Genomic DNA, 144179 nt, shown 5'->3' with positions numbered 1-144179 from the left:
TCTCACCTATAGTTTGTTGAACGAGAAGACAAAACTACGCAAACCTTGTGACAACTGTATTTTTTCATGAAAACCTAGGGACCTGGTCCCTTGTTATAAATTGCTCATTATCAAAACACGATATAGAAATTTCCCACCTTTTTTATAATGACAAACCCTATAAATTGACTATAAAACTTGTATATTAAAGTAATTCAACTTATTTAGTCAGAGTTATTACCACTACTATCAGTGAATGTTCCCCCTATCACTTTGTAATTTGCTTCTCCTTGTTAATATATTATGCAACATAGGTACCTGGTTCCTTGTTGTCAATTGATATCAAAAATTTAACTCATGCGTTATGTGTCAATACTCCCCCTGTCAATATACCTGCACTCGCCAATGTTCATTCTTCTCACTTTAGCATTGTTTTCCCAGGTCCCTACGGCATCATGTCATGTCATAAAACACATATGTTCCCTATAATATAAGGTCAATATTCCCCTTTTTTGCATCATTGAAAAGTAATAATGGTAAACCACAGATAAAGTAAGAACATGTTAGTTAAATCAAGGCCACTGGGCAATACTAACAGAAAGAACAACTTTATAGATTAAAGAAAGAATAGATGAAACCCACAAATATAAATTCATTCATTGTTAAGGTGATTAGTACCATTATATTATACCAAAAAAAACAAAATAACTGTCTTTAGAAGCAAATATGACTAGAAGAATTGGAAACTAACACAGAGTTGATAAGAAGATAGGATAACAAGACTTAGGTAGAGGGAGGTTTAGGGGAAAGGGACTTAATCAACATCTCTATTCTTGAATGCTCTGCAGCATGGAGTCCAACAACTTATTGGTAATGTTCTTCACCTCGGCACTTAGTCCTTGAACTTGACTAGTAAGTTCTATAATCTTGACCTGGAGCTTTGCATTTTCTGTTGCAAGTTCTTCAGAAGCACCTGGTCCCTTAGAAAATAGATGTTGAGTTTTCATATTTAAGTGCACTATCTCAGTATTCTTATAAGCTAACTTGATCCTCAACTCTTTCATTTCCTTTCTTAGATTTTCTTGAATATCCAATAGTTCAGACACCTGGGCTATGGTTCCTATTTTTTCTTCTATGCATTCATTTTGTACCAACGTTGTCAAACTAAAAATTTGTTTGACAGTTCTTAGGGTCCCTTTAGTTCCAACTAATCCAAAATTTTGAAACACCTTATTCAAGAAATATCTTTATGGCATCATATATTTTCATTCTATCTAATGAATAACCTTATGCATATTCTTAATTGTTTGAGCAAGTGAACTAATAAGATCTAACTTTCTCAAATATCCTATAAAAATAGATCAGTTGCATAGGCTATATTTCTTTTCTTTGACCTGGCAATATGACCTTATTTATGAAATCAAACATCAACTAGAACTCACTTCTGAGAAACTTATTTCTCACATAGGATATTGATGTCCCTTCCACCTTATATCAATCATGAATTTAGTTGAGGGTTGTTACTTCACAACAATCCTCACACCAATACCAAGCACATTTAAAATCTTTCCCAGTCTGTATTCATCCATCTTAATATGCTTTCCCTATACTTGTGTAGTTAGACTTAAACCATCATCTAAGAATTCCATAGTGTAATACCCCATACTTTTCTTAGCTTAGTTTAACTCCTAGTTGTATGTATAAAAGGCTTACAGTCTGTAAATTTCACTAAGTGTTCGGGACTTAGTCATATTTTTGGCCTCTTAACTTTGAGGATTTTTAAATAGGTCTTTACGACTCCAAGGCATAGTTTTTTGAGTTAATTCATGTTCAGGGGTGTAAGGAGCATGTCTCAGAGAAGTTTTGGATTTTTCAGAATAGGATTGAGTTGTATTTGAATTGTGATTCTAGAACCTCACCGCAATAGTGGTGCATCATGGTGGGTACAATGATAATCCCTTTATCGCATCATAGTGGCCTTCCAATCCATATTCCAATTATGGATTTAACTTCTTGAGTGACAATCACGTCTTTTCCCACCAACCTAATTTGTAAAAATATGAATTGAAACATCGGTTAGGGCATTATTAGCCCATATTTTCCATTTTTTCTAAAAACAAACCCTAATCATCCCACAAGTTTATCAATTTCATTCCCTTATCTTCAAGAAAACCAATAAATTATGTTCCCAAATCCAAGAACGTTAAAGAAAAGAATCAAGATTGTGTTTCTCTTTCAAGCTTAAGGGTTTAAGGTTTATGTGATGTTCATCCATGGGCCCTTTTCACCCATGGAGTCCAAGAATCTATTTTCATGTTTTAAATGATTAATTTTACATGTTTATGATAAATTATCTTCATGAAACTCTTATGAATTTTTATTTATGTATCGTGTTTACAAGTGTTTTGATTGAATGAGTCTTTACACATTTAAATGATGAAATCTCCATGCTAAATTTCTAAATCATGGTTTTAGTATTATAATTATGTTATTATCACATGATTTATCCATTCCCATGTTCAAGTTCATGAATCTCACGTGTTTGATGAAATGCCTAAGTGTTGGATTTTGAACTATGATCCCCTACTATGGTTTTACATCTTTTATTTGACATTATTGTTAATCTCTTTCAATGCTGGTGGGTTATGAACTCCTAATATCTAGTTGTTTACATACATTCAGTATCTTCAGAATGATTTCAAATAAACTATGAGCATTTCCATTCAGTCGAGTTATTTATGGTTAGTTGTTTGCTCTGTTAAGCTTAGTTCAATCCAGTAATCTGTGTCAGTTCGGTTGGGAGTAGGATTTAGCATCGAGCAAACCTTGGGATGAGGGCTCACTCTCTAACTAGGATTGGGTCCTTAGATGCAGTCCCTAAGTTCCAGAACTACGTAGCCAATAAAGGATTATGAGACGTCGCCCACCAGTTTAGGACTGACATTCTCTGAGATGTGACTCACCAGTTTAGGACTAATATTCTCTTAGGGGTCACCCACCAGTTTAGGACTGACTCCCTAGTCCTACAGGACACTAGATGAGTGGATTCAAATAGCCATGTGTTAGTAATCATGGCACAATACTGACACCCTTCCAACTAGGGCACATTTTGGACCCCAATTTGATCAGATCGGGGCATGTCAGTTAGATAAGACCTCCCACTGTCTCAGTTCAGTATTCAGTACAGAATTCAATTTAGGTTTTCTTGACCATAACATACAAACTTCCAATTATTCAATTATCAGTTTTCAGTATTTTAGTTTATAAATTATTCAGAAACATTATATGCTTGGTCTTGAATTCTCACTATTTCAGTTTTCAAGCAAGCATACTCAGTTACCTCATTCTATTTAGCCAGTCATTATTTCATGCACAGTTAACCTATGCATTCCAGCCTAACCTTATCTTATCTACCAGTACCTTTACTTTCTTAGTGCTATGATGTCTTATATTGTAGATTTAGATGCATAGTTTTTTGACCGCACTTAGATAGTTTAGCATAACGGTAGCAGTAGTAGTGGTAAGTCCTCATATTTCAAGGACAAGTTTATCTTTTCTTAAGTTATTTTAGTATTTCTCTATTTCAGCTAGTTAGGTTAGTTGGGGGTTTGTCCCATCAACTCCACTGTTAATCAGTCAGAGGCTTTTCAGACATTCAGATAGTTAAATAGTTTATCTGACTTATTAGTCAGAATGTCAGTATTTTTTGCACATGTTTTCAGACTTATGAATTCAGTTGTATTTTCAGCATTTAAGACCTTATTCATTATCATTTGTTTCATCATACGTCATTATTTACCAGTATACTCAATGCTCATAGTATGTACCACCTTATGGATTAGCTTGTGGTCACTTTTGACCATAAACACCATTGTCATGACTAGGGGGTAGCCTAGGGTCGTGAAACATAGTGTAATAGAATTCTCTCACCTTACCTTCAAATATTATGGGAGTTTGTTCCTCTAATAGGTGCAACCAACCGTGATGTCTAACATACTCTACCAGTTTTACCGTTCCAAGCTTATCGTATATTTTGGGATCAAAAACCCTTCCTGATAGAACCTTCTGTGTTTTTAGTATCTTATTCTTTTACTCTCTAGACACATCCTTCTTTTGTTCCTTTTTTGTATCTCTTCTTGATTCTTTTTCAATAGTTTTTGTCTTTTTGGGACCAAATCCCTCAAATACTTTCTTCCTTTTCATATCCATCTATTTTTCTTTATTCTAATAGGGCGACTAGACTTTGTACTCGAGGACCTGGTCCTTCCAGCAACATGAACTTCTTTACTTATCTTCTCAGTTATAGCACCAATTTCTAAATTAATGTCCACACCCTATCCAATCTCTACAATTTCAACATTCTCCCCTCCTCCACTAAAGAAGCTTTCTTAAGTTTTTTTCTCTTTGTGGTCGAAAACTTGCTTGCCTTTATTGCATCCACCATCAGATTCTTTTTAGATCCTCTAGTAGAATAGGATTTAGTAAATTTTACACTAGAGTCACTCACTTTCTCCTTTTCTTTACTACCCCTCTATTTCTTTATGAACAACATCAGAAGTGGTTCATCCCCATCCTCTTCAAGAAGCAATAATGGAGATATAACAGATACGACAATATCAACAGAGACAAGATATTGTTGAATTATTGTACAAAGTCTTATTATTGTTGAATTATTGTACAAAGTCTTTAGACTTTACGTAAAAGATGTAATAATTGTAGATTTGTAGGTTTGTAGGAAATTAAAGGCTAGTTAGTAGCCTAGCCTCCTTTTTTGACTTTTTATAGTTCTTTTAGCAATGTAAAAAAATGTGTAAAGATTGTAAAGAGGATTTCATTCTATAAATAAAGGAAGCTGAAGGCATTGCAAAGCAAGCCTTCATGCGTTGAAGCAAATACTCTCTCCATTCTACAACAAATATTTTACTCAGTTAATTAAATAAACATATTTCAATGGAAAAAGCTATGGAGGAACAAACTTCAGAAATATCAAAACTACCCGAACAGGTATATTTATTTATGATTATGAATAGCTAAATTCATAATTTCCAACAATCATGATATGATAAAATAAATTCATACTAGTTACTTTATAGTAGAATTATTCGAAGAATAATATGTTAAGAAGTTTATTAACAAAGCGGAAATGGAGAAAGATCCCTAAGAACTATGCCATCCTAAAGGTGAAACCAATGAGGCAAGAAGTCGTGGCGGGGAGTAACCAGAGTAGAGGCGCTGTTTAAGGGAAAAAGTATCCGGATTACCATGTTAATAGTGACAGAAGAACATATTATTTAAGAATAATCTAGTATATAGTAAACTAAGATGACTATATTTTGTTATGTACATGGTTGAAGGGAATACTTTGAAAAAAGTAATTTTATGAAAATGAATGATTATTTATCTGATGTGATGGTAGATAAATTTAAAATATTTATTTTGTATGCACTTAGAGATATAAAAGTAGTAGATATAAGAAAAATCATATTAGAAAAAGCATTTGGTAAATATTATATGACTAGAGTAAATAATATACCATACCTACCTAATTACTCTTACAAATACTTACCATGACAAATTACATAGAAAATTTAGAAAAAGATATGAAAAACATACAGTTATTAGAAAAACAAATAAAAATAAATATAGACAAATACATGGAAAATAAAGATATAAAATACATTGAATTTCTTAGTAAAAATATGCAAGAACTACTAAGGCTAAAACAAACAACTACAAAATATTATAATAAAACCAATTTTAAAAGATAGATAACCTAGATTATCTTAAAGTTTTAATCTTATATATACTTAAAGATATAGAAATAATAGATATTAAGAAAATAATATTAGAAAAAGTAATAGACTATGAAATTGAAACCATAAATTGGCTAGAACAGTTATACGAAGAGATTTACCCAGAAGGATATTATACAGATTAAGAGATGTTAGAATATATTAGAAAAACTAGAGAAAATCAAGATAATCTAAATAATGAAATAAATTATAGAAACCGAATTAGAAAAATAATGGAAAATCTAAAAGAAAAATTAATATGGATAGAAAAAACCTTAGAAAATTTAGATAAAAGTACATGTGATAGTTTATATAATTTAAAAAACTCACTACGAGAAGAACAACACAAGATAATAAATAACATTGAAAATCTAGAATTAGATATACATTACAGTACAGTTAGGATAAAGTATTATACAGAAATTTGTAACTCTGCAATCACTACAGGATAAAATAATAAACCAAACAAATTAATGAATATATCTTACGCAAAAAGTAAATCATTAAAAGAATATCCACGCACAACGAAAAATAGATTCACTAGATACCTAATAAATCTATTTCATACATCAGATATCCGCACCCCCCTACAATTGGTATCAGAGTCCAGTAATACAAAAAATACGGAAGTGAGATATATGTTAGATTTATTAGAATTTACCTACAAAGTACAACGAAAAGAATAGCTGATGAAAAACCAGAATCATCAAGCTCATCAAAAAGAACAAGTTATGAAACAAATTCAATAAGTAATTTAAACCAGTATTACATAACAGGAAAAATAAATGAAAAAGAATATCTAATACTCTTGAATACAGGATAAGAAGAAAATTATATAGCAAAATATCTAGTAAAAAATGAAGAAATAAAGACTGATAGTGATATGTGCCCAGATCTACCAAGAAGTTTAATAAATAATAAAAATATAGCAGAAAAAGAAATAATAATAGGAGTTAGAAAAATAAAAATAGAATTCGAAGTAAAGGAAGAAATGCAAAAAACAGATATAATATTAGGGATAAAATGATTAGAACAAGTAAAACCATATAATATAGAACATACACAATTAACCTTAACATATAACAAAGAAAAGTTATTCTTAAAAAGAGCCTTAACATGAAATGAAGATATATGTATTAATGAAGATAGTAGTAGAATGATATTACAGTAGATATTATACGCCTATGATAGATACAGGAGCAGAAGCTAATTTATATAGATATAATTGCTTAGGTGGCTACAAGTGGTGAGTTTTTTAATGAAACCAATAATAATCATATCTTACATATTAATGTAGTTACATGAGTATGCATGTTTATATGTACTATAAAGAATAAAAAGTAGCAGCGAACAACTTCTGTTACTAAGCAGAGAATTTTGATCCTTAATTTAATTTAATGACGAGTACTAATGATTATGAAAATTCATGTTAGCTACATGTTATTTAGAGACAAATTTCATAGTTAATTTTATTTTCTTTCCAACAATGCCTTCAAGTTAATGTCTAAAGACAATGAGATTTAGGATCTAATATTTACAGATGTATAAAGTATTTTTTATATATACAGATCCGAGCAAAGTTACTGGGATTACATGAACCCTTAACTAGGCTTCTAGATCCATCCATGCTTTTTTATGAGTGTATAGTCACTTTATTTAAAAGCTTAAACTGCTTTGAGAGAGCGTAATTTCTTAGTTAATAACTAAGTTATGTCATCAAGACAATGCTCACACGGGGTTCTGATTTTGTTTTTTCAATGAAGAAAGTGCATGGTATTCTCTCTTTTCAATAATGAGTGACAATAATACTTGAACCTAGCTAAATCCTGAACTAACTACTTTGATACCATATCATTTGAAAGGCTTAGGGGGCTCTCTTGGTGGAAGTGTATCTCTTTCAACCATGACTCAACTTATCAGTTCAAATTTTCTTGATTTTCTAAGTCTAAAATCCTCTGGAAGATTAGAGAATTTTCTTCATAAACCCTAACCATCATCTCTTATTTCTTCAACACTTGTATATAATGTATTTGTATCTTAAGTAGAGTCTAAAGAGGGGGATTAGATAAAAGACTGATCGACTTATTACCATTTATTATGGATCAGCTTGACCTAATAACAAGTTATATTAACGTATTGTTACTCAATTATGTCTTTAACACCGTATGAATAGTAGAATTTTATGTATCATTTCAACTTTTTAAATTACTGACTTGAAATTATTATTTTTGTGTGATATATAATTACATCTAAATATTAAGAATCACCAAATATGATGGTTATGGCTGTACGTGGCATGCCTTTAGATGTAGCTTTAGATCTATAATTATGTCATATGATCAGAAGGTTACGGGTTCAAGCCATGGAAATAGCCCCTTGTAGAAATGTAAGTTGAGGCAACATTCAATATATCCTTGTAGTCTGATCCTTTCCCAGACCCGTTCATAACGAGAACTTTATTGCACCAGATTGCCCAAAAATTACTAGTTTAAAAGTTTTTGTTTGTTTTGGATCTTTTTTTTTTTTTTTGTATCTTCGTTTGTTCATATTTTCTACTAGTTGTATCATAAACTCAATCGCACGAACATCTGCATCCATAGACCTTGGTTGGTCATTGGGGATTTCAATTGATCCCCCACCCCCACCCCCACCCCCACCCCCTCTCTCTAGTACAAACAAATAATAGACACCTCTCATTTAATAGAACTGATGCTTATATTCAACACTAAATTGGAATTACAAAGTAATTACTAATGATAGAAATTAAATTCAACAAGAAAGGGGATGAAATATACGATACAAAATTGGGACGAGGAACTCAAAGATACAGAGAAGATACAAGAGAGAACAACTAACATCATAATATGCATCGAACTATTCTTACTTAGCCAAAGTCCTATTTAAACTGGTAAAAGTTACATAAATCCCGACCCTTTAAGATTTAATACTCCATATCGCAACTTTTATCAAAATTACTTTAAATCATAGATTTTGTCCATATGGATACATCACTTAAAGCCCAATACCTCACTGTGAGAGAAACAACCGAACACCACCAACTCTAGGGTGCTAATTGTTTTTCTAAGATAGACCTCAGATCCAGTTATCATCAGCTCAGAGTCCAAGAATGTGACATTCTGAAAACAACTTATCAATCTCGGTATCGTCATTTTGAATTTATAGTTATGTCTTTTGAACTAATGAATGCCCTTGCATCTTTTATGGACTTGATGAACAGGGTGTTCAAGCAGTACTTGGACATATTCGTTATAGTGTTCATAAATGATATCCTCATATATTGTCATGATCTGAGACTACCCCCTAGCCGTAACACGGTGTTTACAACCACAAGCAATCCCAAGCCAACCCATGTACTAACATACTATTTAAGCAACTGATTTAAATTTTATTCATAAGCTAAATTTTGTGTGAAAGCATAATCGTGAGAAAATATAAATGAATGTAATACTGATAAAGTTTACAACATGATAAATCTGAAGAAAGAACTTGAATTATATATCATGACTCTGACTGGCTATCTATGAAGCCTTTGCTATACTAACTGTAGGCAGTTGGGACATGCCTCCAACTACAACAAATCCATACATTAGAATAATAACAATATAGTACATGAACTACAACTAAGTGGAGTCTCCACAATAAGAGAACTTATCACCTATTAGATAAAAGATGAGAACTGTCTGAACTTGGTATGTGGACGACATCTGGTACCTACATTATAAAGAAATATATCCACAAAGGCATACATGTGGTCAGTACTTTGGAACGTATTGAGTATATAGGGACATGCATTATATCATAGGAGTATATAAAAACATGCTTTAAAACTGAGGATGTAAGTTATACATTGAAACATACATTTAAAATATGGCTATACATGAGAACTGTAAGTCATAATGAGATTCTGTATGCTGGAAAGTAGTAGAAACATGAATACTGTATGTAAATCTCATGTAAAGCTAAACATGGTGTAAAACTGAACTGAGGATCATGTATGGATACTGAGCATAAAAGCATGAACATGTAAGATGAATGTAAGACCAAGTAGGGCATGACGGAAATAATCTATAAAATTGACTGACTAAATAACTGAAAATATGATTACTTGGTCAACTAGATCTAAACTGATATAGACTGAGTATTGACTGAAACAGTGGGAGCTATCATATAACCGATATAAACCATGTGAGCTATTGTGGAGTCAATGTCTGATCCATATTGAGAAGGGTTGTTCTATCCTTACCATTGGAGTAGAACATGCATTGGGGTGATCACTAAATTGAGCCTATATTGGGCAACAATAAACACTCTCTAGCGAGGCCCTTAAGCCTATAGTGGCATGTAGTTTTTAGGAAATAGGATGTGCAAAACCCACACTTCCCTCTCAGTGCTAAATCCTACTCCCAACTAAATGACACTGGTGTTATTAATGGTTTTAGCATGAAATGGTACTGTACTACTAAGTACTCAACATGAACATGGTAGTCTGAATATAGTAATAAAAATCATGACAGGTTTGACTTGTAACTTGAAAACAAAGACATGTATAAACAGATAGGTGTCGGGTGTTCATAACCCGCCAACACTGAATGATTACATAAATTACAATAACACTATTTAAAACACTGGTAGAAAATGATAAGTCAGAGACCCAAAGAATAATACATTTCAATAAACTACTGAATTACATGAATTTGATCATGGGGAAGAATTGAACTTGGGATGATATCATGCTATCATAGTTAAATGCATAAATTTGATTGTTTGACATAGTAATGGATAAACATGACATGGATGTTTGAAACTTCAAGCATATAGGAACATGATTAACATGATTTAGTTCATAACATAATAATTTAACATAAATTCAATTGAATATAACATGGGTAATTAAAATTCAAAACATGAAATAGCTTGATTCACATGGGAACATATGTTGACATAGCTTGAATTCAAATTACTGATAGAACATGGATTAAATTCTTGATTTACATGGATAATTTCACAAAGAATATTTAAAAGCTCATAATTGAACAAAAAAGGCATTTTGGGACTCAATGGGTGAAAGGAACCCATTAATGAATACCCCACATACCTGAATGTAGAAGCCTTGGATAAATTTCTTAGGATTAAACTTAAAGAACCCTAGTTGGCTTTGGGGAGAAAGACATTACCTCATTTTGCTTTGTGATAAATTATTTATGAGTTATGATCGATTAGAGTAATGTTTACACTTGATAATAAATAGTTGTTTAGGGGGTGAAACAAGGTAGTTTTTAGGTTGAAAGAGTGGGAAAAGACAAAAAACTTAGGAATCATCTGGAAAACATCTGGAAGCTGTGCCAATGACTTAGATCACAACTAGTAAGGTCTGGCTATGAGTGATGGCTTAAGTCATAGTTAAAAACCCATTTTCGGCGTTTAGTGCCCTAGTTACGACTCCGTCCTATCATCCCGTAATGAGGTATTATGAGTCGTAGTTTAGGCAGCTTTGACAGTGCTTCAATATTTTGGCCATAACTTATCACCCCGATATCGAATTAAGGTGAAATTGGTATCATTGGAAAGATAATTCAATTTTATATCTGTTGGTGGGTTTTGAGATAAAAAAATTCTTAGTAGAACAAAAGTTATACTCATTTTAAGATTATTATAGTTATATACATCCAAAGAATTTAATCGCTAAGGGATGTTTTGGCTTGTCTATAAGCTAGGAGCTATTTGAGGACTTAAGATATATCTAAGTCATTAATAAAACCACAAAACGATAAATATTTATTCTTGGAACATTTACTAGTCAGGCTATGGTTCCACACAATCATTCGTAATGTCTGACTACGAGTCGTGTGTTGGATTTATAACCACTAGAATGGATTCTTGGCTAAGCATTGTTATGACTATGATTACTCGTAATGACTCTTAAGGTCTGATTATGGGTCATCACGTGATTCGCAACCACTGGCAGCTGATTGACACTTAAAGGGGAAATTTCAAAACTTCTTGCATTGATATTTGATTAAGGAAAGACTTGCAGTATTGGAAAGCTAACTACATAGGTTATCTTTTGAGAAATTTAGATCATGAAACTTGGGGTATTACAATATCTCGCCCTTTGGATCATTTGGTCCCAAATAATACTGACTTGGCTGAAATACTAAGAAAAGGCTGAGATGATACACTAAACACTTACGAGCTGAATTATAACTTAATAGCTTAATCTAAAACTAATGCATGATTTATGGACTGAGCTGAATTCATGAATGCATGTTGTGATAGCTTGAAAATATAGGAACGCACTAGTACTGTCTGGCTGAATTATAAAGTTGGATAAATAACATAATATCAATTTTTAAATCTAGGAATTCGTTATGGTTAGGACTGATTTAGATTTGGAGTAAGTACTCAATTGAGTTTACGCATAGAATGAAAATAAAGGACCTTATAGAATACACATATTCATGAATCTTAAAATATTAAGTCTAGATGAAAAGATGGAAAACTATAGGATCTTACCTGTCGGATTGGTAAACTGAATTGCTGGCTATACGGACTGAATTATACTAAAAGTTGATAGCTCAACTAAAGTATTTTTGGTATGAATAGATGTTTAGAATTGTGAAGTGATATCTGATGGCATGAAATTTCTAGGAGTCACTTGAAAAAAATATTTGATACCTTTAATACTCCTTGTTAGAGGTTCTAATATCATTAGGGAGCAAGGAATTTTGGGCATGATTTGAGTAATATTTCAGAATGAAAAATTGCCACATGGCTACAACTCTAAAACATTGAATATAGGCATATAAAACATAAGCTAGGATGGAACTATTATGCCTGTAACAAACTTAAATTTTGGCTATTGTATTTTTGGTCTTACCATTCTTGAAATACCAATTTTTGACTCAAAATTATGATTGGAGATATTAAAAGGTAACTCGAAGGAATTTTGTAATTTTTAGACATGGTTCGGTGAATTTTTGGGACACAAAGGCGGTGAGCCTCCGCGATAGCCCCGTGTCATGGAGTCTAGTTCCTGTGGTGGTCACCATATCATGACACATGTTTCCTGTGATGGGCATCGCATTGCGGAGGGTAGTCCCCTTGATAGCCCCCGCGCCGCAGAGTCGGTGTTTTTTGTGGTTCTATTAAAGTGTCATAAAGGGTATTTTTTGGTCCTTTTCCTAAGTTTTTGTTCTATGAAAACTTGCTATATGATTTATGTCACCTTGAAAATCCCTAAGTTTCATTCAATAAAGAAAATATCTAGGGTTTGAGGATCTTCCACTTCAAGGTTGGATTTTATGCTATGTTTTCTCAAATTCAAGGTGTGTAGAACTATTCTAAATATCATGGGCTAATTTTTTTTTTATGGATTTCCAATGATAATTATGTATGTGTATATGTATGATTTTGAGAAACAACTTAAGAGCATGAATTAAAATCTTTTGCATATATGAGATGAGTTTCGAAAGGTGATTTTGAGCATGAGTTGTGAAATTTCCTTTTTCCACGGCCAAATTATGGTCTTAAAATGTTATGAATTGTGAGTTGAATTTGAGAACACAAATTATAAACCCCATTTTTTAATTATAAGGTTTACGTATGCCAAGTTTTGGGGTTGTTTTATGAATGAAGATAATGCTTGAGTTTAAATGCCTATTTAACTATTTCGCATTGTTGTTATGCGTGTTTTCAAAATGGTGTTTCCCATGATAAAAAGGCTCTTGTGTGAAAATGAAGCATTTTCTTGTGATAAATAAGAACATTGGCCACCATAGATGTGAGTCTTTAAAAAAAGAAGAGCGTTTACGCATAAGTTGTCCATGTTTTTGAAATAAGAACTCTCATGTAATATGATAAATCTTTTGGTGGTTGTTAATATGTTTTGAAATGAAAGGGCTATGGATATGATAAGAAATGACATGGCTTGCAAGTCTAGGTGTGGAGATACCCATCGTGGGGTGTTACGCCCCAAAAGTACCCCATGAACGTCACATGGTGGTCAGGACTTCGAATAACCCTAACCTAACTCATGATATCTATATAGCTTGAAACCCACATGAAAAGTGTATTAACATATATAGAAACTGAAAGTAAACAATTTCATAACTTAATAAAAGTCTTTAACTTGAACATCTTAAACAAACTCTTTAATCATAAAACATACACAATCTGACAAGCCTCCACTACTGAGTAGAGAGCCACGAAGATAGACCCCAGTTAGCCCAAACATAAATGGAAACCAAATAACTAATATACTTATATCACATAAAAGAGGTCTGATAAGCTGGGTCCTCTAACTATGACTCATAAAAAATAGGGATATAGGTGATGATGCTCGTAGTCAATCGAGCTACTGGAAATGAGCACCAGAACCTACATTATAAGAAAATATAGCACATAAACTATATATGGGTCAGAACTTCTGGAATGTACTGAGTATGTGGGTGAATGCATAAGTAAAATAATAACTGAATATATAAGTAAACTTTCAAATAATGCATGCTAAGCGTAAATAACTCACTTTGAGCTTGAATAAAATAAAGGATTGCAAGATCATAAAACATGAATAATAATGAATATGAGTGAACTTAGTGAGCCATAACACTTATTTTCTAAAATCTTTACTTTTATTATTTCTTACGGGAAATTCTTCTAACCGAAATAAACCATGTGAGCTACCATGGAGTCTAACGTCTTACTGTAGTACCCTGAAAATGGATCCTGAGATATCACACGGTGCTTAGGGTCACAAGTGACCCCAAGCTAACCCTTCTATTGGCAAACTCATAAGCAACTGAATAAAATGTATAAATTTGTACAATATCAGCGGAAGATAACTCTTCTCTGAATCTAATCAATACAAAACTGAATTCATATGATTATAACTCTACTTTTACAAAGAAAATTAAAATTGAATACATTAAATCTACTGACTTTCTATGAAGCCTTTACTAATACTGACTATAGATAGCAAGGATGCGACCCCAACTATAACTAATCAATAATAAGAATAAGAAAGTAAAGAACAATAGTGAATCTAACTGAAGACCCTAAAATAGGAGGACCCATCATCTGCTGGCTGGAATCTGCAACTATCTGATTTTGACTGCACATACTAGAACTTGTACCTACATTATGAGACAATTTAGCACATAGACATATATGTGGATCAACACTTTGAGGATGTACTGAGTATATGGGGGTGCAATGCAATAAGTAAACAATATCATCAATCTTTATAGAAAGTCTGCATGCTGATATAAATGACTCACATAGCTTGAGTAAAAGCTAAAATATGAATCTCATAAATCATGTAAAATGAAACATATATTACAAATCTCATGAGTCATTCTATTTACTTCTAAAATCTATATTCTCCATCGTATTCTCAAAATTTGTAAGAAAGAGAAATCTTAAAATGATAGCTTTCAAAACTTATACTTTTATCTCATGGAGAGTAAAAATTCTTTGAAACTCAAGGACTTAGGACTCTTTGAAACTTCAAAACTTGGGAACTTTGTGACTCTTGGAATTACATAACTTTGGACACTAGGGAGTTTCTTCTAACCGACATACACTATGTGAGCTACATGGAGTCCAACATCTTTTCCTTCTAAGAAGGAAACCCCATATTAGGGAGAGGCGTCATACTCTTGCCAGGGAGTATAACCTCAACTCAGTGATCATTATCTCAGCCTCAGGCCCATAAATCTCTGTCTTATGGTGGCACATTGTTCTGGGGTATGAGACCTTGGAATCATACCCTACTCAGTGCTAAATACTACTCCCATACTTAGCTCAGAACTATTAGAAAATCCACCTCAAATAACTTAACGGTCTATAATGAAGACCAAAATGTATTACTATTTGCTTTAATGGAACATCAATGTGGATTCCAACTCTATTAGGACCAAAAAGGTAAAATATTTCTCGATAATCTCAAAGTACTCAAATCATAGGTGCTTATAGAACAGAAGTTCATAAAATTGCAATTCGGAAGTAGGGCTTAGTGTCCTATAGTTCAATCTCAAGTTAAGACTCATCACTTGTACTTAGGACTCAAAATGTAAAGCTTTAATGCATCAAAATCATATTTAAACTTCATGCTCAACCATTATCTTAAAAGCTTACAATCATCTCAATCAAGATATTGGAAAAATAACTCATAATATGAATCTCATGATTTCAACATCTCAAAATTCATGCTTTGATAACAAAACATTCATAATCATCTTAAAATCTAGAAAATTTGGAAATATGTACGAAAATATAAACAAGATCATGTAATTCAACTTTTAAACCATGGAAAATCACATACTCTTGTAAATAATGGTAATGGGTATAAACCTTAACTTGATGTTCATGGAAATCATAGTAAAATTCAAAAATTTATATCTTAAAAGAAGTTTTTGGGAACAAGAACTCAAGGATTTTTCTTGTTCAAACCCCACATACCTTAGATTGATAAAATTGAATGAATAACTTGCTTGCGAGATGTTATTAGAAATCTTGAATGAGGGTTATTGGAATTATTGCACTAAGCACTTGGAATCTTGACTTAAGTTGGAGAATTGATGGAGAAATCTTGAGTTTCTTGGAGGAGAAGTTTGATGAACTAGGGTTTTAAGTTGAGGGATTTTTGAGAAAGATGGTATATGATGCTTGTAATGACCTTAAATCAAGTGTTTGGACGATTTAAGTGGCTTGGAAAAAGTCCAAAATACCCTTTTTAACTTCTGAACAAAACTAGAAAATTTAACTGGGAGCCCGATTTTATGGGCCACCGCGACGCGCCACTATCGCGGTGGCTCACTAGAAATTGATAAATGGGAATCTGAGGGTCACTGCGACGTGGAGCCATCATGTTGTCCAACTGGTTGGGGCCTGAAACTTTAGTACAATGTGCCACAATCACACTAGGCTACTAAAAACTGACAATTGGGATATTACTCCTCTCCACGATGTGCTAAGTGTCTGAATGATGGTGTTTTACGACAAGAATTTTAATTATCCATAACTTCTTGCCCAGTTAACAAATTTGAGAGAATCTTACATAGTTGGAAAGATAATTTAATTTCCCATACGATAATACATCAAAATTAGGAGAAATCTGTATGATTTAAACATTACACACTTTGGAAGTCATTCCTTAATCTTATAGAGACAGAATTAGGTTAAAGGAAAGTTTAGGGTATTACACTTATCTACATTAGGGAGAATTGTCCTAAACTTGCCATCAGAATAGAACCTTAACTTAAGTAATCACTGAACTTCATCCATATTTGGGAAAAGTTTAACCTATGGTGGCTCGTAGTTTCTAGGAATTTAAGATATACTCATCTACATTCCCTTATCGGTGTTAAGTACTACTCCCAGAGTACTTATATGCTCACACTTAAGAAATCCACCACAAAATAGCATAATGGTTTATAAAATAAAAATCAGTTATGATTCTCATTACTTTAAATTATAATCAAGATGAACAGTTGTGGATTACATGTCTTATCTTTAGATCAAAAGATCAATCTTTTCTTTAAATCATCCTATAACATATAACAATGGAAGTTAAGATCATAAACTTCTTGTAAACTCTGTACTTGTACTTAGGGCTTGGAATTCAAGCTTTGTTTCATAGAAATTCATAAAAAAACATTATGCTCAATAATCACCTTGAAATTTTTCAACAATATCTCAGTCAAGATAATGAAATTCAAATCACAATATAAATCTCACAAGTCAAAACATAAATATATGTAAACCTATTGAACTTAAAGCTTTCAATCACATAGTAGTGTCATACTCCAAGAATATGGTTATTTGGGTATGAACCCTAATTCAAAATAAGTAAATTCAATCTCAAATTCATGCACTTTGGGCACAAGGATGGAAGAGTAACCTTGTGCATAAACCCCATATACCTGAATATTCTTGACTTTTGAAGAGAGTTTGAACCTTGGGACTTGAATGATGAATTTTCTGTAAGGAACCCTAATCTTGATGTTCTTGAATATAGGAGAAGAGATGATGTTGATAACTGATCGAGGAATAGAGAAAACAATGTTTTTTTTATGGTTATAGGTCGTGTAAGTTATAAAAAGGAAAAAGGACCAAAAATCCCTTTAACTAGATGTCACAGAAATTGATCGTCAGTTTTGACAAGTCAACCGTACAACTTTTATGGTGAGGGTATGACTAGGCCTATCAATTTCTAAGCTTGGTAGAATCAATGATGATATACACTAATTAAGATACGAGAGGTAAAATACAACTAGTTAACTTTCTATACGACTTGGAAACAACCAATCATATCTTGGACAGAACCTTAGGGAGCCTACACTGAGGAACTCACGACTTTCCATCACATGACTCATACCATTCTTACAACTTCTAGGGTCAACTCGTAACTTGAATAGAACTCACATCATCACACACTGAAATGGGTACAACTCACAATATATGACTTGTATGGAGTATGTATGTAACACCCTAAAAATGGGTCCCGAGATGTCACACAGTGCTCAAGACTATGAGTAGCCTTAAGCTAACCCTTTCTATCTTCTACTAAGTTTAAATCTCATAAAAAGGAAATATAGATATAAAAATCTTATTAAATGTGGAAATCTATCTGAGATAACTGAGAATATCTAAATATAATCTCTAAAAATTACTAGACTCAATAGTCTGAACAATCAATACTAAATAATCTGAATCATATCTAGCAGTCTGACAAGCCTCTACTAATAATAGCTAGAGAGTCACTAAGACAAACCCCCAGCTGACTCGAACTATCTGAATTATCTATACTAATAAGCTAAAAAACTAAAACACTAAGTCCCCAAACTATGAGGACTCACTAACTGTCAAAATGTAGATGGAGATGCTCAAAATCACTCACGCTGCTGGAACTGAGCACCTGAACCTACATTATGAGACAATGTAGCACATAGACGCATATATGGAATAGTACTTTGAGAATCTATTGAGTATATGGGGGTGAATTCATAAGTAAAACAATGTCTCAACATAATCATAATTTGTAAAAAAATGTATGCTAAATGTAGATGACTCATATAAGTTGGAATATAAAAATGCTGAGAATTATAATCATTAGTAGTAAATCATACTTTATAAATCTAGTGAGTTATAACATTTAGTTCTAGAAGTTGTACTAGTGTTCTGTCTGTAAATCATGTTGTCTAAGTGTAGAAAGGACTAACTTTTATATCAAAAATCTGAAAGATGAAGTCCGTAGCTAATCTCTTCCTGTAAAGCAATATCTGAGTAAAGTTGTGAGCCCTTACACTTAGTTGTCTAAAAGCTTTTCTTTTTTGATTATAGTATTCTGTAAAGCTTTTACTAGTTGGTAAATACGTTTAAAGTCTATTCTAAAAGTCTATACTATTAGGATTACTCTTTTCTGCAGGGAGGTTCTTCTAACCGACACAAACCATGTAAGCTATCATGGAGTCAAACGTCTAGCTCCCGTATGGGAAAACCTCACGTTAAGGAGAGGTGTCATACTCCTGCCAAGGAGTATAACCTAACCTACGTGATCACATCTGTATCTGTCATCCATATAGAAATTAAAATAATTTGATAATCTAAATCTATGTTGGCTCATAGTTTTTGGGCATGAGAACACACCCAAATTGGTGCTAAATACTAATCCCTTTAATCTCTATGCTCATTCTGTTGGAAATCCACTTTAAAGTCTAGTATAATGGTTTATTACGAAAAATAACTATATAATTGTTAAGTTAATCTATAATATGAAACAGTAAAGTGGATTTCATAATCTAAGTTAAGATCAAAAGATCAAATCTTTATCAAACATCTGAAAATAATCTAGTCATAGGATGCTTATAGAACAATTAAACTTGAAATAGCAGTATCTAATTAGGGCTTAATAGTCCATGCATCAAAGTCATGTTAAAACATCATAATGTTCATAATAATGTAAATATTGATAATTCAACTCAAAAACTAGAATTTATAGCAATATGTATGAAAATACAAAAATAGACATGCAATTTAACTTCTAAATCACTTGAAATCTCATAATCTTGCAATAACAATAATGGGTATGAACCTTAGTTTGAAACTCATGTATATTCATACAAAATCATGTAAATTTATAATTAAAAACTAGTTTTGGGCACAATGATGAAAGAATATCCTTGTTCATAAACCCCATATACCTTAATTGATGCAATTGAATAACAAGCTTGATCTTGAATTCCTATTTGATCTTTTGAAGATGAACTCTTGATGTTCTTGAATTGGGAATCCTTAATCTTGAGTTATCTTGGAAGAAGAATGAAGGAAATTTGATTTCTTAGGGAGTAAGTTTTGAGCTCTAGGATTTTCTTTCAGAGAGAATTGATGAAAAGTGGACATAGAATTCTTAGAATGAGCTTAATCTTATGTTTTACACGGTTTAGTGCTTGGGAAAGGACCAAACTACCGTTTTAAAAGTTAACTCGAAAAACTAGAAATCCCGATTTTTCTACCCACCGCGACATGCCACTATCATGGTGGCTTACTGGAAATTGACAAATGGGAACTGGAAAATCCAAGTGACGTGAAGATATCATGGTAAGACACTGAAATACCATTTAGTCCATCATCGTGATGCGCCACCATTACGGTGATTTACTGGAAATTGACAATTGGGAAATGGGACTTCACGCGATGCGGGCCTATCATGGAGGTCCACTGGAAATTAACAATTGCCATTTTGGTCTTCACTGTGATGCGGTCCTTTTTGAAATTCCATACTGTTTTACTAAAAATGTCATACATGCTGAATCGATTATCGGATTGAGGAGAAATTGGTATCATTGAAAAAATAATTCATTTTTCTACTCACTAGAGGGTCTAGAATTGAAAAATTCTATATGTATCAAAGGTTATTCATTTTTTAAGTTAACTATTGACATTCTAGGAGCTAAATTGAGCTAGGGAATAGTGCGGGGTATTGCATTATCTCCCCCTTGGAAACATTCATCCTCGAATATGGCTAGTTAAGCTGAAAATACTGAGGACTCTAAAGCTAAATGCTAGCATGCACAACTGAAACAAACTGCATGACTGAATCTTGAACAGACTGAATGACTGAACAAATCTGCGAGTGCATGAATTTACATGAAGATAGCTACATGGCTGCATTTGAGACTCGAAAAAGAACCGAATTAAGGAAGACTGTTACCTTTGGTTGAATCTGAGTTTGTGGAGAACAATTGAGGATACTTATTACGCATATCTGCTTCTGCTTCCCAAGTAGCACCCTCAAAGGATTGATTTGACCATAAAACTTTGATCAAGGAAATTTCTTTGTTCCTTAGTCTATGGACCTGATGATCAAGAATCTCTATTGGAACTTCTTAGTATGAAAGGCTATTCTGAATATTTGTACTTTCTAGAGGGACTACAATAGCTGAATCATCCATGCACTTCTTCACTAAGGACAGATGGAGCACAGGATGACCTGACGACCAATCTGCGGGTAGCTATAGCTCATACGCTACCTTCCCAACATGACTCAAAATCCTATAGAGGCCTACATATTGGGGACTAAGCTTCCCTTTTTTGCCAAATCTCTTCACACCTTTCATGGGTGAAATTTTCAAGTATACAAGGCCATCTACTTCAAACTCAAGATCTCTCCTTACGTCTGCATATGATTTCTGATGACTTTGAGCTGCTTTCAATCTTTCTTATATCAACTAAACTTTATCCATGGCTTCAAGCACCATATTTGTCCTAATCAAAGCTACCTCACCCACGTCAAACCAACCGATTGGTGATCTACATCTCCACCCATAAAGAGCCTCAAATGGGGTCATCCAAATACTAGAATGGTAACTTTTATTATAGGCGAACTCAATCAATGGCAAATGCTGATCCCAACTGCCTTTGAAATAAAGAATACATGCCCTCAACATATCCTCTAAAGTCTAAATGGTCTTTTTTGCCTAACCATCTATCTGCGGATGAAAAGATAAACTAAGATAAACTTGGGTACCAAGACCCTTTTGAAAGGCTCTCCAAAATTGAGAAGTAAACTAAGTACCCCTATCTGAGATGATAGATAAAGGAACTCTATGCAATCTAACTAACTCTTTGATATACAACTTTGCATAATCTTTAGTTGTGTAGGACATGTGAACTAGCATGAAATGCATTGAGTTAGTCAATCTATCTACAATAACCCAAATCAAATCATGCTGACGACGCGAATGGGGTAATCCAGTAATAAAGTCCATATTCACCTCTTCCTACTTCTAAGTGGGGAGACCAAACTCTTGCAACATACGACCAGGTCTTTTGTGCTCTGCCATAACCTGTTGACAAGTTTCACACATGGCCATAAATTTTGCTATATCTTTCTTCATACCACTCCACTAATAGATTTTCTACAAGTCGCGATACATTTTGGTAGCTCCTGAATGAATGAAGTAATGTGCACCATGCGCTTCTGCTATAATCCCCTACCTCAAATCATCAACACATAATACACACAATCTACTCTGGTGTCTCAACACACCATTTCCCCCTTGGGAGAAAACCTCTACCTCTTAGTACACTTTTTGGTCTATAATTGACTCCTTCAGTTTTACCAAACTAGAATCCTTATCCTTCTTCTCTTTCACTTCCGACACCAGAGAAGATTCTCAACTACTCTGGACCCAAATAGTCCCTTCAACTGAATCCACCAATCTCACACCCAATATAGCTAACCGGTGAACTTCCCAAACTAAATCTCTCTTATCATTCTCCACATGAGCAGCACTGCACATAGACAATCTACTAAGGGCATTTACCACTACATTATCCTTGCCCAGATGATGTAGCACACTGATGTCATAATTAATCAACAATTCTAACCACCTTCTCCGATGAAAATTTAATTCCCTCTGAGTAAACACATACTGCAAACTTTTGTGGTTCGAAAACACATTAACATGCATCCTATAAAGATAGTGCCTCCAGATTTTCAATGCAAACATAATAAAAGGTAACTCAAGATCATGGGTTGGGTAGTTCTTTTCGCGAGGCTTAAGTTGTCTAGAGGCAAAGGAAATAACCTTACCTCTCTGCATAAAAACACAACCTAGATCAACTCTAGTAGAATCACAATATACAACAAACCCACCTGTAGAATTAGGTAATGCTAAAACTAGGGTTGAAGTGAGTCGATTCTTTAGCTCCTGAAAACTCTTCTCACAAAAATATAACCACTGGAACAAAACTTTTTTTGGGTCAATCTAGACATAGGGGATGCAATAGAAGGGAAACCCTAAACAAAACATCTATAATAACTAGGTAAACCTAAGAAACTCCTAATGTCTGTTGGAGAAATAGTTCTAGGCTAGTGTTTTACTGCTTCCGTCTTTTGGGGATCAACTCTAATACCATCGCTGGAAACAATATGACCAAGGAAAGATACTGACCTTATTGGGTATGTAAGACTGAACTGGGAATGTATAACTAATGCTGAATATACAATAACACTAAGCATGAATGCATAAACATACTAACTTATTTTACTAACTGAATGATTAATAGTTGAATATTGGGTATGTAAGACTGAACTGGGAATGTATAACTAATGCTAGGAATGAAACTGGGTTGTACTAGGCTTGACACAACTTTTACTGATCTTGTTGACTGATTGAAATTGAGTGAGTTCACTGAGTTTTGTAACTGACTGAGTACTACTGATCATAACTTTACGAGACTATTCTATAACTACTATAGCTTTAGGTAAACAACTAGATTTTTGGGCATTGAATAGCCAGAACTCAATAGCATGGAAACTAAAGCATAACATGATCTTGAAAAACATAGCCATAGTAAACTGTTCACAATTCATTCACTGAGATATTTTATCAAATACTTGGAGGTTATGTTCTTGTACATGAATGAGAACACATAGTAACGTATCATGATTATCCTATTCAATTCACATGGCCATTCTATCAAGCACGTGGAGGTTAATACTTTAATATGGGGCAATTTGGCAAACACATGGGAATCATGAACTTGGACATGGGAATGTCTTAAACATGGGAGAATAACATGATTACATAACTAAAATCATGAATTGGGGAATTCACATGTAATTCGCTTGAAATAGGACATGGGTATTTCATCAAAACATGTAAAGTTAATAACTTGAATACGAGAATGTCTTAATCATGAGTGAATAATAGAGTTACATGAAAAAATTCATAACTTGGGGATTCATCTTGAAATTAACTTAAAATGATATGAGAATTTCATCAAACATATGGAAGGCACGAATATAAAACATGGAAGTATTACTAAACATCATGAATTTAGGATCTATCATGGAATTTACTTGAATAAAGCATGGGAAATTCAAATTCATAGCATAAGGAATTTAAAATCTTTCATGGAATCATACATGGACTGAATTGAATTAAAAACATCATGAAAACATGAAATTCAATCTTTCTTGAATATAAAAAATACCATAGTAATGGAAAATTCATTCTTTAATTAAAAGAAAAGAGTTTTTGGGGCTTCATGGGTGAAAGAGGATCCATGGATGAACTCCCACATACCTTAAAACATTAATCTTGAAACACAATTTTGAAATCATTTTTGAATTACTAAACTTGAGTTCTTGCTTTTCTTGAAGAATGATTGATGAAGTTCTTGGTTTTTTTGTGGAGGGTAGGGTTTTTCTTAGAGAGAATAGATGAATAATTGAGGGTATTTTGCTTTAGTGGGCTAAAATTGAGTGTTATGGGAGGATTTGGGTGAGGGAAAGTGACCAAAGTGCCCCTAGACCCTTTAAAAACTGAATTAGCATGTGAAATAGTACTGTAACACGCATACCAACGCATCGCGTTGATATCGTATCGGCTTACTGCCTCACACGGAAAATATCATAACTTTTTGCTCGGGTATCAAATTTTGGCGTAAATGCTATCGTTGGAAATATAATTCAATTATCTACAATTTGGTTGGTCTTGAGCTGCAAAATTCTATGTGTATAAAAAGTTATACACTTTTAAAGTAGACCCTTGTAGGATCGAATGCCAAACTTTGGACGAATCAAAGGCTCTAAGCTCAACGTTGTTTTAAGTGATTCTTATGGACATTTTTCACCTCAAAAGCAAATAAAACATGAGAATAAATATCATGAAACTTATATTTACATGGGAATCATTTAGATCATAGCTCATACGCGTAGGAACAACAGCTCAAACACTAGCCTGAAAATGTGGGGTTTTACAATGTAATCTTTTTCGTGATCCTTAAGTTGCCTAGTGGCAAATGCTATCACTCTAACATTCTGCATCAACATGGAACCTAACCCAACTATAAAAGAATCACAATACACCACAAATCTGTCTAACCCCTACGGCAGAGCTAGCAAAGGTGTCGAATTTAGTCTATCCTTCAACTCTTGGAAACTCTTCTCAAACTTATCTAACCATATAAACTTTACATTCTTGTGGTCAGCTTAGTCAATGGAACTATTATATAGGAAAACCCTTCAAACAATCTTCTATAATACCCAACCAAACCTAAAAATCTCATGATATCAGATGGAGTGATAGGTCTAGGCCCTTGCTTCATTGTATTTGTCTTCTTATATCTACATGTATACTAAACCCTAAAATGACATGCCCCAAGAAGGTAACAGATTCCAGTCAGAATTCACATTTACCAAACTTTGCATATAATTAATGATCCTTAAGGGCCCACAGTACTATTCTCAAATGGTCTACATATTCCTCCTCACTCCTGGAAAACACCAGTATGTCATCAATAAAGACAATGAAAAATATGTCTAAGTACTACTGCAAGACCCTGTTAATCAAATCCATAAAGGCTGCAAAAGCTTTTGTTAGTCCAAATTACATAACCACAAACTCAAATTGATTGTACCTTGTTTGAAAAACTATTTTAAGAATGTCTTGCTCCCGAACTTTTATATGATGGTATCCCGACCTAAGGTTAATCTTGGAAAACCATCGGGCACGCTGAAGTTGATAAAAAAAATCATTGATTCTAGGAATAGGATACTTTTTCTTGATGGTAACCTTATTTAGCTGTCTATAATCTATACATATTCTGAGAGTACCATCTCTCTTGCTCACGAAAAGGACTGGAGCACCCCACGGAGAAACATTGGGTCTGATGAACCCTTTATCTTAGGGGTAGCTGCACCTTTATATCTTTAAGTTAGGCCAGAGCCATAAGATATGGAGGGATAGAAAAGGGATGAGTATCCAGAAGAAAATCAATACCAAATTCTATTTCTCTATCTAAAGATATCCCTAGTAGATCTTCGAAGAAAACCTTTGGGAACTCATTGACTAATTGAACTGTTGGGGCTTCATACTTAGTATCTTTGACTCAAACTAAATGATAGATACACCCCTTTGATATTAACTTTCTAGCCTTAAGATAAAAGATGAAACTACTTTTTTGAGACACTGAACTGCCCTACCACTCAAACACTGCTACATTAGAAAACTGAAACTTTACTACATGGCTACGACAATCTATTGATCATATCATTAATGGAGCCAATCCATACCTAGAATAATAATAAAATCCACTATCTCTAACTCTATTAGGTCTTCCAGTATGATCTTATAGAGGACGGTGATAGGATACTCCTTATAGATTCGTCTAGCAACAACTAAATCACCCACTGAGGTAGAAACTGAGAAGAGCTTGGAAAAATTTTTAGAACCTACTCTAAAATTTATAGAAACTAATGTAGTTACATAAGAGGTATTCGATCCTAGGTTTAACAATACATATACATTAAGGTGATAAGCACGAAGGATACCATTCACAGCATCTGGGGAACTCTCCTGCTCTTGATGAGATGGTAAAGCATAAAACTGATTCTGGCACTGACCATCAGTGATACTGGATGATGTGCCCTGTAGAGGAACTGGACAGCCTGGATAAGTTACTATTTTTGTAACTTGAGCCTTAGGACGAATATCTCTAGTTCCCCTATTAGAATAAGAATACTCCTTGATCCTGTGTCCCAACTTTCCACAACCATAGCCACCTCTTTTTCTCATTAAACACTCACTAGGATGGGTCTACTACACTTTTCACATGTCTGGTAACTAGGCCTCCCGACTACACTATTCTGAGGCCTAGAACTCGAAGTCCCGCCCCACTAATCATGTCGGGTGACTAAACTCAAACTACCCGGTCTGAAAATGGTACAGGCACCGATGAATGACCCTGAAACTGGGAGCATTTTTCCACTCCATACCTTGACTGACTAAACTCAAACTACCCGGTCTTCGCTCTCTTGTTTCTCTTCTCTCTTTTCTTTAACTTTTCTTCTTCAATCTATTGAGCATTAGTCAACAACCGCGAAATATCTATGTCTCCAATCAACATGGTAGTCCAATAGTCCTTAACCACCAAATCAGACACCTCCATGACAAACTTACTCATACTATCTCTAGACTAAGATACCAACTCGGGGGCATACTTAGACAACTGAGTGAACTTAAGGCGAACTCTTTCACTATCATAGAGCCCTGCCTCAGGTTCCTGAACTCATCCACCATATCCCCCTCACCTTACGAGGAAAGAACCTGTCCAAAAAAGAGTTCTAAAACACCTGGCAACTCATAGGAGCTGAATTCTGACCCTTGCCTTTCTTCCACATAACAACCCAATCAAAAGCAACATCCTTCATCCTATATGATGCCAACTCTACACTCTCCTCTTCAGTAATATGCATAATTTGAGTAACATTTCTTACCTCATCAATATAGAGTTGAGGATCTTCACCCACCTTTGGCCCAAAGAACTTAAGTAGATTCATACACATAAAGTCCTGAATTTTGGCATCAGTTAAATTACCATTTTGCTGAAATAGTATTGCTGCCCGCTGGTATCAATGAACATTGGCATTCATAGTTTGGGCTAATACTTGAAAGATAGCCCAAAATTTAGCATGTGATATATTCTCATTCAGAGGGTCTGAATGTAGTGGTGGTTGATCACCTTTTTTGTGGGCTTAAGCTCGACGAGAAGGCATATTCTATCATGTAATAGAATGAGTTTAGGAAGAGGGAAAAGACATCATTTCCACCCCATACTATACAAGAAAAGTCTAAGCCACACCTAAATTATATAAGTGACCTATTACATACCTTAACTATATAAAAGTGATATTATTACCTCCTCGCGACCCCCATTCTATGGCGCGTGTGCTACACTTTTTTTAGGCGCGTCCAGCCTATTAAATAACAAAAGTAAACGGCAAAAAATATTAAGGGAAAAGGCATCGTTTCCACCCCAAACTATAGTCGAAAAGTAAAATCCACACCTAAACTATATAAGTGGCCTATTACACACCTTAACTATAAAAAAGTGATACTTTTTACTGACGTGGTGCTGCCGTGGCAGCGCGTGTAAAATACTACACCACATGCAAGTGGTGGTAGCCTGACAGGGTATAAATAGTTTCACTTTTTTATAGTTTAGGTGTGTAATAGGTCACTAGTATAGTTTAGGTGTGGTTTCGACTTTTCGGATATAGTTTTGGGTGGAAATGATGTTTTTTCCCTTAGAAAGATAGAGACAACTATAATCATGGTTGATCATGAAAGAAAAGATGATTTAAACTAAATAAATATCTCAAAAAGTCACTCAAGTATGTGGAATTATTTGTAAAATCTTCTCTAAACTTACTTTTTTTATCAATCAAGTCACTGAACCTATGACTTTTTCTTATACAAGATTTGTCAATTTGGAAAATAAATTAAATTTTTTATGTCATGTAAATATAAATTCCATAATAAAAAAATATTAAAAGATTAAATATGAAAGACATGATACTTGTCTTATGCTAGTTAAAGTTAATGTTCGGTGATATCTAATCTTAGTTAATTTCAAAATTATAATGCTGCTTTAGCTAATATTTTGTTTTTGTACGTATTGCTATAACGATGATACTTTTTTTTAATTGCCTGCTACCATCGCTCCATAAAATTAGTTAAAACAAAAAAGTAAAAATTATCTCAAAGTCACAATTTATATTAAATATGTTTATATAAAATATGCAATTTATTTTTATTTGGATTGAAACTTATTCGCTAAAGCAGCTTCTTTTAAAACAAGATTTTTTAAAGTTAAATTTCAGTTTATTCCGCAGTTTTAAATTTCGACGAAGTGATTAATATAAATAGAATCTTACTAAAATTGTATGTTTTAGGAAGTGATTAATATAGATAAAATTTTTATAAAATTTTAAATTACTAAATATTAAAAGTTCTTACCTAATTCAAATAATAAATAAGTTGATGTATCAAATTCTTGCAAGATTGAAACAATAAAATATTCTTCACACGTTGTTGCAACTTGCGTTCTTTTCTGCTATATATGACTCTTTATTTAAGAGAATTAATATGATGATCACATAATGCCATACTTGTTTTTAGTATGCTAATTTGTAAGCGGCTAGCTTTCTTTCCTAAAATTTAGTAATCAACACAAGGAAATAACAACCAATAATAATGTTTTATTTTACTAATAAGCACAAGGATTACAATAATTATAAAATCTTATCTAAAGAGATATATTCCTCTGATTCTTTTCTTCACAACCTTCAACTCAAAACCTTCAATGAAATACATGATGGGATTTCACCGTGATTATGGAGCCAAGGTTTTATAATAATTGTGGAGGTATGTAAACTTGCGGCTAACCATTTTGGAACACGGACTTCTTTGTATGCGGAGGGCTTGTATATCACCAAAGAAGAGTAGAGCTTCTTTGTTTGTTTGTGTCCTTTTGGTCTTACTATGACCCTTTTATATAGGCATGAGTTAGGACTTGGGGGCCTTTTGATATCCAAGTAATTCTAGCGGACCTTAGGCTTGAAGAGCATGAATTGGGCTCATCTTAACGACTTAAATGACTAGCCCAAATATGATTGGACTTCATTTGAGTTACATAATTCTAACATTAATTATTAATGCAGAATTATCCACCAAAAATTTGACTTCGTTTATGTTGCATAATTCTAACTTTAATTATTAATCCAACTTTATCAACAAAAGAATTGGCTTGATCAACATATCATGAATTGAAGATTCAATTCAAAATTTAGTACGATTTTAGTTGATAAAATTTCACTTTCATTAAATTCTCCTTGCTTCTAGGCTTGCGGAGATGCATGACATGTCAAACCTTTAAATAAAAGACTTGAAGAATTTGCGAAATAAATTTGTTTCTATGTGATTGACTTATTGCAAAATATTTTAAACTTCACAAGAAATGACTTGTCACGACCAAATTTTTCAGGTCATGATAACACCTACTATGATCCACTAGAAGGGAAGCCAACCCATAGTCCGAACAACTAGTAACTGACTATCAAGAGAAATGGAAGGTAAAAATAGAATAAATATATATATATATATATATATAAAGCAACTCCAAGACCTAGTGAAGTTAGTACTAGAGCTTCTAATACAATACAAGTAAAAAGTCAAATACTGAATAAAATACATGTACAACCTATCTCTAAATTCAACATAGAGATTAGTCTATTTAATATGTGGGAGAGTAGTAATGCTCTGAACCTTAGGAGCTTACCCTAAATATCCGATCAATAGCTGCTCTACACGATGTACACACCAATAGAGAGAACTCATTCTATAATCTGCAGGATGCATAAGTATAGTATGAGTACCAAACAAGTGGTACTCAGTAGGAAACTACTGACTGAACTTCAAAAATAATGGAAATATAGATAACATACAAAGCAGGATTATAAAATACGACCAATTATTCAGGAAACTAACATAATAAAGCTAGAGAGGCAATAAGGATAAACTATCCTACTCTGGTGGTATTTAGGAACTAAAGTACTATATTGTAAGGCCAAGGAATAGACATATATTATGAATAAACAAGGAAAGAGAGAGGTATACGGTAATACGATAGCTATACACATATAATACTAACTCAAATATAATTACTTTATAGCCAACCTAACCTCTCCAAGAAATTCTAATCAAGTAGGGAAGTTAATGCTCGCATGAGCAGCGCCAATAGTCAAAATGTCTAATCATGAATACACCGTCCATAATGTAAGTTACTGTAAGAAGAAAAGAGATCATAATCATACCTCCAACCTCAGTAACAATCCATAATCTGCATGTCACGAACTAACCATAATAACAGCAGAATAGTAACTGATTATTTCAGACAAATAATACCTAATCGAGGCCCTATAAACTTGGAAGGTTAAATAAATACTCACCAAACATCAATCATAGTTTATACCTATGCAACCCCCCAAAAGGCTGATAGAAATAAGTACCAAATAACATACTGGTGATAAGAAATACATATAAATAAATGAATGCAAAGTAAATTCATAGTACCATAACTGATCCAAATTCCATAATGTACCAAGTGTATACACCTTCTCCAACTCAATAGCTCGCAAAGGTAGGATCTACGGAGAACTCTCTTCTCCAGCACATATCTCACGAATAAAGGGTCCCCTGGGATTTGGGAATATCTGTATACACTTTCCTGGTCTCGATCCAGGACGTCCAATCATCCTTATCAATTTCTCCATCTATTACCAAAGACATGTGTAATGACCCTCTAGGTTAATTTCTGCATTTCCACTCATTTTACTATTTAGAGCTCTCTTATAGTTATCCCAAGTCTTTTATGACTTGATGGAATTAATAGTTCAATTACCGGGTAGTTCATTTACTTTTTAGCAAAAATTTCCTATTTTGAAGTCTTCGCTGGTTAACTTGGCTACCAAGCAAAAAGGTTAGTCAAATGAACTCGTGTTCAAATTTTGAAAGTTCTAACATCTTTAGAACATTTATTTTAGGCTATATAGAGCCTTGTTTTGGGTCCCAATACTTCCAAACTCATTTTGGGCTATTGGGCGAAAGTTAAGAAAAATGGCATTTGGGTGTGGGCCCACATTTAATCACAATGACCTTTGATGGAAATTTTGACCATTCTATTGAGTCTAGAGCATCAAATTTGATAGAGTATCTTAGTTCGTTTGCATTCATGTGATTTTAAATAAATTTTGAGGGGTCGATGAAGACTTAGAAAAATTTTAAGTTTTTAGCTGGTGCACTCAATTGGTGCATTCGCTTAAGCGACCATTTTGTCACTTAAGCGAAGGCCACTTAAGTGAACAGACCTGCTCAGCTAAGGATACTTAAGAGAATCCTTCATCTTTAGCGACAGTCGCATAAGCAACCAAAGATCACTTAAGCGGCTTGTGCAGATGGAACAAGCATCACAAAAGCGGTATTCGCCAACTTAAATGATGACCGCTTAAGTGGTCAACTTTCTGCTTAAGCCACACCTGGTGTCATTAAATACCCCAATTATCTTATTTTCTACTATTTTCACACAAGTTTAAGAGTGTAGAACCCTAGAATGTTTGGAAACTTGGGTGTGGATTTGGGGTATTTATGAGCTTAAATTACTTGTTTCTTTTTCATATTCTTGGTAGGTTCTCATCAATTTCATTGTTAATTTCTAAATTAATTCTCAAAATCCCTAGAATATGGGTGGGTTGATTGTAGCACAATTTGAGCTTGAAAATTAACCATTCTTGAGCATAAAAGTTCCTTGAGCATAGGGACACATTGATGAATTTTAAAGTACGATTCTACAAGCAAAACGTACATAGGATCTTTATGTAATTTTGGACCCAAACCATAGAAATGTAATATGGGTATCGTTGTTCTTTTATTGATGAGTAGATTATGATTTTTATAGAATATAATCTACTAGAAGCTCCTTTGAATGGAAATTCATCAATTTAGCAGTTTTTACCGGGCTTCTTTTGGCATCTAGGTAGGATAGGTTTACCTTTCTCATTAATTAAAAAAATTCATATTATGTTTATCATATTATACTAGATATAAGGCAGTAATTCGATCTTTGAGATATAAGTAGCATTAATTAGAATATTTAGCCTATTGAGGAACTGTAAATTAAGCTAAATTGACCTAGTTATTCACGCTTTAGGTAAATTTGCTATCTTAGGGATAAAAGTGGCCTACTTAGCATCTAGAAGTAAATTTAGATACTTTAGCCTAGTCCAGGGTGGAATTTTCCTTAGAATGTATTTCGAGGATTAGAAGTGGTCCTATTCTACCCACCATAGGCCAAGACTCTTATTTAGACTGTTATAAGCATGTATACCCTTTAAATGTTTATTTTTGAGGTTGAAGAGTCTAGATAAATGGTTCTTATGGAATATTGGTACTTGAGAGTAGAAGCTAGTTCTGATTCAAGTTTGATAATTTAGGATCTTAAGATGGGTTCAATTTCAACAATATTCATAATGCAAGTTCTGGTTCAAGTTTAACATCTAACTATTTGAGTTTTGATTTAAGTCCAGCAAATAATTTTCTAAGTATCAGTTCAAGTACAACATTGAGGGGTTACTCATGAAGGCTATAGAATTGGTACTAGTTCGATGATTATGGTATGGGAGGATTCATGGTTATGGCTTGAATGCAATTATTTATTTAATTACGGTAACTTATAATTATTGATCTTATCCTACGGCTTATGGAGGTCCGTATGGGGTTATTTATACTTTCGTACTTACTGGCTTGTGGGGCCAGTTTTGTAGTGATAATTACATATTTCTTATGTTTTTTATTTTGAACTATTTATCTTTTTTTCTTACAGTAATTGGAGAATTATTCAAATTTTTTCTTTTTACCTTGACTTAGTTTATTTATCATGCAAATTTGTTATACTTATATTAGCTCGGTAGACCGATGATGCCTACTGAGTACTCGTGGCTTTGGTACTCATACTATAGTTCTATACCTTTTTAATGCAAATCCGAGTACTAGTGGCCACTATTGATGCTACGATCGTGTTGATTTGAGTTTGAGATAGGGTAAGCTCTCAGAGTTAGAATTAGCCCTTTTCTTTCTTCTATTTACGTCAAGTCATTCATCATTCGAGACTGATTTGTATTTGAGTATTATAGTATTTATGCTCTTTTGGTCTAGTGGCTCTTGTACCAACACTACTAGGTCATGCAATGTTATTGCTATTTTATCTATCTTTTGGATTATTATTACTTCTTGAACTATTATTTAAGTCTTTACTTTAAAATTCTAGGCTTTTATACCTTTTTCCCACCAAATTAGCCCATTGCCTATGGCACCGAGCTAAAGTTTGGCTTATCTACTTGGGGTATAAATTAAGTGCCATCATGACTCAGAAATTAGGTCTTAACAAATTTGTATCAGAGCGTTAGATTCACCAGTATTGTTAGTATAAGAGCAAATGTCTAGTATAGTCCCGCAGATTAGAATGATAACATCTGTTTCTTATCTTTTGGAGGTTATAGGACATTATTAAAATATCTTCATTTCTTTCACTTACTTTGTGCTATGAGTTTGAGCTGGTTTATAAAGCTTTCCTTGCTTTAACTTTTTTACAGATTGCTAGGACACCTGCTACTGCTACAAAAGATGAGGACCTCGAGTTTTTGACTAAGGATCCTTTCATAGTTTGTGGATTACCCAAGGTCGAAGAAAGACTAGTGATGTAGCCCCAGCCAGGGAGCAGGATAGGAGTACTTCACTAAACCCTATCCCTAATCCCGAGCCACAAACTCTTCCACCCCAGCCAGTAGTGGGACATGGACTAGCTTAGGTTTCATCGAGGTTCATTCTTTCTTCACTACTCTGGGATGCATTAGTTCATCTCTTGTGATTGGTTAGTAGTGAACCATCTGATGGCGCAAGTTTATATATCAGAGTGGTACTGAGGCAGGGGTACAACCTGTAGTTGTGGCTCTTAAAATTGAGGTCCCTCCCATACCAGTAGTTACTTAGTCGATAGTTGTTCAGCTAGTGGTTGCCCAACCTACTATGTCTATGGAGGATTAAAAGATGCTGGGTAGGATCTTGAGATTAGATATGTTGAGGTTTTTTGGTATTCCGAGTGATAATGCTTGATTTTTTTATTACTTACAAGGACAGGCTCTATAATTTAGGCCTCATTGAGACTCATGGCATGGATTACACTACTTTTTAGTTGGATTTGGTGGCTTGATATTGGTGGAGAGGTTATTTTGATTTCAAGCTAGTTGGATCCTCTCCTATGAAATAGACTTAATTCTTTGAGGTCTTCTTTGAGAAGTATATGCCTTGTAGTCTTAGAAATCACTTAAGGGATCAATTTTTGAGGTAAAAGAAGGGTTCCATAACTGTAGTGGAGTATGAGACTAGATTTTATGAGTTTTCTAGGAATGATACATCTATATTGACAATTGAGTATTAGTGGGTTATGTTTTTTATTCGAGATTAAGTCTTCCTCTCTGTATATCTACATAGAGTTTATTTATTGCAGGTAGATATTTTGTTAAGGTTTTTGATCAAGCTCAAGCTATGGAGGAGATGTATCATGAGGCCTAAGGGGACAACAATAAGAGGCCATGATATCAGGGTAGTTTTAGTGGGAGCTGTAGTGGATCGTGGTTTAGAGGCAGTGGTATTTAGGGTAGGTACCCTTTGCATCAGCCTTATCAGCATTAGGGTTAGTCTAATATGATTGTTTATAATACTCTTCAAATCATAGATTGAGGTTGGTCTAATTACACTAATTATCTTAGCTAGATTAGTGGTCAAAATACTAAGGGTTTATCTTCTGGTTATTTTACCCATGGTGATTATTTTGGGTTAATCGGATATTTTAGTTTCAATTTTGCACCAGAGGCATGTTATAGTTATAGAACCTTTGGCTATTTTTTGAGAGAGTGCCCAATTTTTAAGCGATGGTTCCTTAAGCTCAATATATTCCATAGCTTAGGGAAGTACATCCCCAGCTAGATGTGGTATGCATGATCATTATGTTGGTCCTCAGGGTGATCGTGGAGGTCTTCAGGAAGGTAGGATAGGACATCGGTTAGGAGCCTAACCAGGTGGTGGGCATAGTCAGTTATATGATATTCCTTCTTGACCTGAGGCTAAGTCTTTGGATGCTATTATCACAAGTACAATTTAAGTATTCCATCAACTGACTTTTTCTTTATTTTATCTAGGATGCAATATTCTTATGTAACTGCTTTTATGCAATGTGGTTAGAGTTATCTTGGGATTATTTTTTGTGTCGTTATATGCACCTACTTCTGTGGGTGATTCTTTAGTAGTGGATCGAATTTATAGATCATATGTTATGATTGTTCGAGAGTCTGATACTCAGGATGATCTTATTATATAAGACATGGTAGATTTTAATGTGATTCTGGGCATGGATTGATTATCCCACTATCATGTGGTCTTGGATTATTTTGCTAAGACTGTTACCTTAGTCATGCCTAGTATAACCATAGTTGTGTGGCAAGGATCAATCAGTCGCGAGTCAACATGGATTATTTATTATATTCAGGGGAAGAGAATTATTTTGAGGGGTTGCGAGCCTGATATCTCTTATATTTATGATGTTAGTAGGGAGAGTCTCTTGCTTGACTCTATTCATATAGTCCACGAGTTTTTAATTATTTTACCTACTTATCTAGCTATTCTTCCTCCTGAGTGTGATATTGAGTTTGTTATTGACCTTGAGTTGGGTACCCAACCTATTTTCATGGAGTCTTACCATATGGCTCATGCCGAGCTTAAGGAGCTAAATTCTCAGCTTCATGATCTTCTAGGTAAGAGATTTATTAGCTTGATTGACCTTGAGTGTGTCTCCTTAGGGATCTTTGGTCTTGTTTGTAAGGAACAAGGATGGTTTCCTACATATGTGTATTGAATATATGCAACTTATTAAGGTGAAGATGAAGAATCAGTATCCTATGCCTTACATTGATAATTTATTTGACCAGCTTCAAGGAGCAACAGTGTTCACTAAGATTGGCTTAAAGTTTACCATTAGTTGAGGAGTCAGGCTAAGGAAATCCCAAAGATAACCTTCAGGGCTCGATATGGTCATTATGAGTTCCTGGTTATATCTTTTGGGTTGACCAATTCCTCAGTAGTGGTTATGGATTTGAGGAACCGTATATTAAAGCATCGATGATATCCTGGTGTATTCGAGGCGTAGTGAGGAGCATATGCAATATTTGAGGATTGTGCTCTAGACTTTAAGAGATCATAGGCTTTTTTTCCAAATTCTCTAAGTGTGAGTTCTCACTTGATATGGTGACATTACTAGGACATGTAAAGTTTGAGGATAGTATTATGGTTGATTCAATGAATATTGAGGCTATTCATGATTGGGACAGGCCTGCAACTCCGTTTGAGGTTTATAACTTCATTTGTTTTGCTGGTTACTATAGATGGTCTGTTGAGGTTTTTTTTCTATAATTTCAACGCCAATGACCAGATTGAATGGGAAGAAGGTTTCTTTCTAGTGGTTTGAGGGGTGTGAGTAGATCTTTTGGAAGGTCAAGTTATTTCTCACTCTAGTTCCTATATTGGCTCTACTGTTGAGGGTGAATGATTCACCGTGTATTGTGATGATTCTGGTATTGGCTTAGGTTGTTCTAATGCAACATGGTTGAGTAATTACTTATGTGATGAGGCAACTAAAAGTGCACTAGCACAACTACCCCACATATGACTTAGAGTTTGCAGTGATAGTCTTCGCACTTAAGATTTTGAGGCGTTATCTCTATGGCATACATTGTGTGATCTAATGGATCGTCATAGTACTCAGTATCTTATGACCTAGAGTGAGCTTAATTCTAGGCAACGTAGATGGATGGAGTTTCTTAAGGATTATGACACCTCTATTATATATCATCTGGTTAATATGAATGCGGTAGTCAGACTCCTTGGGCTGAAAAGCGATGAGAATAGGTAGATTGGCTTTTCTCTCAATCTCTTTGAGGTCAATGGCATGGGACATCCAGTCCTTAGCTTACTTGATGGTACAACTTAATATTTTTTATCCTAGGAGGATTCTTTCTGTTGTGATTAGGTGTTGAGTGGTGATTCTAATTGGGATACCATTGAACTTAAGGGTGTTCTGAGATTCAATAGTCGTATTTATGTTCTGAGGGTTGGGAATTTGATTCAGTCAATTTTGCATGAGGCTCATAGCTCTACCTAATTTATACACCTTGGTATAACTAAGATGTATAGAAATTTAAGGCAATATTATCTATGAAGTGTTATGAAGAGAGATGTCGCAGACTCTATAACTTATTGCCTATGTTTCCAATAAGTGAAGTCCAATCATCAGAGACCTGGTAGCTTGATTCAAAGGTTACCCATTCTTGAATCGAATTAGAAGTGGATCAATATGGATTTTACTAGTGGTTTGCCTCACACTTCCTATGGTTCTAATGGTATTTGGTTCATTATAGATTGGTTAACTAAATCAATATATTTTATTCCAATTCATATGTCTTTTACTGCCGAGAGGTTAGCCTATATATATGTTTGAGAGATAGTTCATTTGCATGGTATGCCTATATCTATCATTTTAGATGGAGGCTCAGTGTTCACTTTTAGCTTTTGGAGAGCTTTTTCATGATGAGTTGGGTACTCAGGTGGATCTTAGCACAACTTTCTACCCTCTGACTGATGGGTAGTTGAAGTGGACCATTCAGGTTCTTGAGGATATGCTTTGAGTTTGTGTTACAGATATTGGAGGTTAGAAGGAGCAGAACTTAGCTTTGGCAAAGTTTGTACATAATAATATCTACCATTTAAATATTGAGATGGCGTCATTCAAGGCTTTATATGGTAGGTATTTTCTTTATTTGATTGGCTTGCTTGTGACCTCTGAGATTAGACATAATAACCTATACTATTCTTAGCTCAGTACAACTTCTAGTTGTATGCATAAGGAGCTTAAGCCCTGAAAATTTCACTAAGTGTTGGGGATTTAGTCATTTTTAAGGCTTCTAAACTTTGAGGATTTTTAATTTAGTCTTCCCTCCCCAAGACATTGGTATTTGAGTTGATTCATATTCAGGGATGTAAGAAGTGTATCTCGGAGAAGTTTCAGATTTTTCAGACATGGTTTGGGACATGTTTGGATAACGGAACTAGAGGGTTACCGCGATAAACCCGCGTCGCGGACCTATTCCTATTTTCATGTTGACCGCATCACAGTGAGGCAAATGAACGGCGCAATTAGATCGCGTCATGGTAAGCCTGTTACGTCCAATTTTGAATTTAAATGGTTAAGAGGAAATTGGGTCTTTTCCCTCAACCCAAATCATCCATAACACGAATTGGGGCATTAATTAGGGTATTATTTACCCTTCTTCTCCAAATTCCTCTCAATAAAACCCTCCCATTTTCCCCAAGAACACAAATTCAATTCCTTTCTCCCTAAGAAATCAAGAATTTAAGTTCTCCAAGTTCAAGAACATTCAAGAAAGCATAAAGATTGGTGTTTATCTTTCAAGTTAAAGGTTTAAGGTATGTGTGATGTTCATCCATGGGCTCCTTTCACCCATGGTGTCCAAGAAATCTTTTTGGTTTTTAAATTATGAGTTTTACATGTTTAAGTTGAACTATCTCCATGAATCTCTTGTTAATTCAATTACAAGTTATTTTTATGAGTGTTCTCAAGTGGAATGAGCCATTACATGATTTGAATATTTAAATCTTCATGTTGAATCGCTAATTCATGATTTTAGTCTTATAATCAAATTGTCCTCACATGCTTTACCCAATCCTATGCTTAAGTTCATGACTCTCATGTGTTTGTTTGATGAAATGCTTAAGTTTTAGGTATTGAACAATGATCTCCTATTATAGTTTTAGAGATTTTATATGGTATTATTATTATTTCCATTCAGTGCTGGTGGGTTATGAACACCCGATACCTATGTGTTTTACATGTTTTTTAGATTTTCAAGTATGATTCAGTTAAACCATGCTTATACCTAGTTATTCAGTTATTATGAACATAATAAGCACCATCAGTTATGAAATAATGTTCAGTTAAACTCAGTCCAATTTAAGTTCCAGTGTTATTCATTTGGGAGTAGGATTTAGCACCGAGTGAACCCAAGTATAGAGGCTCACCTGCCAGTAGAGGGTGTGACCCTTAGTAGCAATCCTTGAGTTCTAGAACTACATAGCCAGTGTAGGTTAGAGATATCTACCTGCTAGTTGAGTGTTAACAAAGTATTTACTAACCAGTTGAGGGTAACACTTATCTCATTAGAGCACCTGCCAGTTGAGGTTGAATTATTAATCCTTCGGGACACCAGTTTAGTGGATCCACATAGCCAGTGTTAGTACTCATGGGATGGTACCGACACCCTTCCAACTGGGGTTACAGGTTAGACCCCAATTAGCTCAGATTGGGACATGTCAGTTAGATGATACCTCCGGCGGTCTCAGTAAAGTATTAGTGTATTTAATTTAGTTTCTTGACCGAAGCATACATATTCATAGTTAGTCAGTATTACAGATTTTGGTCTTTTTGATTTGTAGATTATTTCAGAAATATATATATGCTTGGTCTTCCATTCTTAGATATCACAGTTTTTCATGCATTCATGCTTAGTTATTTCATGCTATTCAAGTAGTCCTTATCTCATATGCATAGTAGCCCATACATTTTAGCCAGATCTCATCTCATATACCAGTACAATCAAAGTACTGACTACATACTTTGGACGCTCAGTTTCCTGACCATGCTTAGACAGTTCAGCATACCCAGCAGCAGTAGTGGTAGCCCTCATCCATCAGGGAAATATTATAATTATTTAGTTTTTTTAGTACTTCATATTATTCAGTTAGTTGGTATTACTTGGGAGTCTGTCCCATCACATCCTCAGTCAGTTTAGAGGCTCTCAGATATTTAGATAATCAGTTAGACAGTCAGTCAATTACTTCAGTATTACTAGACGTTTTGGTTAAGCAGTTGATTTCTAGTATTTTATCTAATGTTTATACATACTTTGATGTGTTTTGTAGAATTTAGATTTCAGTACTATGTCGATTAAATTTTTTCCGCTCATGCATTTTGTTACTATTTATTTAGTGCTCTCAACCGGTATCAGTTCTTGGGTTAGCTTGTAACCCTTATAGTTCTAAGCACCGTTATCATAACTAGGGGGTAGCCTTGGGTCATGAAAAAACTTGGTATCAGAGACTAAGGTTTTAAAGTACCCTAGGGAGTTTGAAAGACGCATTGAGTAGAGTCTTGTGCATGGTGTGAAACGTACCACACTTATGGACAAGAGGCTACAAAATATTTTAGGAAAAAATTCCCTTCTTTTTGTATTCATGTCGTATGAATAAGTATGATCTCTATTTAAATTCTCTTTCTCACTTATCCTTCATTTCATTTACAAACTATGCCTCCCAGAAGAAAGAACAAAAGAAGGGATGGGGACCGGCCTACACCTTCGCCTGTTCAGGAAGATCCCCTGAATGAGCATGTCTCTCACACTAGGTTTAGAGCTGCTTTCACTACCTTAGATCATTCAGTAGCTACTTAGAACAACCAACAAGCTGTTTCCCCAACTAACCAATTAGAAAATACTGTTGTAGCTAGGATTCAGGATTTCACCAAATGAATCCCCCTATGTTTTTAGGATCCGAGTTTGAAGAGGATCCGCAGGAATTTCTTGATATGGTTAAGAAAGTGAAAAATATCATGGCTGTGATTTGAGTGAGAGTGTAAAGTTAGCTGGATATTAGTGTTGGTACAAGGCCTGTTGAGTGGGAGGAATTTGCCATAGCTTTTCTAGATAGGTTCTTCCAATTAGAGTACAGAGTGGCTAAGATTTCGGATTTTATTAATTTGAAGCAGGGCATCGTGAATATGAAGGAGTGCCCGCATAAGTTTACTTAGTTAGAGAGATATGCTCCTAATGTGGTTGCAGACAATAGGTCTATAATGACTAAGTTCATATCTAATGTAGCTGATAGTGTGGTTAAGGAGTGTAGGACTGCCATGTTGATTAAAGATATGGACTTATCTATACTTATGGTTCATGCTCAGTAGATTGAGGATAAGAAGCTTAAGGATAAAGAGAGGGAAAATAAGAGGGCCAAAATAGGTAGTTTTAACTTTTCTCAACCAAGGTCAGAAGGTGGTAACGGTTCTGAGTTCCTAAAAGTTATACTAGAATGATAACCATTATTATATGCGAAGTCTTCCAAGGATAATTTATGTGCCCATTAACCTCCAAATCCATAACATAGGCTCGATTCATGTCCTCGAGAACCTGAATAATCCACTTCGACTGCCCATTAGTCTAAGGATAAAATAATGTACTAAGATACACCTAAGTACCCAAATCCTTTTGAAAAGCTCTCTAAAGGCTAGAAGTGAAAACTGTACCCTGATCCGATATGACATATATAGGTATACCATGAAAATGGACTATCTCACTAATGTAGATACAAGCTAACCGCTTAATTTGTTGAAGGGCATCTGAATAGGAATGAAGTATGTCGACTTGTCCAATAGATCCACAATGACCAAAATACCATTAGAACCATGGGAAGTAAGAGGCAAACCACTAACAAAGTACATGGTAATCCTTTTTCTTCACAAACAACACATGAGCTTCTTAAGGAAACATGCTTGATCCAAAGAAACCCTTACCAAGAAGATCCTGAAGCTGAGTATTCAGCTCTTTTACCTTAGTAGGATCTATATAGTGAGGTGCCATAGAAATAGGTTGAGTTCTTGGATCAAGATTAATAACAAACTCAATACTATGCTTGGGAGGAAGGACTGAAAGATTAGTAGGGAGAATATAAAAAAAACAAACTATAGGAATAGAGTCAAGCGATGGACTCTCCATACTAACATCATGAATATAAGTGAGATAAGATTCACAATTGCTCTAAATAAGCCTCTTAGCACAAATATGAGAAATAATACATATCGGCTCATGGCTAAAACTCCTTACTATACGATCGGGGGTATACCTGCATGACAAAGGCAATGGTCTTACCAAAATAATCCAGGACCGCATGATAGTGGATAACTAGTCCATGATCAAAATCACGTCAAAGTACACCACATCAAACACAATAAGATCAGCGTGAGTATCAAACTCTCGAACAGTCATAACACATGATCTGAAAACTCGATTCACTACTAAAGAATCACCTATAGGAGTAGATACATGTAATGGCATGGATAATGAACTCCAGGATAACTAGCTTTGTCTCAACTCACTTTCATTAAATTTCCTACAAATTCACAAAAATTGGAAATTAATGCATTTCAATGAAGAATTAGCCTCTTAAACACAAATAGTTCATTGTAATGTGCTAGAATTTGGAAATAAATGAGTAGAAAATTTGTCACTCATCAACAGGTAAGGATACTGGGTCAGCATCTCACTAGCGATCTCCCAAGTATCCTCCTCAACTAGGAGGTATATTTATTAAAGCTTAACTATTGGAATCTCCGTGGTGTGAAACTACGTGACCTCCTTAGCTAATATAAACACGGGCTCTTCTACGAAGGTCAACCACATATCTGACTGAATCGAGTCCAATATGAGCACATGAAACGAATCACAAATATACCACCACAACATGGAAAAATAGAAAACTGGATGAACAATAATAAAATCTAGGGTAAGGCTAACGCATATGCCTCTTCTCAAAGCTTAAGGTTGATTTTGATGTCATTCTCGGCATGGATTGGATCCACTCATGCTATGCCTTAGTTGATTGTAGGAATAGAGTCGTTCAGTTTCAGTTTCCTAATGAACCAATCTTTGAATGGAGGGGTAGTACCTCTGTGGTTAGGGGTCACATTGTTTCTTATCTTAAGGAAAGAAAAATGATATCTCAAGTTTTTGCTTACCATTATCTCCTTGTCAAATACTCTAGTTCTGAGAATCCAAGTCTTGAGTCAGTTTCAGTAGTATGGGAATTTCCTGATGTGTTCCCTGAAGATCTTTACGGAGTTTCTTTCAAAAGGGAAATTGACTTCAAAATAGATCTCCTTCCAGATACCCAACCTACTCTATTCTTCCCTATAGAATGGCTCCAGCAGAGCTTAGGGAATTGAAAGAACAGTTGAAATATCTCTTAGATAAAGGATTTACCAGACCCAGTGTTTCTCAAAATGTGCATCGACTATCGTCAGTTGAACAAAGTCACAATCAAGAATAAGTATCCACTCCCGAGGATTAATGACTTGTTTCACTAAATTTAAGGTGCCAGTTACTTCACTAAGATAGAACTCAGGTCCGGCTATCATCAAGTTAGAGTAAAAGAATGTGACACTCCTAAGACAACCTTCAAAACTTGGTATGGTTACTTAGAATTTCTAGTTATGTCTTTTGGACTAACGAATGCCCCTACAACTTTCATGGACTTGATGAAAAAAGTGTTCAAGCAGTACTTGGACATATTAGTCATAGTCTTCATTACTGATATTCTTTTGTATTCTCGTAGTAAAAATGATCATATAAACCATATGAGAATTATATTACAGACCCTTAGAGCTTAACAGTTGTTCTCCAAGTTAAACAACTATGAGTTTTCATTAAATCAGTATATTTCCTTAGCCATATTATTTTTTATGATGGCATTCGAGTTGACTATTAAAATACCAAAGTAGTGAGAAACTGACCTAGACCCATCTCTCCATCAGATGTGAGGAGTTTCTGCAGTTTAGCTGGCTATTACAAATGATTTATTGAAAACATTGAAAACATTTTTCAAGAGTTGAAAAGTTAACTCACTTTAGCCTCAATATTGACTTTGTTAGATAGTTTAGATGGATTTGTAGTTTACTATGATGCTTTTAAAGTTGTTCTTAGTTTTGTATTGATGCAAAGAGGTAAGGTCATAGCCTATTCCTCTAGATAGCTTAAACCCCATGAAAAGAATTATTCTACCCATGATATTGAGTTGATAGCTGTTGTTTTTCCCTTTAAAATTTAGAGGCATTATCTTTATGGGGTTTTTGTTGATCTATTCATAGATCTCAAAAGTTTTTAGAATGTGTTCTCATAGAAAGATTTAAATATTATCAGAGAAGATGGCTTCAGTTGGTGAAAGATTATGATATGAGTGTGTTATATCATCCGAGCAAGGCCAATGTAGAGGCAGATTCCCTTAGTAGATTATCTATGGGTAGTATTGCTCATGTTGAGGATGATAGGAAGGAGTTAGTTAAGGAGGTTGATCAACTTGCTAGGTTAGGCATTTTGTTGGTTGATTCAGCTGTAGGTAGTATATGGGTTCAGAATAGTTTAGAATCTTCATTGATTACCGAAGTGAAAGAAAAGCAAGATAGGGATCCCAGTCTGGTTAAGTTGAAAGAACCAGTCAGAGATCAGAAAGTAGAGGTTTTCACCCAAGGGGGAGATGGTGTGATTTATTGTCAAGGCAGGTTATGTGTTTCATGTGTTGATGGTTTAAGGCAGGGGATTTTGGTAGAAGTGCATGGTGCATGATATTCTATTTATCCAGGAGCCACTAAGATGTACCGTGATTGGTGATAAATGTATAGGTGGAATGATATGAAGAAGGCCATTGTAGAATTTGTAGCTAAGTGTTCAAACTGTCAGCAAGCTAAAGTTGAGCACCAGAGGCCTAGTGGTACATTGCAGGAGTTCATTTTCCCTACTTGGAAGTAGAAAGTGGTGAACATAGATTTTGTGATGGGTTTTCCTTATACGAATTGTCAGCATAATTTGATATGGTCATTATAGATAGAATGACCAAATTAGCTCACTTCTTGACAGTTCATACTTCGTATTAAGCTGCGGATTATACCAAGCTTTATATTAGGGATTTAGCTAAGTTGCACGGGATTCCATTGTCTATCATTTCAAATAGAGGAACTCAGTTTACCTTTTATTTTTGGGAAGTTTTTTAGATGGGTCTTGGTATCCAAGTTCATCTGAGTACAACCTTTCATCCTCAGATAGATGGTCAGGTACAAAGAACTATTCAGACCTTAGAGGATATGTTGAGAGCATGTGTTATTGATTTCAAAAGAAGCTGGGATAACCACTTACCTTTGATTAAGTTCGCCTACAATAATAGTTATCACTCTAATATCTAGATGGCTCTATTTGAGGCTCTTTATGGGAGGAGATGTAGATTTTCTATTGATTGGTTTGAGGCTGATGAGGCTACTTTGATAGGGCCTGATTTAGTGTTTGATGTGATGCAGAAAGTTCAATTGATTAAGGAGATGTTAAAGACAACCCAAAGCCATCAGAAATCTTATGCAGATGTGAGGAGAAAAGATCTTAAGTTTGAAGTTGGTGATTTAGTCTATTTACAAATATCACCCATGAAGGGTGGGAAGAAATTTTGGAAATAATGGAAAGCTCAATACCCGATATATTAGCCCTTATAAAATCTTAAATTATTTTGGAAAGGTATCTTATGAGCTAGAGTTGCCTACAAATTTGTCATCCGTTCATCCGGTGCTCTGCATTTCCCTGTTGAAGAAGTGTATTGGTGATTCAGCTTTTGGTATACCTTTATAAAGTATAGGTATTTAGGATGGCCTTTCTTTCGAAGAAGTTCCAGTTGAGATCCTAGACCGTCAGATTTATAGGCTCAGTAGTACAAAGAAGTGCCCTTGGTTAAAGTTCTATGGTAGAATCAATTCATTGCGGGAGCGACTTAGGAAGCAAAAACATATATGCATACCAAGTACCCTCATATTTTCTCCATAAACTTAGACACAGCTTGAGGTAACAGCTTTTCTTAGATTGACTCTTTCTCATTCTTACTTCTAGCTATATAATAATTCTTATGTTATGTCATGTATTCACAACATCAGTTCAGTTCATATATCATGTTTCAAAATAAGTTATGTTTTTGTGTCCCTAGTCATCCATGTCCAGTATATGATCTCAGCTATCTTAGTTCAGTACTCTCAGTCTAGCGAGTCTAATTAGAGGATGAAGGTTTCCAACGGGGAGATATTGTAATACCCCATACTATTGTCAGCTTAGTTCAGCTTTTTGTTTCATACATAAGGGGATGAAGGCCTTAAAATTTCACTAAGTGTTGGGGACTTAGTAATTTTTTAGGCTTTAAAACTTTGAGGATTTTTATTTTGGTCTTTTCGACCCTGATACATTGGTTTTTGAGTCGATTCATTTTTAGGGATGTAAAAAGTGTGTCTTGGAATAGTTTAAAATTTTTTGGACAAGGTTTATGGCATGTTTGGATCAGAGGCCCAGAGGGTTACAATGATAAGCCTACATCGTGACCCTATTCTCGTTCTCATGTTCATCGCATCACGTAGAGGGAAATGAACGACTGCGATTAGACTTTATCACGGTAAGCCTGTCGCATCCAGTTTCAAATTTAAATAGTTAAGGGGCAATTGGGTCTTTTCCCCTCAACCCAAATTATCCATAACACGAATTGGGACATCAATTAGGGCATTATTTGCCCTTTTTCTCCAAATCCCTGTCAAGAAAATCCTCCCTTTTTCCCCATGAACAAAAACTCAATGCTGTTCTCCCCAAGAAATCAAGAATTCAAGTTCCCTAATTTCAAGAACTTTCAAGAAAGCATCAAATTGATATTTCTCTTTCAAGTTAAAGATTTAAGGTATGTGTGATTTTCATCCATGGTCTCCTTTCACCCATGGAGTCCAAGAACCCTTTTTAGTTTTTAAATTATGATTTTTACATGTTTAAGTTGAACTATCTCTATGAATCTCTTGTTAATTCAATTACAAGTTATTATTATTAGTGTTTTCAAGTGGAATGAGCCATTATATGTTTTTAATGTTTAAATCTTCATGTTAAATTCCTAATTCACGATTTTAGTCTTGTAATCATGTTGTCCTCGAATGCTTTACTCAATCCCATGCTTAAGTTTAAGATTCTCATGTATTTGATTAAATGCTTAATTTTTGGATTTTGAACAATGATGTCCTTCTATGGTTTTAGAGATTTTATATGGTATTATTATTATTTCCATTTAATAATGGTAGGTTATGAATACCCGATACCTATGTGTTTTACATAATTTTCATATTTTCAAGTATGATTCATTGGAACCGTGATTATTCCTATTTATTCAGTTATTATGATCATAGTGAGCATTATCAGTCTTGAAATAATGTTTTGTTAAACTTAGTCCAGTTTTAATTCTAGTATCATTCAGTTGGACGTAGAATTTAGCACCGAGCAAAGCTAGGGATAGGGCTTACCTGCCAGTAGAGTGTGTGACCCTTAGTAATAATCCCCGAGTTCCAGAACTACATAAACAGTGTAGGTTAAGGATGTCTACCTACCAGTTGAGGGTTGACAAAGTGTTTACCTACCAGTTGAGGGTGACACAAATCTCGTTAGAGTACCTATCCGTTGAGGGTGACTCATTAGTTCTTTAGGACACCAGTTTAGTGGATTTTCATAGCCAGTGTTAGTACCCATCTTGAAATAGGGTTACAGGTTTGACCCCAATTCGTTCTTATTGGGACACGTCGGTTAGATGATACCTCCCATAGTCTCATAGTATTCAGTATATATTCATTTTAGGTTTGCTTGACCAAAGCATATAGATTTACAGTTAATCAATATTACAGATTTCAGTATTTCAGATTATTTTAGAAATATACATATGGTTGGTCTTGCATTCTCAGATATCATAATTCTTCATACATTCATGCATAGTTATTTTGTGTTGTTCAGTTAGTACTTATCTCATGTGCACAGTACCCCATGCATTTTAGCCAAGCCTCATTGTATATACCAATACATTTAAAGTACCAAATGCATAATTTTTTTTGTGCTATGATGTATTATATCATGGGTTCGAATGCTTAGTTTCCTGACCACACTTAGATAGTTCAACATACCCAACAACAGTAGTGGTGAGTCCTCATCCATCGAGGATATGTTATGATTATTCTCTTATTTCAGTACTTCATTTTATTCAGTAAGTCATAGTTAGTTGGGGTCTTTCCCATCAACTTCTCAGTCAGTTTAGAGGCTTTCATACATTCAGACAGTCAGTTAGACAGTCAGTCAGTTGCTTCAGTATTACTAGATGTTTTGGTTAAACAATTGGTTTTTAGTATTTTATTAGTTGTTCAGACATACTTTGATGCATATTACAGTATTTAGAATTTAGTACTATGTTAGTTTATTTTTTTCTACTCATTCATTTTGTTCCCTTTTATTCAGTGGTCATAGCAAGTATCAGTTCATGAGTTATCTTATGATGCTCATGGTCGTAAGCGCCATTGTCGTAGAGTCAGGGTGATTCAGGATAGTTTGAGGGTAGCTCAAAGTTAGTAGAAATCTTATGTAGATTGTAGACTTCATGCCTTGAGGTTTAGAGCTAGTGGCCACATATTCCTTTGAATATAGCCCATAAAGGGTGTGATGAGGCTTTATAGAAAGGGAAAGACCTGTACCAGGTATATTGGACCCTTTGAGATCCTTGGAGAAGAGGCATATGCGTTAGCCTTACCCTAGATTTTATTATTGTTCATCCAGTTTTCTATTTTTCCATGTTGTGGTGGTATATTTGTGATTCATTTCATGTGCTCATATTGGACTCGATTCAGTCAGATATGTGGTTGACCTTCGTAGAAGAGCCCGTGTTTATATTAGCTAAGGAGGTCACGTAGTTTCACACCAAGAGATTCCAATAGTTAAGCTTTAATAAATATACCTCCTAGTTGAGGAGGATACTTGGGAGATCGCCAGTGAGATGCTGACCTAGTATCCTTACCTGTTGATGAGTGACAAATTTGCTACTCATTTATTTCCAAATTCTTACACATTACAATAAACTAATTGTGTTTAAGAGGCTAATGCTTCATTGAAATGCATTAATTTCCAATTTTTGTGAATTTGTAGGAAATTTGATGAAAGTAAGTTGAGACAAAGCTAGTTGTCCTGGAGTTCATTATCCATGCCATTACATGTATCTACTCCTATTGGTGATTCTTTAGTAGTGGATCGAGTTTTCAGATCATGTGTTGTGACTGTTCGAGAGTTTGATACTCACGCTGATCTTATTGTGTTTGATATGGTGTACTTTGACGTGATTTTGATCATGGACTAGTTATCCACTATTATGCGGTCCTGGATTATTTTAGTAAGACCATTACCTTTGTCATGCCAAGTATACCCCCGATTGTATAGTAAGGAGTTTTAGCCATGAGCCGATATGTATTATTTCTTATATTTGTGCTAAGAGGCTTATTTAGAGCAATTGTGAATCTTATCTCACTTATATTCCTGATGTTAGCATGGAGAGTCCATCACTTGACTCTATTCCTATAGTTTGTTTTTTTTTTGATATTCTCCCTACTAATCTTTCTATCCTTCCTCCCAAGCATAGTATTGAGTTTGTTATTAATCTTGATTCAAGCACTCGACCTATTTCTATGGCACCTCACCATATGGATCCTACTAAGGTGAAGGAGAAGAATTCTCAGCTTCAGGATCTTCTTGGTAAGGGTTTTGTTGGATCAAGCATGTTTTCTTAAGAAGCTCATATGTTGTTTGTGAAGAAGAAGGATTACCATGTACTTTGTTAGTGGTTTGCCTCTTACTTCCCATGGTTCTAATAGTATTTTGGTCATTGTGTATCTATTGGACAAGTCGACATACTTCATTCCTATTCAGATGCCCTTCAACAAATCGAGCGGTTAGCTCGTATCTACATTAGTGAGATAGTCTATTTTCATGGTATACCTATATATGTCATATCAGATCAGGGTACAGTTTTCACTTCTAGCCTTTAGAGAGATTTTCAAAAGGAGTTGGGTACTTAGGTGTATCTTAGTACATTATTTCATCCTTAGACCAATGGGCATTCGAAGTGGATTATTCAGGTTCTCGAGGACATGAGTCGAGCCTATGTTGTGGATTTGAAGGTTAGTGGGCACATAAATTAGCCTTGGAAGAGTTCGAAGATAATAATGGTTATCATTCTAGTATTAAGATGGTGCTTTTTAAGGCCTTATATCAGTGTCATTCTTTAATTGGATGGTTTGATACTTTTGAGATTAAGCCTCGTGGTACAAACTTGTTTCAGGAGTCATTGGATAGAGTTAGGGTGATTCAGGATAGATTGAGGGTATTTTAGAGTAGACAGAAGGCTTATAAAGTTTGTAGACTTTGTGCCTTGATATTTGAAGTTGGTGATTGGGTATTCCTCCATGTATTTCCCATGAAGGGTGTGATGATGTTCGAGAGAAAAGGTAAGCTCAACCCTAGATATATTAGACCCTTTGAGATTTTTCATACAGTTGGTAAATAAGTTTATGAGTTGGCCTTACCCCCGTATTTTGCTGCTATCTTATGTGCTTAGATGGGAGTCAGTGCACTTGGATGAGTGTTTAACCTTTGTGTAGGACCTTATGCACATTTTGGCTAGTGATATCAGGTAGTTACGCATTAGATAGATTCCAGTAGTTAAGGTTTAGTCAAGGCACCACCCAGTAGAGGGCTACTTGGGAGATAGAGAGAGATATGTAGACCAAGTATCCTCACCCGTTCGAGGCTAGATGTACATCGTAATCCTTTACTTTCACGATTGAAAGTTCTTTTAGTAGTGGATATTATAATGACCCTTCACGGCATTTTTTTGTATTTTCATTCAATTTCACTGTTTAGAGCTTTACTATAGCTTCTCCAAGTCATTTATCCATTTCTAGAATTGTTAATTTGGTTATGAGAAGTTCGTTTGGTTTTTTGAGCCAATTCCTAATTTTAAAACATTTGTTGGTTCAAATTGGCTAGCACACAAAAACTTCAGTCAAGCAACCTTGTATGCCAATTCTGATAGCTCCAACATCTCTAAAATGTTGATTTAGGTTGGGTGGACCCTTCTTTTGGGTCTCGAGGCTTCTAGACTCTTTATGGACTGTTGCCTGAAAGTTGGGAAAATGGCATATGGGTGTAGGACCCACTTTTTATCCAAACAACCTCTGATGGAAATTTTGACTGTGCCATTGAGGTTGGAACTTAAAATTTGATAAGGTATCATAGATCATTTGCGTATACGGGATTTTGGATGAAGCCCAAGGGGTTGGCAGAGACTCAAAAAATTTCTAAGTCTCCAGTTAATGCTTGATATCTTATGTGATCGCTAAAGCGACCCTTTGGGCGTTTTAGTGGAGAACACTTTAGCATCTCATTGGGTACTTTAGCAGCCCTAGCTCAGCCAACAGTTTCCGTTTTAGTAGCACTAAAAGTAGAACATGGTCTTCTTTAGTGGACTGACTCGTTGGTATGAGTACTGGTTTAGCAGCACCCATCACTTTTGCGGTAATCACTAAAGTGGCCTAGTGTCTGCTTTAGTGGCATCCACGTACTTGGGAATGGAATACATACCTCATATAGCCTAATTTTCACCATTTTTCTCCCATTCCTTTGAGTTTGAACTCTAAAATATTGAAACTCTTGGGAGAATCAAGTATGGTGTTTTCAGAGAGTGGATAAAGTTTATTTACGCAATTCTTAATCGAACTTGTGGTAATCTTCCATTGATTGTATGCTTACATTTTGCATGCTTATCTATAACCCCTAAAATCTTGGTGGCTTGATTTTAGTACCATTATAGCTCAGAATTCACCAATTTTTAAGGGTAAAGGTTCCTTGAGCATAGACAAACATTTTCTTGGTTTTGAAAATGCAATTTTCATAAGTGGACCCCACATAGAAGTTTTACATAATTTTGGACCCCAAGCACAATAGTTCAAGATGGGTATTATTGTTTTTGCTTTGACGAGTAGATTGTGATTTTGATAGTGTGACACCTTGCGGAAGCTTCTCAGAAAGGGAAATTAGTGATTTAGCAGTTTCTTTGGGATTTTCTTTGTTCATGCAGGCTAGGCTTACCTTTTCATAGATTGTGTTATCTTGTAGTATGATTATGATATTAAGCTAGATATGGGCTGACATTTAGGTTTTGCAAGTATGAATGAGAAAGTTTGGACTAGTTGAACCGACTATCTCAAAGCCATAAATTTGGAGTGAATGGCTTAGTTACTTATGTCTTAGATGAATTTGGCTTCGTAGATTATTATTAGAATGGAAATTCCTTAATTGCTTAAGCTAGGTGAAATTACCTTAGTTATTCATGTTTAGGGTGGAATTGACCTTAGTTGCTTAAGTTAGGGAAAATTGCCATAGTTGCTATTATTTTAGGTGGGATTGATGTAGTTGTTCATGTTTGGAAAAAATTTCTATCTTAGAACTATTTATGACTTATTCAGCATCTGGAGATGGACTTAGATACCTTATCCTATTTTAACGTAAAAGTTTCCTAAAATAAACTTTAGGGATTAGAAGTGGGGCCCTCCGGCCGACGTTAGGCCAAGACATATGATAGGTTTGTAGACTTATTTATGTATGATATACCCATATTAATGTTTGGTTTAGTACTTGAGGAGATTGAATATATTTAATGAGTATGATAGTTGTATATTGAAAGACTGATGCTAATTTCGTATATTGATTAGTGATATGATTTATAGATATGACTAATGATATGACTTATAAATATATAGAAATATATGTATATAAATATGTGATTAGCGATATGGTATCCAAAAATGATTAATTTCATGATTTATAGATTTGACTAATGATATTACTTATATATATACATGATTATTGGTATAGCTTCAGGATATGATTAATAATACGACCTATCAACAAGCTTACTAATACAGTTATATATGTGATTAATGATATAGCTATATATGTGTGTGTGTGTGTGTTTGTATGATTGTTGGTATGGCTTCTGGATATGATAATGATATGATTTATAGAGATGAACAATGATATAGGTTATATGTATATATGATTATTGATATAACTTTTAGATATGATTAACCGTATGATAAATAGATATGACAACTGATATGGCACCATTGCTCTAAAGGGTTAGGCTGTTTAGGCTAAAGTCCAGTTATTCCATGCCGAGTACTGTCTCTAGAAAAGTGACCTACAACTCCACAATCAAAGCATTCCTTGGGTACCCTACACTAACGAGAGAGTCCTACTTATACAAAATGGTCACCAAGGCTTGAAGTCCTTGACTAACACTGCATGATGACTGGACGATGCCTTAACCACTAAAATCACTATAACTAGGTTGACCCCTATTTGAATTCTAAAGTGGCTAAATAGGCCTACTAAACTAATCATACTAAGGATACAACCATTGTTGCTAATACTACTATAGATTCCTATGTAAGAAACCCTTACGTCAGTACTGTGACTCGCTATGGCTACCACTGTAACCACCCTAATGATGGGGCTCATATCACTTCCCCCCATGAGCCTCGTGATGCATATCCTTCATAGTACAAGTATGATCAGAAACACCTACAAATAATCTACCTAAAGATACCATGATCTAAGTAACCATATAGTGTTGAAGTTTTAACACTTTAATAAGGTGTCACTCTTTCTCGTGCTTAGTAGGTAGAATCATAGTGGTATGCCTGGATAACTCAGGAAACCAAGCCTTGTATACATCCACTATTATGGAACCCTACTCCAACCCCGAGAACTTATCCTTTAGATACACATACATGCTCCAAGGCATATACTTCTCTAAGAAAGCCTTCCAAAACATAACCCATGTCATACGAAGGGAGCCATCTAGGTTGAAATTAAGATACCCCCTCCACCACTGCCTTGATGGATCATCAAGCTAAAATATGGTGTAATCTACACCAAACAAATTTACTAAGTTATGATTATGAAATCTCTCCTCGCGTCCAGAAAGGAACTCATCTGCTTCCTTCTATGGTGCTCCTAAAAACCTCAACGGAGACAACCTAATTAATCGACCCAACATTTTATACTCCTCAAAAGTATTGGCTAGTGGGGATACAACTATTTCTACAACTAATAGTACTGGTGTAACCTTTTCTCAGCGAGACACAGTTACAGGCGATGCCTCTATACTTGGCCCACCCTTTGTTTCTACCTAAATAGATATTTGGGTCCCATCAATTGATTGACATTTAATTATAACCAATAAATTGACTAGGGAATCTAAAAAAATAGACATTTCTATGAATTCAAGTGGATCTTGGGCAACTACTTGGCCTACCGACTGTAGGGGCGGGAAATCCTTTATCGCAATATCTATCTTTAGATCATTAACCAGCTCTAGAAAATTCTCTTTAGTTGTCATGGCTCAAGGTTACCATCTGGTTACGGCATTGGTTTTTACGACCACAAAGGTCCCTAAGCTAACTCATTAACTGGTACCTGCTATGAGTACTAAATAAAATAGTGGTAAACATATGAGCGGAAGAAAACCTAATCTGATATTATAACTCTAATATTGAAATAAAAATCAATATCATGCTTGAATTATCTGATAAAATACTGGAAACTAAACTGTCTATCTGAAACAACTGATAATACTGAAAGAATTGGCTGACCATCTAACTGATTGGCCGAAAGCCTCTAAACATCATGAGGAGTTGATGGGACAAATCCCTAACTAACTCATACTGTCTGATTATAAGGAAATGCTAAAATAACTAAAATGAACATATCTTATCCTATATGGATGAGGACTCACCACTATTACTAATGAGCAATGATGAGCTGTCTAAGAAATTGTTGGGAAACTAAGCGTCCAAACCTATGTTATAAGACAACATAGCACAAAGAAAAGTATGCGGTCAGTACTTTGAATGTACTGGTATATAAGATAAGGACTGGCTGAAATGTATGAGATAATTGAGCATGAATGCATGAACATGTAATATCTGAGAATGTAGGACCAAGCATAAACACATTACTGAAATAATCTATAATCTGGAAGATTAAAATATGTATAACTGAATAACCAAAATTCTCTACACTTGGTCAAGCAAACTTGAGCTGAGATATATTGAAATACTAACTAAAACTGTTGAAGGAATCATCTAACTGACATGCCCTAATCTGAGCTAATCGGGGTCCAACCTGTAACCTCAGTTAAAAGGGTGTTAGTACTGTGGCACGGGTACTAACACTGGTTGTGTCATTCCACTAATCTGATGTCCCAAATGACTAATGAGTTAGTCCTAACTAATGGGTGACCCCTTAGAGCCACTACTGGAAATTACCCCTATGGCAATGAACGTTTTGGCAATGGTTGTCAAAGTGTTTCTATAGGATGTCTATTTAAATGGTTCTAACCATTACAAAAAATAATTGTTCTACTAGCTACAATGAAGCGCTATAAATATCATTATTGAAGATTAACTATTGCAATAGGCAGACATATAGGAACAGTTTTGAGAACTATTGCCATAAGATACCTATGGCAACACTTAATTGGAAAAAATATACCTATTGCATCGATTTTCTTGAAATACACCAAGTCTTGGACCCTTGCAAAATTTCAAAGGTTTTGTACCTTTCGCCTTGTCATAGTCAGATGTGCTCAATTCAATGGTTGATTTAATCTGCAAATTCAAAGAGCACGATTATATGTCAACCCCATGCTAAAGTGCAATATTTGTATTTATACTTGTGCAAAATGAAGCGAGACCAAACCTTTTATTTCGCTCTTCTATGAACTTGTTTTGACCAGAACCATCAAGAATGACTGTATGATCCTTGGACATAGTCACCTAAGAAAAGAAAAGCATAAATAGACTAAAACAGCATGAAATAAGATCAAATCCCCCAGCAGGACGCACTAGAAATACTAAATAGTAATCACATTGTGCAAAATTCTCTTGTTTTTACACTTTCAAAAGAGAATTGATATATACAAAAGGAGAACCTACTACAACAAAATGGAACAACAAAACTGCTTTTTTACATGTTCCTAGTATCTCGAACTCCATATTTTCAATGCTCAGTCCAAGAAAAATATAGCTAAAGGAAAAGGATCCATATAGGTAGTAGTGCGGATTCATATAGTTGACCTCAACTTGTCTGGGAGTAAGGCATAATTAAGTTGTTGGACAAGAAAAAGCTAACTAAAATAAAAGGATCCATATCAGTCGTAGTGCATATTCATATAGACGACCTTGACTTGTTTGGGATTGTGACATAGTTAATATTGTTGGAAGAGGAAAAGCTAACTAAAATAAAAGGATCCATAAAGGTGGTAGTGCTGATTCATATAGTCTACCTCGACCTTTTTAGGACCGATGCATAGTTAAAGTTGTTGAACCAGAAAATGCTAACTAAAAGAAAAGGATTCTTATAGGTGGTAGTGCGGATTCATATAGTTGACCTGGACTTATTTGAGATTGAGAAATAGTTAATATTATTGGTCAAGAAAAAGATAACTAAATGAAAAGGATCCATATAGGCGGTAGTGCAGATTCATATAGTCAACCTCGATTTGTTTGGGACTAAGCCATAGTTAATGTAGTTGGACAACAAAAAGCTAACTAAAATAAAAGGTTCCGTATAGGTAGCAGTGTGGATTCATATAGTCGACTTTGACTTGTTCGGGACTGAGGCATAGTTAATGTTGTTGGACAAGAAAAAGATATCTAAAAAAAATGATCCTTATAGGCGGTAGTGCAGATTCATATAGTCAACCTCGACTTATTCTGGACTGAGTCATAGTTAATTTTGTTGGACAAGAAAAAGATAACTTTCATTAAGCATCTTGACATTATATAATTCTAGATTAGGTACTGATTCCTTCATGAGCAACCACATAAAGAATGAGTTAGTGTTACTAGGCAGAATTATAATTGATTCTTCATAGACTAGCTTATTGCAGAATTCCATATCTTCATTTATTTATTCCAGAAACAACAGGCTCAATTTGATATACAAGGTATGAAATAAAAAATTACCTTTTGTGTTAGATTTAGGACTAAAATTGAAGTGATCGTTAAGTACTCACCATTACGCACATTTCTCCCTCTGTTTTATACAAGCAGGTTAAAGTAATCTATCTCCTAAACTTTGGTGTAAAATCGCTTGACATCTTCCTTCAGTATGTTATTGATGTTCAAAAAGAAATCCTTTGTCTTTTTCTTGAGGAGGTGAGGTACTGCTCCTTGGATATTATCAAAATAAAATTAGAACTTCCATAGAGCACAATTACATCTAATGGACTTAATTATGTGTATGGCAATTTAGACCATAGGAAAATGGCGTATAACCAATACTTGAACAATCATTCAAGGATTAGCAATGTATTTAAGATAATTCTAAAGGCATTCATCAATCTGAAAAGCAAAAGCATCAGAAGACTGGTCACATTGTAAAACAGCCTATAGAAGGCATTGACAAACTTGAAATATTTATACGAGTGATTTACAACTCTATCAATTTGTAATATGAGTAATATTGCATATTATTAGTAGATTAGTATTCCTATTTATATCCGATATATTCCCCAGTTTGCATGCTGCAGTAATTTATTATTTTGCTCCTCATAGTCACAGACCTTATCTTGGTCCATCACTTTTTTCTAGTACAAAAAGTTGAAATACGAGTACTAAGAGATAAAAAAAAGAGAGAAAAAGAGACATAAGAAATAAAGAGAATAAAAATGAAGATACAAACCCTGGACTTCTTAAAGACATAACTAGGACAACCACTATAATAAAACCAAGTCGCCAACCAGGAACAATCCATCGTTTTGATATTGACCCGAGAGTTACATCGGAGTAATTGATCAAAATACTCCCATTGAAACAAAGGTCTTGTTACCAATACATAGGTGGCTATAGATTTTATTTTTAATATCTAGGATTCCTAGCTTTTTTGTTGTCCCCGCAATCTCCATGATAAAAATAAAGCATGGACAAATTTGGGCGATGAGTTATTTGATACAAACTGTGGCATTTAGACGTAAAAGAAGACATCATTATCAAGTTTATCCTACCTCTTGAAAGTGTTTAGAAATAAAAACATATCCATAAGGATTTCCAGGATTAATTATGACTATTGCAATGGTGTATCATCAACGAGGGCTTCTACACATTAAAGGTCAACTTCCCAACCTTTTTATGGATAAAATATATATACTAACCTTGACATTTTTACAAGTTTGAAAGAGGAATTTTTTCAAACCTATGTAGTGCAGAGGTTAAGAAAGGACCATATATTTAGATTCATGCAAACATCATCTATGATAATCAACCAATATTGGTTCTATATGGATGTGTTTAGCTTCAGTATACTTCTTCCATTTTTTTGTACTATTCTATACAATATTGTATGGATATTTTTGCCGGGAAAACTTCTTTTACTCCTCCATGGTCCTTTACATCATAATTTGTATACTATTTATCGAATTTAGTCCAAATTTTTACACAATCATACAATTTTTCTTTACAAGAAAATTAGATAAGCGGTGTTCTTTACCTAAAGATTGGGGTAGAATGTGTTTAGCAACTAACCCAACAAAATCAAGGCAACTCTGTAGTTGTAAGAAACTCTGAAATTGCAGTCATTGAGAAAACCACCGGTAAGATTTTAAATCACAAATTTTTGGGTTCTAACAAAAATCGTAGATTGAGCCAACAAACAAAATTGTAAATTGAAAAAATCGTTAATCTCCTTGGGCTACTAGGGTTTTTATTAAAATGGATTTCTTTTCATTTTGGTGGACTTGTAGTGAAATTTTTTGGAAGAAACTAAAAAAATGACACGACTTGAACCAGGGCCTTGTTGTCATAAGCAATCCCAAGTTCAACCCAGTTGGGACTTTGGGATAAGTCTATAACTGGGACCAACCCAACAAAACTCAAACCACCCAATATCCAACCAAACCAATGCGGAAGCCTCGAATCAATACCATGATAATATGCCAATGTTAGTATACATATGTGTAACATAAATAACCCATACCATTCCTAAGTCCACAGTTGTCCATACAAAGCTTCTAGACAAACCAAAGAGTACTAAGTCGGGACATGCCCCTGACCATAGCAAAAAAAACATAGTTCATGGAAGATAAAAAATATTAAAGTAAACCATGACATGAAATAGATTTCTTCTAAATTATGGGAGCTCACCACTTCAATTCAACGTCGACTATACCCAAATCCAATCACTAATAATAATCGGTTTCTACATAGCATAGGTATACAAATGCCAGTAGATGGGTTAGTGGGTGAACACTAGCATGCACTCAGTATAAGGATAAAGTAATTCCGATTACAAATCCAAGAAAAACAATCCATAATGCATACAACCTTATATAACCATGCCGGGAAAAGGAACTAGGTTTAGCATGCCTTTAAATCCTTTAACTAGGTGGTGTAACATTGCTGTCCTAAACCACCCAAGGGCTATATGGGTTAAATTCCCCTTGATAAAAGGGGCCCCAGTGTATGTAGGCGCATGGAAAGGGAAAATATATTTGGGATGACTAGTACACCCCTAAAATATAGTATGACATCATGCACATGGTCACCAAAACCAACCTCATATCGGAAAATATGAGTTTATGAGTTTCCAGTTTTGGTCCCCCTAGGACCTCTACCTTCCACGGCTTTGCTGTATATCTCGCCATTATTGCCCAATTAAAACTTATTTCCAAATAACCAAACCATTTACCATATATTAACTAATGCCATTGATATTAGTATTATCATAACAACCCTTACTTATAAGTATCATCCATAACCAACCATTTATAGGTTTAAGGGGATTGTCAAGTGCCCTTCTATTTACCATATTAAACCACTTAGGGGACTTTCATATTCCCCACAAGCATAACTATTTAGCCTTTTATAATACCAAACCATTTAAACCAATTCCATTAATGTATTTTCTTGAGGATTTTCCAAGTATCCCGCAAGATTTTCAAAATAGACCAACCATGATCACCAAAAACCTTTACCCTTTAAACCATTCCAAACCATTTTAGAACATTCCAAGAATTTAAAGCATTTATATTATTTAAACCATTGAAACCATGCAAAACCATCCAAAACATTGAGAGTTCCATTACCAAACCAAACAATGCAAGAGTTCCAATGAAAGTTCAACAATAGAGTAAAAACATTCTTTGAAGCATTTTATCAAACATGTTGCGGGTATACCTTTACCAAGACAAAAACAAATGCATAAACCACCATAATTACGTTTACTCAAAACCCATTTTTTAAATCATAACCAACAAATAACCATATATGCAAACCATTACCAAAACATGTAAAAACATAGTTTAAACCAATACCAAACCATATGCATCAAGGCCACCGACATATATTCTTAAAACCACCATTCATGATTCATAAATAAATGTTTAAAATATAATACACATGCCTTTAGTAGGAAATAAAAATAAGGGAAGGAGTACATTCCATATACATGAAGATTAATGAAATAAAACTCAACCTTTGAGCCCCTTGAAGAGCACTTAAGAAACCTTAGCCTCAAATTTTTCAAGAGTAAGTTTGAGCGAGTTTTTGAGGTATTTTTATACTTTAACAAGGGTTATGAAAGAACATATAGGGTTATATAATGTGAGGACATAAAGGTTTAGGAGTAGGAAATATCCAAACGAACCTTGACTTAAAATTTAAAACAAGTCACGTCAAGGGTTATGACTCTCCCTTACCACCTGTACCCTAGGGTGCTAGTGGTACCCCAACTCATACCCAAACCTTGCCATGACCTTACCTACAAGTTTCTATACAACTCTACCTCCCTACCTCGTACCTATGGGTATCAGTGACACCCTCAATCGTATCCACTAGTCGTACCTAGGGCAAACTCCACAAGAATAAGATAATCATGCACCATACGACTTTCCCTACACCATTTGTATGCCCCTATATGACTCGTACCCTAGTGAGTCATACCGTGGGAAGTAACCAAGCCAACCATGCTTCCTAGGGCATGATTGAACCATTAAGACACCCCAAAAGTCATATTCAAGGGTATGATTAGTACCCTTGAGTTGTACCAAGTCAAAAAGGCAAAAACCTTGGAAATTTTGCAAGTGCCTAAGACTTGGGGTATTTCATACTCCCCCACTGGGATCATTTGTCCTTGAATGATAGGTAAGGGTAATAAAAAGCATGTGATAACACATTGGTGCACCTCTAACTTTCGTCTAATTAAAATAAAGGACAAGAATGCGAACTAAGATGAGAAGATCATAACATATCCCAAGAATAATTTACACCCCAACATTTTCGTTCTGACTTCTAACAAGGTTAAAAAAACAAAGATGCAAGAGGAACCATTCCTCACCTTTACCAAGTTAGGAAACAAAGATGTGCTGAAGAGCACATACCTTACGCACAATTTTCCAATACAAAGAACCAACGTGGACCCTTGGACTCCATGTCCACTTTCGCATCCCAATGACTTTATCGGACTCTTGGTTCTGCCATGGAACCTTTACCTAAGCCATACCTTATTACTTGCAAACCGGTGAACTTACCAATCCAAGATCCCCAACGGGACCTCCTTAAAGAACAAGGAACAAAGGATCCCAGATATCAATACCACCCAAAGGGATCAACCAACAAAGAATTATACCCATCTTTCCTTAACACAAACATATAGAATACTGGATGAATGAAACTTAGGCTAAAGAGCTAGTCTAATTCAACTTAGAGTTTACTAAGACACATCACACGGGAGCTTGAGTGTAGCTATATACCACTGATTCTATGTTCAAGCCTATCCAAAGCATGAAAGAGCTAACTTAGGCCACCGGGCTCTGCTCTTTACACCTATCTGAGACACCACCCTTCTTCCATCACGATTATAACAAGAAAACCATAAGTAAAACACATGGGCAAACAATGTACAACCACTATAGCCAAACCCCCCAGCCTATAATTGAACACCTAAATTCATACAACTACTAAGCCCTGAAAATAATTCATAATACCATGTCTTACCTGACCTCTTAGATACCCAACACAACTTATTGATATATCTACCAACCACAACATTCAATCCTACCCCTTATATACCCGCGGTATGATCTATGGATCAAAAGGTCTAGCACCCTCTATCGTTTCCACTATGATTTTCTACCACCTATTCCCTTCCTAATAATTTCCCATGACAACAACCTTACGTTGCCCTCCAAACTCTTAACTATGGTAGTCACCTTAGACTTTCCTAATCTTAGGACTTCTACATTCCCCATTTCAACACATTACCATACGTCCCAAACTACTACCATCTTAACATTAGAAGGGTCATTTAAGAAACCAAATTACAAGAGTTATCCATGCCTCCTAAGGCAAGAACCCAGAGACAAGACACGACACTATAGGCATGAAGTACTTTACAACACCACCTAGACTATAATGGAAGATCATCCCGACCAAACCATACCATGAAAAGAGTCTTTAAAACTTCACACCAAAAGAAATACAACTACATATATCGTGAGTAATGTAATGTCAGTCAAAACTCATATTTATGGAACAGGGTGAATACCAAATGCGAACCTTAGGCATAAGTGCTATAAGAATGTATGCAACACAACTAGAGTACTCTCTCAATCAAGATGGAAGAGTATCACTAGAATATGCAACCCAACCTTCCCTTGAAGTCCACCACTAAAAAAGAATTCTAGATCAACCACCAACCACTATCCCATCACACCAATGAACATAATTCTCTACTCTAATGGGTATCACCGAAGATGTACACCAAGGACGTTTGTTTCTCCCATACTCAAAATTTGATTCATCCCCAGGCTACCTCAATCCCAACATAGACATGGAAAAACCATTAGACCAAATTGACTCCAACATTTCCAATTTAAATTAAAACCATTTAAAATCAAACCATGGCCACTAAGGCCTTTCAAAAATTATTTGAATCTAACCAAAACAAATTTATGTTCCCCTTAACCATTTATACAATGCAAAGATTCAAAAATAGCAAAATACTATGACAAAATTATATTTTGCAGCAATTTGACAAATATTTTGAGGGCATATAATTTCCAAGACCAAAATCAAGCAATTGGGAAATCCATAGTACCCCAAAATCCATTTAGCATTCCCATGTATCCCACAATGTTCATAAACATTAATAAGGCATAAATAATGCATCATAATCCCTGAAAAATCAATTAAATAAGTAGTCATGTCAAAACCCTCGATTATGCCAAAACCCATATTCAAAACCATGAATTTAATAATAAATTATATGCCAATAATAAAGTACAAGTATAGGGACAAATACATATGCAAGTTCCATGATCCATCCCATATAATGACTTAAACCCCAACCCATCCATTCATCTTGAACGTTCGATCTACAAGTCACAACTTTACCATTATTGTAATCCTAAAGTTATCATTCTCATCCAACCTACCAATTTACCACCACAATTCCTGCATTGTTATTCCCTAGCTATTATACTTCCTTTTATCAAAATTAACATCTAAAATTCACACTTAGTTGTTATCAACCATCATGTATTACTAACAAAGTACACTACATAAAATGGAATATACACATATGATCCTCCCCTACTAGAAGGAGTCCCTAAATTCCTTAGTCACTCTCCGACAACCTATTTACTCCTTGGGAAACCATCCCCTTATGTATGAAAGTATGAAATCACCTCATGGAAAAACACAAGGACGGATGAAACCTCTATCTAAAAGATCCCTTCATTTATCTTCAAGCCCCTTTTAACCCAAATCAAACCATTCTATTATGAAAGAATAGAAATTTAGACAAAGGTCCAAAATAAGACCAATCCCAAACCAACCTCTCCATTAGAAAGACACCATTAGGGACATTAGAAGGACCCCAAGAAATTCATGTGCCACCAAAACTGAACATAAGGAAAGACCTTCCGAGTTAGAATCTTTAACCCGAACCAAATAATAAAAACACCCATTTGCAGACCAATCTCCGAATTCTAAGATAGAATGCAACCTTTCCTTTAATAGCTAGGGAATGAAACCATCCTTCCATTCCACAATTGACTAACTAGGGAGCCTAATGGGTCCGATAATCTAATGATGAATATCACGAGTGCAACTAATCCATTTTCTTGAATGACATTGAAATCCACCATATCCAAGTTAAACAAATCCACTAAGACCCAATTATTACCACCAGTACCACACACCCTCATAGACACTTTCAGTAATCATAGAGTCATCTATCGGGGTAGAAACAGAAAAGAATTTGATATAACATTAGGACTAAAACCAAAATACACAACCACTAATAGGGTCATAAAAGAGAGGGGACCCCGAGCCAAGTATACCATTTACACCACAAAGAGAAAAGTTTCCAACATACCTATGTCGGTATAACAAAATGCCTCGGACTCCCAAGGAATAATAAGAACATTGAGATGATCCCAACCAATACCAAAACCAGAAGTAGTAATCGATATTCTATTGCCCAAGAGGCAACCCTTATAGGATATTCCTGTTGTATGAGACCTAATTGACTACCACTGCAACCACAATTCCTCATTTTTTCACAAAACCTATGGTGTGATAGACCAAAAAACTCATGAATAGGATAAGATAATTCATATTGGTCTCATTAGCCCAAGATTGGGCACCTTGTGCCCTAGAAGCATTATCGAACTAAGAATATTTGTCTCCTCATAGATTTGGGTAGGGCAAACCAATCATATAATAGGAGTTAGAACTCACCCAACTCTTCCTCTTGGACTATTTACCACTATACCATTGGACTCCCCATTATTTAGAAAATCAAGGTCCCATGAGTTGGACTAGATCCCTCCATGTTGTCCTCGAGTAGGACAGGTAAGTTTCCATAAACTTTAGATCATTGAAAGGACATGATCCAAAAAGTTAACCAATGATTCAAAGAAGAGTTCAAAACCTCAGACACCATAGCCCGAAAGTAGAATAACCAAGAAAGTAAAACATTCCTAAGTGTCTCGTAGCCTTCTGATTATACGTATGGTGCGCGATATACCCATAAGAAAAAATAGACTCGACATGGCTTTGTGGGCACCCAATGACACTGAAACCTAAAGCTCTGATACCAATTTGACATGACCCAAACTAAGGCCTTATCATAATGGGCAGTCCCAAGTCCAACCAGGACTGGGAACTTTCCCTGTTACCCAACACAACTACCAATGCATACCTTGAGTAGGCTGAACACCGGACATATAACAAGATAGAGTGTCCAACTATGTGGTAACTTTAGAATAAGTCTATAACTGAGACCAACCCAACCAAGCCAAACCACCCAATATCAAACCAAACCAATATGGAAGCCATTAATCAATACCATGATAATAAGCTAATATAAGAGTACTTATGTGTAACATAAATAACCTATAACATACCCAGGTCTAAAGTTATCTACATAAAGCCTCTAGACCAAACAAAGAGTACCAAGCTGGGACATGCCCCCAACCATAGCCAAAAAATATAGTCTATGAAAGATAAAAAATATGTAAAGTAAACCATGACATGAAATAGATGCCTTCAAAAATATGGAATCTCACCACTTTAATCCAACGTTGACTGTACCCAAATTTGATTAGTACGCAAGAGGAATAGAATAGTCAGTTCCGGCATAGTGTGGGTATACAGCCGCAAGTAAATAGGTTAGTGGGTAAACACTAGCATGCACTCAAGATAAGGATAAAATAATGCCATTTGCATAGCCAAGAAAAACCATCCATAATTTATAAAACCATATAAATATCTATAACCATATTGGGAAAGGAAACCAAGTTTAGCATGCCTTTAAAACATTTACCTGGATTATGTATCTTTACCATCTTAAATAATTTATGGCCTATATGGGTTCAGCTCCCCCTGCTGAAAGGGCCCTAGTGTGTGTATCCATATGATCAGAGAAGGTATCCTTAGGATGACTAGTACATTCCTAAATATAGTGTGAAATCATAAACAAGGTCACCAAGACCAACTGCATTTCGACAAATCTGAGTTTCTTATTTTGGTTCCCCTGGGACATTGATGTGTGAACTAATGCTAACACATTTGTGGCTTTTAACTAGAAATAATTGCAAAGTCTTAAGCAAATTTTGTTATTTTTGATTGCTTTTCCTTTGATAATGCAGGAAAGTCAAGGTGCAAGAAAACCAAAGACAATAAGAGCAAAAGAGGTGAATTTAAAACAAGTGGCCATGAAAGTGTAGTTGACAACTTGTCTGATAAGTTGTCAAATTTATGATAAGTTATTAGAGTCATCATCTGCTATAGATAGTGTGAGGTAGTTGGAGTAGAAGTATGACGACATCCCCTGATAATCCATCCGGTGTCTGACAAGCCATCAAGAATTGTGTCACTCAGAAGTAGAAGATTTTCTGATGACATGTCCTGATAAGATATCAGAACTCCTATAAGCCATCAGGCATGTCGTCACTCAGAAGAAGAAGCCAAAAATTTAAAGCATGCCTGACGACATATTTTGATAATCTATCAGAACTTTAATAAGCTATCAGGCATATGATCACACATAAGCAGAAGGAAAGAAATAGGAATCATGTATTATGACATGGTCTGATAAGCAATCAGATCTCTGATCAGCCATCAGACATGTCGTCAGCTAAGGAAAAAAATGTGAATTTTTAATTTTGAATTTTTCTCAAGTTACAGATATAAATAAAAGCTTTTAGGTTTCGTTGAAGGCATTGAACATCTTGAACCTATTCCAAAGACTACTTTACTTCTCTATGGTCTCTAAACATGGATTTTAATTTTCAATTCTTTGATTTAGTTGTGGGATATTATTCTTGCATTTGGGAAGAGAATCAATTTCTGACTATATCTTTTGTAAGTTTAATCACTTTGAATTATGAATTCAGTTATTATTATTGCTTTCTCTTTTATGTGGAACTAAAACCCACAACTAGTGTTGTGGGATCTGTGATTACTCCTATATTGTCTTAATAGTTTGTTAGGGTTTGAGTGATTGTGGGAACATCTTGATAATTCTTTTATATTAATTATGTTTTGTTGGTTCCAAATAATTGATCTCTCTTTATGTTGATTTGCTCGAATTCAGAAATAAACTAAAGGGAGTTAAATATCAATGAGGATTTGGGAAGGTTAAGTTCCCATCTAATTATTAATGTTGTAACAAGATTAATCAACTAAAAATAAAATCAGTACGAATAAAATATTTTCCCAAGTTCAAGAGAATTAGGGAGTTTAAAATCTTGGGAGGTTGAGAAATAATTTGATGGACTGTCGAAATTGATAATTTGGTGTTTCCCACAAGTCATGAGAATCCAGTACTGCAACTATTATTCAATGGAGGATTACATATCATAGTGATCACAACTTTAGTTTCTCTATATCATTGACTTAAAATATTGCTGTTTAAGCATTGAGTTCTAAGGCGAATTGAAGTGTTAATAAATTTTGTTCAATTATTAAAAACCCCCCATTTTATCTTTTTGTATCATTTTTTTGAATTTAACTTGTAGCTATAGTTTTAAATTAGTTTAATCACCACTCACATTGTTCCTCGTGGATTGGACCCCGACTCTAAAGTTGGGTAAATATATTGATGACAATCGCCTTGCACTAATTTGAAATGTAAGTTGAGCGTTATCAAAAATGGCATCATTGCCGGGGAACAATTTGGTGTATTGAGTTTTTTTGAAATTTTAGCCTACTTTCTTGAATTCAAACTTGTAAATATTTGTTTTTAGTTTTCTTTTATGTCTTGTGTTAGGTAGATTTTTATTTTAGTTTACTTATTACTATGGCATCGTGGAATTAACATGAGCTTGGTGGTTGGAAATCTTATCTTGATGACCCATGTCCATATTGTGGTGGAACTCACTTTTGGCTACATTGTAGATATGCTTCCTGGAGAGAGATGTGTGCACCATCTCTATCCTATTGGGAGTATAATTATTCTTTATGTGGTGGTCAAGATGGAAATTAGAGTTATTGCCCAAATGCCCCCTCCCCTAATTGCACTAACCTAAATTCTAGTTTTTCTTATGAGTTTGATAGGTCTTATGGTCAAGAAAAGAAAGAACGAAGCACCGAAAAGACTGCCATTGAAACTATATTTCAACTAATGTCTGATCTCTAGAAAGAAATCCATGATATCGTATGTGATATGCATCAATACATAAAGCCAATAATTCATGAGAAGATGGATGTAGAGGTCAATTATTCAAAGCATTCTTCTATAGTTTATTTTGATGATATCTTATCTGTGGAATCATTTAAAATAATGAAAGAACGTGAAGATGAGGAGCAAGAACCCTATATTGATGTTGATCTTTATGATGAGCAACCCTCAGTGATTTCTCAACCAACCAAACCAATCATGAGAGATGATGCCACGATTGAGGAAATGGTGCTAGAGGCAAAAGAAGAAACTAAGCCAATCTCTTATAAAGACTCTATCCTAGGTTAAGGTGAAGAGTTCAAGAAGGATACAACTCTAAAATTAAGGAAAATACCTCACTCGAATAACTTTTTAACATTATGCTTGGCTGATGTGATGAAAGTAGAATCACCCAAGAAAATAATGAATTTTGGAAATACGGAGGAAAATTCCTACATTTTGGAGTTTGTCTTTCCGAAAGGGTGTAATACAACCCTAATCTTGAAGTTCAAGAATATTAAAGTTCAATGTCCATTTAGTGGATTTTTAAGATTCTCACCGTTGCCATGTAATCCTACACAAAGATTCGATGAAAAATTGGACAAGCGGTTCAAGTCTTCGAAGTTGCGTGATAGAACTTTTCTTATAATGCTCTCACATTTTACCAATGCACCTAAAAGATGTAAGATAGAAAGATGGGCCGACGATTCAAATCAGCTAAGTGGAGGTATAAAGGATGAAGCACTTTTAAGGTATCTTGATGAATTCTGAGTAGTGAAGATAACCTAGTCGTGTTGTGACATTAAATCAGACACTGCATGGGAGGCAACCCAAGGTATTTTGTTGTTTGTATTTGTATTATGTGATTGACATCAGATCTTTGCACCCAGTGTACCACAGGTATGTTTTTAACTCTCTTGTTTTGGTTTGACGCATTGGGGACATTGCATGATTTTAAGTTGAGGGTGGGGCTACTTGTGGGTGTTGATATTCTCTTGGAGTTTTTGTTGCCGTGCCTCTTTTCCCTCAATTCTTGTTCCTAGTAGAGCTAGCATGTTTAGGCGTATTATGATTGGTTGTAAAATGTTGTACTTGACTAGGATAAATAAAAGTACCTTAGGTAGTTAACATGTTTTTGTTGATTTTTGAACAACTTTCCAATGGTCTATTTTATAACTGTGTGATATGCATTTATGTATGACCACTGTGTATCTTGTTATGGCATTAGTACTAGTGACATGATAGCCATTGTTAAAGAATTGCATGAACCGAATGGGTAGTAGCTTGTGATGTACCTTTGTGCCATGTGTGTGAGAGATACTACCTAGTTCCCATTGTGTATTAAATCTAGAACTTGTTCGGTTGGTCTTGCCTTTGTTCTAGGATAACGGTTAGAAAATGATCAAAGGCCATTGTTGATATTAGTCCACTTTTAGCCTTAATGACTTTCCATATGTGAATAATATCCCTTGATCCTAATTTTGAGCCTGAATGCCTATTCTTTTTATTATACCTATCACCTTCTCAGTTGTATCACAATGAACATGTTTTGGCCCTGGTCCTCCTTGGACATTATGCACTTTGACTTAGGCAAATAGCCTAATTTGAGGGTGGCTATTATAGGGGTCCGTGATGTAAAGTAAGTATGAAGAAGGGTAATAAAAAAAATGTGAAAGGCTGGGTGTATTACAAAAAAAATGAAAAAAAAGAAAAGTTGTGAAAAAAAAATGAATGAATAAAAACTGCATCCAACTTAAATATGCTTTAATTAGGAAAGGGAGAAATAACGTAAAGGTTGACAAGTGAGATCCCAAAAATAATGTAGTTCCAAGGAGGCTTAGTTAATTTAAATATCCTTGTGTATCATACCAACCCCAAGCCTAAATTACAAGTTGAAGAAAAGTCCTATAGTGATCCTAACTTAACTGTCTTTTAGCTTCGATAATGAAAATAAGGGTAAGCTTATGGTAATTGGTGTACATTGAGTGGAACTACTTTCTGAGAGTGAATATCTCTTCACCGTCCCCGCATTGACATGCTTGCGTTCATATAGGAGTGAGGAGGGACTTCTTTGGAGTAAGGGCACACTGGTTATGTTACTAGTTGCTAACTTGTTTGGGCAGTGTAATATTGGTACATGTATGGTTGTTTTTGCTAAGTTGATACCATAGCTTGATTCCTTTGTGTTGCATTGTTTCTTTTCAGTAATATACACAGTTGAGTTTGAGATGATTGACCTTGGAGATGGTAAATATGTTTTATGCTTGACTACTGAATGTGCTTTGAATCCTCTTAGATATGTTTAAGTTACTTGAGGACAAGAATTTGTTTTAAGTTGAGGGTGTTGATGTGTGAGCTACTGCTAACACATTTGAGACTTTTAACTAGAAAAATTGTAAAGTCTTAAGCAACTTTAGTCGTTTTTGATTGCCTTCTCTTTGATAATGCAGGAAAGTCAAGATGCAAGAAAACCAAAGACAATAAGAGCAAAAGAGGTGAATTTGGAACAAGTGGCCATGAAAGTGTAGTTGACGACTTGTATGATAAGTCGTCAAATTTGAGATAAGTTATAAGATTCATCATTAGCTGTAGATAGTGTGAGGAAGTTAGAGAAAAACTGTGACGACATCCCCTGATAAGCCGTCAGGTGTCTAATAAGCCGTCAAGAATGCCGTCACTCAGAAGCAGAATATTTTCTTATGACATGTTCTGATAAGCTATCAGATCTCTGATAAGCTGTCAAGCATGTCGTCACTCAGAAGCAGAAGGCAAAAATTTGAAGCATGCCTGACGATGGGTTCTGATAAGCTATCAGAACTCTGATAAGCCGTCAGGCATGTTTTCACACATAAGCAGAAGGCAAGAAAGGGGAATAATGTCTAACAACATGGTCTGATAAGCTATCAGATCTCTGATAAGCTGTTAGGCATGTCATCAGCTAAGCAGAAAAATCTGAATGTTTAATTTTGAATTTTTCTTAAGTTTCGAATATAAATAGAATCTTTTAGGGTTTCATTGAAGGCGTCGAACATCTTGAACTTATTCCAAAGACTACTTTACTTTTATTTGGTTTCTAAACTTGGATTTCAATTTTCAATTCTTTGATTTACTTGTGGGATATTCTTCTTGAATTTGGGAATAGAATCAATTTCTGAGTACATCTTTTGTAAGTTTAATCACTTTGAATTACGAATTTAGTTATTGTTATCGCTTTCTCTTTCATGTGGAACTAAAACCCACAACTAGGGTTGTGGGATCTATGATTACTATTGTATTGTCTTAATAGTTGGCTAGGGTTTGAGTGATTGTGGGAACATCTTGATAATTCTTTTGTATTAATTATTTTTTGTTGGTTCCAAACAATAGGTATCGCATTATGTTGACTTGCACAAACTGAGAAATAAACTAAAAGTAGTGAATTATCAATGAATATTTGGGAAGGTAAGTTCCCATCTAATGATTAATGTTGTAACACGATTAATCAACTCAAAATAAAATCAGTATGAATAGAATGTTTTCCCAAGTTTGAGAGAATTAGGGACTCCAACATCTAGGTAGGTTGAGAAATACTTAGCTAGACTGTCGAAACTGATAATGGTGTTTCCGACAAGTCATGATAATCCAGTACTACAACTATTATTCAATGGAGGATTACTAATCATAAAGATCACAACGCTAGTTTCTCTATATCATTGATTTGAAATATTGTAGTTTAAGATTTGAGTTCTAAGATGAATTGAAGTGTTAATAATTTTTGTTCAATTAATAAAAACCTCCATTTTATCTTTTCGTATCATTTGTTTGAATTTAACTTGTAGCTATAGTTTTAAATTAGTTTAATCGCCACTCACATTGTTCCTCGTGGATTGGACACCGACTCCAAAGTTGGGTAAACATATTGATGATGACTACCTTGCATTAAATTGACGTGTAAGTTAAGCGTTATCAGACCTCCACCTTCCACATCTTTCCTATAGATCCCGCCATTATTACCTAATAAAAAACAATTTTCAAATAACCAAACCATTTAACATTTATTAACCAAGGCCATTGATATTGGTATCGTCATACTAACCCTTACATGTAAGTATCATCCATAGCCAAGCATTTATAGGTTTAAGGATACATTCAAGTGCCCTTCTGTTTACCATATTAAACCACTTGGGGGACTTCTATGTTTCCCACAAGCATAACCATTTAGATTTTTACCTTTCCAAACCATTTAAACCAATTCCATTAATGCATTTGTTTGAGGGATTTCCATGTATCCCATAAGGTTTTCAAAATAGACCAACCATGACCACTAAAAACCTTTACCCCTTAAACCATTCCAAACCATTTTAGACCATACCAAGTATTTAAAGTATTTATATCATTTAAACCGTTGAAAACATGCAAAACTATTTAGAGTTCCATTAACGAATCAAACCATGTAAGAGTTCCAATGAAATTTAAACAATAGAGTAAAAATATTCTTTGAAGCATTTTATCAAAAATTGTAGGGCATACCTTTATCAAGACGAAAACCAAAGCATAAACCACAATAATTAGGGTTACTCAAAACCCATTTGTTAAATCATAACCAACAAATAGCCATATATGAAAAGCATTACCAAAACATGTAAAAACATAGTTTAAACCAATACCAAACCATATGCATCAAGAACCCCAACATATATTATGAAAAACACCATTCATGATTCATAAATCAATGTTTAAAACACAATACACATGCATTTAGTAGTAAATAAAAATGTGGTAAATATTACATGCCTTATACATAAAGATTTATGGAAGAAATTTCAACCTTTGAGCCCTTTGAAAAACACTTGAGAAACCCTATCCTCCAATCTTTCAAGAGTAAGTTTGAGAGAGTAATTGAGGTATTTCAATCCTTTAAAAAGTGCTAAGGAAGGCCACATAGTGTTATATAATGTGAGGACATAAGGGTTTAGGAGTAGGAAATGTCAAAACTAACCTTTACTTAAAATTTAAAACAAGTCACGTCCAGGGGTACGACTCCCCTTTACCACCTGTACCCTAGGGTATGAGTGGTACCCCAACTTGTACCCAAACCTTGCCATGACCTTACTTTCTAATTTCTATACGACTACACCTCTCTAACTTATAAATAAGGGTGCGATTTACACCCCTAATCATATCCACCAATAGTACCTAGGGAAGACTCCACAAGACCAAGACAATCATGCATTATACGACTTGCCCTACATCACTCGTATGCCCCTATACAACTTATACCCTAGTGATTCATAACTTGGGAAGTAGCCAAGCTAAACATGCTGACTAGGGTATGAATAAACCATTAATAACCCCACATGTCGTATTCAAGAGTATGATTGGTCCCATTGAGTCGTAGTAAGTCGAAGTTACAGGAAAGACTAGCAAAGATTTCATGGGGTGTTGCTGAAATACATGTTTAAGGGATCGTTCAGAACTTTTTGTATACTTATGTCGACTCTTGAATTATGAAATTATATTCTATATTTGCTTTTAGTATAGGTTGGATATTTTGCATTACAATTAGTTGATTAATGTATTCTTATATGATTTATATTATATTTTAGTTTAATATCTATTATTATATAATTAATTTCTTATTGCTTTATTATGTTGGTGCAACCCCTATAGTCCGTTGCAATAGCTTTCAAAATATCATTGCAGTAGGTCATAAAAATTATTGTAATATTATAACAAAGCCGTTGAAATAGGGTTCTGGCAACGTTCACAAATCATTGCCAAATATCTATTGCATCAATTAGAAACCATTGCAATTGAAAGAAAAATAAGTGTTGCATGTGAAGAAAGAATAACCATTGCTATAGATAAGTATATGGCGACGGTTCTAATTCGTTGCAATTGAAAAAAATAAGTGTTGCATCAGAAGAAAGAATAACCGTTGCAATAGATAAGTCTATGGAGAAGGTTCTCAAAACCGTTGCTATAGATATATGGTAACTCTCATATATGGGACGCTTACTAAACCGTTGCGGTAGGTCTATGGCAAAGAGAAGTATTTTTTTAACCATCGACATAAGTGTAATATCTAGCAGTGAGAGAGTGTCATTCCTAAATTGGTGGGTGACATCTTATAATCCTTCGCTGGATATGCAATTCTGGAACTCAGGGACTGCTTCTTAGGAGCAGTCCTAACTGATGGGTGAGCCCCCATCCCTAGGTTCGCTCGGTGCTAAATCCTACTCCCAATTGAACTGACATTGGTGTCGAACTGAACTAATTTTAACTGAACATTATTTTTAATAGTTCTCATCATGATTATATTGATTGAGAAAATAATAATATACATGGTTTAACTGAATCATTCCTTGAAAATATGAAATCATGTGAAACACATAGGTATCGGGTGTTCATAACCTACCAACACTGAATGATTATAAAAATATGATATCAAACTTGAAGTACTGTAGTATGTAATCATGGTTGAAAGACCAAAAACATATACATTCCACCAAATAAATAAATAGCATGAACTTGAACATGGGAATATCTTAAAACATGGAAAAACAACATGGTTACATGACTAAGATCATAATGTGATAATATAACATGAAATTCACTTAAATATAACATAGGAGATTGAAGCTTAAAGCATGAGATAACCTAACTTTTCATGGAATTATTCTTGGACATGAATTGAGTCAAAATACTAAGGAGAACATGAATCAAACTCTTCTTGAACATGTGAAATTCCATAATGAAGGAAAAACTCAGACTTTAATCAAACTAATGAAATTCAAAAACAAAATATCAAACTTGTAGTTTAAAACATGAATAAATACAACTCTTATTCTCTTTAGTCCCTAAAATCACATGATAATAATATGATTCCATAATGAACCCTAACTTAAAACATATAAATTCAACTTCAAAATCATACTTTTGGGCACAAGGATAAAATATTAATCTTGTTCAAAACCCCAAATACCTTAATAGCTATAATCCTGAAGATTGCTTGAACTTAGAAGCTTGAAGCCTTGATTTCTTAAGAATGAAGCTTGGGTTTGTTCTTGGGGAATGAGAGGGTTTCTTAATAGCAAGTTGGATTGGAAAGGGTAAATAATGCCCTTTTGAAAGTCCCAAATCATATTAAGGACAAATTGGGTGATGTAAATGACTTAAATTCCCCTTGGGCACTTAAACCTTATAACTATGCAGGAAAAAGCCACGTGTCATGCCTCTCTCTATGTAGGAGAAAACATTCAACCGCGTCTCTTACTCTAGGGGAGAGAGCAATTAATTATGGAGCTCCTCACCATGGGACAGTGTAATGCATCACGGCCTCATCATGTTGCTTCATTGTTTTGGCTATCCAAACACATCCCGAATATCGTTCAAAAATACCAAAATTCACACGAGACATACTCTTAACCTCCTTAAACATAAATCAACTTAAAAACAAACATTTCATGGTTGAGAAGGCAAAACTAAAAATCCGTAATTTTTAGGGGTCTAGAAAATGACTAAGACTTCAACACTTAGTGAGATTTTTAAGCCTAAGACCCCTTAAGCATGCAACTAAGAGTTGAATCGAGCTTAGAATCTTATGGGGTATTATAATATCTACCCCTTGGGAATATTCGTCCTCGAATGAGAATATTGTAGCTAAAAACTGAGAATAATATCTCCTTCTATTTTGTCTTTTTTTATTATTTATTGGAATTTAACTTGTAGCTATAGTTTTGAACTAGTTTAGTCACCACTCACATTGTTCCCTGTAGATTCGACCCAGACTCTGAAGTTGGGCAAATATATTGATGATGACCGCCTTGCACTTATTTGAGGTGTAAGTTGAGCGTTATCAAAAATGGCACCGTTGTCGGGGAACAATTTGGTGTATTGAGTTAGTTTGGAATTTTAGCCAACTTGGTTGAATTCAAACTTGTAAATATTTGTTTTTCGTTTTCTATTATTTCTTGTGTTAGGTAGATTTTTTTTTTAGTCTAATTTACTTATTACTATGGTATCTTGGAATAAAGATGAGTTTGGTGGTTGGAAATCGTATCTTGATGATCCATGTCCATATTGTGATGGACCTCACTTTTGGCAAGATTGTAAATATGCTCCTCGGAGAGAGATATGTGCACCATCTCCAGACTACTGGAAGTATAATTATTCTTTATGTGGTAGTCAAGATGGACATTGGAGTGATTTTCCAAATGCCCCTTCCCCCTATTGCGCTAACCCAAGATCTAGGTCTTCTTATGAGTATGATAGGTCTTATGGTCAAGAAAAGGAAGAATGCAGCACTGTAAAGAGTGACATTAAAGCTATGCTACAAGTAATGTTGGATCCTATAGACACAACGAATGATACTATATGTGACATACGTCAAGACATTGGAGCATTTAACAAGGGAAGAGAAAGGATAGAAGAGATGGATATCGAGGTCAATTATCCAAAACACTTTTATACATTATGTTTAGATGATATCTTGTTTATGGAATCATTTAAAATAATGGAAGAGTGTGACAATGAAGAGCAAGATTCATATACTGATGATGAGCTTGATGTTGATCAACCCTTGAAGATTTCCCCACCAACCGAACCAACCATGAGGCATGATGCCAAGATTAAGGAAATGGTGATAGAGGAAAAAGAAAAAACCAAACCAATCTCTTATGAAGACTCTATCCCAATTCAAAGTGAAGATGTGGAGAAGATAAACAAAATTGAGTGTGTAGAGGATAGTGTAAATTTTGATGTAGGATTTGTTGGGCCACACTCGAAGCATTTTTCCACAATATGTTTAGATGATATCTTGTCTGTGTAAAATCATCTAAACTAGTGGAAGACTGTGAAAATGAGGAACAAGAATTCTATATTCTTTATTTTACACTTGATAAACAACATAAAAACACACCTCACTTTAAGGTCAATTTGTTTACCATGCATCATTCATTACTCGTCTTCTTAATCTTTGTACCACCTCTCTATGAGCGAGGTAAGAATATGGACTCTAAGTTGGTGGTGAAATTCATATCCTCAAGGTGGAGGAAAAATCTGAGTTGGGTCATGCTGTGATGTTAAACTAGGCGCTTCTTGAGAGGCAACCCAAGGTAATTTTTTTTTTGTCTTTATATTATGTGATTGACATCAGATATTCACACCCATGGTGCCACAGGTATGTTTTTAACTCTCTTGTTTTGATTTGACGTATTGGGAACAATGCATGATATTAGGGTGAAGGTGGAGCTATTGTGGCTGTTGATGTCCTCCTAGGGTTTTTGTTGCTGTGCCTCTTTTTCTCGGAGTCTTATTCCTAGTAGAGCCATCATGTTTAGGCATATTATGTTTGTTTGATGATGTGGTGCGGTTAACTGGAGAAAAATTAGTTTCTAGAGCAATTGACATAATTTTGTTGACTTTTAAGGTTGATAAACACCTTTCCGTTTGTCTGCTTTATAACTATGTGATATGCATTTTTATGTGGCTACTATGAATCTTTTTATGGCATTAGTACTAGGGACATGATAATCACTACTAACAATTGCATGAACTGAATGGGTAGTAGCTTGTGATGTACCATTGTGCCATGTGTGTGTGAGGTCTTACTCAATTCCCTGTGTGTGTTTAATCTAGAACTTGCCTGGTTAGTGTTAGCTTGGTTGAAAGATAGGGGTTAGGAAAGGATCATAGGCATTTTTGATTTTCAAGTCACTTTTTTTTTGCCTAAATGACCTTCCATGTATGCATGAAATTTCTTGATCCTTATTTTGAGCCTGAATTGACCATTTCTTTCTATGACACATATCACCTTCCCATTTAGATCATAATGAACCTGTTTGGCCCTGGTCCTCCTTGTACACTGTGCACCTTGACTTAGGAAAACAACCTAAGTTGACGGTGGCCATCATAGGGGTATGTGATGTAAACTGGGTATGAAGAAAGGTAGAATAAAGGAAAAGAATAAGTGAAAATGAATAAAAAGATGAGTGGTGTGGAAGAAGAATAAGAAAAGAAAAAGAATGAAAAAGAAAAGACATATCCATCCTGAAAAATGTGTGATCAAGAAATGGAGAAAAATAAGAAAAAGGTTAATAAGTGAACCCCAAAAGTTAAGGTAGTGCTAAGGAGGCTTAGTCACTCTAAATGCCATTGAATATCATACCATCCCTTAGCCTACATTACAAGCCGAAGAAAAGACCTATAGTGATCCTAACTTATCAGTCTGGACACCTTGGTAATGAAAATAAGGGAAAGCATATGGTATTTGACATGCATTGATTGGAAGTTCTTTCTGAGAGTGAGTGTCTCCTGACCGTCCTTGCATTGACATGCTTGAGTTCATATATGAGTGAGAAGGGATTTCTTTGTTATGAGGGAATATCGGTTGCATTGCTAGCTGTTTACTTGTTTGGGTAGTGTAACTTGTACATATGCATGGGTATTGTTGCTGAATTGATGCCATATCTTTATTCCATTGGGTCACATTGTTAATCTTCATTGATATGAACAATTGGATTTATAAGTAATTGAACGTGGAGAGTGGCATGAGTTTTGAGCTAAACTTGATAATCAAATGTGATAGGTATCTTATGTGTCTCTTGGTTAAGCATCGTAGTATGGAGTTACATAGTTGCTTGAGGACAAGCAATTGTTTTAAGTTGAGGGTGTTGATGTGTGAGCAAAAGCTAACACATTTAATGCTTTTTAGCTCAAAATAATTGTGAATTCTGAAGCAACTCTTGTTTTTTTATGTGTTTGCTCATGATATTGCAGTAAAAGGCTGAGTGAATAAAAACAAACGACAATGGAGCAAAAGAGTTGAAAATCTGAGCAAAAGAGAAGAAATCATGGATGACGACCTCTGTGATATGTCGTCAGCCTTGTGATAGCTTATTAGAATTGGCATCAACCTTAACCAGAAACATGAAGCCTGAGAAAAAATTCTGACGATGTTGGTGATAAGGCATCACGAAAGGCGTCAGCTTAAACCAGAGAATTGAGTTCAAAGAAGAAATTTGACGACATTGGTGATACATCGTCAGATGATGCGGCATCAGCTTGGGCGTCACCTATTCTGAGAATTTTATTAAGTTTTGTTATTTTATTTCCTTAATTAGGCTTTAGTATAAATAACATCTTTTAGGATTTCATTCACAACTTCGGAAGCAACTTTTGACATCTTGTAACTTAGTATAGGGGAGTTCACTTGTTTTTGACTCTATTAACTTAGAATTCAATTTTCCATACTTTGATTTAGTTGTGGGAAATTCTTATTGTACTTGAAGGAGAAACAACTTTGAATTTCATCTTTTGTAAGTTCACTTGCTGTAAGTTATGAATTTAATCTATGTTATCTCTTTCTATCTTATGAGCAACTAAAACCCACAACTAGGGTTGTGGGATCAATGATTATTATTTCATTGAATTAATAGTTGGATTAGGGTTTGAGTGATTATGGGAACATCTTGAAATTCTTTTTTTTTAACTTGAATATATTGGTTGCAAACATTAGGTTATGCCTTAGGTTTTGTTTTCATCTAACGGAGAAATAGACTAGAGGTCGTAAATTATCAACAGGGACTCGAAAACTACCAACCTTTTATTTAATGATTGATGCCGCAACTGGATCAATCTACCTGAGATAACATCTGGTTGGAAATAGATATGTTATCTAAGTTTGAGAGAATTAGATAATAAATTGTCTAGTGAGGTCGAAACATAAGTCAGATAGTATCATCGGCAGGGATAATCTGCTGTTCTCACGTATCATGAGAATCATGAACAGTTATTATTCACTGGAGATTAATAGTCATAGTGATAACAACCCTAGTTTCTCTTTATCATTGATTTGAAATATTGAAATCTCACTTTTGAGTTCTAAAATAAGTTGAAACGTTAAAATTTGGTTGAATGATAAAATACCCTATTTTGTCTTTTTTTTATTATTATTTATTTGAATTTAACTTGTAGCTATAGTTTTGAACTAGTTTAATCGCCACTCACATTGTTCCCTGTGGATTCGACCCCGACTCCGAAGTAGGGTAAATATATTGACGAAGACCGCCTTGCACTTATTTGAGGTGTAAGTTGAGCATTATCAGAACACTTAGCTGAAATTTTTGTCTAGAACCTCTTTACAAGATTTTATGGACTAGGTTAAGCTTAAGATTTTGCGAGGTCTTACAATTTCTCTCCCTTGGCAACATTCATTCTAGAATGATATTGACTAAGATGAGAATACTAATAGACTGAATTTATATACTCAACACACATAACTGAAGCGTGATTACATAACTGAAAGTATTGATATACTCAGATTTTATACTGAACATGCATAACTGAAGCATGACTGAGTTCCGAAAATATGACACATGACTGAGTTATTCATGAAGGTATGCATGATATGAGTATGCTATGTAACTGAACTAATATCAAACTCTTAAAGGAAATCTTAACATGTAACTAAGTAAATTCAAGAAAAACTATTACCTTGAGCTGAATCTGAGTTTCCGGAGAACAGGTGGGGATACTTGGTCTGTGTATCTACTTTTACTTCCCAAGTTGCTCCCTCAATAGACTGATTCCACCAACGAACTTTGGCTGAAGGGACTTCTTTGTTCTTCAATCTATGAACCTGATGATAGAGAATTCTGATTGGGACCTCTTCATAAGAGAGGTTGTTCTGAACATCTATATCCTCTATAGGGACTACAACTGCTGGGTTACCTATGCACTTCTTTAGCAAGAAGACATGAAACACTGAGTGCACTGAAGCTAAGTCTGAAAGCAACTCAAGCTTATAAGCTACCTTTCCAAAATGGCTAAGAATTTAGTAAGGACAAATATATCGGGGACTGAGCTTCCCCTTATTGCCAAACCTCTTCACTCCTTTCATAGGAGAGATTTTCAAATACACGTAATCCCCAATCTCAAACTTAAGATCCTTTTTTCGCATATCTGCATATGATTTTTGTCGGCTCTGAGCTATCTTAAGACTTTCCCTGATCGACTAAACTTTTTTTAGGTATCAAATACCATGTCAGGCATTACCACTGCAGCCTCACCCGCTTCAAGCCAACCAATGGGAGATCTATTTCTCCTTCAATAGAGTGCCTCAAACAGAGCCATCTGAATGTTGGAATGATAATAGTTATTATATTCAAACTCAATCAAAGGTAAGTGGTCATCCCAACTACGTTTAAAGTTAATGGCATACGCTCTTAATATATCTTCTAGAGTTTGGATGGTCCTTTCTTCTTGTCCATCTGTCTGAGGGTGAAAGGTTGTACTGAGGTGAACTTGGGTACCAAGACCCTTTTGGAAGGCTTTCAAGAAAATAAGTGGTAAACTGGGTACCTCTATCTGAGATAATGAACAACGAGACTCCGTGTAAGATGACCGACTCTCTGACATAGAGCTTGGCATAATTCTATACTGGATAAGAGGTATGAACTGGTAAGAAATGGGATAATTTTGTCATCCTATCTACATTGACCCAAATAGAACCATGTTGATGACGAGTATTAGGCAAACCCATCAAAAAGTCCATGTTCCCTTCCTCCCACTTTCACGTTGGAATACTAAACTCATGCATAAAACCACTAGGTTTTTGGTGCTCAATCTTGACCTACTGACACGTAGATCACTTAGCTACAAACTTTGCAATGTCCCTCTTCATCCCACTCAACCAATAAATATCCCATAAATTGTGTTATATCTTAGTGGCCCCTAGATGAATAGAGTAACTTGAACCACGCGCTTCTGTAAGAATTCTTTGCCTCAAGTCATCTACACCTGGTACATATAACCTACCCTAGCAACGCAACACACTATATCCCCCTTGGGACAAAACCTCTACTTTCTAATCTCTAACTGAATCCTTCAACTTGACTAGACTGGGATCTTTGTCCTACTTTTCCTTCACATTGGAAGCCAGAGATAATTTTGAACTATTCTACACCAACACATTTCCCTCTGCCGAATCGACTAAGTGAACACCTAGTCCGGAAAGCTGATGAACTTCTTGAACTAAGTTTTTCTTATTATCTTCCATGTGAGAAACAACACCCATATACATTCTACTAAGAGCATCAGCCACTACATTGGCCTTTCCTGAATGATACAGAATACTTATGTCATAGTCTTCCAATGACTCTAGCCACTTTCTCTAGCACAGGTTTAGGTCTTTCTGAGAAAACACATATTGTAGGCTGTTATGGTTTGTGAACACATCAATATGTATGCCATAAAATTAATGCCTCCAAATCTTTAAGGAAAACACCATAGCTTCTAACTCAAGATCATGAGTGGGGTAATTCTTTTCATGGGGCTTAAGCTGTCTAGAGGCATAGGCTATGGCCTTAACTTTTTACATCAAAAGACACCCCAAACCAACTTTGGAAGTATCACAGTATACCCTAAACTTATCTAAACCATCTGGTAGAGTAAAAACTGAGGCTATAGTGAGTCGAGTCTTTAACTCCTGAAAACTTTTCTCACAAGAATCTGAAAACTGGAATTTGACTTTCTTCTAAGTCAATCTGGACATGGGGGATGCAATAGAATAGAATCCCTTAAAAACCCATTGATAATAGCCAGCCAAATCCGAGAAACTCCAAATATCTAATGGAGATATGGGTCTGGGCCAGGCTCTCACTACTTCAGTTTTTTAAGGATCCCCAATAATGCCATCACCAAGAACTATGTGGCCAAGGAAGCTATTGACCTTAGCCAAAATTTGCACTTACTGAATTTGGTAAACTACTGATGGGCTCTAAAAGTTTGTAAGACTACTCTGAGATGGTCTGTATGATCATGTTTACTGCGGGAGTAGACAAAGATGTCATCAATAAAGACTATGATGAACATCCCCAAGTACTGCTTAAACACGTTATTCATCAAGTTCATTAAGGCTACTGGGGAATTTGTAAGACAAAATAACATGACTAAGAATTTGAAGTGACCATACTTAGTTCGGAAAACTATTTTTAGAATGTCACATTCTCTGACTCTGAGCTGATGCTAGCCTGATCTGAGGTCTATCTTAGAAAAGTAGCTGGCACCCTGAAGTTGGTCAAATAAGTCATCAATTATGAGAAGAGGATACTTGTTTTGGACCATGACTTTATTTAACTAATGGTAGCCAATACATATTCTAAGAGAACCGTCTTTCTTATGCACGAATAGAATTGGTGAACCCCAAGAGGATACGCTGGTTCGGATGAATCCATTATCTAGGAGATCTTTCAATTGTTCTTTTAAATCTTTGATTTCTACTGGAGCCATGTTGTATGGCAGAATAAAGATAGGCTAAGTATCTAGAAGAAGGTCTATTCCAAAGTCAATTTCCCGCTCAGGAGGGCTCCAGGAAGATCTTTGAGAAATACATCTGGAAATTCACATGCTACTAATACTAACTGAAGATTCAGGGTTTCTAAACTAGAGTCTTGAACTTGAACAAGATGATAGACACATTTCTTAGATATCATTTTTCTCGCCCAAAGGTAAGAAACAAGTTGACCCCAAAGTGCTAAAGTACAACCCCTCCATTCAAGGACAGGTTCATTCGAAAATTGAAAATAGAAAATTTTGTTTCTGCAGTCAACTGAATCATAGCATGAATAAATCTAATCTATGCTAAAAATGACATCAAAATTAGTTATCTCTAATTTTAATAGGTCTGCTGAAGTGGCTTATTGAGATACTATAATCGGACAGTTCTAGTATTCCCATCAGGCTATGATAGATTTACCCACTGTAGTAGAGACTAAGAAGGGCTCTGCTCGAATTTTAGGACTAACTCCAAAGTCAACAACTATATTGGGAGTTAAAAGGACAAAGAAGTTCCTGGATCTAGCAAAGCATAAACGTGCAAATAATAAACTTATAACGTACTAGTGACCACACCAGGAGAAATTTCCTATCCTATCAAGACTGAAGTGTATAAAGCCTATTTGGACATTGCCCACTAGTGGCACTTGAAGTGGCACCCTGCTGATTTGGGCGATCGAACTGAGCTAAAGGACGATTATTTTGACTCTGCGAATCCACATAAGGAAACTCTTTGACCCAGTTGCAGGGTTTACCATATCCAAAATATACATCATTTATAGCTCTGTAGATACCCTGGTGGTTTCTGCCACACTTCTGGCAAAAAGGATTTTTTCGGGCACTACTAATACTACCCTGGGGTTTTGGTCCTGGTGCCCTATCTTTATTACCATCTCTGAATTTTTGCACTTGAGCACTGTCTAAGGATGGAGCGGGAACTAAGGATTTCAGGAAGAACTGAGAATAATTTCCACCTTCTGACTTAGGCTGGGTAAAGTTGAAGCTACATATTCTAGCTCTCTTATTCTCCATTTCCTTCTCCTTATTCTTAACCTTCTTTATCTATTGATCATAGACAATAAGCCTTGATATTTCCATCTTTTTAATAAGCATTGTGGTCCTAGACTACTTGGCCAGACTGTTAGACAGACTAGACACAAACTTACTCATCTTAGCTCTGTTATCTACTACTACATGAGGAGCGTATCTGGCCAACTGAGTAAGATTGAGAGAATAATATTTCAATATTATTTTGCCCTACTTCATATTAATAAAATCCAAAACATTAGCTTTCCTCAACTCCAATGAGAAGAACCTATCCAGAAAAGCAATGGCAAAATCCTTCCATTCTATGAGCCCTGCATCTGCGGCCTTCTCTGCCTTCCACTTCTTGAACTATGAGTGAGCCACATTTTGTAAATGATATATGGCCAACTCAAAACTTTTACTAATGGCCACCCACATAATATATATGACTTTCTACACCTGATCAAGGAATTCCTATGGGTCCTCATCTGACTTAAACCCGGTAAAGGCTGAAACGTTTATTTGGGTAAAGTCCTAAATCCTAGATACAGTAGTATTGGCCACTAGGTTGGCCAGAATGGCAGATGGGTATTCATTGTGGGCTGCCATAGAATGAGCTAATGTGGTAAAAACAACTCTGAATTTTATGTGGGAGACATCCCCATCTAGGGGATCTTCCTAAACGAGCTGAGGTGCTGCTGATTTCCTGTTCTTCTTCTTTTGTTCTTTTTGGGAGGCATGTTCTATAAACAAATGTAAGAAAAGGATTAAATTGAGACTGTAACTTGAGCTCATGCTCACTCGCACGATATGAATACTGAAAGAAGGGAAACTTTTCCTAAAATGCCTCATAGCCCATTGTCCATAAGTGTGGCGCACTACACACCCATGCATAATACTCTACTAGACATGATTTTTAGACTTCCTAGGACTCAGTTGAACCTTAGGCTCTGATACCAAGCTTGTAACCGGGTGTCACACAGTTCTCATAATCCCAAAGGACCACAAGCTAACCCATGACTGGTACTTGCTTCAATCACTGAATAATAATACTATATAATACAAAAATTAGGCAGAAATTTCCATAAGGTTCAAAACTAAAATCAAAATACTAAATATTAAAAATTAATACTAAAATCTGAAAATCTGTCTAAAATACTCTAGTTTGAAAGCCTCTAACTGTCTGAATATGGAGTTGATGGGACAAGCCCCCAACTAACTCTACCTACTAGGGTACTGATAAAATGAAATAAAACTCTGTCCTCGAACTATGAGGACTCACCACTAAATTTGATGATGATAATCTAGGCAGTTAGGTATGGTCAAAAGCTCATGCATCGGAACCTATGATATAAGACATGATAGCACAAAAGAAAGGTATATGTCTGTACTTTGAATGTACTAGTATACTAAGTAAGGTAGGCTAATATGCATGGGTTCATATGCATGAACAATAACTGATGGAGTAACATGAATATAACTGACTGACGGTACATGTATAACTGAAACTACTGTAAATACTGATTATGTAATGATATGCACATAACTATACATGTTGTAACTGAGATGATGCTAACATTGGGTACTGAATATTGATAACCAAATGACAGATATTTGAGTTCACTAATAACTGAATTACAGTTAACTAAGTGACTATTTCTTATAGTCTTGATTCTGTAGAACTAAACTGGGTTCTGTACAGAGCTGGGTAACTGCATCTAACAATCCTGATTTTGAAACAAAACTGAGATTTTATACTATGTCTGAAACTGAAGCTAAAACTATAGGAGTATTCATCTAACCGATATACCCTGATTATGAACTGAGTTGGGGTCCAACCGGTGACCCAAGTTAGAAGGGTATTAGCACCTTGCCAAGGGATATTAACAATGGTTATGAGTTAACCCTCTCTAGCAGGAAACTCTTTCATCAACCCTCACTGGCAGAAAAACTCATACGAGTTAATTCAACCCTAGAATGGAAGGAAGATATCTCAACCTATGCTGGCTACGTAGTTTTGTAATATAGGAATTTATTGCTAAGAACCAATTCTTTTTACTAACAGGAAAAACCCCATCCTTAGGTTCGCTTGGTGTTAATTCCTACTCCCAACTAAATAGACCTGGAGTGAACTAATTTATAGATTTTTCTAGGCTTGACTGAACTGTTATTGATCGTACTATCTAATTAAACTTAATTGAGTTCACTAGGTTCTATTAATTGACTGGGTACACTGAGTTCTGTAACTATCTGAATTCGCTGAGTTTTGTAACTATCTGAGTACTCTTGGATGTAACATTACTGAGACTATTCTGAAACTACTATAAATCTAGGTAAATAGCTAGATTGTCGGGTATTAAATACCCCTAGGACTCGATAACATAAATTGTAAAACTTAGCACAATCTTGAAAACATAATAACTAGTTATTTGCCACCATTCATAACTAGTTATTTTCCACCATTCATTCATTGAGGCATTTTAACAAACACTTGCATGGCATGAACTTGTATCAAGATAAAATGATATTATTCCATTACTCATCTCACATAAACAATTCATCAAGCACTTGGGGAACAAAATCTATGCACATAATAATGAACAACATATAGGCATCATGATTAACAATCTCAACTTACAAATTTATGGGCTTTTTGACATAAATCCACATACCAATATATGTGTAAATTAATTTACATGAAACTTGAATTAAATCATGGATTAGAAACCCCAAAGAACATTGTAATCATGAATACAATCAATTCAACATGAAACTCATGAAAGAAATCAACTTGTAATTTAAAAAGGATTCTTGAACTCCAAGGGTGGAAGAAACCCTTGGATGAACACCTAACATACCTTGGTTGTTAATTCTCTGAAAGTTGTGGACAATTTTTTAAAGCTTGAATCTTGAATTTGAAGCCCTAGGGTTTTGTTCTTGAGTAATTTTGAGAATAGAGAATGGATTTTGCATCTAAAATGGCTTAATCTCGTATTTTGGGGCTGAAATATGGTGCTAAAAAGAACCAATTATCCCTCTGGAGGCGGGCTTTTAATGACTGAAAATATGTCCAGTGATGCATAGACCGATGCATCGAGCCGATGGCATCAATGGGATGATCAATGCATCATGCTGAGTTCGTATTAGTTAAATAGAATTGCACAAAAAGTTGGAGAAAAATTATGCGATGGGCGATGTGATTCATCGAGATCGCGTAAACACACTATTTTGGTCATCTAAACATGGTTCAAACAAGGTCCAAAAAATTTGAAACTCACCCGAAGTGACCTATTGACATTCCTGATAATGAATCAACCTAAAAATCAGTATTTTAAGATCATAAGGGTCATGAAATAGGAACACCAACTTACAAATGATAAAATACTTCTAAGTATAAACATTTAGATGAAATTTCAAAGTCTAGGACCTCTTTTCAAGCTTTAACGGACTGAGTTAAGCTTAAGACTTTATGGGGTCTTACAATGAGTGGAGCCAATCCATGCCGAGAATGACATTAAAATCAGTCATCTCTTACTCTACAAAATCAAATGATGTGATTTTTTGAGAGACTGTGATCAGGTAATTTTCGTATACCCATCTAGATATAATAGATTTACCTACTGGGGTAGACACTAAAAAAGACTTTGCTAATGTTTTGGTAATAAAACAAAAGTAGACGGTTATATAAGGAGTTACAAAAAAAGTGAAGCTCCATGGTCTAATAAAACATAAACATGAATATGAAAGATATGTAAACGTACCTGTAACATCAGGAGAACTCTCCTAATCATGCCGAATCTAGATAACATACAATCTATTCTGATGCTGTCCACTGGTTGCACTGGAAGTGGCACCCTGCTGAGTCGGGTGACCTGCTAGAGCTGATAAAAGATTATACTGGCCTTGTTGGCATAAATCTGTAATAACCCATACTATTCTTAGCTCGATTCAGCTCTTAGATGCATGTTTAAGGGTCTTAAGGCTTGAAATGTTCACTAACTATTTGGGACTTAGCCATTTTCAAGACCCCTAAACTTCAAGAATTTTTATTTTGGTCTTCCCGACCCTGAGACATTAATTTTTGAGTTAGTTCATGTTCAAGGATGTAAGAAATATGTCTCGAAGGAGTTTCTAATTTTTTAGACATGGTTTAATGCATATTTGGATCATGGAACCAGTGGGTCACTGTGATAGGTTCGCGATGCGGCATTAGTCCCGATCTCAGGCTGACCATATCTCAATGAAGGTGTTGTGTCCATTTCTTGATTTATAATTTAAAACATGTGTTAGGATCTTTCTCCTAGTATGGGAAGTTCTTATGAGGTGAAATGTGATCATAAGAATCACTTAGAACAAGGTTAAGCTAAGAGTGTTTGACTCGGCCAAATTTTATTATTCGATTCTAAAGGGTTAACTTTGAATGTGTATAACTTTTTATAAATGTGGAATTTTTTAGGTCAAGACCCACCAAATTGTATATAATTTAATGATATTTTCAATGATACCAATTTCGCCTTAATCTAGTACCCGAGCAAAATCTTATGATCATTTTCATCAAAACCAGTAAGCTACCATGATAAGTCCATATTGTGGTGACATAGTTGCATCCAATTTTTTTGATTTAAATAATTGTAGGGCAATTGGGTCTTTTCCCCCCTCAACCCAATCGTCCATATCATGATTTAGGGCATCTTTTAGGTCATTATTGACCCTTCTTCTCCAAATCCCTCTTAAGAAAAACCCTTCCCTTTCCCCAAGAATAAATTCAATTCCTTTTTCCACAAGGAATCAAGGATCCAAGTTTCCCAAGTTCAAGAATCTTCAAGAAATCTTCAAGAATAGTGTTTTCCCTAAGTTAAGAAGCTTAAGATATGTGGGGTATTCATTCATGGGTCCTTTTCACCCATGGAGCCCAAAAACCTTTTCTTTCAAGTAAATTATGGAGTTTTCCTTTACTATGGTATTTTATATGTTCAAGAAAGATTGAATTTCAGGTTTTCATAGTGATTTAAATTGAATTCAGCCCATGTATCATCATCCCATGGAAGATTTCATCTCCTTATGCTATGAATTTTAGTTTCCCATCTCTTACTCAAGTAAATTTCATGATTTGTTGAATGATCATGTTTAGAATATCCCCATGTGTATATTTATGCTGTCCACATATTTGATAAAATGCTCATGTCTTGGGTTGAACCATGATTCAATACTACAATCTTAAGTGTAAAAGTCATATTTTATGATCATTCAATGCTGGTGGGTTATGAACACCCAATACCTATGTGTTTTACATAATTTCCATTTTTCAAGTAACAAGTTAGTCAAATCATAGCTTTAATCAAATCATAGTTTTAATATCATATTTAGTACACCATGATCATGTTGAGCATTATCAGTTTATATGTTTATAATTACCTCCAGAACTGTATACACTATTATTTTTAGAAAACCATGACCTAAGCTTATCAGTTATCAGTGCATGCACCAGTTAGTATTTCAGTATCTTTCAGTTGGGAGTAGAATTTAGCACCGAGCAAACCCAAGGATGGGGACTCACCCGCCAGTAAGGACTGGGTCCTTAGCAGTTGTCCCTAAGTTCTAGAAATACTTAGCCAACGTAGGATTATAAGATGTCACCTGTCAGTTTAGGAATGGTACTCTCTTAGGGATCACCCACCAGTTAGGAATGACTCCCTAGTCCTTCAGTACATCAATTTAGTGATCACAATAGTTCAGGTTCTACTCTGATGGCAAGGTTAGAACAACCCTCCTCAATGTGGATCAAATGTTGTACTCCATGATAGCTCGTTTGGTTTATTTCGGTTACATAATAGCTCCCATAATCTCAGTGCAGTATTTAGTATATATTCAGTTCAAGTTTTCTTGACCAAAGTATGTAGATTTATAGTTATTCAGTTATACAGATTTCAATAATTCAGTTTATAGATTCTTTCAGAAATATGTATATGCTTGGTCTTGTATTCTCAGATATTATAGTTTTTTATGCATTCATGCTCATCTATATCATGTTGTTCAGTTAGTCCTTATCTTACGTGCACAAAACCCCATAGTTTCAGTCCAATTATTCAAACTAAGTATAGTCAGTTTTACATAATCAGTATTCATATATCCGCTACACAACATACCAGTTTTAGTTATCTCTTTTTTCAGATTTCAGTTGTTTAGTCACTTAGACATAAGTCATTCAATTAATTAGATCTACTTAGTACATGTTATTTTGGTTTTATACATTTATTCGTTAATGCTCAATATATTTGTATACTCAGATCCTTAAGTTAAGTCAGTTTCCACCACATAGTTTTAATCCCAATATTCATACATCATCCTTGGTTAGCTTTTACAACATATTTATCCCCACAAGAGAATGGCTTATATCATTTATGTTTCTACCGTGACCTAGCTTACAAAATTAGTTTCATCTCATGATTTATAAATTCTCTATGATTTATAGTTTCTACGAATAGTCATGTTTCAAATGTATATTTCAGCAAATAACTTATATCCTGAGTTTTACAGCATGTTTGAAATATTTCCATAATTTAGTGCAAGTCTCCATATACTCAGTACATTCCAAATGTATTGACCACATACATGCATTTGAAGCTATATCCTTCCTAATGTAGGTACCATATAGCTCTTACACCAGGATCAAATAGTTTGCAGCCTTTCATCCAAAGGTGATAAGTTCTCCTATTTCGAGAACTCCAAATCGTTGTACATCATATACTATATTTTTGATTTTCCATATGTATTGATTAGTGGTATTTGGAGGAATATCCCAGCTATCTATAGTCAGTATAATAGAGGTTTCATAGATGTCAGTCAGAGTTAATCATGTAGTTTGAGTTTCTTTATTTAGTTTTATTATGATGTAAATTGTATAAGCATTATCTTTATTCAGACTTTTCATGAGTATGCTTCGGCTCAACAAATTAAGTTTTGTTTTACATATTAAATTAGTTGCTCAACAGCATGTCAGTTCATGGGTTAAGCTTGGGATTACTTGTGGTTCCAAGCACTGTGTTATGACTAGGGGGGAGTCTCAAGTCGTAACAGAATCCTTTCCCCTCTGAGCAACTACTGGACACTCTCATACCCTGTGGCCTAGTTTTCCATGTCCAAAACATATACCACTACTAGCCATACACTCACCCTGATGATTACTACCATATTTCCTGCAGAGTGAATTAGTACATCCACTGTTCACACTACCCTGGGACTTAGAGCCTAGCGCTCTGTCCAGATTTTCTTGTCTGAACTTGGGCACCGGAACACAAGCTGAAAATAGAGATGGGGTAGAAAATTACTGACGAAACTAAGAATAGTTTCTGCCTTCTGACCTTGGCTAAGAAATGTTCAAACTACCTGTTCTGGACCTCTTATTTTCTCTCTCTTTCCCTTAAGCTTCTCCTCAATATGCTGAGCATGAACCATGAGTCTAGATATGTATATCTCCCTAATCAACACAGAGTTCCTACACTCCTTAATTATACTATCAACTACACCTAATACAAACTTACTCATTCTAGACCTATTAATCGCCACTATAGAAGGAGCATACCTCGCTGACTAAGTAAATTTGAGCGAGTACTCCTTCACGCTCTTACTTCCCTATTTCAAGTTAATGAAATCCTGAACCTTAACTTCACTTAACTCTAGAGGAAATAACATGTCTAATAAAGTTGTCGCAAACTCTTCCTACTCTACAGGCTCTGCATCGACACCTCAGTCCTCCATTAACTATTTAAACCAGGTGTGACCTATGCCCTGCAACTGATATTCAGTTAAGTCTACACTCTCACTCAAAGTGACTCTCATGATATCTGTCACCTTATGTACTTATCCATAAACTTCAACGGATTTTCCTTAAACTTGGTTCTCAAAAACAGAGGGGGATTTATCTGGGTGAAATCCCACATCCTAATTGCATTTGTATTTTCCACTGGATTGGCTGGGTCAACAACTTGCTAGTTGTTCTGAGAAGCTAATGAATGGGATAAGATTGTGAAAGTATCCTTTAATTCGGCGTGAGAGATATGCTCATTCAGGGGATCTTCCTGAACAGGTGGTGGTGTGGGTTGATCCCCATTCCTTTTTCCATTATTCTTCTAGGAGGCATTATCTGTAAACAAAACAAAAGTATAAATTAGAAAGAGAAATTAAATAGAGATCATTTTATTTCACACGACATGAACACTGAAAGAAAGAAAACTTTCATAAAATATCTCGTAGCCTCTTATTTATAAGTGTGGCGCGCTTCACACCCATGCACAAGACTCTACTTGATGTGTCTTTTAGACACCTAGGAAACTTTAAAATCGTAGGCTTTGATACCAAGTTTAGTCATGACGTAAGGCTACCCCCTAGTCGCAATAATGGTGATTACGACCATAAAGGGCCACAAGCTAATCCATAAGCTGGTACCTACTGTAAGCACTGAATAAAATCATGGTATAACACATAAGTAAAATGTAAACTAATCAGATACTGTAACTCTTTACACTAAAATACGAATTAATATCATATCTGAATTATCTGATAAAATACTGGAAACTAAACTGTCTATCTAAAACAATTGATAATACTGAAAGAACTGACTGACCGTCTAACTAATTATCCGAAAGCCTTTAAACATCATGAGGAGTTGATGGGACAAACCCCCAACTAACTATGATTGTCTGATCATAAGGAAATGCTAAAACTGAAATAAAAATATCATGTCCTCGGTGGATAAGGACTCACAACTACTGTTGTTGAGTAATGTTGAGCTGTCTAAGGATGGTCGGGAATCTAAACGTCCGAACCTATGTTATAAGACAACTTAGCACAAAGAAAATTATGTGGTCAGTACTTTGAATATACTGGTATATGAGATGAGTGATGGAGGAAATGCATGAGATAACTGAGCATGATTGCATTAACATGTAATATCTGAGAATGCAGGACCAAGCATAAACATGTTACTAAAATAATCTATAAGCTAAAAGACTGAAATCTATATAACTGAATAACTTACAATCTATACACTTGGTCAAGCGAACCTGAGCTGAGATATACTGAAATACTAACTGAAACTATGGGAGAAATCACCTAACCAACATACCCCAATTTGAGCTAATCTAGGTCTAACCTGCAACCCCAATTGGAAGGATGTCAGTACCTTACCACGGGTACTAACACTTGTTGTGTGGATCTACCATGTCCCAAAGGACTACGAAGTTATTCCTAACTGGAGGGTGACCCCAAAGAGAGTGTCAGTTCAAAACTAGTTAGAGACATCTCATAAGTCTATGCTAGCTACGTAGTTCTAGAACTAAGAGACTAATTCTAAGGACTCAGTCCAAACTGACGGGTGAGCCCCTATCCCTAGGTTCGATCAGTGCTAAATCATACTCGCAACTGAACTGATATTGGTACAGAACTGAACTAAGTTTAATTGAATATTATTTTTGATAGTGCTCATAATGATTATATCGACTGAGAAAATAATAATATACATGGTTTAATTGAATCATTACTTAAAAATCTGATTATGTAAAACACATAGGTATCAGGTGTTCATAACCCCCCAGCACTGAATGATTTTAAAAATATGATTTCAAACTTAAAATACTGTAGTATGTAACCATGATTTAAAGACCCAAAACATAGACATCCTACCAAATAAGTAAATATCACGAACTTGAACATGAGAATACCTTAAAACATGGGAAAACAATATGGTTATGTGACTAAGATCACAACTTGATAATATAACATGAAATTCACTTGAATATGACATGGGAGATTAAAGGTTATAGAATGAGATAACCTAACTTTTCATGGAATCATTCTTGGACATGAATTGAGTCAAAATAGTAAGAAGAAATTGAATCAAACTCTTTTTGAACATGTTAAATTCCATAATGAAGGAAAAACACATACTAATTAATCAAAGTAATGAAATTCAAAAACAAAATATCAAACCTGTAGTTTAAAACTTGAATAAGTACAACTCCTATGGTCTTTAGTCCCTTAAATCACATTTTAATGCTATGCTTTCAAGACATGAGGATTTGGGAATGAACCGTAACTTGAAACATATAAATTCAACTTGAAAATCATGCTTTTGGGCACAAGGATGAAAGATTAGCCTTGTTCAAAAGACCACATACCTTAGTAGCTATATTTTTGAAGATTGCTTGGACTTAGTATCTTGAACCCTTGATTTCATAAGAATGAAACTTGGGATTTGTTCTTGGGAAGGAGGAGGGTTTCTTGAGAGAAATTTAGAGTGAAAGGGGTAAATAATGCCCTTTTGGAATTCCCAAATCACGTGAAGGACGAATTGGGGTGATGTAAATGACTCAAATGTCCCTTAGGAACTTAAACCTGATAACTGTATGGGACAAGGCCATGCATCACGCATCTCTCTCCTCAGGAGAATGGAATGCACCACATCCTTACTCTGGGGGAGAGAGAAATGGATCACCGAGCTGCTCACCATAGGAGAGAGCAATGCCCCGCGGCCTTATCGTATTGCTTCATTGTTTTGGCTATCCAAACACATATTGAACCTCGTCTGAAAATCCCAAAATTCACACAAGACATACTTTTAACCTCCCTAAATATAAATCAACTTAAAAACAAACATTTTAGGGTCGACAAGGCCAACCTAAAACTCTATAAAGTTTAGGCATCTTGAAAATGACTAAGTCCTCAACACTTAGTGAGATTATCAAGCCTTGGACCCCTTAAGCATATGCCTAAGAGCTAAATTGAGCTTATGATCTTTTGAGGTATTACATTAGTCTGGACTCAGGCTAATGCAACAACTCTTCTCTATCCCTGACCTCAAGGACAAGCTCTACCTCTGCCCAATTAAAGCTCTAGTTGTTGGCTCTAGGGCCTTGCCCTTAGCCTGTGTGGCCTTCATCCTATCCATCTATTAGAGAGTGAAACAAATGAGAGTACATATACCAATATATACGCAATATATGATAAAGAATAAAAATGTGAGATTTTTCTAAGAATGTCATATAGCCTCTCAAAGACAGGATAAAACATCATCATGACCCAAAAAATCAATTCATGATGGCACCGACTATAATCTTCTAATAGGTAAACAAAAATCATAATCCAATATAACGATTAATGGGCTAATAGGTAGAATATAGAAGAATAGGGGTAAAATAAAAAATGAGGCAACTAATCAGGGGAAAATACACAAATCATGCATTCAAAATTAGGTTAAAGGAAAAACATACAAAATGAATTCCCCAAGACCTGTATAGTTAGTAAAAGATATACTAAAACATAAGGAGTACAAGATGTCATGACCCGAACCAGGGCCTAGTGGTGATAGGTATCTCAAGACTACCATGAGACAGAGATGACCCCCTTATCTTAACATAAAAAAAAAAAAAAAAAAAATACAACGTAAGCCAACCAAATAGTAATAAGAAGTATAGAGAATAAAATGTAAACTCTATGAATCAAACAAACATCCATCCCACAATTGTCCACAAAAGCATCAAAACCAAAATACCGAAATAGGTCAGGACATGCCCCCAACCATGACATCGAGAATTCACAATTCACAAAATTTAAAAAGAAACCTAATGAAGTGGAAAGTCTTTTTGAAAGATGGAGGCTCACCACTTCACAACATCTCGACCAATGTACCACTTCATCTAACGCTGAACAGGAGTAACAAAAAACCCTAGGACCCTACATCATGAAATGAGGTAGTATCTAGGGACAGTCAGTGGGATAAGCACTAGCATAAAACACAGGGAATGTGATAAAGTAATGCCATTTCCAAAACCAATCAAAACAACGTACACACACATTCATGCATACATATATTGGATGTTGGGATAGAGGCAAGGGTCATGAGTACGTGATTATAAAGTGTTAGCCTATACTGTGTATCTTTATCCATCCTAAGGGAACCCATGGGGTATATGGGTTCAGCTCTCCTTGCTAAAGGGTCCCAAGTACATGTTTGCTACATGAACCGAGGAATCCAAAGAAAGGGCTAAAGACACAAAGGCTCTAGCCATTACAAAAGTATAATGTGTGAACAAAGAAGATGATCATATAGACCCCACACTAGGAAACATGGTTTCAAGTGTTAGTCCCCCCAGAACCTCCACCATTACGGTGAGATACACAGCCTCCTTTATGCCCAAATTAAATCATTTTGAAACATAATCTCAACCATGAACTGAGAAGTCTTATTTTAAGGTATTTACCACTTGGTATCATCATACCTATTATGCTTAAAAGCTTATATAATCATGCCAATCCATTCCAATTAACCAATTTACTCCTAAGTCCCTTTAAAAATCCAAAACCATGGCCACCAAGGCCTTTTAAATCAATTTGTTTATCTGTTTGTCCGTTAATGTAATGCAATGGTATCAAAAATACAAGTCAAAGTATGCATCTGTCCATGTTCAAAACCAAATTTGCCAGGTGGATTAAGGTTAATGCCAATTTTATGCTAAAATCCATCAATTTGGGGAAACCTATGTTCCCCATTCCAATTCCCATAATAGTTCACCCAATCAGTCCTAAAAGCCATTAATCAAATCATTAATAACACATTTAAAATATGGGAAAATAATTCATGTAATTCCAAACCAAATTTCTCAACCCAATTTCAAACCGAATATTTAAATCACATAAATATTGCATCAAATTATTCCTTAATGTAAAATACAAGTTTTAGGGATGAGAGACATGCATTTAATACAAAAGAAATTGAATAAAATCAAGGATTGGAGCCTAGGTATTGAATCACTTGTAAAACCCTAGTGTTCTTCCTTTGGTAGTTAAAGAGGAGAAAAGTAAAGTTTTGATTTGACTAACTGAAGATAATAAGGACCCTTATGTATTTTAAGTCATGGGAATAGTGTGGAGGGAGGAAAAGACAAAAATAACCTTAATTAAAATATGAAGGAAATTATAGGCCCAGCAGTCACGACTCATGATGATTGACCATGAGTCATTACTTGGACTTGTTACCTAAGGACCAAAAACCTGGTACATTACTGGTATGATTATCAGTTGCTCATCACTACTCATTATCAATCATCACGAGACGTGGTGAAGACTAATGATCAAGGAAGAACTCCTAGGCAATCCCTCCATTCGAACAATGAGTCCCATTTCATGGCTCATTACATGAGGTACCAACTCGTTACCTAAGTTGTTGTCCTAGTAGTGTTCGACTCTACATTAGAAATTTGCCAATTCAAGAGTTTATAACCTGGGGGCCTAAGGTTCAAGTAACTGGGTGTCATATTGCCCCCCTCCCCCAATATCTTTCATCCTTGAATAAGAAGTTAGGCCACCGTTAGCACGATAATAGAGAGAACACAACCATATTTCCAGGAAAATGTAAGAATGTGATAAGAGGGAAAACAAAATTCCTAACTTAAGAATTTTCATGCAAGGTTAGGAACAAGAATGGATACTTGAACTTCATATCTTTCTCAGCTTCCCAAGTAGCTTCTTTTACCTTTTTATTCTTTCAAAGCTATATCCTTAATCCTCAATCTATTAACTTGCTTATCTAATATTTAAATTGGGACTTCTTCATAAGATAAGAATCTTAAACACCAATATCCTCAATAGTCATTGTCAAAAAAGGATCATCCACACACTTTTTCAACATGGACACATGGAACATAGGATGAGTCAAAGCCAAGCTCGCTGAAAAATCTAATTCATAAGCAACATTGCTAGTCTCCTCAGATAGGGATTGAGCTTTCCCTTCTTCCCAAACCTCATGACGTCTTTCATATAAGAAACTTTCAAGAACACCCAATCATCAACCTCAAACTCCAACTCCCTTCACCTCACATTCGCATAAGACTTTTGGCGACTCTAAGCAATTTAAGGCTTTTTGTAATCACCTTCACCTTATCCATAGCATGGTGAAGTAAGTCAAGATGAGAAAAACCTTATTTCACCAACCTCAAACCATCCAATAGAATACTTATACCTCCTACCATGGAGAGCCTCGAAAGGAGCCATCTGAATGCTAGAATGGTAAATTTTATTATACGTAAACTCAATGAGGGGTAAATGGTCAGCCCAACTACCCTTAAAATTAATCACACGGGCCCTTAGAATATCCTCTAAGTCTAAATAGTACATTCCATTTGTCCATCCGTTTAAGGGTGGAAAGCAGTGTTAAGGTTCACCTGAGTACCCAAACCTTTCTGAAATGAAGGTTAGAAGTGAGAAGAAAATTGCATACCTCAATCTAAAATGATGGACACTGATGCTCCATGAACTTAACTATCTCCTATATAAATAACTTAGTAGAATCTTCTCATGAGTAGTTAGTCCTAACAGGCAAGAAGTGGGAAGACTTATTCATTCTATCCACAATGATACAAATAGAATCATACTGATTGCCAGTCAACGAAAGACTTATAAAGAAGTTCATGTTAATCATCTTCCACTTCCATATAGGCAACTTTATTTCTTGAGACATGCCACTAGGCCTCAAATGCTCAACCTTGACCTGCAGACAAATCATACACTATCCTAACCCAATTTCTCAGATCATGATGGCACCTACTATAACCCGCTAGCAGGCAAGCCAAACCCATTATCCGATAAGACTAGTAATGGACTACCTAACTAGATAAATGCATAAATACAAAAAAATGAAATATGAGATCAAATAAATAATATATTCCTAAAACCTGGTGGTATCAGAACAAGAGCTTCAACATAATCAAGATTTTCAATTGAAGTACAAATGAATATACCAATACAATTTATCTCTGGATACAACTTAGAGATTAGTCTAATACATAAGAGAGAGAGATAAGTAATACTCTAAATGTGAGGAGCTCACTCAAAGTCTCCTAACCATGGATGCGCCATATGATACACACATCAATGGCGATAACCCATACTATGATCTGCAGGCTGCAGAAGTGCAGTATGTGTACCAAACACATAGTACTAAGTACGCAACTGCCGACTGAGCTCCAAAGATAAGGCAGATATACACAACATATAAACAGAATGAAAAACTACACCCAAATGTCCAGCAACCATAAAAGACAACTAATGAGATAATACGGATAAACTAACCTGTTCATGTCCAAGAGGCTAACTAATTAAGGATAAGGAAGCAATAATAATGCACTATCTCATTCCATCCTTACTTATGAATCTTAGCACTATACCGTATATCACTGGACAATATGCAAGTAAGAGCTGAAGTAAGATATATATAAGTTTACAAGGGCCAAGGAATAAGTATATAGTCTGAGTAAATGATGGAAAAGAGGGATAAACGGTAATACCACACCTACATATAACTAAGTATGCATTTATATATATATATACATACATATATAAAAATACATACATATATATATATACATACATATAACCAAGGTCCACTCAAATTATTGCCTAAGTCATCAGACTAGCTATTTAAGACCTCATAATCATAGAGGGAGCTAGTGCTAGAATACTAAGGGCTCTAATCCATAAATCAAGTCATCAGATGATCATGCATAGTAATATAATTGTTGATAAAAGAGGCCAGAAACATACCTCAAGTATCTATACTAAATTAATGACCAATTTATCACAAACAAGCAAACAATGATTATAACAATAATAATAACAATATCAATAACATTGTGAGTAACTGGAGAGTCCGAACAACCAAATGCCTAGCCGAGCTTATCCCATACCCCCATCACCCCAGGCTTAGAAGGTTCAATCAATATATAACAAACCATAAGGCATATTCATCACTCATACCTATGCAACCCCCTTCCCCATATGAGCTGATAAATATCGGTGCATCCAGTGATGGGTGATGCGCATTCAAGGATAAATGCAACATAATCCTTATAATGCATCAACAGGCAAAATCGTATCAGTTATAATATATAAGAGATACCCAAAATTAAACCAGGCATAATATAATCAAGACTCGTAATTGAACTAGTCAAAAATATCATCAAGACTCAAAAATTAAGCAGTCATAAATATCATCAAGACTTAAAATTGAACCATTCATAAATATCATCAACACCCTCAATATAATCAACATCAACCATATATAGCATCAATATTAAAGTCTGTCATTAAGTTTTAACCAAAATTCATATTATTAAAGGTACACGATCTTAAGTAGTGAATAAAAGAGGATAAATCCATAAATATATTGCTTGAGGTAAACTTTGGGACTAAATCATTATAAAAGTGTAGAAGGGATCAAAATCTCTCATAATCGGAGTAAATAGTATTATCAAAGTCATGGAGCGGATGCTTTGGTCAAATCCTTACAAATATCGGTATTAATTTCTTTACACATAAGTTATTCATTAAGAGATTACACATAAGTTGTTCATTAAGATAGGAAATTATTATGAAGGAATCTATTTATAAAGTGGAAAGTGAGTTTTACCCCTTACTTAGGAGAAATAGTAATAAAATCATATTTTAGCTAGAATCACATCATTTACCTATAGAATGAGCATGAAGGTATAGAATCTATGCATGTCTATGAGGAATATTGTCTCTATAGACCAAATATCATGTCTATGACTATGTTACCAATCATGTTGATGGTCCATATCATAAATCAAGTCTGGAATGCCATAGCATAGCTACAAGCCATAAGCCATAATCCAAGGAAAGTTATCATAATTACCAAATCGTAAGTAACTTTATTCTAAAGGTTCTGTAGTCTCAACTATGTCTAACATTCACAACTAAGTCTACAAGGGCTAACACAAGGCTTAGCCTAAGTTGGGCCATAAAAACCCACTTCTAATTCTCAATTTCCATATTTAAGCAATTTATACCCCAAACTAGGCTAAGGTATTTATTTTAACTTCTAGATGTAAAGAAAGCCATAACCTATCCTAAGATAGGAATCCTGCCTAGCAACATGGGCATTTAAGTCAACTCTACCTAAACTATGGTTTCAAGATCACTAGAATAGCCCAACTAAGATTAATTACACTAATCATACCATCAACACTAAAACCACATCCCATAACTAGTATCATATCATATCCATTCTACGATTTAGTTAAATCTAAGGATAAGGCAATATAATTCCAAAAAGGGTAAGAAGCATTTCACGTTACGGGTTACAACCATCATCTAATCCCTAAACATCAATATTCAATACTAAGTAATTCTACGCATAATCAAACTTAACATTCACATTAACACGCAATATATAACGCGCATAATCTTACGGATAAGAGTAGGCAGAAGCCTACCTTAAAGTTAAACTGCAAATCTCTAAATCGTTCCCTAAATGTCCATCTTTATTTCATAATCCCAATAAGCCATAACACTATAAAAATCATAATCTACTTATCCATACGAGAATAAAGATACCCATATTGCACTATTATGCTTCGGGTCCAAAAATGACACCAAAAATCCTAAGTAGGTCCACTCGCAAAAAATCACATTTTCAAGACCAAATCAATCTGATGTCAAGTTCAAGGAATCAAAACCCTCAAAAATGGGTGAAAATCGAGCTAAGTTTGAGCTAAAATCAAGCCTTAAAGGATTTGGGGCTTTGGTCAAATTTTTAAGAAATTGAAGCATGAGTTTGAAGAATTCTTACTTTAAATCAAAAGATATTCGCAAAATATATGTTAATAAAGCTCCCAAGTCACCCCCAAAACACAGTTTTGAGTTAGAACATACTTTTTAGGGTTTTGGGATCTCAAGAATAAGTGAGAAATGGCCAAAATGTGACTTGAGGGGTCATTTTATACCCATGCAAGGTGATTACGTATAGCAGCCGCACAACAGGGTGTGCAATCACACTACTTGAGTGTAGGAGTAGGTATGGTGATCGCCATCCTCCCTTGTACAATCGCATTACCTGCTGTAAGCACAAATGACAACTGAAACTTGAAAAATTTCCAAGTTTCCGCTAATGCCTCGGGATTTATTCAGAATCCAATATATCCAAATAAACTATGAAACCATACTAAATTCAACATTTCGGATACAATGGCGAAGTCGGATTTTCCATCCGAGGTCATTTCGACCAAATGTAGGCCCCATACCTAAATTTCTAATTTTTCAACTTTCCAACCAATAGGTTGAATGAGCTCGGGTGCATCGGGATCTGAACCAAAAGTCTACCTAGCCTAAAATAAATATTTTGGAGCTACTGGTATAGTGGGAATTTGTATCTGAGATTGTTTTACTAAAGTTTTTGCCCGGTGGCCATTTGGAACCAAGGAAGACTTATAAACTGGGAATTAGCTCTATAAACCAAACGAACTGCTCGGTAACCAAACTTTCTATCCTAGTAAGTCATAAGTGACTTGGGGAATCTATGGGAAAGCTCTAACGGCCAAAATATATAGAAATATGTAAAATGACCTAGAGGGTCATGACAATATCCACTACTAAAAGGACTTTTATCCCCAAAGGTCAATAGATAGAAAGATCTTACAAGCTCGAAAGAAGGAGGTACTAGGAACGCATGTATCAGCATAACTTCCTAAATAACCTCTGTTAAGAGAGAACACTTCCTAGGGATTTTACCATATGTATCCCTTTTCTAACCAGCTCTCTTACTTGACTTTCTAAACAACCAAAACTCAACTTCAACTAACAACTGGTCTCCAACTAAACATGAACCACTACACACTGATACCATCTTGACACCCATACAAATTAATTAAGACTCATCCAAGACAAAAGCGAATCAAGGCATAAGTCTTACAACAACTCCAAATCAAATATAACCTTTTCTTACCTACCCACACTAGCTATCTACTCCAAACCAGGATGAAAATCATCTGAGTTTGGTCTGCATAATCTCATCACAGAGAACTCAAAGAACTAAAGCTGATCCGTTGAAAGTCCATATAACAAATGTGAAAATAAGCCCATAAGGAACTGTCAAGGCACACAAATGGATATAATCAAGGAATAAAGTCGATGGCTATGCTACAAATAGTATGGATGATAGCCAAAACTGAAATCTAAAAGTCCAAAGCATAACTACTCATCACTAAATGATCTACTCCAAGATGTCCTATAAAACAAAAAAGAAACCAAAAAGAAACCATGCTACTCCCATTGAGTATGTCATTTGAAAATCTTAATTCCAAGGCCACAACCCAAAAAATAAACCAAGTGACTCAAGATAAAGGATTTTAAATTTTCAAACTAAAGAAGCAATAAAAAAAGGCCATTTACCTCTAACTCCCTAACACCACAAAAGACAAGAATCATATCATGGTAGGAATGGAGCATCCAACTCTCTACCAAAAACAAAGGCAAACTATCACTAGGAGATAAACCCAACAAATCTAAGAAATGAATACAAGAACTCATGATATCAATATCAAAACCACCATTGAGAGATGAAATAATGAGAAGGGAAGTGTACAAACCTGAAACTCAAGAACAGGAAACATAACCAAATTACCAACTCTAGTGCCATAACAAAACCATAGATGGTCAACTTACCTTCGATATTATAACACCTTCCCGAATCAACATAGCAAAACTAATCAAGAGGGAAAACAATCAGCCTCACCTAGCCATGGAAAAGAAATCATCGAATTGGGCTATAGCTGCTCAAGCCACTGAATAAAAATGGCAAAGAAATAAAATTTTGACTAGCTAACACTAGTCTATACATCCACCTATTAATGATCAATTACATTAATCAATGACATAAATAACATCACAATATAAACATCAATATAATGAATTGGTGGTACCAAGATGAACATCAATAACAAGTACCACTCAAGGGCCATAATAAAGCCAATGTGTCAAGATAAATGGGACTCGAACCCAAATACTATACCATAGGGAGAAAATATCAATACAGATATACCCAATCCACTACTAGAAGAAATAAACCACAGGGTAGTCACACAATAAAAAATTTCATAACAAGGCCCACAATAACCAATATGAACTCATTAGGGCATATAATCAACAATGGGTACATACACTATAACACATATAATGAAAAAGGTAAATATCAAAAAATAAAAGTAGACCAATAATGGAGAAATCCAAAATCACATGCTGGATGAATCTAAGGGAGAATAAATCTAAGCGGGTCCAAACTCTGACTGATCGGCTGAATAATCAACTGAGGTGTAATGCCATGTCGGGACACTCTCTATACTAATGACCTATCTTACCATAACTAAAATAAGATCCTGGAATACTTTGAGATACTACCCCTCATAATCCAAAATGGTCGTCATGGCTTGAAGATGCTATGCCAAAACCTTTACAAAGGCTGATGGGGACTCTGCCTACTATGATCACTATGACTAATCTAAGAACCATTTATAGTCTGAAATACTACCTGCGTAGAGTTGATAGGCTGCAAGTGAAGCTGACCTCCACCTGAAGGATCCTCACTCCTGGATAAAATGCCAATAGCACTTCTATAAGCCTCATACATGTTTTTTTTGTAACCCTTGCATAATCAACAACCTAAGAGAAGGAATACCCAACTGCTATCAAGCACTCTAACACAATGGAATGGGAATGCTGATCCACTAATAAATTCATGCACCATGACCAGCTCAGAAGAGTATATCATAAAAATATACTTGGCCCATTCAAGAAACCAATCTCATACTCAAACATATGTCGAAGTCTCATCTTCATCTATCGGGCATCTCACATTACTCATTTAGGGACAGAATAGAGTCAAAGAATGTATTTAAGGTTCATAGCAATGTAGACACACAATAAGGAGTCAAGAAGTAATTTTCCTAATAATGTCCTTGTAGCCTTTCAAAGATAAGTTACATACGTCTCCGCAGCAATCTTTAGGACTCTACTAAGCACTTAGCGCTTGTACCAATACACTGGGAAGCCTAGGCTCTAATACCAATTTGTCTTGACCCAATTTCTTGGATCATGATGGTACCCACTATAACCCACCAGTAGACAAGCAAAACCTATAGTCTAGAATGGCTAGTAATGGACTACCCAAATAGATCAAGAGAAGAATACGGAAAAAATGAAAAATAAAATCAAATACATAATATAGTCCAAAAACCTGGTGGTATCAATACAAGAGATTTTACATAATCAAGATTTTCAAGTGAAGTACAAATGAATATACTGATATAACTTTTCTCTGAATACAGCAAAGAAACTAGTCTAACAAGTAAGAGAGAGATAACTAATACTCCGAACATTAGGAGCCCACTCTAAGTCTCTGAACCATGGTTATTCCACACAATGTTCACATCAACAAAATAACCCACACTATGATTTGCATGTGAGTACCAAACACGTGGTACATAGTAGGCAAATATCGACTGAGCTTCAAAGATAAAAGTAGGTATAATATAAGATATATAAATAGAATGGAAAACTACATCCAAATATCTAGCAACCATACAAGACAACCAATTAGATAATAAGGATAAATTATCCTATTCATATCCAAGAGGCTAACATATAAAAGGCTAAGGAAACAGTAAAAATGTACTATCTCACTCCAGCCAAACATTGGAATCTCAACACTATACCATATATCACTGGTCAATATACAAGTACGAGCAGAAGAAAGATATGTACAAGTATACATTTCTAAGGAATGAGTATATAGTTTGAGTAAATAAAGGAAATGAGGGATATTTGGTAATACCATAGCTACATATATCTAGGTATGCATATATATATATATATATTTATATATATATATATATATATATTTATATATATATATAAGTATATAACCAAGGTCTACTCAAACTATAACCGAAGTCATCAGGCTAGCGCTTTAAGACCTCATAATCATAGTAGAAGCTAGTGCTAGAGTACTCAGGGTTCTAATCCATATATCAAGTCAACAAATGGTCGTGTATAAAAATATAATCATAAGATAAAAGAGGCTAGAAACATACCTCAAGTCTCAATACTGAATCAATGACAAATGTATCACAAACTAGCCATAACAATTATCATAACAATGATAATAATAATATTAATAATATCACGAGTAACTAGCTAGTCCTAATAACCAAATACCTCGACGAGCCTATCACGTACCCCCAGCACCCTAGGATTAGAAGGTTCAATCAACATATAAGACTCCATAAGGCAGAGTCATCACCCATACCTATGCACCCCCTCCTATATATGAGCGGATAAATATAGGTGCATAATGGTGATAGGCGATGTGCATCAAATAAGGAATGCAACAATATCCATATAATGCATCAATAGAGAGAATAAAAATGGTCATAATATATAAGCAATGCACGAAATTGAATTGGTCATAAAATAATCAAGACTCAAAATTGAATCGGTCATAAATATCACTAAGACTCAAAATTAAACTATTCATAAATAACAGCAAGACACAAAAATGAACTGGTCATAAATACCATCAAGACTAAAAATTAAGCCGGTCATCAATATCATCAATGCCCTCAATATAATCAACATCAACCACATATAATATCAATATCAAAGTGTTTCATTAATTTTTACCTAAAATTCATATCTTTAAAGGTGGCCGATCTTAAGTAATGACTAAAAGAGTATAACTATATTAATCTATTGCCCAAGGTAAACTTGGGGGCTAAATCATTATAAAAGTATAGAATGGGTCAAAATCTCTCAGGACTAGAGGAAGTAGTATTATCAAAGTCATGGACCGGAATATGCTTTGGTAAAATCCTTAGAAATATCCTTATTAATCTCTTTACACATAAGTTATTCATTAAGACAGATGATTATTATGAAGGAATCCGTTTATAAGGTGAAAAGTGATTTTTACCCCTTACTTAGGAAAACTAGTAATAAGATCATATTTTAGATAGAATCACATCATTTACAAATATAATGATCATGAAGGTATGAATCTATGAATGCCATCACCAGTATCAAAAAATGGAACCACAAGCATTAATATATCAATAACTATAATATTATCATTTAAAATGATAAACACTTCCCGGATGGTCAACTCATATCATAAAACGGCCTTGGACCCAATGTGTTAGGAATAATTATGGCATCATAAGCATAGCCTTTAGCCTACATTCATATCCGAAACTCATACCAATAATCATATTTATACATCATCTCATATTTATATCGCATACCATATTTATGAGGCATAACTTCTTATATGCCCCGTGTTTGTACTTCGAATGCCACATGGTTCTTACAACCCTAAAGGACCACAAGCTAATCCATGTTTGATATCTATTGTGAGTACTGAATAATAATACTAAAATAAATGTGGAATTACACTAAAATTCCATAACGTTCAAACATCATAAATACTGTTGAAAATATCAAACTATAATAATAATCTATAAAATTGAATACTGTCTGAAAACTAATCTTGTCTAAAAAGCCTCAAACTGGACTATCTGAAAGTGGAGCTGATGGGATAATCCCCCAACTAACTCTATCTACTAAATATTGGCTCTACTGATAAAATGAAATAAAAAAATATCCTCGAATAATGAGGACTCACTACTAAATCTACTGCTGGATGAATCGAAATCCGTCTATGCACGGTCAGGAACCTGAGTGTCCAGACCTATGATATAAAACATTATAGAACAAAGAAAGGGTATCATCAGTACATGGTATATACTGGTATACTAGATGAGGTAAGGCTGAATGCAAGGGTTCATATGCATGAACAGTAACTAACTGAATGATATAGAGTAATAAAAAGCACTGAGAATATAATACTATGGACATACATAGATAAATACTGTATCTGAGTTTTTCTGAAACTAAGTACTGAGTTTTGATAACTGAGTAACTAACATCTGAGGTTACTAATAACTAAATTGTTAATACTAATTGACTGTGTCTGACAATCTTGATTCAGTAGAACTAAACTGAGTTCTAAACTGAAGACTAAAACTAAAACTGTGGAGTGTAATTATCTAACCGACATGCCCCAAATCTGAGATGATAGGGGTCCAACTTGTAACCCTAGTCAAAAGGGTGTTAGTACCAAGCCACGGGTACTAACAATGGCTATGAGTTAACCCTAACTGGTAGTAAAACATATTGCCAACCCTTAACTAGAAGGAAAACTCATAAGAGATATGTCAATCCTTATCTAGTAGGAAGTCATCTCAACCTACGCTGGCTACATAGTTTTGTAACTTAGGGATTGCTACTGAGGTTCAAACCTTACACTAATAGGAATGCCCCTATCCCTGGGTTCGCTCAGTGCTGAATCCTACTCCCAACTAAAAGACACTGAACTGATCATACTGAACTGGACTAAACTGATACTGAGTTTACTGAGTTTTCCTGAGTTCTATAACTAATAGAGAGTACTACTGGTTGTGACATAACTAATAATATTCTGTAACTGACACTGGCTCTAGGTAAACAGCTAAATTGTTGGGTATTAAATACCCCTAGGACTCGATAACATGAAAAGTAAAGATTAGAAAAATCTTGAATAACATAACAATATTCACTTGTTTATATAGATATTTCATCAAACACTTATAATGCATTAACTTGTACATGAATGGGCAATGCATGCTATCATGGTTTAATGTCACTATTTCATTTACATAGGCATTTTATCAAACACTTATAAGGCATAAGCTTGTACATATACTAACATGTCATGAGTTCATCATTTAATTCACATGAACATTCTATCAATAACTTGGGGAGCATGATCTAATGCGCATATTCATAGAAAATATATAAACATGGAAACTACAATGCCCAACTTGAAATTTCATGGGTTTAACATGCTATTCACATAATTCCCCCTTAAATACTATTCTATTTTCATGAACCTTAACATAATCTTGGATTGAAAATACTAAATTAACATCATAGACACAATAATCACTTTATAAATGCAAGGGTTTATAAATATAATCACATATTCATCACATAATATTTAATTTCATGAAACTTGCACTTAAATTATGGATTGAAACCCAACTAATATCAACATGAATTCAATCTAATTCAAACATGGAAATCATAAATCTGCGATCTTATATGTTTAAAAAGGAATTCTTGGGATCTATGGGTGAAAGGAACCCATAGATGAACACCAAACGTACCTTAGAAAATTCTTTCTTGAAGGTTCTTGGAGAAACTCTTAGACTTGTTCTTAATTTACTTAAACTAGGGTTTTTGCCTCTTTGAGAAAGAATGCTTTATTCTTAAGAGAAAGTGAGGAAATAATAAGGCAATAGGTTATTTAGCTGTTTGTATTCATGTTTAGACTGATTAGGGTCATGGAAAAATACCAAACTACCCCTAGGAATAAAGAAAAATTCATAACTAAAAAACGAAATTTTTGGCCCTGGCGCGACGCTATGGAATCACAGTGCCCCTTTGATTCTAAATTTTTGACTCAATGCGGCGTTGTAGAACCGCGTTGGAACACTAAAAAGGATAATTGTGAACTGAGCCTATGGTGGGATGCACCACTATCTCGGTACCTCATTGGAAAATGACAATTGCCATTTAGACATACTTTATGATGCGTTACTAGCCTGAATGATAGTGTTTAACAACTGAAACTTAAAATAGCCATAACTTCTTACCCAGTTATCGAATTTAGCCAAATTTTATATCATTGGAAAGCCAATTGAACTTCCTAGGCAATGAAAGACTCAACAATGAAAAATACTGGGTATTCAAAAATTTTGTATTAGATAACTCATAGACTGAGAGTTAATGTACGCTAGAAAAATATGGTGTATTACAATATCTTCCCCTTGGGAACATTCATCCATGAATGATATTAATTAAGCCAAGAAAAACTGATAGACTGAGTTTATGCACTGAATATGAACAACTGAAACCTAACTACATGACTAAACTACTGACAAACAAAGTTTCCATACTAAACATCCATATTTGATACATGGAATACATGACCGAAGCTATTGATAAGCTGAGTTTTCATACTGAAAATGCATATTTGATGCATGAAATACATAACTGAACTGATTCATGAATGAATGAATGAATATGCAACAGTAAAGAATACCAAATTCGTAACTGTAACTGAACAAGGAACTGAGTAAATCTAAGAAAGGTTCTTACCTTAGGGTGAGAATATTGATGAACCTGTGATCATTTACTGGAAATGTGTGAACGGAAAAATGAGAAAATTACTGGGTCTAAAACATGATATATATATATGAACTAAATATGGTGAACTGAATTGATTTCTTGGATACATGTCATACGGCTGAGATTGGAACTTGAGGGTCAACTTATGAGTACCCACTACTCGAAACTGGATTTGTTATGTGAAGAAAAACTGGAAGGTTTAGGACATAAAAGCTCGGGGATTATAGTTCATCTACCCCTTGGGGAATTATCTCCCTTGAAGAATACTGACTTTGCTGAGATACTAAGGAAAAGCTAGGAGATGCACGAGGCACCTACAAACTGAATTGTGACTGAATATCTGAGATCTAAAATTGAGGCATGATACATGAACTGAGCTGAATTCACAACTACCAGGATATTCCATTTTGGGAAAGGATGACTAGATGGAAAGATGGGAAACCATCTGAATTTGTTCACCTGACTACTAAACTAGATTGCTGGGCTTTATGGGCTAACTCATACAAAAAACTTATACTTAATTTGAGCATTTTTTTGACACTCTTCCTATAAGGTTCTAATGACTTTAGGGTGTAAGGAATCTTGGCATAGTCTGAATAAGACATCTGAACAAGAAACCACAATATGGCCAAAAATTCTGTAATATGAGCACTAATAACCCTGCGTACTAAGGTTTGAGGAATAGAATATTTACATCACAGATTTACCAAGAGGTCTAAACTTATGATATACATGACATAGTATGAATTTAACTGATCATTAGGAGCATATTATGAGTCATAGGAACTACGTATACTGTGAGGTACGAGTACCTGAGTCATGAGCTGCATCACCTGAGGTGGAGTTTCTGTATTCATGGAATATGATTTGTTATACTGAGTGAACTGGAACTCCTTATACTAAGAACTTTAAGCATACCTAATTTTTGATAATGTTCTTGAATATGAGTTAGGATGATAAAGCTGACATCTAAGGCATGAGTACTAACATTACTACTAAAATATGAAAGCCTGACTTGGTTACCTATTCTAACATCTTCCCCTTAGCTTAATGCTATCATTCTATAGCCGTGAACCACTTAATCAACAACTCTAAACTGAACTATCACCATTTTACTCTAAAGTCTTGGGTAGACACTGAGGAGGGCTCTGCTAATATTTTAGGTCTGACACCAAAGTTAAAGGCTATATAGGGGTTACAAACAAATTAAAACCACAGGATAAAACAAGGTATAAATATAAATATGAAAGACTCATAACGTACCCATAACTATATCAGGAGAACTTCCCTGATCATCGTGAGATTGGAGTGCATAAAATCTATTCTAGCATTGACCACTAATGGTACTGGAAGTGGTGCCCTGCTTAGAAGGGCGACTAAATGGAACTAGAGGATGACTGTGCTGACTTTGCGGACCAGCCTTAGGACATTCTCGGACTATGTGACCTGACCCGTCACATCCAAAACACACATCATTGATGGCTTTACATCCACCTAGGTGATTTCTACCATATTCTTCGAAAAGTGAATGGGTACGACTGCTGCTCACACTACCCTAGGTTTTAGAGCCTGGCGCCCCATCCCAAATGGTCATTCCTAAACTTTGGTACTGGCGCACTAGCTAAAGATGGAGCTAAAACTGAAGACTTTGGATGAAACTGGGAACGATTACCGTCTTCTGACTTAGGCTAAGCAAAATTAAAGCTACCCATTCTGGCTCTCTTTTTCTCTCTCTCCTTCTTCTTAATCTTATGCTCCTCAATCTATTGATCATGGACTATAAGCTTAGATATGTCCATATCCTTAATTAACATCGTAGTCCTACACTCCTTGACCACGCTATCAGATACACCAAATACAAACTTGCTTATTATGGACCTATTGTATCTGACTACATAGAGAGCATACCTAGGTAACTGAGTAAACTTAAAGGAGTACTCTTTCACGCTTATAGTTCCCTATTTGAGATTGATGAACTCTAACACCTTGACTTCTCTCATCTCTAAGGTCAAAATTCTATCTAGAAAGGTAGAAGAAAACTCTATCCACTCTATGGGCTCTACATTTGTACCCCTATCTACCTTTCACTGCTTAAACAACGTATGAGCTACATCTTGTAGCTGATAGGTAGGTAACTCAACACTTTCACTAAAAGTCACTCCCATGATGTCTGTAACTTTTTGAACCAACTGGAGGAACTTCTATGGGTCCTCTTCTGACTTATATCCTGAGAATAAGAGAGGGTTCATTTGGGTGAAGTCCCAAATCATGACTGCCGCAATATTGTCAACTGGGTTGGCTGAAACAGCAGTTGGCCATTCATTCTAAGCTGGTACAGAATTGGCTAAAGTAGCGAATGCAGCTCTCAATTGGGTATGAGAGACATACTCGTCTAAGGGATCTGCCTGAACGGGCTAAGGTGCTGGCAGATTTCTAGTCCTTCTTCTGTAAGTCTTTTTGGGAGGCATATTCTGTAAATGGAAGGAAGAAATGGATTAAACTAAGAGTTTAACTTGATCTCATGCTCACTCGCATGACATGAATACTGAAAGAAGGAAAACTTTTTCTAAAACATCTCATAGCCTCCTATCCATAAGTGTGGTACGCTACATACCCATAACTGCTAGAAAACATTAAATTTTTGATGGCCAATGTAGTGAAAATGTGGTTGAAAATTAATGTATTCTACATAAAAGTAGTAGGAAAATAGCTTGTCGGAAAAACTTTTTCGACTATTGTAGTCGGAAATCTCCAACTACTTTAGTCGGAAAAGTAGTCAGATATTTAATAAATATTTATTTAATAATTATTAAATTTCTGACTATTGTAGTCGGATACTTAATAAATATCTATTTAATAATTATTAAATTTTCGACTACTGTAGTCGGAAATTTAATAAATATTTATCTAATAATTATAAATATTCCGACTACTATAGTTGAAAATTTAATAAATAATTACTTAATAATTTTAGTTATTCTGACTACTATAGTCAGAAATTTAATAAATAATTTTTTAATAATTTTAATTATTTCGACTACTTAGTCAAAAAGAAATTTGGTAAATAATTATTTAATAATTATTATTATCTAATAAATAATTATTTAATAATTATTATATTGCATTCGCTTCCACTGCTTTCCGATTATAAATGACATAACTAATGTATTTTTCAAAATAGGATCAAACATGTCAAAAAATTATAAATACAACCACTTTAAACCATTCAAAACAAACATCAAATCAAATAGTTTAAACATCTAAATGTCACAAAAAAAAAAACAAGAACAATAACTACAATCTAATTATCTTCAGATTCATTATCTTCCTCGTCCTGAAATACTTGCGGCATGTGCTTCTTAACCAACTCCTTCAATTTATCAAATTTAGCAAAATTAGCATCATTAGCTGCACATTTCTGTGTCAATTCCACAATTTGCTTTTTCATTGCTTCCATTTCTTCCATTGTTTTCAAAGTAGAGGAGGAATTGGGAAACAACGAGGGACTATTCGAGGATTGGAGATCCCCTGTCCCGTAGGTTCTACCGTTCTTTGGACCACCTACCACAGTTGTCCATATATTATTCAGCTCTACAGGTGATGGTTAGACCATGGTACCTTTGAAGTAGGTTGGGTTTTCCACCATTCTTCTATGCTTTTTTGAAATTCTTCTTGAAAGAAAAATTAATTGTTAGTACGTAAACAAGAAAAGTTGAGTAAAAATAAAATAATGTATGTAAAAGTAATTATCTTACATATGCAATCCTAGCATGCGGTTCGACCCAATCCTCTTCTACCGTCCTTGTTTTTGTTTCTATGCGTCTCTTCGTAGACCTCAAAAAAAGGGAGCTCTTTTCCCCCATTTTTGTATTCCTGCAAAATTATAGAAAAAAATAACGCAAGTATAAAGACAAGTCCGAGCAACAACCCAAGGGATGTAGTACTTTGATTATTCATTCAGGATCCTATTGCTTTCCTTATCTTAAAGTGAAATAGAAGCTTTCTCCTATGTCATACACATGCGTGTTTATTGGATATAGCAGTTTGTATAAAGGATATATATATATATATATATATGCTCCCACCCATCGAAAAGGAAAGTTTTTGTATCAAGACATGTTCTCTGATGAACTTACATTACCCTATATGTAGGAAACAAAGAGTGACTGTGTGTCTACAGGAAACAAAGAGTGCTTAACAAACTCTGCACCTATAGTGGAAGCATTGATAGATGGTGCTAATCATGATTATGACAATTGTGTTGATGGTGCTGAACTAAGTCTAGATGATCCTACCAGTGGTGCTAATGGTGCTGAGTCAAGATTAGATGATCATAACAATATTGTATTGCTGAAACTTTTTTTTCCTTGAACTCATAGTAGATGCAATAAAATAAGGTGATATAAAACCTTCAAGCTTTTGAACAATAACATCTACAAGTTAGGCTTCAGAAAAGTAGCTAATTATATTGTAGATGCTGCAGAAAACTTCTACATCTTAGACAGATTAAGTAAATCTATCATCTCTAAATTTCTCTTCCTACTTGGTAACTACCACCTCAATATATATATTTACTCCTCTAAACAATTTCTAATTCCTAGTTTTCCATCTATGATAGATTATCCCCCCAAATTTCATTTATCACCTCGTTGAACAGTCACTAGTTACACTGTAGGTGCTGTAAAAAACTTTTACATCTCTTAGACAGTTTAGGTAAATCTATCTTCTCTAAATTTCTCTTCTTACTCTATAAGTACAACCTAAATATGTACATTTACTCCATTAAACAATTTCTATTTCCTAGTTGACCATGTATGGTAGATTATCCCACCAGATTTCATATATAAGGGCATGATTATAGATTTAGTAATATATTTATTTTATTATTTTTATTTCCGACTATAGTAGTCGAAATATATACTTTTCGCAATTTCCTGTCAAACATTCTGACTGTTTTAGTCACAAATACTATCAAAATAATATTTTGTAAAAAATAAATATAAAAAAGTATATTTTCCGACTATTTTTTTCCAGTCAAAAATTTTTAGTCGGAAAATAGGGATTTTCTGGTACTACAGGCACAAGACTCTACGACTACCTAGGCCTCTGTTGAAGCTTAGGCTCTGATACCAAGTTTGTAATGCCCCGAGTTTGTACTTCGGATGCAGCACGGTGCTTACAACCCTGAAGGACCACAGCTAACCCACGTCTAATATCTGCTGTGGGCATTAAATAATAATACATAAATAAACATGGAATTAGACTAAAATGCCATACTAAAATGCCATAAGGTTCAAACATCTAAAATACTGTTGAACATATTAAACTGGAATAATAATTTGTAAAATTGAATACTGTTGAAAAACTAATCAAGTCTGAAAAGCCTCTAACTGAACTGTCTGAAAGTGGAGATGATGGGACAATCCCCCAACTAACTCCATCTACTAAAATACTAGGTCTAATGATAAAATAAAATAAAAGAGTATCCTTGAATGATGAGGACCCACTACTAAATCTACTGCTTGTTAAATCTGGAGCTGTCTATGCATGGTTAGGACCCTGAGCGTCCGAACCTGTGATATGAGACATCATAGAGCAAAGAAAGGGTATGTGTCAGTACATGGAATATACTGGTATGCTATATATGAGGTAAGACTTAATGCATGGGTTCATATGCATGAACAGTAACTGACTGAATAATATAGAGTAACTGAATGTAAGAGTACGTGGATAACTGATACTACTGAAAGCACTAAGTATACAATACTGTGGACATACATAGATATATACTGTATCTAAGTTTTCTGAAGCTAGGTGCTGAGTTTTGATAACTAAGTAACTAATATCTGAAGTTACAAATAAATAAATTACTGATGTTGATTGACTGTGTCTTACAATCCCGATTCTGTATAACTGAACCAAGCTTTAAATTAAAGACTGAAATTAAAACTTTGAGAGGTAATCATCTAACTAACATGTCCAAATTTTGAGCTAATAGGGGTCCAAACTGTGACCCCAGTCGAAAGGGTATTAGTACTGTGCCACGGGTACTAACATTGGCTGTGATTTAACCCTAACTGGAGGACATTTTGTCAACCCTTAACTGGAAGGAAAACTCATAAGAGATGTGTCAACCTTTATCTAGCAGAAAGTCATCTCAACCTATGCTGGCTATGTAGTTCTATAACTCAAGGATTTCTACAAAGGATCAAATCCTACACTAACAGGAATTCCCCCAACAATGGGTTTGCTCGGTGTTGAATCCAACTTCTAACTGAAAGATACTGAACTGATTATATAGAACTAGACTAGACTGATACTGCGTTTACTGAGTTTTCCTGAATTTTATAACTGACTGAGAGTACTACTGGTCATGACATGACTGATACTATTCTGTAACTAACACTGGCTCCAGGTAAAAAGCTAAATTTTCGGATATTAAATATCTCCTGGACTCGATAGCATGAAAAGTAAAGCTTAGCAAAATCTTGAATAACATAAAAATGTTCACTTGTTCATAGTTCATTCATAGAGACATTTTATCAAACAATTATAATGCATAAACTTGTACATTAATGCGGAATACATGCTACCATGGTTTAATGTCACTATTTCATTAACATAGGCATTTTATCAAACACTTGTAGGGCATAAGCTTGTACATATACTAGAATGTCATGATTTCATCATTTAATTCACATGAACATTCTATCAATCACTTAGGGAGCTTGACCTAATCCACAGATTCATAGATAATATATAACCATGGCAACTGCAATACCCAACTTGCTCAATTTCATAGGTTTAACATGCTATTCATATAATTCCCCCAAAATGCTATTCTATTTTCACTAATCTTATCATAACCATGGATTGAAAATACCAAATTAACATCATAGACACAATAATCACTTAGTAAATGCAGGGGTTAATCAAGATAATCACATATTCATCACACATACTATTTAATTTCATGAAACTTGCACTTAAATCATGGATTGAAACCCAACTAATATCATGAACATGAATTCAATCTAATTCAAATATGGAAAACATAAACTTGAGATCTTGTGTGTTTAAAAAGAGATTCTTAGACTCTATGGGTGAAAGGAACCCATAGATGAACATCTAACAGACCTTAGAAAATTCTTTCTTGAAGGTTCTTAGAGGAAATGTTAGGCTTGTTCTTGATTTTCTTGAACTAGGGTTTTTGCCTCTTTGAGATAGAATGTTTTATTCTTGAGAGAAATTGAGGAAATAAAGAGGAAATAGGTTATTTAGGGGTTTAATTCGTGTTTAGACTTATTAGGACCGTGAAAAAAATACCAAATTACCCATAGGAATAAAGGAAAATTCGTCACTGAAAAACCCAATTTTGGGCCCTGGCGTGATGCGGCAAAATCACGGTGCCCCTTTGATTCTGAATTTTGGACTCAGCTCGACATGGTAGAATCGCGTTGGAACACTAGAAAAGTACAATTATGAAATGAGCTTATTTCCCGATGCGCCAATATTGCGATACCTCACTGGAAACTAACAATTTCCATTTTGACATACTCCACGACACGCTACTAGCCTAAATGATGGTGTTTAACAACTGAAACTTAAAATAGCCATAATTTCTTACCCGGTTATCGGATTTACGCAAATTTTATATCGTTGAAAACGTAATTGAATTTCTTACGCAATGAAAGGTTATTAACTGAAAAATACTCGATATTTCAAATTTTTTGTATTAGATAACTCATGGACTGATTCTTAATATAGGCTAGGGAAATATGGGGTATTACACTTCTCCATAAGCCATAAGGCATATCTATAATCATCTCACATATATAGGTCATGTATATCATAACTATGAGGAAATATCATCTCTATATGCCAAATATCATGTCTATGAAGCATATCTTATCTAAAGACCAAATATTATGTCTATGCCTATAGTATCAAACATGTTGATAGACCTTATCATAAATCAAGTCTGGAATGCCATAACATAGATACAAGCCATAGGTCCTAATCCAAGGAAATTCATCATAATGACTAAGTCATAAAGTAACCTTATTCTAAAGGTTCAATAGTTTCAACTAAGCCTAACATTCGCATCTAAGTACACAAGGGATAGCACAAGTCTTAGCCCAAGGAGGGCCAGAAGAACCCACTTCTAATCCTTAATTTCAATATTTAAGTAATTTATACACTAAACTAGGCTAAGGTATCTAGCCAAAATATGGCCTAAGGGGTTATTTTATACCCATTCCTGATGATAAAATATAGCAATCGCACAATAGGGTATGCAATCGCACTAACTGAGTGCAAGAGAAGGTATGGCGATGGCCATCCTAACTTTTGTGATCGCAGTACTTGCTGTCGGCACAGATGACAGCTGAAACTTAAAAAATTTCCAAGTTTTAACCAATGCCTTTGGATTCATTCGAAATCTGATATACGCAAATAAACTATGCAAACATACTAAATATGATTTTTTGGATACAATGACAAAGTCAAATTTTCCATCCGAGGTTATTTCGGCCAAATATAGGCACCACACCCAAAGTTCTAATTAGCCTAAAATTAATATTCTAGAGATGTTGGCGCAGTCAAAATTTGCATCCGAAATCATTTTACTAATGTTTTCATCTAGTGGTCATTTGGAACCAGCGAAGTCTTCTAAATACGGAATTGACTATAAAAAGCAAATAAACTACCTCGTAATTGAACTATCAGCCCCAGTAAGTCATAAATGACTTGGGAAAGCTATGGGAAATTTCTAACGGAGAAAATAAGAAAAAATTTGAAAATTAACCTAGTGGGTCATTACACACACTTAGCCATAAAATTCACCATATCTCTCTTCAAATTGTGCCACCAGTATATTTCCTTTAAGTCATGGTACATCTTAGTTAAACCTGGTTGAACTGTATATCGAGATTCATAAGCCTCCGCTAAAATCCTTTCCTACAATCTAACAACATTAGGAACAAACAATCTCCCTTGATACCTCAAGATGCCATTTCCCCCAATCTCGAAAGCTATAACCATTTGCTAACCCACATCATCCTTAATCTGCATAAGTATGGGATCCAAAGCTTGCTTCTCCTTCACCTCGATAGAGGAGTTGATTTAACCACTTCTTGAACAATTACTTCTCCATCCTCAGAGTCCAAGAGACGAAATCCAAAATTTTCTAACTCGTGAATATGCTTTACTAACCCTCAGTTCTCCTCATCCACATGACATAAACTCCCGATGGACAACCTGCTAAGAGTATCAGTAACAACATTATCTTTACCTAGATGGTAGCAAAGACTTAATTCATAATCCTTAAGAAATCCAAGCCATCGCCCCTGCCTGTGATTCAAATCCTTCTATATAAACACATATTGTAAGATCTTATGGTCTAAAAATGTATCCATATGTATCCATAGAAATAATGGTGCTAGACCTTCAAAGAAAAAACCACAACAGCCAAACTCTAACTCAAGAGTAGGATAATTCATCTTATGAACCTTAAGTGCCTAGAAGCGTAGGCCACAACCCTACCATGCAGCGCTAAAACATAACACTGTCCAACACGGGATAAATCATAGTACACAAGAAGCCCCTTAGTACCCTCGAGTAGGGTCAAGATTGGCGCAGAAGTCAACTTATATTTCAAATTCTCAAAGCTACCCTCACAAGTATTGAACCAAAAAAATAACCTTTTTCTGAGTTAACTTCGTCAATGGAGCAGCAATAGAAAAGAAACTTTCTATAAACCTCCTATAATACCCAGCCAAGCCCAAGAAGCTCCTAATGTTAGTTCGAGTCATAGTTCTAGGCTACCTCTTAACTATCTTAACCTTCTATGGACCCACCTTTATTCCGTTACTAGAAATAACATGCCCAAGAAAAGTCACAGCATTCAGCGAAAACTCACACTTAGAAAATTTGGCATACAATTTCGGGCCCTTAAGAGTCTGTAACATAATTAGCAGGTGATTGGCATATCCTTAATCTTAGAGTATACCAAGATTTCATCAATGAAGACTATGACAAACCAATCTAGAAACTGCCTGAAAACATGTTTCATGAGAACCATGAAAGCATCTAGAGCATTGGTCAATCAAAAGGACATAACCAGGAAATCCCAATGGTCATACTAGGTTCAAAAAGTAGTCTTGAGAATATCAACCTCCCTAATTTTTAGCTGTTGATAGCCCGAATGGAGATTAATCTTAGAAAAGTATCTAGCACCCTAAAGCTGGTAGAAAAGATCATTAATTCTAGGAAGAGAGTACTTATTCTTCACTGTAACCTTATTCAATTGATGATAGTCGATACACATCCAAAGAGACCCATCTTTATTTCACATAAAAAGTACAGGAGCACCCCACATAGAAACACTGGAGTAGATAAAACCCTTATCAGGAAGATATTTTAATTGCTTCTTTAGCTTAGTTAGCTTAGTTGGAGCCACCCTATAAGGAGGAATAGAAATGGAACAGGTGTCCAATAGAAGGTCAATCCCAAAATCTATTTCCCAATCAAGAGAAATCCTAGGAAGATCATTGGGAAAAATTTTAGGAAACTTATTAACCACAGGGATAGATTGCAAAGAGGGACCCTCCAAATTAGAATCCTTAACCCGAACAAGATGATACAGACACCCTTTGGAAATTAACTTTTGAGCTCTAAGATAGAAAATAAACATCCATTTGGGTACTAAGGAACTCTCCTCCCATTCAATCACAAGCTCTTGAGGAAAATAGAAACTAACGCTTCAGGTCCTACAATCCAAGGAACCGTACCACAAAAGAAGCAAATCCAACCCTAAAATTACATTAAAGTCTACCATATCAGGCTCTACTAAACCCATCTATGTATCCATATGAAAAATGGAAAATACATAATCCCTATAAGTTTTTCTAGAAACTAAAGAATTACCCATCAGAGTAGAAATGGAAAAAGGTATCAGAAATAGCTTTAGGACAAAAACAAAAATGTATAGAGACATAAGGAGTTACATAGGATAGGTTGGAATTCGGATTAAGAAACCAATAAACATCATGATAAAAGAGATATAATATACCATATACCAGTAACAATGTTCGAAGATGCCTCAGAATCCTAACGAGTAGTAAGTTCATAGAGATAATTTTGACCAGTGTTGGTACCAAAAGTAGTGCCCTTAGGAGCACTAGATAAAAGGGTGGCGATCAAAACCTTATTAGCCCCTGTGCCCACCGTATCTATAGGGTAATTTCTCTATATATGTCTAGGCTAACCATAATTGGAACACAAGTTCCCTCCCTTCTCATAGTAACTATGATGAACCTATCCATAAAAATGGCAACGTGGGTAAGGTGGGGCTGACTGAGCTCTACTGGCCTGAGACTGGGCACCCTGTGCTCTAGGACCAATTCTAGTCTTAAAATAATGATCACCCAAAGGATTAAGATAAAAAGAACTAGCCGACGAATAAAAACTTATCGAATTATTCTTCTTGGTCCACTACTTACCATATCTCCTACTATTCTACTGCCAAAGGTACTCCATGCAATCTGACTAACTCTCAGATATACAACTTAGCATAATTCTCAGTTGTATAGGATGTGTGAACTGGCAAGAAATGTGTGACTTTATCAATCTGTCCATAATAACCAAAATCAAATCATGATGACGACGCAAATGGGGTAAATCTATCACAAAGTCTATATTCACCTCTCCCGCTTCTAAGCAGGGATACCAAACTCTTACAACATACCACCAGTTCTTTGGTGCTCTACCTTTACCTATTGATAAGTTGCATACTTGGCTACGAACGCTGCTATATCTCTATTCATACCACTTCACCAATAGATTTCCCGCAAGTCTCGGTACATCTTAGAAGCACCTGGATGAATAAAATAATGCGCGCCATGCGCTTCAGCCATAATTCTATATCTCAACTCATCAACATGAGGCACACATAATCTACTTTGGTTTCTCAGCACACCATATCCCTATTGGGAGAAAACCTCTACCATTTGGTCTCTAACTAACTCCTTTAGTTTGACAAAACTAGGATCTATATCTTATTTCTCCTTCACCTCCAAAACTAGGGAAGATTCAGAACTACTTTGAACCCAAATATTCCCTTTAGCTGAATCAATCAACCTAATACCTAATCTAGCCAAAAGATGAACTTCTCGAGCTAACTCTTTCTTATCATTCTCCACATGAACAACACTTCCCATCGACAACCTACTAAGAGCATCTGCCACTACATTGGTCTTTCTCGGATGGTACAACACACTCATATCATAATCCTTTAGCAACTCTAACTACCTTCTCTGTCAGAGATTCAAATCCCTCTGAGTAAATATATACTGCAAGCTTTTGTGATCCGTGACCACATCAATATGCACACCATGCAGGTAATGTCTTCAGATTTTTAGAGCAAACACTACAACAACTAATTCCAAATTATAGGTTGGGTAATTCTTTTCATGAGGCTTCAACTGTCTAGATGCATAGGCTATGACCTTACCTTTTTGCATCAACAAACAACACAAACTCGCTCTGGAGGAATCATAATAAACAATAAAACCATATGTACCAGCGGGTAGGGCTAAGACTGGGGCTGAAGTGAGTCGAGTTTTCAACTCCTGAAAACTATTTTTCATAGAAATCTAACCACTGAAACTTAATTTTTTTAGGTCAGTCTTGACATAGGAGATGCAATAGACGAGAAACGTTCAACAAAATAGTGGTAATAACTAGCTAGACACAAAAAACTCCTAATGTCTGATGGAGAGATAGGTTTAGGTTAATTTCTTACGGCTTCTATATTAGGGATTGACTCTAATGCCATCAGCAGAAATAATATGATCGAGAAAGGCTACTGATCTTATCCAAAATTCACACTTGATGAATTTGGCGAACAATTGATAATCACTAAGGGTCTGCAACACGATTCTATGATAGTCTACATGATCATCCTCACTACAAGAGTACATAAGGATATTATCTATGAATACTATGATAACCATGTATAGGTACTATTTGAACACTCGATTCATGAGATCCATGAAAGCTGCTGGAGCATTGGTTAGACTAAAAGACAGGACTAGAAACTCAAAATGACCATAACAGGTCATAAAGGCTATCTTTGAGATATCACATTCCTTTACTTTAAGTTGATGATAGTCGGATCTAAGGTCTATCTTTGATAAATAACTCACACCTTGAAGTTGGTCAAATAAGTCATCGATTCTAGGAAGAGAATATTTGTTCTTGACTATGACCTTATTTAGCTGATGATAGTCAATGCACATACGTTTTGAATGAATAGGACTGGAGTGCCCTAAAGAGGAACACTAGGTCTTATGAAACCTCTATCTAAAAGATCTTTGAGTTGCTCTTTCAACTTGTTAAGCTCTGCAGGGGCCATACGATATGGATAGATAGAAATAGGCTAAGTATCGGGAAGAAGTTCAATACCGAATTCTATCTCTCTATTAGGAGGTATCCCTAGGAGATCTTCTGGAAAAACTTTAGAAAAATTCATTGACCACTCGGACGGACTAAATTATAGGAGTCTCAGACTTTGTGTCTTTAACCCGGGCTAGATTATAAATGTAACCTTTGGATATCAACTTTCTGGCCTTAACATAAGATATGAAATGAATTTTAGGGGATATTGAATTACCTGACCACTCAAAGACTGGCTCATTAGAGAACTAAAACTTCACCACACAGGTGCGACAATCTATGGATGCATAACAGAAATGAAGCCAATCCATACCAGGAATAAGGTCAAAATTAACCATATCAAACTCTATCTAGTCCATTAACATAACCTTATGAAGAACAGTGATACGATACTTTTTATAAATCTGTCTGGCAACAACTGGATCACCTATAAAAGTAGAAGCCAGGAAAGGCTCAGGGATATTTCAAGAGCTAATCTCAAAATTAACTGGAACTATTAGGGTGACATAAGAAAAAATTGACCCAGGGTCCAACAGTACATGAACATCAAAATGAAAGATCTGAAGCATACCAGTAACAAAATGTGGTGAATATTCCTGCTCATGGGGGGATGGTAAAGCATAAAACTGATTCTAGCGCTGACTGCCATCGGTACTTGATAATGCGCCCTGAGGAGGAGCTAGTCGCCCTAAAGGAGCTGGTGCACTAGTATCCTGAGTCTGAGGACGAACATACTTGTTTCCCTACTTAGCATACGAATATTTTTTAACTTCGTGTTCCACTGCACAATATCTGTAGCATCCCTTTTTTCTTTTCAAACACTAACCAAGATGGTTCCTACCACATATCGTACATGGTGGGTAAGTAGGCCTCTCACTCATACTGCTCTAAAATCTAGAAACAACAGTCCTATGCAACTGCTCCTGCTTAGTTCTAGGTATGGGAACACTGGATGAAGAAGGCACTAGCATAGATAAGTGGTTCTAAATCTACAAATAATTCCCTTCATAAGATTTAGTCTGACCATACTCAAACTGCCTTGTTCTAGCCCTTTTGTTTACCCTCTTTCTCTTTTTTATCTTTTTTGCCTCAATCAACTGAGCATGCATCATCAATCTAGGAAGGTCCATGTCTCCAATGAGTATAGCAGTCCTGCACTCCTTGACTACCAGTCCCGACACCCTAGTAACAAACTTACTTATACTAGATCTGGTGTCAGCTATCAAATCAGGAGCATACTTACATAGCTGGTTGAACTTATGGCAGCACTCATTTACTATCATTAAGCCCTGCCTTAGGTTCTTAAACTTCTCAACCTTGGCTTTCCAAAACTTATACGGAAAGAACCTGTCCAGAAAGGCATCCTAAAACACCTGCCAACTTATGGGAGCTGCATCCTTACCCCTACCTTTATTCCACATGGTAACCTAATCACAAGCAATATTCTTCAGCCTATAAGAAGCCAATTCCACTCTCTCCTCCTCAATAGCATGCATAACTTGAGTGACCTTTTTAACCTCATCGAGATACAACTAAGGGTCTTCACCTACCTTTGACCCAAAGAATTCAGGCGAATTTATTCTTATAAAGTCAAGAAGTCTAGATGTAGCAAAATTACCTCCTTTCTGACGCTAAACTACAGCTTGATTATTGTCTTGAGCATTAGCGGTCATAGCTTGGGCTAACGCCTGAAAGGCAGCCTAAAATTCAGCACGAGACACATTCTCATTCAAGGGATCAATAGGTTGGGGTGGCTGATTATCATTCTATGGGCATTAGCTCTACGGAGAGGCATATTCTATCATGAAACAACATGAGTTAATATCATATAAAGAAAGCTATAGGAACGATGGATTATGAAATTAAGAGATAACTTTTCCTAATACATCCCGTAGCCTCTTGCTCATAAATATGGTGCGCTTCACACCTATGATCAAGACTCTACATAATGTGGCTTGTCTAACTCTCTAGGAATCTTTAAATCGTATGCTCTGATACCAACTTTGTAACGCCCCAAAATCTTATCTCGAGATGTCACACGGTTCTCAAGGCTACGAGTAGCCCCAAGCTAACCCTTTGAGCGTGCTAATAAATCTGGAGCTTACTTTAAGATAAACTAATCAAGGAATTGTACTGTATTTTATCAAATTTGAACTGAAATAACTGAAAACATTTTCTGACTAACAAATTCTGAAGGTCTGGAAATCAACTAATAGTTCTATAAGCCTCTACTACTCAAGAACTAGAGAGCCATTGGGACATACCCCTAACTGACTCAGACTAAACCGTAAATGGTAAATCAACTACTATAAAATCTAGAAAATTTGAAGAAGTAGGCCCTTAAATCATGAGGACTCACCAACTCTGGAAGCGTAGATAGAGTTGCTTGAACTACTTATGCTGCTAATGCTGATCACCTGAACCTACATTATAAGATAATATAGCACATAGACAAATATGTGGATCAGTACTTTGAGGATGTATTGAGTATATAGGAGAGCAATGCATAAGTAAAACTATGACTTAATGAACATGTATATGTATATTTTTCTTAAATTCATAGTGCATGCTAAGTGTATATGACTCACCTTGGCTTGATTAAAACAAAGCTATAAAACCATAAACATGAGTAATGAAGCATAAGAATAACTTTGTGAACCACAACCCTTATTTCTAAAAGCAATATCTTTACTCGTAATAGTGAGAGTTTCTTCTAACCAACATAAAACATGTGAGTTATCATGGAGTCCAACGTCTCTTACCCATGTTGGTAGAGTTTTTCTATCCTTTCCATTGGAAAAGAACCTAGCTAGAGTGATCACTGACTGAACCCTTATAGGGAGTTAAACCTACGGTGGCTCGTAGTTCTGGGCATGAGACCTTGGAATCATACCCAACTCAGTGCTAAATAATACTTCCATAATTGTTGCTCAAAACTTATAAGAAATCCACCATAAAATAGCATAAGGGTTTATAATGAAAACCAATTATGCTTCTCTTTGGTTAAATTCATAAAAAAATGTGGATTCCTATCTTAGCTTAGAAACAGAAGATCAATCTTTCTTTAAATTATGAATGCTTTCTTGTTAAAGCATGCTATTAATATACTCTTTGTCGAATACAAAATTCATACTTGGGTTTAAATCATATGCACATAAAAGATCACAATTTCATTATGAAGCTTAATTCTCAACAACTATCTCGGGAACACTTGAAAATATAAATTCACCATAGGGATGCTCAATTCATGATATAAATCCTCAATTCAAGCATAAATAGTGGGAATAAACATGAAATTCAAGGCTTAAATCACTTATAATCTCATGAACTTAAAACAAGATACTTTGGGTATAAACCTCAACTTTCAAATCATGTGATCTTTAATAAAATTCAATTTTTGGGCACAAGAACGGAAGATTTATCCTTGTTCAAACCCCACATACCTCAATTGGTGAATAAGCTTGGTTTGAGATGCTATTGGTGTCTTTGAAGGTCGATTCTTCGAATTCTTGGGTTGAAAATCTTGTATCTAGAACTAATTTAGAAAAAGGATGGTGGGATCTTGGGGATTTTTGGAGATAAATGGTGAAACTTAGGGTTTGTATTTGAGAGAATTTGATGAAAAGTGAGTATGTTTTGCTCAATATTATCGTTACTCATCTGTTTTCATGATTTTGGGGATTAAGCAAAAGACTGAACTGCCCTTGGAATTTAAAATTGGAAACTATAATGCAGTTTAAGGCTTCACCGTGATGCAGTAAATGTGTCATTGCGATAACTACCATGAGGCAGTGGAATCGCAGTGACTTACTGGACATGGAGAATTTTTTATTTGGGGCTCACCTCAATGCAGTGAAATTGCGGTGACCTACTGGAATTTGAGAAACGTCCATTTAGCCTCTACCGAGATGTGGTGGCTTTCCCATCGCTATTCTCACCACCATATGGCCCAATCGCGGTGAGCTTCACCATGATGCATTGATTTCTCACTAAAAATTCCCTAACTTCTTTACCAAGTGTCGGAGTGGGGTAAATTTGGTATCGATGGAATACTTATTTAATTTCCCATACGATAAAAAGTTAAAATCAAGAAAATTCTATATAAATTAAATATTATTCTTTTTTTAAGACATCCCTTAACTTTCTAAAGACAAAATTAAGCTAGAGAAAGTTTGGGGTATTACACCACATGTCAACACTGGTTGAACCCCAAACATACAGCCCGGCTATCAAGGATGAAAAGTTGATTGGAACCACGCAATTAAAGATCAAATACTTAAAGATAATCATACCTAGAAGGTATTTGATAAGCCTTAAGATAAAAATATTATTGGATCAAAATGGGTGTATAAAGTTAAATATAAAGCTAATGGAGAAGTGGAGAGATTTAAAGCAAGATTAGTAGAAAAAGGCTACAACCAAAAAGAAGGGATGGCTATCATAATACTTTTTTTCTTATGTCTAAGATGGCTACTATCATGTGTATCATTGCATTGCCAGCTTCCAGGGTGTGGTGTATGTACCAGATGGATGTCTACAATGCCTTTCTTCAAGGTGACCTTGATGAAGAAGTTTATATGGAAATGCCAGAAGGCTATAAAGTAGGTAGAGAAAAAAAAGTTTGTAGATTAATAAATTCCCTATATGGACTTAATTAGGCTTCAAGACAGTGGAACATCAATTTCACTGCAGCCTTGCTTCATGCAGGATTTACTCAGAGCACATCTGAATATTCTTTGTTTACATTAAAGAAGGAATAAGGCATAGTTGTAATCCTAGTGTATATATATGATCTTCTCATTACTAATGGCATCATTACTATGATAAATAAATAAAAAGCAACCTTCCCTCATTAGTTTACGATCAATGATTTAGGAGAGCTCAAATATTTCCTTGGAATAAAAGTGTTAAGATCTACAACCGGGATCATATTGAATTGAGTTTGATCAACCAACATGTGCCACAAGTGATGTTGTTCTCAAGGACATTACTTCTTATCAAAGAATGGTTGGAAAGTTGATGTCTGTAACCATAACTAGACCTAACATTAGCTATGTTGTACAGAACTTAAGTCAGTTTATGCAACAACCTAAAAGGTCGCATTAGGAAACTGCTAATAGGGTAATCAGATACTCAAAGAGAGCAGTAGGCCAGGATATTTCGCTTAAGGCTTAACCTACTGCAGATCTTGTGTGCTGGTATGACTCAGACTGGGCAACGTGTCCAAACACAAGGAGATTTATTACAGGATATATGGGGCATTTTGGTGAATCCTTGATATCTTGGAAGTCCAAGAAGTAATATACTATATCTGGAAGCTCAGCTGAAGCATAATATAGAAGCATGGCTTCCGCTCTAGAGGAAATCACATTGTTGACAGAATTATTTACATAATTTAATGTGTTGTCTATAAGCCTATCACACTCTTCAGTGATAGTAAGTCAGCAATCCAACTAGCAATCAACCCTATCTTTCAAGAAAGGGCAAAACATATGGAGATTGATTGCTATTTCATAAGAGACAATATCAAGGAAAGGCTTGTATAGACTGTGTAAATCCATATAAATTCAACGTTAAAGACTAGTTTTTGGCCCAAGGATGAATGGAGTATCCTTGTTCATAACCCCACATACCTTATTTGATTATTTGAATGCAAAAGCTTGAACTTTGAATTCCTGAAGATATTCAAATAATCAAATAAGGTATGTGGGGTTATGAACATGGACACTCCTTTCATCCTTGTTCCCAAAACTAGTCTTTAACATTGAATTTACATGGATTTACATGATTTGTAATTTAGGGTTCACACCCAATTATTATTATTTGAAGATTATGAGGTTATAAGTGATTTAAATGTTGAATTGTATCTCTATTTTGTATGTTTATGCGTGTGACGTGATTATATATACATTGAGAATTGAATTTCACTATTTTGAGTAGAATTATAATTGAATTTCCAGATTTTGATTATTGAGCATGACTTGGTGGTAATGCCACATGTGTTTAAATCATAGGTTATTAAGCCCTAGTTTGAGTATTGATATTTCAAGAAAATAAGGCTTTTAAGCACCTATAATTAGTTATATTCAAATTTTGAGAAAAATTTGATCTTTTGATATGAATTAAGATGTGGAATCCACTTCACAATTTTGAGTTTTTAAGTAAACAGATACACAATGGGTTTTCATTATAAACCCTTGTGTAAATTTTAAAATGGATATCATACAGAATGAGCATACAACTTAAAGTGATTAGTATTTAGCACCAAGTTGGGTATGTTCACATGCACCAGAACTACGATCAAACATAGTTACAGATTTAGATTATTCCATGTATATGGATACAGATACAGATTGTGATCACTTAGCTCAGGTTATACTCCATGGCAAGAGTATGACACCTCTTCCCAACATAAAGTTATGCCCCTTAGGCTAACTAGACATTGGCCACCATGATAGCTCACATGGTGTATGTCGGTTAGAAGAACAAACTTAAGTCCTAAGACAGAATAACAGAAAAACTTTTAGAAATTAAGTGTAAAGGCTCACAATTTATTTCAGATATTGTTTTATATAAGACATTAGCTATGAGATTTCAGCTTTCAATTTACATATATAAAGGTGAATCCTTTTTACACTTAGCTTGTATGATTTGAAAATAGACTTAACTTTAGTCCTACTTACTCCACTAATAGAAAGAGTAAGAGTATAGCTTTTAGAAATATGTCTTATGGCTCAAAAGATTTATACAATATGCTTTATTATTCATGATTTATGATTTTCAGCTTTCAGTTATTCAAGCCAATGTGAGTCATTTACCATTCGCATGCAACCTTTTACAAGTTTATATAAACATTGAGATATTGTTTTACTTATGCATTCACCCCCATATGCTCAGTACATTCCAAAAATATTGATCCATATATATGTCTATGTGATACATTGTTTAATAATGTTGGTACAAGTTATAGTGTGCATATCAGAATCAGATAGTTGTAGCTTTCAGTCAGCAGCTGATGAGTCTTTTTGAATCAAGGGCTCCAGTCAGTCAGAGTTTTTGTAGTATTTTATTTTCTTCATTTATTCATATTGATCGGGATAGCTGGGGATCATATCCCAGCTACCTACAGACAATTCTAATCGAGGCTTCATAGACAGTCAGCAGAAGTTGATGTATTTGATTCCAGTTTGTTTTGTATAATCAGAGTTGTAATTATTTTAATATAGTTTGTATTGATTATATTTAGAAAATATTTATCTTCTGCATTATTCTTTCAGACTTATATATTTATTTTAGTTGCTCATGAGTTATTCTAGTATAAGGGTAAGATTGGGATAACTTGTGGTCCTGAGAACCGTGTGACATCTAGGGGGTATTCTCGGGGTGTTACAAACTTGGTATCAGAGCATAGAGTTCAAGTGTCCTAGCGTGTCTATACAGTCGTGCGGGCCTAGGCCTAGAGCGGACAATATTATTAGTGGGTTGGAAAGTTATAGGGGTCTCTTGGGCCTTGATGGCTTGGGATGCTCGTTATGGCTAGGGCCTTGGCTTAGGCAGTGTCAAAATACCCAAGCCGAGGCCTTGTCCACGATAAGCATCCCGAACTATCAAGTCCTGAGATAACCATTAATCCTTATCCCTAGTGATATTATCCGCTCTAATCCTAGTCCCTCAAGGCTTTAAAATGTCTCACTAAGGAGTAAGGCTTGCTTACTGAAATCCTAGCATCCCTCCTGTGTTTTGCTGATATAGGACTCCTTATCCAAAGTTGCGGTGTTACATATACCCCCCTTATAGACTTAGTGTCCTCGTTGTGTTTTTCCTCACCGAATGGGATTTGCCTAAACTCAGGACTGAGGTTTTCCCCACCTTATCGAGATTTGCCTAAACTCAATTTTGAACTCTGGCCCATATCGATATGGTTTACATAGGAGCGACTCTAATACCTTTCTTTTCACAATTCAAGCCGAGGCCCTGGCTATGACGGGCATCCCGAGCCATCAAGGCCCAAGAGACACCTTACTCCTTATCCCAAGTGATATTGTTTGCTCTTGGCCTAGACCCTTATAACTTTAAAATGTGTCACTAAGGAGTAAGGCTTGCTTACTTATATACCCAAAATCCCTCCTGTATTTTTTTGATGTGGGACTCCTTATCCAAAGTTGGGGTGTTACATTAGCGTGAAGAAAATATTCCCAACACAAAAGCAAATAAGAACATGAGGGATAGCCCTGCAACTTCAAGGCAGACGGTTCACTATCTCACATGGTATAGACACTAATTGTAATAAATCTATAGTTCACTTACTTTTTCATCGTCTTACTTTAAGAATTGTGTAGAATAATAAATATAGACAAATGATATCCTCACAAAGTTGACGAATGCAACACCTGATCAAAAGATCCACCAGACATACAACAAGAGCATAGGTTTTTTTTCCTTTTAAAGTCAAGATGCCCGGAGACGAAGCTCAAGCCTTAGACATGGTTTAGACATATGAATATTACTATCAACAAAAGCAAAATTTTTAAGTGGAAAAGGGTAGAGGTACGGCCCCAACATCCACCGAGTTTCAAACTCTATGCTTTGGCCTATAGGGATTTTATTGTTTATTGGAGTTTGGAAATAACTTCTAACAAGAAATAGACACACTAACATAGAACCACACTAACTATGTTATTGACCCTAGTGCGAATTTCTGGCACAAAGATTAGAGAAAATAGCTTTTGGATGAAAAGAAAAAAGATATTGTTGGGATTGAAATGAGAATCGTAAAAAGCAGAGAGAGTCTTTTCAGAAGTTGTTCAATTGTAATTAAAAGAGTTTCAACAGTGGCCTATTAAATAGGCTTACAACTAACTAGTATTAGGTAAAAATAAGCAACTAAAAAATTAGCGGATAAACGTGCCTACTACTTCTACCATATAAACTAGGAAATAACAAATAACTAAACAAACAACTTCATGCTAACTAACTAAGCTGAACTAGCACTACTTTTAGTAGCCAAAAACTAGGAACTAATTGATAGCTTTTGCAGCATTAATCAACACTCTCTTTTACTTCAAATCTTGTCACTCCCATCTGCAACCTGAAGTATTCATGCTTACCAACTAGAAGCACTTTGGTTAGAATATCACAACTTGTTTATTTGTGCCATAATAGTTCAAGAAAATTCTTCCACTTGCTACCAGATCTCGTATGAAGTGGTACCGAATGTCAATATGATTTTTAATGCTTTGAAATGCCGTATTTTTTGTTGTCACAGAAAATTTCAGTTGCAGTAGCCTTCTCCTGGAAGACATCAGCAAACAACTTCTTTAGCCAAATCGCTTGATAGGATGATGCAGTAGCAAAAATATATTCTTCTTCGGATGATGACAAGGCCATAATCTCTTGCTTCATTGAACTCTAGGATATAACACCTGAACCAAGAGAGAACACATATCCAGAAGTACTTTTACTTTCATCCAAACACCCTGCATAATCACTATCAATGAAATCAAACAATCTAAAATCTGATATTTTAGAGTACCAATTTCTAAAATAAGTAGTTCTGGCAATATATCATATAATGCACTTTACAACTCCAAAATGATGCTTTGTTGGGTTATGCATGAATCTGGAAACCAAACTAATATAAATTGTTACGTCGAACTCTGTGTTCAATAAATAATTTAGACCACCAACTATTCTTCTAAATCATCGAGCATCCGTCAAACCTATACCATAATCAGATATGAATTTCTCATTTACATTCATAGGTGTAGAAGTTATCTTACAACCCAACATGTTAAATATCCTAAGAAGATCAGTTGAATATTTTCTTTGCAAGACAAAAACTGCCATCTAAACTTTGTTTATTCCCAAGACCAAGAAAATATTGCAACTACCCCATGTCTTTCTTTCAAACTTTTTCATCATGAAAGACTTAAATTAAACAACAAGAGATTCATAAGAACTCATATAAATCATATCATCTACATAAAGACACATCACCAAGAAATCAATTTTACCTTGCTTCTTTACATTGAGAGTTGGCTTATTTTTGCTCCTTTCTAATCCATTCTCTTAGAGATAAGAGTTGATTTTGCTAGACCATTCTTGCAAGGCTTTCTTTAGGCCATATAAAACCTTTTTCAACCTGTACACTTTACTTTTGTGTTCACTTAGAACAAAACCTTCAGGTTGGGAAACATAAACTTTTTCCCCTAGTTTCCCATTTAAGAAGCCAAACTTGACATCAAATTTGTAAACTTTCCAAGAGAGTTGAGCAGTAAGAGCTAATAGATTTATCATCATTTTAAAGCATGCTATGGGAGAGAATATTCTATTAAAATCAACTCCTTGTTGTTGTAGAAATCCTATTGCAACAAGTCGAGCTTTGTGCTTCTGAATCGATCCATCAACAGAGTACATGCCAATAACATTCTTTCCTTATGGTAAATTAACTAATTCCTAGGTATCACTATTTTCAACAACTTTGATTTCTTTTACCATTGCTTGCCGCTACTCTTTTTTTTCAGTCGCTTCTCCATAATTTATAGGATCTAAAACAAGAAGAGAAAATTGACAAGAAGTATATATATTGTTAAAGTATCTGGGATTTGGTTTCCTATATCTTGTTGATTTCTAAGTGGACTTGGAACTGGTGAAGATTCTTTAATTATTTTAGATGTTACTGGTGCCGACTGTTCAGCAACAGGTGACTTGGGTGCCTCATCGGGAACTAAAAAACCTTTTAGTCTTGAAGTACCTCCATTATTCCAAGCCCAACTTCCTGCCTCGTTGAACCTAACATCCATACTTATAATAACTTTTCCACTCTTCGGATAATACAATTTATATGTTTTGGATTGAGGACTATAACCCACTAAAATACATTTCTCTGATTTTACATCAAGTTTGTGATGAGATGATGAAGTATCCCAAGCATATGCTAAATAACCAAAAACTTTTAGATGGATTATCAGTGGATTTCTGCACTTCCAGGCTTTATATAAAGTTTGATTCATGACTTTCTTTGTTGGTGAGAAATTGAGAATATACACGGCCATTGCAACTACTTCTGCCCAAAATTTCTTTAGAAGTTTTGCTTCTTTCATTATGGTTCGAGCCTCCATTTTGATCCAGTGTGCACGGTGTTGTCAACTTCCTGTGTATACCATCTTTACACAAAAACTATCAACTTTTGTAGATGTAAAGTCACCGCCTCTATCCGAACATAGAGCCTTTAAAGAACATCTACTTTGCTTCTCTACTAATGCCTTGAATTTCCTGAAATTCTCAAAAGTTTTAGATTTGAACTTCAAGAAATAAACCTAACTCATTTGACTATAATCATCAGTAAACAATAAAAAAATATCAACTTCCACCTAAGGATTCAATACTCATCGGACCACAAACATCAACGTGTACCAATTGAAGACAACTTATAGCCCTCTAAGCCTTGCTTATGGAAAATGAGATTCTACCTTGCTTTCTGTAGACACACCTTTCATAGAAATAAATACCATCAATTTTAGGTAGCCCAATAACTATATTCTTTTGACCCAACAATTTCATCCCTTTAACATTCAGATGTCCATACCTTAGATGCCATAAACTAGTATCACTAGATTTCACAGCTAAAGTATAATTTTGCACACTAGAGACTTCGAAAGGGAACATATGATTTGTTTCATGGAAATATTTATAGTGTTTTTCCCAGATTTATTATCATAACAGTACAACCATAATCATCAAAATAAATAGAGTAACCACCGGTTATCAATTTCCCAACACTTAACAAATTGTGAGCCAAATTAAGAACATATTGCACATAATGTAAGAGTTATACATTACCCTGGGTGGTTTTGATAGAAATTGTACCTTTCCTTTCAACCTTCATTGTCTTTTTGTCTCTAAGTCGGACCTTAGTTGTCAGGGATTCATTAAGTTCTTAAAACAATAACCTCATTCTAGAGATATGATATGAGTACCCACTATCCATAAACGACACTTTATTAGGTCCATCATCATTAGAATATTGAGTCATGAATAACTTACTTCCTTCTTCAACTTCCTCTATGAAATTTTCTTGCTTTTGGTCGTCTCTCTGCTTGGTCCAGCAATCAACTTCCATATGGCCCAACTTCTTGTAATATCTACACATAATGTTGTTTCTATTTTGGCATTAGTCACCAAATTGGCCTTTTTATCTACCGTATCCATGACCTCGACCTCGATAACCACCTCGTCCTCTGCCTTAACAACTTGAATATTCTGAGTTTCCTTTGTGAAAAGACTCCCTCTTTGTCAAAAAATCTTTCTCCTCCACCTTTTCCTTCGACCTATTAATCCAAACTTCATGGTATAACAATGAACTTATTAATTCATCAAAATTATAAGTAGAAAGATACTTAGATACTTTTATTGGAGAAACAACATGGTCAAAGCCTTTTGTTAGACTTCTTAACGCTTTATTCGTGACGGTTTCATTATTAACATTTTAACCATATGTTTTTATGTTATTAATAACTCCAGACACCCTAGACATATATTCCTGCACAGATTCTTTTACTTTCATGGCTAAATTCTCAAACTCATGATGAAGTGTGTGTAGTTTCACAGTAATTACCTTCTTGTCGCCCAAATACTTTTGCTTTAGAGTTTTCGATACATGTTTGAAGGTTGTTGCAGTTGCAATTCAGGGAAAAATTTCATCATCCAGTGTCAACTGGATGAGAAATAGTTCCTTTCCATCTTTCTTGTGAGTCTCTCATATTGATCGCTAGGTTGAGCCGGTGCCAGATTTGGCTCAACATAACCCCTTTCCACCAAATCCCATAGCTCTTGGGACTTGAACATTGTCTTTATTTTGAGGCTTCAAAGATGATATTTTTCCCTTTTAAATATTGGAATTAGGGCCTGAGAAGATAAGTTGAAACTGTTGCTTGCCATAAACTGCTCTCAATTTATCTCCCAATTTTTTTTTATCGGTACTTGTGCTGATACCAAAAATATTGTTGGGATAGAAAGGAAAATTTTAAAAAGCAGAGAGAGTTTTTTTTTTTTTGAAGGTTTCAATTGCAATTAAAAGAGCTGCAACAGTGGCCTATTAAATAGGCTTACAACCAACTAGTATTAGCTAAAAATAAACAACTAAAAAATTAGTGGATAAACATGCCCACTACTTCTACCATATCAACTAGGAAATAGCAAATAGCAAATAACTACACAAACAACTTCATGCTAACTAACTGAACTGAACTAGCACTACATTTACTAGCTAAAAACTAGGAATTGAATGACAGCTTTTGAAGCATTAATCAACAGATACAACTTCAAACTTTACACTATCTATCTACCCACAAAAGGGTACGACAACTGAAAAGAAGGTGAAATTGTTTCCCTCGTGACTCAAACTATTAACTGTTGGTTTAAAGTGGAATGTGCTTGTCACTGGAGCAACCTAGAAAGTCACTTTATTGTGAGTATTTTCCCATTAAACAACAACAATATACATATTATGATCCCACAAAAGTGTGGTCTGGGGAAGGTAGAGTATATGCATACCTTACCCCTATCTTGTGAGGCAGAGAGGTTGTTTCCGACGGACAATAACTAAAATATATAAATTAACATGCCTATGCACACATGTCTAGGCACAAATGCCAACAAAGAAAAAATGAAAACAATTCCTAGAAACAATACAATCTATCAAACTCTTAATATCCTGAACTTGATTGGGAAGCAAAAGTTGCATGTGCCATACAAATAAGAGTCTTGTAGCTAATAGAGGTACATCAACCAATTAGATTAAAAATTATCTGTCCTTTTGGACTATTATCCTATAAAAAGTGAGAAGGACCTTTCTAAACTCATTGCTCAATAGAGAAATTGTATCACAAACGATGAACAACAATTCTAATATTCAGATTGAGATAATCTTCTAGCATATGGATCATGAATGCCTAAACTATAGCAACACATTCACGCAATTACTTTACGCTTCACTCTTTAAAGAAATAGTGGTGAAAAGAAGAAGACTGTCACGACCCAAAAACAAGGGTCATAATGGCACTTGGCATGGCGTACCTTGATAAGTAAACTTATCACCCAAACTAATACAAAAAGAGAAAAAGGCAGAAATATCCCAATGCAAGGCTTCTAGAATAAAGACGAACAATATAAGTAATCATAATAATTCAAACTGAACTTATCAAAAATCTAATCATTCCCAAAACCAGGAGTCAATAATATAGGAACTACTAATACAATCCAAGAGTCAAATATATCAAAAAAATAACCACAAAGGAATAATAACTGTCTCTGAATATTAATAAAGACATAACTACTATAGAAAGATAGAGGTGAAATTGAAACGCATGAATGTCCAACCGCTACTTTGGAAGCTCCAACAATAGCCCGAGTATACCTGCAATCAGAAAATGTCCCACAATGGTATCCCACACCGCTTGCACTAACAGTTCTAATATATCTCACATATATTGCAACATCACACCAAGATATAGAACATAAGTACACATTATGTCACATATAAATAGAACAAGAGAGAACATGTAGATTCAAGATCATCAAATACAAGTAAAGGAAGGTAAGACAAATACATAGATGACAAGTCAATAAGGCAATACAACACAACATAAACATAATAAAAAAAGTGCAATGTATATGATAATGATGATGATGATGCATGAGGTCATCGCACAATATCCAGGATCTTCGCACAATCCCCGTATACACCTACGGAGCCAAAGTTTCCCGACGTAGGACCCATGGGGGATTCATGAACCATATGCAATCTATATATCTCATATCTCCTTTCTGGCACGTCCCTCAGAAAGGGTTTAATAAGGTATTACAATATCTTTTAAAAAGGTGTTATTAGTGTTTCTCAGATGTTTCATGGTGGTACCAAAGTTTCATGAATGAGTATGATATGAAGATGTAATGATCACAACCAATCACAATGAGTATTTCCACAACCAACGACATGATATATTTCCACAACCAACCAGAATGATACATTTCTACAACCACATGAGTTAATATCCACTCTTTATTTTTGTTTCATCCATAAATTTCCATATGTCTCATATGCTAATAAGGTATGAATATAATCACAATACACCAGTCGTACCACATTAAGCATTCTAACAACACAATACAATTATTCATGTGTATTCAAAGCTATCAATATCACATAGGACCACATACGATCACATATATCACATAATAACTCAATTTTGACAATTACATCACATATAGGCCCCCACATAGGCACAACACATAAATAGCCATTTTTCATGATTAGTTCCCACCCTTAACATGCATTTTGTATCATTATTTACTATCCAGCCAAGTTTGAAAGAGTTAAGTCATAACCTACCTTGAAAGCCAAAATCGATCTGCTACACTTGAACCCGCGACTTTACATTTTATGAATAATCCTGAACTCCACTAGAAACATTATATATGAAATCTACGCATCAAGACAAAACCAACAACATCCATACTAACTACTTTTGATTTGGGGTCAAAACGGACCCCAAAATGGGTTTCTAAAAAAGAAGGACAAAATTAGAACTTTACTTCAAAAATATGTTCTCCATATTTTTGGGAACCTACGGCTAAAAACCCAAGTTAAATCGAGTCAAAAAATAGGGTTCCAATTGAAGAAAAACCATTTTTGAGCTTTACGAGGTAAAATCATTAAATTCGGGTTAAAATCAAGTATCGGAGTTGTTTTGAAGGTTAAATTGATGAAAAACTAGTAATTATAAGATAAAAACATTATTCAAGTTAAAAGAAGAGAAATTTGGGTTTAAAATCATGCGCTAAGATTTTTGGAATTTTGAGAAATTAATCAAGAAATTTCTAAGAAAAGGGTAAATTCTTACCTTTAATCCATAATAAAACCAAGAAAAAGGTGTTAATCTAGCTTTCCAAGCTCTCACAAACTTAAATTTTACGCTAACACACTATTTTAGGGTTTAACATCTAAGAGGCAAGATGAAAAATGAACAAAAAGGGTCAAAAAGAGGTATTTATAGGCAGAAAAATCTGGTGCAATACCAGATTTTTCACTTCAAATTCACCTCAGATTTCAACGGGTGAACGAGATTCGGTCGGAGTTCGATATACATAAACTAACTATGCAACAATACTAAATTCGATGTTCTGGACACGATGGTGATATCAGATTTTCAAAAAGTATCATTTTCATAAAGTTGACCTCGAAATCCGAAATTACAATTTTCCAAACCGAGGGACGAAATGAGATTTAAAAGTTGTAAAATCATACCAAATATGCTAACACCCTAAAATCAACATTCCATATCTGCTGGCAAAGTTGAATTTTCCATCCGAGGTCATTTCGATTAAATGTGGGTCCCATACCCATATTTTTAATTTTCTAACTTTCTGATCAATAGGTCAAATGAGCTCAGGTGCACGAGACCCAAACAAAAGGTCTATCTAGCCTAAATTCAATATTTCTGAGCTGCTAGCGCAGTCTGTTCTGCCATCCATCACACGGATCAACAGATATCCATATAAGTCCAAAATAAAGCTCTCGAAGCCATCAAAAATCACAATATTGCATAAACGATACCAAAATGCATCGTAAATCATGTCAATCACTTTCACACCTCAAAAATATCATAATGCTACTATGGGGAGGGGTAAAATAGTCAAATCACATAAAATCACAAATTTCATATATTTCATCAAATTTTTATGTCGTTACATCATCCACCACTAAAAATCTAGTTCAGCCTCGAACTAAGACAAAAGAAATACCTAAATCAACAAAGAGATAAGGATAGGAACTATACATGTCAAACTCAACCTCCCAAGTAGCTTCAACTACAAGTCGATGTTGCCACTGAACCTTAACCACAGGGATAACTCTAGAGTGAAACCGTCTAACATCTCTAGCAAAAAAAATTGAAGATTGGCTCCTCAACAAAAGAAAACCGCTCATCTAATTGAATTGACTCCCAATGAATGACATGAGACTCATCTGGAATATAACGATAAAGCATAGAAACATGAAAAACTTGATGAACAACTGATAAATCAAGGAAAAAAGCCAACTCATAAGCCACATCACCAATAGTCCATTGAATCTCAAATAGACCAATATACTTGGGGCTAAGCTTGCCCCTCTTCCCAAACCTCATCACACCCTTTGTGGGTGAAACTCAAAGAAAACCATGATCACCAACACCAAATATCAAGGCACGAAGTCTACGATTAGCATAACACTTCTGCCTACTCTGAGCCAATCCCTACGATTAGCATAACACTTCTGCCTACTCTGAGCCGATCTAAGTTTCTCCTGAATGATCTAAACTCTATAAAATGACTCACGAAGCAAGTTCACACCTCAAGGTCTCACCTCTAAAACATCGAACCAATCTATTAGGGAGAGACAATGCATACCATACAATGCCTCAAAAGGAGCTATATCAATACTGAAATAGTAACTATTATTATATGCAAACTCTGCTAATGCCAAATGTTGCTCCCACTGGACAGCAAAATTCATCGCGCATGCATGAAGTATATCCTCCAAAACCTGGATAGTCCGCTCTGACTGACCATCAGTTTGGGGTGAAATGCTATGCTAAGATCAACTCGATTACCTAAATCATCCTGGAAAATCTTCCAAAAGTGAGATATGAACACAAAACCTCAATCTAAAATAATGGACACTGACGTACCATGCTGACGTATAATCTTATGAATGAAGATATGGGCTAACCTCTCAGCACTGAATGAGACCTGAATCAGAATAAAATGAGTTGACTTGATCAATCGATCCTTGATGACCCAAACACTATCAGAACTATGAGATATATGAGAAAAATCAGTCACAAAGTCCATAGTGATCCGTTCCCCTTTCCACTAGGGAATTGGAAACCTCTAAAGCAATCCACCAAGTCTCATATGCTCGGACTTCACCTGATGCCAATAAAGGCAATGAGCTATAAAATCTGCAATATCTCGCCTCATATACCCCACCAGTAGTGCTATCTCAAATCACGATACATCTTAGTCACACCTAGATGGATAAAATATCTAGAATAATGGGCCTCCTAAAGATCAACCTAATCCATTCACTACTCTCGGCACACAAACTCAGACCCCAATCTTTAAAACACTATCTGAATTATGTGAGGCTTCCTTATCCTCTTCACTCAACACTTTATCTTGAATCAACCTTAATCCAACATCATCAAACCAATGAGCTCGAATCTGCTCCATCAAACAAGATCTAGTATTTACAAATTCCAAAACATGCCTCGATGTTAAAATATCAAGCCTAACCATTTGGTTAGCTAAAAACTAAATCTCTAAGGCCAAAAACCTCTCCTTGGAAAGTATACACCAAGCTACCTAGTCTAATCGACTTCCGGCTCAAGGCATCCACAACTAGTTTAGCCTTGCCCGAATGGTAGAGAATAGTCAAGCCATAATCCTTAAGCAACTCAAGCCAACAACGCTTCCTCATATGAAGATCTCACTGGTAAAGAAGTACTAAAGGCTACAATGATCTGAGAAGATCTCACAACTAACTCCACAAAAGTAATGCCTCCACAACTTCAAGGCAAACAAAACCACGCACAACTCTAAATCATGGTTAGGGTAATTTCTCTCATGAGGCTTCAACTGATGAGACACATATGTAATAACCTTGTCCTTTCATTTTAACATAACACCTAGTCCAGCACCTGAAGCATCATAAAAGACAGTAAAACCCACATCGTCCTTGGGCAAAGTCAAGATAAGAGCTAAAGTCAAGCATCAGACCACTGAAAAGAAATCTTCTTCTGGGTTAACTTGGTCAACAGTGCTGCAATAGATGAAAAACCCTCAACAAAACATAGATAATAACCTGCCAAGCTAACAAAACTCTGAATCTAGGTAGGCGAACTAGGTCTAGCCCAATCATGAACCATTGTAACCTTGATGGATCAACTATAATACCTTTTTTAGTTACCACATGATCCAAGAAAGAAATAGACTCTAACCAAAACTCGCACTTAGAGAACTTAGCATAGAACTTCTCATCCCTCAATCTCTAAAGCACAATCCACAAATGCTCCTCATGCTCAGCCTCTCTCTTGGAATACACCAAGATATCAACTATAAATATGATAATAAAGGAGTCAAGATATGGTCAAAACACCCAGTTCATCAACTCCTTGAATGCGGCAGGGGCATTGGTCAACCTAAAGGACATGACCAAGAACTCATAATGACCATATCAAGTCTGAAAAGCTATTTTCAGAATAGCCGAAGCTCTAATCCTCAACTGGTGATGATCGAACCTCAAATCAATTTTTGAAAATACCACAACATGCTGAAATTGATCAAACAAATCATCAATGCAAGAAAGAGGATGCTTATTCTTAACCATCACCTTATTCAACTATCGATAATCAATACATATCCGCATAGACCCATCATTTTTCTTCACAAACAAAATAGCATATCCCAAGGTAAAATAC

At 35.2% G+C, this 144179-nt stretch overlaps 1 pseudogene; it reads right to left on the bottom strand.

The window, feature by feature from the left end:
- Window positions 1-56158: 56158 nt before the first annotated feature.
- On the bottom strand, window positions 56159-105550 carry LOC107852352 (annotated as a pseudogene).
- Window positions 105551-144179: the final 38629 nt, after the last annotated feature.

Source organism: Capsicum annuum, chromosome 4 (assembly GCF_002878395.1).
Source record: "Capsicum annuum cultivar UCD-10X-F1 chromosome 4, UCD10Xv1.1, whole genome shotgun sequence".
NCBI classification, from domain to species: domain Eukaryota; kingdom Viridiplantae; phylum Streptophyta; class Magnoliopsida; order Solanales; family Solanaceae; genus Capsicum; species Capsicum annuum.
This window is presented reverse-complemented; position numbering and strand designations above follow the sequence as displayed.